The following is a 144,179-nucleotide window of genomic DNA, read 5'->3' on the forward strand; positions in this document are numbered from 1 at the left end:
TTACCTGAAATTATTAGGACCTAAAAGTGGGATTATCTCTTAAAGTTATAAATAATGGAAACTGGTGGTTTGGGTGCATGTTAGGTGGTTCTGGTGGATCAAATCCTTGATAACACTACCTGCCATTAACAAAGAAAGACATGGATGCTTGTAAGTTATGTTTCAAAGAAATCGAATACATGGATGCTTGTAATTTCAGACTGGTGTTGCTTCCCTTTTTCCTCATATTCCTGGAGACTTTTGTGATTGGTATCTTATTCTTTTAATGGACATCCAATCTTTCAAAATTCTTCAAGTTTTTTTAGATGCTCAATAATTTTTAGAGGACACTATATCCAATTGAGATGTGTCCATCCTTAGAGATTCTTCACCCTTTTTTTTTCATTTTTAATTTTCTTTTGCAATATCCTACAAACAACATAGAAAACTCCAAACAGAAATTGAGGAATTCACTGTGTACTAATAACAAACTTTTGTCCTTTTCAGTGTCCTCATCTCTCTCTCTCTCAGAATTATTCCTCTTTAATTTTTAGTATCACATTCTCCCAACCAAAAAAAAAGATATGAGTGAATCTTTTTAATGACTTAAAAAAGATATGAGTGGGTTTTAATATTTGCATTTTTTGGATTTGGGTGAGGGAGGGCAATGAGGTGAAACGGGGTTGGACCATAGGTATCCCATTGTCGTCATATTTCCTTTTTAGAGTGAGAAAAACCCGCACAAGATATGATCGGGATAGGTTAGATCGAGCAATATAACTCGAAGGCATGCAATTTGCCATCCCTACTTTAGTGCCATTAATACCAACTACTTTGTAAAAATCTCGAAAATTATCATGAGATCAAGCACACATTTGTACAAATTTCTTTTTGGACATACATATATAGTGTGTTCAAGTCAGTATCTTTTCAAGTCCTACGGATATCTAGGATTCTAGGTTGTGAAGTAAGTTACAACTTACGAACCACAATGCAAGACAGAAGGTATGGGTAAAAAGAATTTGTCTCTACCTTCCATCAATGAGTTGAATAGGACAAGTCTAACTCAGATTTCTCTGTCACATGTAGCATTCAAGCATTGATTGTTACTATTCACAAGCATGGACTAAATTGTGGTCCTACTTGCAGAAGCCTTGTCGAATACAACTCAAAATAGCTATATGTCCAAAATATAATCTAGTCCCATCTGATGGTTTCTATTCTACCTATTATATGTCGAAGCACAACATTGTTAGGTAAACTGAAATTGCGTGATAGATTTTTTCTATACACTTCGATATGTGAAAAGGTTTTTAAGTTCTTGAGTTGAAGAAGCTTATTTGCTTAAAGCTTATAGCTATTAGATTTTATGTAAGGTCTTTTCAAATTTAATTCTGTTTTTCTCACATTATCAAAGTATAAATATACTTTCATTAAAATATTTTTAGTAAAAAAAACTAGATAAATTGTTTCTAAACGGACATTATATGTATGTATGTTAGACTATATGGGTTTCATCAAATTTGCCAATAAAATATGATGTATATGTAATTCATAGAGAATTCAAAAGAATTCTAATATATACCTAGCTAACTTTTTTTAATCATAGAGAGGTTGATAAGCTCAGAATCTTTGATTGTTTTATGGTTTTTTTGGTTCCTTTCGATTAGTCTCGTAACCCAACAAAAATATGCTGAAACTAGGGGCGTCTGCACTTGTGATTCTTTGAAATAATTTAAAAAAAAAAAAAAAAAAAAAAAGAACTTACAACTTCAAACTACACTTTCTTTTTGTAGTTCAACTTACCTTTACCCAACTTATTTAATTTTAAGAAAAGTAAGATATAGAAAATAAACTAATCCAAACTCACATAGTCACATAAGTCAAGCATAATTCGTCAAAAACAAGTTTATAGTTGCTGTTCTTACACTATGTAATGATTTTATTAATTTAAAAACAAAAAATAATAATTTCTAAAATAGGTTCCTAGTTTCTTTCCAAAGCATGCCTACAGATAATATATTAATTTTTCCAGGTGCTATTTCTTTGTCCTCGTTTTCTATAATATGATTTCAATAATCACATTAGGCCAATATAATTATAATTAAGGGAGTGCTAATCTCCCAAATGAAGCATGTGGGATCAAAGTCTATCTCTCTCTCCCTTTTTTTAATGGAGATCAAAGTCTATTTCATTGCAGTGCCCATAAGTTTAATTTATCTCACTCTCTTTGGTAATGTGTTGAATATATAATAATGATCATTTGGGTACTCTCATCAAATAGTTGTTGCTTGATTATGATTAATACAATCAATGAATCGAATACTATCTCCCATTTGGTAAGATGGGAGTCTCAAAAATGATACTTTTTTTTTTTCAGTTTTCGTAGTCCAAAAGGCCTTCTAATCATCAATTAACCACTCTTACCTTCTTCAGTAATTTTGATAGGATGATTGCCCATTATGAGCTGTTTCTAACCAGTGACATGCACCCATAAAAAAAAAAATTACTCAAAAACATATATAAACTGAAAATGAAACTTCCCATGGTGAATGATATATTGATATTGTAGTAAAAAATAAAAGAGAGAGAAACTTAGATACAATTTTTTATATATTCTTTAATTAAATGTTACAATATTCAAGACGTATGGTTGAATTAATTGAAGAACCTAAATTAAAACATCTTAAAAATTATAACTAAGTTTTACCCTTAAAAAGGAATATTACATGCACGTTTGAATGTTTGGTGAAGAATATATGGTTGCAAAACAAAGTTTTAATTAAATATAAAAATTTGAGCATGGTTTCAATTTATTGTCAAGTATTCCAAAAGAACAACATGTTGACCTATTAAATGTGTGGTTGAGTTCACACAAAATTCAGCAAAGATTGAATTTGTTCTGTGCTGGTGTTGTTATTCACCGAGTCATCGACTTTTTGAGCATTGAAATGATGTTAGTGCAAAGCGCTTTTACAAAGCTTTTATATAATTAAATTTCAATCAAGGTTAATCAGTGCTTCACAGCTCTTGTAGACACATCCATGTTTGTTCAGAGAATCTCTTGTGATTGCATATTCGTATTCCCTTAATTAGCTTTTGAAACTTTTTCCTGCATAAGGATGCTTAAGCCTATAGGATGGATTAAAGTGGAACAAGTAATTTCCAATATTTGCTTAGTAAAAAGCCATCCAAATTGCCATGTGAAGTTGTAGGCCATGTCATGCATAGGCAATGCATTAATTCATGGGTACCAAAATATTTCATTGCTCTATTGCTCAAGGTTATTAAACTATGTTCTTAGGTGAAGTATGTGTGTTAGATCACCATGATCACCTACCAATATACAAGGAATTCTTTGGAAAAGGATCCACATACCTAAAACCCCATATAATCCAACTTTAGGTTACACAAAATCTTTCACACTATTTTCTTTTTGGCTATCTTTTGAGCCTATGTAATTGGGGACATAATAACCCCACCAAGGATTTTTTTTAAACCCCTTAAAATTACTTTTGAAGTTTCATAAAATGTGTTCCTGTCGGCCATAGTTAGGTGGGAGAAAATTGTATAAGCTTCCACCTAAGCTCAAAGTAAAAGGAAAGAAAGAAACTACTAATTTTATTCCTCCACCCATGTCAAAGTTTGGAACATATGTACTTTAAAGAAAAAGATATGTATACTTTGATGATGCCCTTGTCGGCCATGATAAAACATCTAAAAGAAACCCTTTTGTTTATTGAATTGCAAAATTTTCATAGACCATCTTAAAGGGAAACACTGTTTCCACAAGAACAAGATAAAGAAACCAAAAAAAGGGTCACTATGTTCATGCGTGTAGTCTAAACTTCTCTTGAGTTGATATCTTTGAAAACAATATATATATTTTTTTTAATAAAGAAGAAAAGATATCGATCTTGAATTCTTAATTTTGTCATTTTTTAAAGATTAGTTCATAAAAAATGTCATACCCAATGCACAAAATTCTTATCTTTATATAAATTATAAAAGAAAGATTATAAAATAAGAAATAAAAATAAAAATTTTAAATAAAAATTAAAAAAAAAAAAGATTAAAAAAAAATGTTATACCCAATATGCAAAATTCTTATCTTTATTTGAAAACAATTTAAAAAAAAAAATAAAGCAGAAATCGATCTTTGATTCTTAATGTTGTAATTCAATACATAAAACTCTTGTTTTTATATAGATTATAAGAGAGAATCCATATATCTCAATTTGAAAAGAAAAGCAAATACATGAAATTTGATCAATGATTCTATAATATGCCTCGTGACCATCATATATGCAATCACCGAGTAGTCATAGTCACCTCTTTAATTCAAAGAAACAATGGAAGCAAATTGGTCAAAAAAAAAATCAAAGTATATATATGTATATTGGGTACAGACTGTGTCTCATTTGATGATTGTGCTTTTGAAAGATGAAAGATATATATGGGGGTAATGCTGGAAACCAAAAGGAGCATAATAGTGCTGCTTTTTTTTTTCGTGAATACACTATACACTTACACACACACGTAAAGAGCACAAATGTATGCAAACAAACATGTAGAATAATATAAAAAGCCTCCCAACCAATAAAATTCTTCATCTTTAATGATCAAGATATACATTGATCCATCATAGGGAAAATTATTTTTCTATAATAACTTCTTTGGATTACTTGGAGGCTCCTTCAATGATGGTTAAAGTAGGCACCACACAATGCATTTTCATTACTTTATATTCTTTCTTTTCTCTCAAAAAAATGGGTGCACCATTTTGTCAGTATAGTCACTCAAGGGACCTACCATATATGTCATACTTTACTACCTGTAAAAAATCACTTGTGTGCTTATTTGTGAGGAAATGATAGCAAATATATTTGTTTTTTCACTTTTTGTATTTAATTTCCTTCTTTTCCTTTTAGATTTTGATCACTGTTTGATCACATTATCACTACTGGTTTATCTTGGGCCCATTCTTTGATGAGTCATCAGAATACTGATGTTACAGTCATTGTAGCATAATCGTTCTTTTTTACATTGGTGATAGTTGCACCCACTAAAGCCTCTGCATTTTCATGATGGAGGAGATAGCATTGTACATTTTGCTCGTGCTGCTATCAGAGTATGGGAAAGGGGTGGGAATTTTTCGCTTTCACTTTTTTTGTTTTTGAAAAAAGAAGAAGAAGTTATTATTGTTGTTGTTGTTGTTGTTGTTGTTGTTGTTGTGGACATTGATTACACAAAGGAATTCAAGTATAATATCATTACAAAGATTACGAAGATTGCCAGTGGTTTTGCTTATAATGAGTCCATATGTATTCTTATGATGGTATACTACTTTTGTTTAATTCTATATTATACTAACATATGGGATGGTATTATTATGTTATTATTATTATTATTATTAACCCCACTGATAAGACAATTATTTGGTTTAAATTAACGAGAAATTCTGATTTAGATTGAAATTGAAGGACGAAGTGGTTGATGGGATCAGGATCATCCCTTTAAATTAAGGGTTATTAAGTAAAATCAGTCTTTGAATCAAAGGTAAAAAGAAAAAAAAATGATTCTCTTTTGGAATATTATTAGTTTTGACTGTCTTCTATCTATGTTTGACAGTAACTAAAAATCATGTAAATGTAAATCTGACCGTCTTTTCACTTCTTTTGGTGAAGACTAGACTAGACTACTCTTTTGAGTCTCTTTTTTGCGTTTCATTAACCTTTAACCATAGGCTCATCTTTTAAATGAAAAATTTGGGCCAATGGCAAATAACATGTGATTTGTTATTGTACTTTTTTTTGTAGATTTGTTTTAATGATTTTGATTTGCTTATTGTATATAAACACTGTAAAATTCCATCTCCGTAGTGTGTGTGTGTATATATATATAGAGAGAGAGAGAGAGAGAGAGAGAGAGAGAGAGAGAGGTCCATTGGAGGCCAATGATTGGGCTTTTGAGATGAGCTCATATGTATAAAACAGAATGGGCCTCTTGTTTAGTAAAACACAACGGTCCTTTACAACCAATGGCATTGGTAAGTACCTGGTCTTTGCCTTTGTACCTGGGTTGGGTTTGGACTTTAGATTCCAGACTCTTCATGGTTATTCCCTTTTAATCTATATTATCTATAAAATAATTCTCCTCTTTGAACTAGATTTTTATATGATTCAAAAATACCCATAAACTTTATGTTTAATAGAAAAAAAACTTAAGAACCTGGTAAAAATATATCTCCAACTTCACTTAAAATGTCTACAAAATTAAATACTTTCCTACTAATTCATATCTTCAAAACAAACTTATTCAAAAAAAAAAAAAAAAATTTATCCAAAAAAAAAAATGACAACAAACTAAAATAGGAAGTCTTGTAATTCAACTAGTACTTGTTCATGTTTTCTTGTATCTATTTTCCTTTCCCTTTACCTATATTTTCTCTTCTTGGGTGAGTTTACACTTCTCAAGCAATTGAAAGATACTTGAAAGTAAATATATCGTTATAATTCATTGGATACAACTTGGGTCTATTGCTCCTAAACATTGGACCTCGTAGGATGCTGGTATGTGTCCAATACTTTACCACATTTTAGCATCCTATCGGATTCAGTGCACAAAAATACTAGCCACGTCTTGCCCTAATGTATACCCTTCTAAGTGCCTTATCTATTCCTTAGTTACAAGAATCACTACTGCCACGTACACTAAGTCTTACTCAGTTGACAAATTCCCATGAGAGAGAGAGAACAGTACAAGGATTGATTTGAAACATTCCCCAACATAAACATCTGTTTGTTTATCTGAGAATTCATCGATTCCCAAAGGAGAAAGCTTCCAATAAATTTACAAGCAGTATGGATTAGATAAAGCTTATAGCTATGAATTTAGTAGGAAGTGGACCAATTGCTTTATCATAGAGTCAAATTAATAAATCATAAATCTGTCCTCCAGGCTTCCAGTATAAACCATCAGAGAAGGGTCTAAACCTCAGAAGAATGTATAAATGAATCACAATCATATCTCCCAAAATTAAATTTTAGCCGTATCAAAATTTTCAACCAGATCCAGAAGGAAGATTCAAGGCTGACCCTCCATGGTTCTATATTCTTACAGTCCTTTTGTTATAATATACTCCCAAAGAGCTTACAACCCTTCTAGAGCTAGTACCATAAAAAAGTCCAAAATCTTTCCAGTAGGAAGTAGCCCATTTGCTTTATGATAGTGTCAAATGAATTAATCAAAAATCTGGCATTTATAAACCATCAGATAGACTCTAAACCTCAGAAGGAGAAGGGAAAATGATTCAGAATTGCATGTCCTAACATAAATTTTAGCATTTCAATTTGCAACCAGCTCCAGAAGGGACCCTTCTTGGTTTTACACTCCTACAATCTTTTGCTAATTATACTCCCAAAGAGCTTACAAGCTTTACAGCTATAACTATGAAATAAATGTCCAAAATTATAAGTAGAGAAGTTAGAATCACAGAGAAATTCCACGTGATTCAGCTTCAAGATACTTGCAGATCCTCTCCATAACTTCTCTACCCTTAGCACTGTTTTGAACAAACCTTTCAGCACATCGTTGCTCCACCTTCTCTGCCATTGATGCCAGTGCCGACAATGGCTTAATCCGAATGCTAGTTTCCTGTCGGCAAATAGTCCACTCATTTGGATTATCAGGATGTGGATCATACCGAATCTTCTCCACCACTTCTACGAACTTCTGGAGACTGATATTTTGTGAACTGAGCTGCATTGACCGTGACTGGCCATCCACAACCGTTGACTCAACACAATGGCAAATATCCTGACCAATGATTTTGCTAATGAACCATGGCCCTGGGGTATGGACAGTAATTGCTCGAGTGGTGTAAAGCTTCCCAGATTCAGGGTCAAGCTTGCGGTTCAATGTGTCAACATCAAGAATGTGAGATAATATTCGCTTGTTCTCAGGGTCAACAAACTTGCGCCAAGATGCAGAAGTTACACGCTCCCAAGGGTGCTTGTAAACATACTCTTGAGTGTATGCTCTAACCATTATGTTCTTTATTGTTACTCTTCACCCAGATAAGAAACAAAAAGTTAGATCACTAGTGAAGGTGTAAGAGCAAATGTTCAAATATAGTTTGGTTAGTCAGTGCCAACAGCTTTTGGTCTTAGAAATGGGACTGTACAAGCACCCCCTTCTTTTTTCTTTTTTCTTTTTCTGTATATTTTGTCAATCTACATGCAAGAACTATTGCTTTGATTAGTTGCAACATTCTATCAATGACAGCTCAGGAGGCAAGTCACACTTTTAAATTGGACCACCCCAAATAATAACCATATAATCACTGAGGAGTACTCAATGTTCTAAACACGAACTTCAACAACTATCGTCGAAGGCTGAAAATTACAATGCTATTAAGTTTGTACACTGTAAAGCAAATATATGCCTTTTCAGCTTTTCTTAATTTGAAGGAAAACAAAACAAATAAATATTGCTTCCAAAGCTAATCATAAAGTTGTAGTTACTGCAATATAATTCATCTCTATACTCGATCATATTGTATTTGGTACCCAACAAGAAACCTAGTAATCAGTAACAAAGCAAATCATAACCAATTTCTAGTTCATTCTTCTTTATTGTTTTGGGTTGTATAGTCTATCCCAGACATTAGAAACTTTCCTCACTCCTCAGCACCTCAAACAATCAAACAAACAAACATATAGCTAAAAATCCATAAAACCCAAGAAGGATCTTGCAAAACATTAGAAACCCATTACTAATCATTTAATTTTCAATAGAAAACAACCACTTCAAAACTAGGATTCAACACCAACATTGAAGTAATTAATACAAATCCCAAAAATTAAAATTAAAAATTAAAAACCCCAAGATATCTAAAAAGTCAACAACCTTAAAATCACAACATATCTAAACAAAACTAAAGAAACCAAAAAAAACCCATCACTGCTATAATAACTAGAATTACAGAGACCAAAAAGACCAAGCTTTTTGTAACAAGATTACAGTTTACTATGATTTACAGAGACTAAAACGAAAACCCAAAAAGAAAAATAAGCAATTTAAAGATTAGAGCATACCTCAGAGGGTTGTTAAGGTTGTTCAGGTGCCGCAGACTATGAAACAAAAGCCCTACAAAGTCGCAGAGAGAGAAGGCGAGAGACTTTTTGAAGACGGTTGTGATTAATTTCTCAGCAAGCAAAATTTTTTGTTTTCAAATATAGAAATTTTTTTTATTGCATTGAATAGTGAGTTTGAGACAAAAATGCCCTGTGATATGGGATAAGAATAAAGAAATGTTCGAAAGGTACAAGCTTGATGAAGCAAGAAATGTATGACAGGTAAGGAATTGACTGCAGAGAAATTTCTAGACATGATATGGGATTATGGGCCGGCAGCCTGGCACCAATAAACTGAAAGGCCCAACTCAAATGGTGGATTTGGGCCATTGCCACCTCATTTGGACAACAAAACAAATCTATGCATGTTTAGATCATTCATACCCGGTTTCTTCAAAAAATTCTATTTTACCATCTCAAAAACTATTTTATCTATTATACTATAGCATTTTACAACACACTTAATATCCTAACTTTTATTTTCCTATACAACACATTAAAATAATAATATATATATATATATATATATATACACAATAAAATATACCATACAAAACTATATTTCTTCTTTCTATTAATAAATAATTAGAAACACAATAAATTAATATTATTTAATAATACAATCTTGCTATAGCAGCCTCTTAGGGCATTCGCAATAGAAAATTATATCCTATCCTATTTTACTATCTCAAAAAGCTACTTTATCAATTATACCATAATATTTCACAACACACTTAACATCCCAATTTTTATTTTCCTATTCTACTCATTAAAATAATATATATTACCCACTAAATAATATAATATATTCCAATACAATTCTCCATCTCTATTCTCCCCCATCTCTTTTCTACTTTATCAATTAAAATATATTATAATTTTTACAATTGTGCTACAGTGCCATCCTAAATGTAGGATGGCACTGTAGCACAATTGCAAAAAAAATTGCAATTCTGGCATTTTACAAGTCCGGTTGCCAACACCTTTTTGTGCCTTAATTGTACTTTTTCCCTACATTTCACATTTGCAATTTCCAATGGGAATGCTCTTGCTGTAAGAGGGTAGCACAATGGTATATTTTTTTACAATTACAATTTGGAGTAATGCTTGCTTTTAGTGTTTGTAGATGGTAAAATACAATTTTGGGGCTTTTACAAGCCCGAATACTAATGCTCTTAGACAATTTTCCTATATTGCACGTGATAGAAACACATATAATTTTTTTATTGGGGTTGAAGCTTAAGACTCCAAATATGTTCGAAGTCAAACTTCGTCATAGTATTAATACATGGCAAGTTTAATTTGCAATTAGGTTTTTGAATGCAAGGTGTTGCATAAGGATGGACTTGAAAGCCTGAATATTCAGATCATGGTGCAGTCCAAACTAACTAGTTATAAGTTGGCATTTTTATTTGAAACCAATGAAGAGGCCCATTGAATCAATTGAGCTACACAAACACAATGGAGATTTATGGAGCTCTCTCAATTCCCTTAAACCACTCCACCCTCTCTTATGTAAGAATTTTTATTTTGTATAACTATTTCATATAATAGCACCACCTTATATTCATGAGATTCCATTCCATGATGAAATATTTTATTAATTGAACTAATGAACTTAACTTTAGGGGGTTCTATAATAATAAATAAATAAATAATTTAACTTAACAGATTTAAGTTATGTCTTAATTAAAAAAAGGAAAAGTTTGTCAACAGATTATATTTGATCCCACTTGTTAAGATGTTCAGGTGTAGTAAAAAAAAAAAATGGAAATATACATATCAAATGGCTTTGTTATTCTTTTTGGGTGAGGGTGGGGGTGGTTAAATTGTACTAAATGTTTGTTTGGAAACAACTTATTTAGTTTTTTGTTGAAATTTTTTTGCTAAAGGTATACTAAAATATACTCATACCTTGAGAAATTGGAAAAAATTGAGATTTTAAAAGTTGTACATAAAAACTAAAAAATAACTTATAAGTTAGTGTCAAACACGCTCTAAGACTTCTACATTTTTATGTTGTTGCATGAAGAGTGTTTTCGGCATCAGCTTATAGGTTCAACTTTTAATTTTTAGTTTTTTTTTTTTTAACTTTTATGTACAACTTTTTAAAACCTTATTTTTTTCCTTATTTTTTTATTTTTTCAATTTTTTTTTCAAAGTACAAGTATATTTTAGCATACTTTTAGCAAAAGCTAAATAAGTTGTACCCAAATAGACTTGAAGACCCTTTCTTGCCAATTTCATACAAGAACTTTTGTTTGTGTTCCTCCCTTCTACCTAGAAAAATAAAAAAAAACAAAACAAAACTCCTCACTCCCTATTAATTTCTTTTCAATTGATACCAAATTGGAAAGGGTGAAAACAATAAGAGTTTGTTATAGTAAACCCACAAAATCATTGTAAAATTATTAATCATTTTTTTGTTGTTTTTGAGAAACATGAAATTATTAATCATGAATGAACTAGATATCAGTTTTTTCTTCAAGTGGGTTTCTAGAAATCGAGTATGAGAATGTTAGTATGATTTGAAGTTAATTAGATGGTGCTTTCTTTAAATGGGTTTATATAATTCTTGTTTTATAAGAGTGTTTGATTTTATATGGTCCATTCTTCTATATTTAGATTATTGATACGTAACTGCTGTTTTATTATTATTATTATTTTTTATGGTATATTTATGTGTTTTTTCGTGAGTGATGTGTTATAGGGTATTTACCATACTGAATAAATCAATATGAAAATTTATTTATAAAATCCACATTGAAATAGGTCATACATGATATACAAGCCAAGAGTGAGGCCCTATCGGATAATATACACCGCTTATAAATCTTCAAAACACATATTCATTTTCCAACATTTCCTTATGAAATAAGCTATTGAAAAAAAAAAAAAAAAATTCCTCATCAACTTCATTTCCATAGTGGTAAAGTCAATATTACCATACCTATCATGCATCTTCTTACAAAATCATCTTATTATTGTAAATTTGCTTCTTCATCATTTCTAACATTTATTATCTATTCTTGTAGTTTTATTTCATTAACTTTGTCTCTACCTTGTTTCTTTGACCTATAACAATAATTATAAATAAAAAATTTATTTATTTATTTTGTCATTTAATATTATATACACATTATAAAAAATAAATTTGCACTTTCATATAAACAATATCTCTCTTTCTTTTAAAGAGAGAGAAAAAGACTCATAGACATGTTTTTTTAGTAAGCGACAGCACTAATTTTATACCAAAAAACCTAATTTAAATCTACGTGTGTATGTATAATGTTACCTAGTCCTCAAGATTCAAGAATAAAATATATGTCCTATTTTTAAGAAATTTAAATCTTTTACTTTTAACTTTATTTTAAATTTCACTTACGCAATCTATGGCTTTTTTTTTTTTTTTTAATGTTAGCTATACGGGGTTTGTTATGAGAATTGAATTTGATAACAATTTTAAATTTACTCTATATCCTTATTTGTTATATCGTTAAAGAGAAAACTAAAGATTTCTTTTCTAATTGTTATAGATACAATTAGATTACATATATTCTACCTAATCCAAAATAAAATTTTAACTGCCTTGCTCTTGGCATACAGGCTTTAAACCCCATAGAACATATTTTCAGGAATGCGAAAAAGTATTCAAAAAATATGTTACACTACTTTTGTAGCTTTTAAAGATCCTCGAAAAGATCATAATTATGAGAAATGAAGCCCTAACATATGTTAATTCCCAGAAAGGACTTATAAAACTAAAAATAGATCATTTCAGCAAGGTAAAATAAAATTTAAATTGATAAAAATGTTAATACAGTGATTTTAAGTAAAATTCACCAGCTTCTATCCAAATCCAAAATTTAACATGGATCTTCAACTGCAACCCACAAAGTGACATTGCAAAAGAAGGCCCACAATCGGATTTGACTGGGGTAAGAGTCAGTTCTTCAGTAAAGTAAATTGCAAAACCCTCAAGAACAATGACCAAATTACTTGAACTAAATAAAATTGAAAGTCCTCCTTAATTAGGGTTTGCATTGAAACTCATCAACTCCTATTACTTAAAACATTTTTTTTTTCAAAAAAAAAAAAAAGTGCACCAAATTGTACCATACCCTTAAGTTCCACACCTTCCTTCACACATCTTAGTCATTCCACATTGTGAAAACACTAGGATTTGATCCTTGAACAGTCTCCCCAGACCAGCTACCATAACCCCCAGAAGGCATATCATAATCAACCTTCACAAGTGCAAGTTCATCTGCGGTTGATCCCACTGCATTGCCTGAAGGGGAATCCGTAGCCATTGCATTAAGCCCATTTCCCAAATATCCTCCACCACTATAACTCCCACTAGAACTTCCATTATTCTCAATCACAGAAGAAGAAGAACCCATGTTCATCAAACCCTGAAGCAAAGCCGGGTGGTTCTGAAGGTAACTGTTGTAAAACTGAGAACCATTATTCTGGCTTGATTGGTGAAGATAAGAACCTGCAGATTGCTGGTGCAATTGGAGCTGGGTTTGTATGTAACTCTGGTGAAATGAAGGGTCTTGTGCTGTGTACGGTGAAATGTCATGATTTTGTAGGGTTAGTAAAGGTTGGGGTTGATCAAATGGTTGGTGTTGCAATAGAGGGTATGGTTGTAACCTACTAGAGCTTGAGCTACCATATTGAAAACTTGATCCAAGGGCTATCATTTCTTCTCTTTTTCTTGAAGATTCGATGGCTTGAGCCTCCTTTAGTCTTTTGGCAGCCCCTCCTCCAATTGGGAGAGTGTTGCTTTCAAGAATGCTCTTCACATCATAACGATTCATGTCAAAGTTGGTGACTGCATTAAGGCCTCTGAACTTTATTGCTGCAATGTCATATGCTTCTGCAGCTTCCTCCTCAGTGCCTATATGTTTTATTAAGATTTAATAATAGTGAAATTTATGTAGTCTTTATCCATGTGACAAAAGTTTCTTTAGCAGATGGCATTTTGTATTATATACAGTTTAAGAGGATTGGAATACTGCATGTCTCTATTACAAACGTCTCTATTACAAACATAAAAAATGCCATTTGACTTAAAGGTTACTAGCCGTGGATGTCTTAAATATTCTCTATTGTGCAGTGTTCACTTGTTTTTGATGTATACGTGCATGAAGATTAAATGACTTACTGAAAGTTCCCAAATAAAGATCTTTGTTTCCAGCAACTCTGCCAATCCTCGCTTGCCATCTTCCATGTTGGTGATGCCTGCTTAAATATGTTGCCATTAGAAATTGAGAATGAAATAAGTGAGAGAGAGAGAGAGAGAGATTTTATTACCTTGTAACTCCGCGATACATGGATGCACCCCTAGAAAATCCACTACTCTTCCTGAAGTTCATCAACGATAGCAACAGAATTGTTAAGAAAATTCACAGTAAAGTTGTTCACAGTACGTAAATAAAACTCTAGTAGCCAAGTGTGTGTTATATATATAAAATGTTCATCATGAAGAAGAGGATTGCAATTAAAATGTCCACCAAAATAACATGGAAGTTGAACATCGATCGTTGTCTCGTTAGATATAGTTTGCATGGTTATTCTTAATACCAAATTGTACTAAAATTAGTAAGAACTTACTCCTAAGAGTTGATAGCATCAATCTCTTACCTTCGAATAGAAGCCACAAATTCCTGTCTTGTCATGTGCTTCATCTCTTCCAATTCCTTCTCATAGTTACTGATCTGAAACAGACAGTGAAATCAGCTTTCATAAAGAAGATACTCAAGCTGCAGATAAATGACACAGATACCAAATCTTGGCATAGCGAAAGCTTACCGGAAAATTGGTAGTGGTGGATGTTCCCCAGTACTTCAATGCAGCAAGATCGTAAGCCCTAGCCGCTTTCTCTTCTTTGTCATACCCACCTGCTCAGCAAGAAAACAAATCTATACTCTTGTAATTGTTTTTCTTTTCAAATACATTATAGAAAGACAAGAAAGCTTGAAAGAAGTGAAGAGAGAAAATCAAACTCACCTAAATAGACTGCAAGAGAAGATGCAAACAAAGAGAACCATCATGAGAAGGGAAAAAGTTAGTAATTAACAGTCAAAATAGAAATTAGGTCAGGCAGAAAAGGAATATTAATTTCAAGATTTACCTTGGCGACCTTTCCTTGATTGTCCCTCCCTTCTACAACTATTATCCCAAAGATGAGCTTCATACCTTCCTGTCCATCTATGCCTACATTTTCACAAAATATCCATATCAGAATACAAATTGAATTAATACAATGAAAAGTTGAGACATAATTAAGGAAGACAATGAACAATATTGCATTATGCAAGTAAAAATACCAACCTTGTTACACCACGATATATTGAAGTTCTTTGCCCAAATGTATCCAAAGTCCTTCTAGGGGTGGTTTCAACAGTATTAGTACTATTATCACCACTAGTTTCGCATGTGGAAGCCTTGCCACTACCCATGGACAACGTCAATGACTGCAAACTATTAGCATTTTCTTGAAATTCAAAATTGCTAGTGGTGGGTACTACTGTGTTTTGCACTGGCACTAGACTACTGCTTTGGAATAGGTAATCAGAATCGTTAGCTTGAATTCCATTGAAGGCAACAAGATCTGACTGATTTTCAGATTTGCTCACACCAAGAAAATCAGCAACCTTTGGAACTTCACTGCTGCCATGGGTATTGATCATATTCCACTCTGCAAATTTACAAAGTATGAGAGAGAGAGAGAGAGAGAGAGAGAGAGAGAGAGAGATAAAGTAAAAGAAGAAGAAGAGGAAAGAGATAAGTACCTTGGCTTTGGAAAGGGTTGTCCATAGTATCATTGCCCAAACCTAGAGAAAAGTGATGAGACTGACTTGTCTGTAGATGTGCTGGTAAGGAAGAATGAGTGGGAGAGAGGGGAAAGGAAAGCCAGTTGTTTGAATTCATGGAGTCCTTATATATATCCTCTTATTACTATGTTTTTTCTTCAAGAAATCAAGAATCTCCTGCATATTAGAAAACAAAATTAGAACACAAATTAATCAATCAAGAGAAAAGAAAAGAGGGAGGAATATATGAAGAACTGTTAATGGGTTTACACTAAGTGACTAGGGCTTGAACTCTGCAGCAATCAAGACTCTCTCCCTCTCTCAATCTCATTCACTCACTCTCTCTCAACTTTTTATGCCTTAGAGAAAGGAGGAGGGGTAGGAGAGGCTGAAAGTGAAAAGAGAAAGTTTTGAAGGAGGTACATGGTCTACTTAAACTGTTCCCTTTCTTCCTCAAATGAGCTGCTCCTTTCTAACCCCTTTTGCAATGGTCATTTTTTTTGGGTGGTCTAACTGCATATCCCAACACTGCAAACCTAAATATTCTATTATAATAAATCTGGATATTATTATAAATTAAACTACAAAGTATTAACCCAAATTTTTTTCACAATTATTAACAAGACATGTTAAAATTAATTGATTCATATAAATGTGATGTTATTCCAAACACAATAAATTAAAATATGTTAATTAGTAGATTGAAAAGAAGATATTGTATACCTCAACATTATCCTATTATTATCTATATGATACTAGGATGGACACGAGTGGCATGCACTACTAAACCATATAAGTCCAGGTTCTTCAGTCTTTGTACTGAGACAAACCCACAATTCCAACTGGAAAAATCCAATTCTTTCTCTTTCTCTTTCTCTCTCTACCCACTTGGTTTATTGGAACTCTCGTCCTCGTTCTGTGCAATAAATGACTCCCCAAAGCCCAGCATTCCCACACTGAGCAAATGATCTCAGTCTCTAACATAACCTTGACACTCTACGTAAAGTTACCAAAACCTCTCTCTCTCTCTTATCTACAAGTTCAAACTAAAACTTGCAGCAGACGATCAAACCCATTAATCAGAGCAGATCTTCCAAATAGATACTTACCAAAGAAACCCAATTTGTGGATCCCCGAGTCCTGCATGTGTTAAAGATGCATGTGTACGGACATGCAATATTATATGGGAAATATCCGACATATTAAATAATTTAAGTACTGAAGAAAGTGTAAATTTTACTCTTTTGTTCAAATATTAACAGCTCTGTCTAAAGTAAACAAAAGAAATAGAATACAAAAAGTGATTAAGAAAGATTGAAGGATTTCGTTTGCCTCCCCCAAGTAGAAATCTGTTGACCACCTAATCGATTTTCGCACCCGTCAAATGGTGAAAACAAATTAAAATTTTAAAAAATGTTTGTATTATATACAATTAACTTGTACATCCAAAAATTATAATGTTATTAATTCATGTCCAATACACACTAGAAACTTGTATAATGCTTACTGTCATCCACTAGGTTAAGTCTAAATATATTTTAAAAAAGATAGCCAACCAAAATGACTCCAATTCTGATCTTAAAAAAAGTGATCATGCTATACAGTGTTCAACTTTCACTTCCTATATATATACTTTGACATCGACAAGGGCATGTGTTAGAGCACCTATTGCGTACAAGATTGAATCCACTGCATTCTGTGGAAAACACGACTTACAATTCTATCATACATTTTTCTTCTTTGACTAAACATATAACTACAAAAAAAGTGTCATTGTCACATAATAATAACATCTTCTATACTATTATAGAATCTTTGTAAGCTTTCTTTTCTTTTCTTTTTTCGTTAGGCTTAAATATTATTCATCCCTAAAATTTAGTTTATGAGTGATTTTAGTCTCTCAAGTTTAAAATGATCCATTTTAAGCTCTCATACCGACATGACCAAACTAAGAAATAACATGTCATTACTTCAGTAAATACATTAGTGATTAAAAACAATCATTTTATGTTTGTTAGGAACTAAAAGCTACTACTTAAAAAAATTAGGGACTAAACTTTAACGATTAAAATCATTCATGGGCTAAAGTTCAGAAAACAAATTGTATTTGAGCTTTTCAATTATACTATTGGAAAGTTGCAAACACACATCAAACAAATGTTAAATTTAATTTAGACCTCACCCTCCACCCACATTTTTTATGAGAGAAAGAAGTGACTTTTGAACTCTTTGGTATAAACTTATAAGAATAAATCACCTTGGTAAAATGTAAGAAAAATGCTATGGTTTCTCTAAATACTTTATTCATCATTCACGTGAATTTGCAGCTTCCATTCGTGTGCACAACTTCAAAAGTGTTGTCAGCCAAAAAATAAAAATTGAATGCCTAAGCAAATCAGGTGCTGGTTGTCACACATAAAGCATATTCATAACTTATATACAAATTAATACTACTTAAAATTTTATATTATAACTTTCCAATTAAGGGAGCGAGAGAGAGAGGAATAAATCTGCCGCAAAAGAATTTATTCTTTTACAAGCTTTTGGATATGTCTATCTACATGCATATGATATCACTCTCTTTTTTGGTTTTTTTTAAACTTTTGGGTCAGTGAATCTATGTGTGGCATCATTTGGAAACTGAACTCTCCATAGTTTTCAGACTTCAGAAATGTACTTATATATTATGAAACAAAAAACTAAGAATCTAAAACCCAAATAAATAAACAGATATAACATATTTAGTATAAAAAGTAATTAAATAAGTAAAAGAAACAAAATCACCTGCCATATTACAGATGCATGACACAGTTATCGCCAAATTCTTGTACATTAATATAAGGCTACGTTGACTACAATGCACCACAATAAGGTGGCAAAACCCACGTCTCTCGCTTTTTTCAACTGTAAAACCTCCAAACAATCAAAACCCTAAGACTAATAAAACTTTAAAAAAATAGAAAAAGAAGAAGAAGAAGAACTAAAAGGCCCAAAACCCTTTTGTGCAAATAAAAAAAACAGTGAAAGGGACAAGAACTGGCAAGGAAGTTAGAACAAACTGCAGAGAAAAATAAATAAACATATGCTATGTCTTTGACTGTATGCAACCCTAGCAATGAAAAAAAATTAAAAAACTGAGAGAGAATAAGATTGTACCAAGAAACAAGAATCTTTTACTCTTTCATAATCTCTCTCTCATTCTCTCACTATTTTTTGTTTTCATTTTTTTGGGTTTTTGTTTTTTGGTTTCTTGAAAGAAGAAAATGCAGGGTGGTACGGTGGGGATTCGCCACCGGCCATATGCGGTAAGAGAGATGATATAATAGCAGAGAGAGAGAGAGACCCATCACTCACTCACGCCGTTTCAGGTTCAACAGAGACCAAATTCGGAGGAATGTGACTGACACGTGGCGGTTTGTTTCTGGCTTTTGGCTTTTAGGCTTTTGGATTTTTGGTTTTGAAGGGTCGCATGCAATGGAATTGCAAGGCAGGCTGACCAATTATCCGGTTTGCATGCTTTGTTTGCACTAAGTACCACATTAAAAGAGACTTTGACCATAGTATGACCATGCACACCGATTGAATTTTTTTTTCCTTTATTACCTTATTGTCCTTCATGCCCTCCCTAACCCAATTGCAAAGGTCTCTCTTATCATATTGTCTTTGATTTTTTGCTTAAAAAAAGGGTAGGAACAAGGAAGATAATGACTTTCCTATATATTTTAGCGGTCCATAATAGCATTCTACCGATTAAATTTGGTAGGTAATATCTATATTTTCTTTCATTAGATGGTTTCCAATATTCAAGTTAAATGTCTAATTCTTTAACAAAAATGAAAGAAAAGAAGTCCCATAATTCTTGTCACACAAAAATGTAAGCTATAGATTGTATTTCACCCGAATTATCAAACAATATGAATTTAGAATATAAAGGCTATTCATATATGGATATATTAATTTAAAAGAACTAATCTATTTTAATCCATTTCAATGGATTTTTTTTCTTCTAAATTTCAAACCACCAAACTCAACCTAATAAAGGTCCAAATTTTGGTAATAATTTCATCTCATGTGAGTCTTAGAACTAAATTTGGAAGAACACCCTTGTTTTAGTTTTATATAGAAGACTAACCACACATAGATGAATTCAAAAGTGTTATTGTCCATAGTATACTCCATAGCTATTGTTTGGTAGCAGCGTAAAATGATGTAAGTTTGAATTAATGGGTGTGAATGATGAATGTTAAATGAGGTTCAGAAAGTAGCTAGGAGAGAAGCAATGGTGGGGTCATATGTGTAAATACATTGAATGAATGAGGGCAATTTAGGGCAAAGTGGAACACGAGAATCAAGAGAAAAAATTGAGAGTTTCCAAGAGGTGGGAGGAAACGCCGGGAAAGTGGCCGTGTCGCCTCGAAATGAAGGAATTGAAAAGGCAAATATATTTCTGGGAGCCCTTGTTTTCTTGTAACAAACCCTACTTAGCTAGGGTTAGGGTTTCACACTAGACTCGGCTCTGTTTTGAAACATTATGTGCTTAGTAGGGGAAGAAAATTTAGAAAACTAGCAATGCAAATCCCAAGCTACATGTCTACCACTCCTGTCTTTTGCTCCATATGGATCGGTAGACAGTGATAACATTGTTGTATACACATTCCGGATATACTGTAATTTAATGCCATACAAGTGGAAAATGAAGGAAGAGACTTTGCTAGCATAATTATGAAGGAGAGGACATCCATTTGGTGGAATAACAATATGTACCAAACAAATTTTATTATATGATAGTTTTTAATTTTTTTTCATTAAGAGTTTAAAATAAAATGTGAAGTAACACAAAAATTAGTTGAATTTTATTTACTCAACATGACTCATAGGGTGTGAGATATGCATAGAAATTGAACCACAATTCTCTTAATCCCCCTCTCATGAATTAAGTTAGTGACAAAAAAAAAAAAGAACATCCATCCCACAACCATGTCCCTATTTTAACAACTAACTCAAGTGATGTTACCGTATTGAAGATATATATATCTTCTATTCCGGCACTTTTTGGGGCTGTTCCAGCACTTTTGCAAACGCTGAGATAGCCCCTTTTTTTTTTTGGTAGTGTATCAATAACCTCAAGAAGTGTTGCTAATTTGTCCACGGACCACCAGTATATTTAAGTGCCGCTCTCCTGTCCCCTATCTCTTTGGAATTAATCTTCACAAATACAATGATCACATGGTGTTAAGAATTATTTTTGATTTGATGTTAACTCTCATCGCTTTCAAAGAGTAATTGTTTTTATATATTTCTGTTATAATTGTTTTCAAAAAGCGTTTTTAAAATCAAATGGTTTTTTTCTTTTCTTGTTCATAAGGGAGAAAAATCTTTACAAGTTTCAATTTAACAAAAGGGGATGTTTTTAGAATATACAACACCTCTAAATTGGATTTTCGAGTGGATATGTGATATTTGCATGTCTGTAACCTCCATGGATATTGCTCAAGCTCACTCCTTTTGAAGCTCCTTGACATCCTCACTATTAGAATTTATATTTGAGTATTCTCTTTTATTTTTGATTTTTTCTGCAAATTTAATTTTCCTATTGGGGTTGTGTCCTCTTTAATTTTCATGTTTTTAAGTGCCTTTGTACTTAATATTAGTATAATAAAGTAGAAAAATCGTTTTATTTCATAAGCTTTTTGATTGATGTGACAATGGCACTATTGTGCCATGCACTAGTGATAACCATTTCGATTTTGGATTAAAAAGGAAAATTGGTGGTCAAGTGATTCGACCAAGAGTCCTGGTGGCTTTTGTGTAGTATACATGCGGCAGTTTGTAATTACATGCTCTTGTTTAAACGCTATCCTAGTATGCATGTGAGCTTACCCAGTATGTCAAAATATATAGTTCATGAAAATAGGCTAATAATTTGAAACGTATTTGGATGCACAGGAACCTAGTGATTAGTGAACATGCAAGTATAGTTAGAAATCTTTGTTAAAGCTAAACAAGTCCATTTGGCAAAGGGTTTTTCTTTTAGTTTTTTAACTTATAGATTTTTAAAATCTCTTTTTTTTCCTAGATATAAATTAACAATACTTTATCCAACATTCATAAAATTAGCTTTTAGTAAATGACTACATCCAAATGCACTAATGTGTTTGACTCCAAATTAGACATTGGATCAGCTAAAAAGGGCAGAACCCAATTATTGGCGTTATTGAGACAAAGCAATGCCTAATGTGATCAATATGGGCGCTAATAATTCTAGGTAATCAGAATTATTACATATTTATTATTTTGTTTTGAAGATCACTAGCTATAATAGTCAAAATATATAGCTACAAGTTACAAGTTTTGTTTTTATAATGAAAAAAGTTCTACTTGAACTTGGAAGCAAATAATATATTGAAACCTCTAGTAATACACAGTTAAAGGAGCACACCAAAGTCCAAATCTAGCTGAAACCTCCTTAAATTTCTTTCCCTGTATCAGCTTCACAAACTCCCAATTTCGCAAATAAATAAATAAACGCAAAAATTAATTAATATCGTAGGTTCCCTGTTTTTTTGCAACATTGATTAGATGTCTTCTAATCTTGAAATGCCACAAAGCTAGCCATATCCTGATGTGGTAAATATGTCAGCATTGTTTGCGCTTCATAAAAGTTCCCAACTCATTTAGGTAGCCAAGACAGTCAAGAAGCATCACTGCTACAGCCATCATTACAATCTAGACATTCTTATTCTAAGAACTTCCTAAACTATATCTTGAAACCCAACACCAAGTAACAGGTTGTGATATGGCAGTCAAGCACACTTTGTTTTAAACCTTTTTTTAAGACACAAAAATTGACTATGCACGCAATAAAGAGGCTGCAGGTTTTCTTCTTCTTTTTTTAATTTTTTTTTATTCTTTATAATGAGTTTTTTTTTTTTTTTTTTTTGAGAAGCTATTCTTTATAATGAGTTTGGTTTTATATATATATATATAATTTATTAACTTCTTTATGTAAAACCTTTTAAAGCATTCATTCTTTTTACGTACACCTATATTTATACACTCATTTTAAATAAATCAACAACGCAAAAAAAAGCCAATCCAAACACACATATCTTAACGAGAGAATTGCAATTGGTACCACATACATAATGATGAATATTAAGAAATTCTAACTCCTTTGGTAGAAGAACATATTCCTAGAACATTAAAACCTCAAAAGTCAACAGGAGCTTGGCTCAGCTAGTAAGGCTCAGACACTTTGTCTAACCCACCTAGATTCGAGTCTCACTGGCAGCAAGAGTTTATTGGTGAGCATCTATAAGGGTTGGTTGCATCCAAAAATGATGGGCTTTAACTCCAGTGCTCTACCCGGGGGCTGGCATAACCTAGCTAACCCCTATTTTTCGTTTACCAAAAATAAAAAATAAAATAAAACCTCAAAAAATATATATATATATATAATTAAAAAAATATTTGATTTGTTACCTTCTTGAAGAATTAAAAACTAAAGTACTAACAAAATCCCTTGAAGAAATTATATAAGATTATCTGACTGAAATCTTATATAAATTCCTATTCTAGACATTCTTATTCTAAGAACTTCCTAAACTATATCTTTGAAACCCAACACCAAGTAACAGGTTGTGATGGCAATCAAGCTCAATTTGTTTTAAAACTTTTTTTTAAGACACAAAAACTGACTATGCACGCTATAAAGAGGCTGCAGGTTTTTTTTAAAAATAAAAATAAAATTGTTTTATTCTCTATAATGAGTTTGGTTTTTTTTTTTTATATAAAAAATTTATTAACTTATTTGTGTAAAAAATTTTATAGCATCGATCTTTTTATGTACAACTATATTTATACACCAATTTTCAATAAATCAACAATGCAATAAATAAGTCAATCCCAACACACATATGTTAACGAGAGAATTGGTACCTGATAGGGTGCTGATTTAGCCTATCTCCAAGTCGTCCATAAAGGTCGTCCATAACCCGGCTACCATCGTAAACACCCTCAGGAACTTACCCAGAATTACCTCATCCGAGGAAGAAGAGTTCTGGACGAGGTAAGCATCACCAGAATGATGCACTCGTCCAGATCGCTAATAACCTCGTCCTGAAAGAATTCGTCTGTTAGACGAAACAGCCCCTGCGCATACCAGTACACATTCAAGGAGCCCCAGGACGAGGGTACCTTACTTAGGAAAATCTCCGAGCATGATGCGACAATCCCTTATCCCACGCATAACCGCTAGGTATCCGTTGTGGAACAGAAGCATAACTCCCAAACGGTTATGCAAGTTACACTTGATTCCTACCTCTCCTCGAATCTAGGGGAGGTTCCAATCTTGATAACCGCCTGTAAGAACACTATAAAAGGGCTGTTTCAGACAAGGCCAAGGTACGTTCATTTTTACTCCAAAAAAGTTGGAACTCATAACATGGAGAGAAAAACTAACTTTGCCATCGGAGGGTTTTCGGCCGGCAGCCCCGGTCGCCTTTGATTCGCTTTTCTTTTTTCAGGCCGCAGAAAGAACCAGTAGTCCTTTCCAGTCCGAAGCATCCAGCCTACTGATTTTCTTTGCATCATCAGTTGGCGCCGTCTGTGGGAACTAAGTTATTCTGTCCCAGACAAAAGGCTGAATGGTTCGAACAAGATCAAGGGCTACCAGCCCAGGCCACCAGGAGAGTAGGGATGCTTCTAGCAATCCCCTTCGCGATCGCAGATCGGCACCTGTAATGCAACCGCCCTCTATTCAGCACATACAATCCATGGCTGTCGCTATGGCAGAACTGACACGTCAGAACTAGGAGTTGAATAGGGAGATCAACCTCAGGAGGCAGCGTCAAGGACACATGGAGGGAAGGGCCCCAAGTCAGGAAGGAGGAGGGGAAAATGTAGAGTCCGAAGATCAAACAAGGGGTACCGCTTCAAGAAGGGTGCCGCACTTGGAAAAAGAAATGGACCAGATGAGAAAAGCCATGGATGAAATGAGGGAAAACATGAGGCGAGCAAACCCAGTAGATGATATGGTTCACCGAACGGACTCCCCTTTCACAGCTTCCATCAACAATCACCCTCTACCCCCGAAATTCAAAATGCCTTCTTTAGACTCGTACGATGGAAATCGTGACCCTTGCGATCACATTGCAACTTTCAAGACGACCATGCATCTGCAGGGGGTCCTAGACGAGATCATGTGCAGAGCTTTTCCCACCACACTCAAGGGACCAGCGCGGGTGTGGTTCAGTAAGATCCCCCCAAACTCAGTGGGATCATTTGAAGAACTGAGTAAGCTGTTTGTCAACAACTTCATTGGAGGACAGCGTCATAAACGTTCCTTCTCCAGCCTGCTGACTATAGAGCAAGGGGACAATAAGAGTTTGCGATCTTTTATCACCCGGTTTAACAGAGAAGCCTTAACGGTGGACTAGATGGATGACAAGCTATTGCTGGCCGCTTTCCACAATGGGGTCAATTCTGACTTGTTCATTCATAAGCTCTACGAGCAGGAACCACAGACTATGGCCGAGCTTGTCCATTCGGCCCAGAATTTTATGAATGCTGAAGACGCCATCATAGCCAAGAAAAGAAAAAGGGCAGAGCGCTCGGAAGTGGGCCACCATCGCTACCCGGACCAGGGACGTCGTCCGAAGAAAGTTCGGGTAGACGAGAGAAAAGATAAGGATGGTAAGAAGGCCAGTTCCTCTGCAAGGAATCAGCAATACACGCCCCTGACTATGCCATTAGAGCAGGTTCTTATGCAGATCAAGGATGATCCGTCCTTGAAGTGGCCGGACAAATTGAAGGGAGACCCCAACAAGCGTAATAGGAGCAAGTACTGCCGTTTTCATAGGGACCATGGGCATGATACAGACGAGTGCTTTGACTTGAAGCAGCAGATAGAAAATCTCATTAGACAGGAGAAATTGAGGAACTTCCTTGGACGAGACCAGAGAGATGAGAAAATGAAGGCCAAGGTGGAAGAATCATCACGCCCCCCACTAGGAGAAATAAGGGTAATTATAGGAGGAAGCTCGACGGCGCAGTTGTCCAGGTCAAGGAAGACATACCTGAAGGTGGTGCAAAACATCCAATAGTCTGGACGACCTCCCAGTACGAGGGAGGTAGACCAGCAGGCTGTTACTTTCACGGACGAGGAGGCAGGACGAATTCACCACCCACACGATGACGCGATAGTCATCACCCTACTCATCTCTGACTACACAACCAGGAGGGTACTAATAGACAATGGCAGCTCTGCAGACATTCTTTACTACCCCGCATTCCAACAAATGAGACTAGGACGAGATCAGCTTCGACCAGTGAACTCGCCGTTGGTAGGATTCGGAGGAATGAAGGTGCAACCTGTAGGCACTATCACGTTGCCAGTGGTCGTCGGAACGTATCCGCAGCAGATAGCCAAGGAGGTGAATTTCCTTGTTGTAGATTGTGCGTCGTCATACAATGCGATTATTGGAAGGCCAACTTTGAACAGCTGGAAAGCGGTAACCTCTACCTACCACCTGTCCATCAAATTCCCGACCGAGCACGGAGTAGGCCAGGTACAAGGAGACCAGCTGGCTGCCAGGGAATGCTACTTAGCTATGCTGGCCATGGACGAGCACATGCAGGCGATGAGTATAGACGGAAGAAGGGTTGTGGCTGAGCCCACTGAAGCATTGGAGGACGTCCCTTTGGACGATAACCAGCCCGAGAAGTCTACCAGAGTTGGGGCGAACATGGAAGAGGGGGCAAAGCACGCTTTGATTCGGTTTCTGAAGAAAAACCTCGATGTCTTTGCATGGAGTCATGAGGACATGCCTGGCATCGATCCAAGCGTCATTACCCATAGCCTGAACGTATGTCCCTATTCGAAACCAGTGCGTCAGAAGAGAAGAGTTTTTGCTCCCGAGCGAGACAATGCCATTAAGGAAGAGGTGCAGAAGTTGGTCGCCGCGAAGTTTATCCGAGAAGTGCATTACCCAGACTGGTTGGCGAACGTAGTCATGGTCAAGAAAGCCAACGGCAAGTGGCGGATGTGCGTGGACTTCACTGATCTAAACAAAGCTTGCCCCAAGGATAGCTACCCATCGCCGCGCATTGACCAGTTGGTGGACTCGACGGCAGGTCACAGGATACTTAGCTTCATGGACGCTTTCTCAGGGTATAACCAGATTCAGATGAATGAAGCGGATCAGGAGAAGACCTCGTTCGTCACGAGCCAAGGGTTGTATTGCTACAATGTTATGCCCTTCGGTTTGAAGAATGCGGGGGCGACCTACCAAAGGCTGGTTAACCATATGTTCCGTCCTCAAATTGGGCGAAATGTGGAGGTTTATGTGGACGACATGCTGGTGAAGAGCCAGGACGAGGATAAACATCTTGACGACCTTCAAGAGACTTTTGATACATTGCGACGGTACCATATGAAATTAAATCCGAGCAAGTGTGCTTTCGGGGTTTCATCGGGTAAATTCTTGGGGTTTATGGTGTCGCACAGAGGAATTGAGGCGAATCCGGATAAAATCCAGGCGATACTGAACATGGAGCCGCCGAAAAATATCAAGGAAGTCTAGTCTCTTACTGGACGAGTCACCGCCCTCAACAGGTTTGTATCGAAAGCTACTGACAAATGTTTACCTTTCTTTAAAGTCCTTAGGAAGGCTTTTGAATGGACGGACGAGTGTCAGAAGGCCTTCCAAGACTTGAAGACGTATCTAATGACGGCACCACTGTTGAGTCCGTCTGTACTTGGGGAAGAGTTGTACTTGTACTTGGCAGTGTCCCCACACGCAGTAAGCTTAGCGTTAGTCAGAGAAGAGGGGAGAATCCAGAAGCCGGTTTATTACACAAGCCACGCGATGAGAGGGGCAGAAGGACGATGCCCGATGATGGAGAAACTAGCCTTCGCACTAATCACGGCTTCTAGGAAGCTAAGACATTATTTTCAGGCACATGTCATCAACGTCCTGACAGACCATCCCATAAGAAAGGCGATGAGCAAGTTGGAAGCTGCTGGACGGCTGGTACAGTGGGCCGTTGAGCTCAGCGAGTTTGATGTCAGGTACCTCCCGAGGAGTACGATAAAAGCGCAGGCGTTAGTAGATTTCATTGCAGAATTCACCCCCAGTCAGGACGACCTGAACAAGGACGAAGGAAATGAAATGTGGGTGGTTAATGTAGACGGATCGTCCACACTGTATGCAGGAGGGATTGGAATTGTACTGAAGTCCCCTGAGGGCGACAAGCTGGAGTATGCGGCCCGTCTGCAGTATCCAACTACCAACAACGAGGCTGAGTACGAAGCTCTACTCAAGGGGTTGGAATTGGCCAAGTCCTTAGGGGCGGAGTCGTTAACAATTAGAGGAGACTCTCAACTGGTCATTAACCAAGTAAATGGGATGTGTGATGTCAAAGAGGATCGAATGAAGAAGTACCTCAACAAAGTGAAACGCCTTGCTCGGAAATTTTCAGCCATAAGTTTTATTCAACTTCCCAGGGAGGAGAATGCTGAAGCAGACGCCTTGGCAAAAGCCGCCTCGGCAGGAGTCGTAGACGAGTTCGGCGACATCCAGTACATGCCGAGCATAGACATCCCTGACATACAGTAGATAGGAGGAGGAGAAAATTGGATGAATCCGATAATAATCTACCTCAAAGATGGGAGGCTTCCAGAAGACAAAGATGAAGCGAGAAAGTTAGGGTCAGGTCGGCTAAGTATGTCCTCATAAATGAGGTGTTGTACAAGCGAGGCTTTTCCCAACCCTACTTAAGATGCCTGGCTCCTGACGAGTCAAACTATGTTCTGAGGGAAGTTCATGAAGGATCGTGTGGAAATCATTCAGGGGCAAGGTCCCTTGTCCATAAGATCGTCCGTGCCGGCTACTATTGGCCAACAATGCAGGCAGACGCTAAAGCCTATGTCAAGGTATGTGACCAATGCCAGCGTTATAGCAATGTGCCCAGGCAGCCGTCAGAGTATCAGACCCCAATGACAGCCCCATGGCCCTTCGCACAGTGGGGACTGGATATCCTGGGTCCTTTTCCCATAGGAGTTCGGCAAATGAAGTTTTTGGTGGTAGGGATAGATTACTTTACCAAGTGGGTAGAAGCCGAGCCTCTTGCAGCAATCACTCAGCAGAACGTGAAGAATTTTGTATGGAAGAATATCCTATGCAGATTCGGAGTACCCAGGGTATTAGTATCTGACAACGGACGTCAATTTGACAACGCACCCTTCAGGGACTTCTGCAATCATTTTGGAATCAAGAATCACTATTCTTCACCCTCCCATCCACAGGCAAATGGGCAAGCGGAAGTAGCAAACCGATCCCTGCTGAAAATCATCAAGACTCGGCTTGAGGGGACAAAAGGGATATGGCCAGACGAGCTGCCAGGTGTTCTTTGGGCCTATAGGACGACTGTACGGACTCCGACAGGAGAGACCCCTTTTAAGCTAGCCTATGGGAGTGAAGCTGTTATACCAGCGGAGGTCCATATGGCAAGTCACCGGGTGATGAAGTACCAGGAGAAAGACAACGGGGAACAACTTCGCCTTAACCTCGATCTTATTGATGAGGTAAGAATGGATGCGGAGCAAAGGACGGCAAGGTACAAAAATCTCATGGCCAGACAGCATGACGCCATGGTAAAACCCAGACGGTTCAGTGTCGGGGACCTTGTCCTCAAAAGGGTCTCCTTGGCGACCAGGAACCCAGCTCATGGAAAACTGGGACCCAATTGGGAAGGACCCTACAGGGTAATCAACTGCAAAAGGCAGGGGTCCTACTACCTGGAAGCCCTAGATGGGCGGAAGTTAGAACATCCTTGGAACGTGGAACATCTGCGAAGGTACTATCAGTGATGAGCAAGGACGAGGGAAGTCAGTGGCAAAATTACAGTTGTGATTTGCGTGTTCGTTTATATCTACTTTTGCTTTTAATTCTGTTATGGTGTGTTATGAATAAAAGTGCACTAGTTCTTATACTTTTGCACTACTTAATAAGGCACTAGCTTATGAAAGACGATGCTATGTACTTGAGTATCTAAATAAGGCACTAGCTTGTGAGCATGTGCCAAATTTGTGAACAATGTTCATGTAATAATATGGTTTGGATTTCTTATGTATTTGAGTTCCAGTTTCCCTGATAATACCCACGGACGAGGCAAAAGCCTTGGACAAGTAAAACCTCTGGACGAATACTAACTCGTCCAAAGCTTTCCTTTAAACGAGGATAAAGCAAAGGAAGAAATGCTAAGGCATGCTCGTCCAAGCTTCCCTTAGAAAAGAATGAGGATAAAGCAAAGAAAATGCTAAGACATGCTCGTCCAAACTTTCCTTAGTCAACGCCCACTCGTCCAAGAAGGAACGTAGGCATTAACGCATTACATCCCAACGACGAGCATATGGTTAAGACGATTACAAACTCGTGAAAATACGAGTAATAATAGCATAAAGGGCAGGCAAAATAAGCATCATCATCCTAAGCTAGTCGTCCATGAGGGAGTTGTGTAAACGATCGTCCAACACTTGTGAATATTGCTTAAAAGGCAATGGAATAACACAAAAATGCATAAACTCGTCCATGGAACAACAATAATAATCGAAAGTAAACATTCATTAAACGTTAAAGGGTGGACGACCATCGTCCAAAAACCCTTAAGAAATAAGCCTTGAAAGGCAATTGTTTATGAACTTGCTAAAAGTACTCCAGACGAGATAAATGTATTACACATCTAAAAAAAAAAAAAAGGGGGAAGGGGGCAAAACACTTGAACAAATAGAAATAAAATCTTTCAACAACAAAAAATATCAGGCGTCAGGGTCGTCTTCAGCGGGTCTGGTCGAGGCATCGTCTTCAACGTTGACATCCTCAGAGCTGGTCTGAAGAAAAGAACTGGCAGCACCTCCAAGTTGAAGGACGATAGGACTGAAATCAGCCTCTGGAAACTTTTCTTTCGCCTCCATGCGAAAGTCTTCAAAACCAGCCGCATAGTTGGCGTCCAGAAGGTCCGTAAACTACTTCGAAGCCCTAAATTCCTCCACGGCCTCGTCCCTAGCCCTCACAAGGGAATTGCTTAGCTCGTCGATCTTCTTCTGAAAGTGGTCAAGACGAGAGTCCTTTTCCACTACATCAGCCTTTAATTCCTCGACGAGGTTTAGCAAACCCTTGGCCGCGTCCTTAGCCTCGGCAGCCGTCTCAGCCCAGCCCTTGCACTCATCCTTGACCTCCTTGATCCTCCTCTCCAACAGCAGCCTCGTCCTATCCAGCTCAGTAGCTTGCCTGGACGCAGCTATAAACTTGGACATGGCCTGCACAAACGAATAAGAATTTTTGTATCAAGCAAACGAGCATAAAAAAAAAAAAAAAACTAATGACGGGAACAAATTTGTATCAATTACCTTGAAAAGATCGTGGACACCCGAATGCTCAAAATCTTTCAAGGACATGTTGTAGCATGCAGCCACGTCCTCGTCAGACACTGCCTGTTGGAACCTCTCCCAAGCCAAGCCCTCACTCTCAAGAAGGTTTGGCACAACATCAACGGGAGGTTGGGACGAGGCAGGCACGTTGGTCTTGGACGGTGGAGTGGGAGCAGGCTCAGACGACTCCACGTCGAAGATCTGGACGGACGGTGGTTGAGGAGGAGGAACAGGGACAGCGGGAGAGACGACCCCAGACTTAGACGACTTCCTGTGCTTGGCCCTCCGGCTGGGGAGGTTTTCAAGATTGATAGCCTTTGACAGGCTCCTCTTGTCGCCAGCAGCAGGACGAGCCCTCGCCTCGGTGTCTTGCTTAGGACGCTCGTCTGCGACTCCCTTGCCTTTGTTTTCTTTCATTGTAGCCATCCCTAAAATAAATAATCATAATAATAAGTAAAAAAAAAAAATAAAATAAAAAAAAAAGAGAAAGAGGGGAGAGGAAGTGCAAGACGAGAACTCACGTCGACGGACTGTAATTTCGTGGGCTAAGGCTTCAGGAGAGGGCTCGGGGCCAAGTCCCCAAGTTGCAAGACGCTACAAAGTGACCAAAGAGTGGAAGTCCCTCTCTGGATGAAGATGAGCTTTCTGGACGCGTCCTAGATGGAATTTGCTCAACAACGGCCTTCTAACACCTGCAATAAGGACGATGATATTAGCTCAGAAAGATATATAATAAAGGCAACGCTACGGTAGTGGTGAGCATACCTTCAGGACGAAGGTTCCCTAATTCTCCTGTATAGGGGGGAAATAAATCTCTGCCCACCTCAGCAGGATGTCCTGCCCAAGGACCTGAGACGAAGAAGAACTCCGTCTTCCAACTCCTATCTGAGGTAACCAAAGATTTTATTATCCTACAGTCTTTTCTCCTGGTCGTGAACTGATAAAAGCCACGAGATTGACTAATTTCAGAGGGTTTATAGCAAAAAAGGAACTCGTCCACGGTAAGAGGACGATCCCCTTCAAAAACCTCTCTCCACAAAACTTGCATAGAAACGACTAGCCTCCATGCATTAGGATTTAGTTGACATAAACCTATACCTAACCTAGAAAGTAACTCCCTAGCGAAAGCATTGAGAGGAAGTCTAAGACCCCTTAGGAGATAGGCTTCGTAAACCCCAACACCAAAATGAGGTTGGCAACACCATTCATTACGGACGGCCAATCTGGGATTCAGCTCGTCTGAAATTTGGTACCAACTTCGTAGGGATGCCAATTTTCTCTCGTCCGTCCTGGCCGGAGTCCCTACAGCACAGCTATAAACAGTCTCAACAACTTCGTCCCTCTTAGTGGGCGAAGAGGCACTAGAGGGGCCAGCCTTAGACCCTGACAACACTCTCGTCCTAAACTCCTCCTGGAAAACTTCTAAGGGAACCCCAGGAACCCCAGAAACATACTCGTCTGTAGTATGGCCATCGCTACTACTCCTATCACTACTAGAGCCACTATAGCTAGTTGTATTGCGATACTCGTCTATCTCCCTATCAACACTATTGCTAGACGAAGAAAAAATCTCGGACATTGTGGAAATGTAAGGGAAGCCTAAAGATGAGCGTAGAGAAAATACCTGATTCTAGACGAAGGAAACTAGAGACGTTGGAATACTCCTAGATGAGGCGATGGACGAGAGATGTCAAACGAGAGAATTTGAAAAATGGAGAGGGTATGGGAGGAAAACCACTATTTATAGGTGTTGAAAAGTAAAACCTGAAACGAAGTGTCCAATCAAGAAGAACCACGTGGCAGCCTCCTCAAAAACCCAAATCGACACAACGGTTGATCCGAGTAAATAATGACGCGTGGCATAATTTGGGGTACCTTTTACCTTGAGACACGTGGACTAATATATTGAAGCAAGTCCAGAAACCAAAGAGTTTTGGACGACCTTTGAACAGGGGGCAACTGATAGGGTGCTGATTTAGCCTATCTCCAAGTCGTCCATAAAGGTCGTCCATAACCCGGCTACCATCGTAAACACCCTCAGGAACTTACCCAGAATTACCTCATCCGAGGAAGAAGAGTTCTGGACGAGGTAAGCATCACCAGAATGATGCACTCGTCCAGATCGCTAATAACCTCGTCCTGAAAGAATTCGTCTGTTAGACGAAACAGCCCCTGCGCATACCAGTACACATTCAAGGAGCCCCAGGACGAGGGTACCTTACTTAGGAAAATCTCCGAGCATGATGCGACAATCCCTTATCCCACGCATAACCGCTAGGTATCCGTTGTGGAACAGAAGCATAACTCCCAAACGGTTATGCAAGTTACACTTGATTCCTACCTCTCCTCGAATCTAGGGGAGGTTCCAATCTTGATAACCGCCTGTAAGAACACTATAAAAGGGCTGTTTCAGACAAGGCCAAGGTACGTTCATTTTTACTCCAAAAAAGTTGGAACTCATAACATGGAGAGAAAAACTAACTTTGCCATCGGAGGGTTTTCGGCCGGCAGCCCCGGTCGCCTTTGATTCGCTTTTCTTTTTTCAGGCCGCAGAAAGAACCAGTAGTCCTTTCCAGTCCGAAGCATCCAGCCTACTGATTTTCTTTGCATCATCAGTACCATATACGTAATGATGAATATTAAGAAATTCTAACTCCTTTGGTAGAAGAACATATATATATATATATATACACATATTCCTAGAACATTAAAACCTATATATATATATATATATATATATATATATATATATACACATATTCCTAGAACATTAAAACCTCTATATATATATATATATATATATATATATATATATATATATATATGTATATATGTATGTATGTATGTATGTATGTATGTATGTATATGTAAAGTTGTGATTTACAACTATATTTTATGTAGGTTTTATTTCATGACAAAAAGTGTTATAGTTGCTTTATTTTGTTCCTTGTATTTTGTGGGATTTTATTGTATTGGGTTTAGTATTAAGTTAATGAATAATCAAACATGAATTAAATAACAAGTGGATTTCGCGAGAAGCTCGCAAGAAACTAACCCGTGAAAGAGCTACGTGAGAAGCACATGCTGGAAGATGAAGAGTCATGCTAGGCTGTCGTTTTCGCGAGTGTCTCGCGGGTAAGGCTTTTCTGCGAGATACTCGCAAAATTCCCTACCTGGATGATTTTTAAGTGTAATTTTCTTACCCTTCACCTATACCATATATACCCTCATTACCCACAAAAGTATAGAAGACTATTGCAGAGAGAAAAAACCCTAGATAGGTTTTCTATAACACACACACACCCATCTTTTAAAGAGAGAGCTACTCATCTTTAGTAAGAAATCATTCTAGTCTCTTCTCCTTTCCTCTCCCATTGTCATACCTTGAGAAAAGATTTGTACCCAAACACAACCCACACATTTTCAGAGTGTAGAGAGTATTTTGGAGCTTGAGAAGTTTTGGGGATTTGCCAAAAGAAGCCGATGAGGCTTGGCGGATGCAATTAGGCGTATTACGAAATCCGGAGAGCTAGAGAAGACAAAACTTGGCTAAGTCAGTTGGTAGCAGGAGCTTGGAGGACTCAAGTACATTGGGTAGACTAGGCTTGGAGGGTCTTTTGTTATTCGTGTACTCTAACTTTATTCTCTAGTGGATCAATTTCTCACTTGGAGGGTGGCAAAGAGGCTTTTTGCCGAATTCTTCTGTTTCATCTTCGATAACACATCTTGGTGTTATCTTGTGGTTGCATTTCTCTTCCCTTACTCTTGTACTTTATTTTTATTGTTAGTTATTCATATTTATGCACTAGAGTAGTTTTTTGTTTATAATGCTTCATTTGCTCTTATTCCGCACTTAAATAAGTTAGAGTAAAATCAACTAAGTCGTAATATTTTAATTTGGGGTCTAAACAGCTCTTGTGTTTTTAACACAAATCCGAGATTTCAATATATATATATATATATATATATATATATATATAATTAAAAATATAAATGATTTGTTACCTCCTTGAAGAATTAAAAAAATAAAGTACTAACAAAATCCCTTGAAGAATTTAACATTATCTAACTGAAATTCACGCATATATCGCTAAAAAAATGAGATATGCTACGCCCACAATATTTTCACAACAAATTACAAATGGTTAGTTGTTATTGGTTCAAATTTGAAACTAACACAAAGATTAATTTTTTGCCCTAACAATAACAACTAGTAACAACCTGTTACTTAAGATTTGTTGTAAAAAAATGTTGTGAAAATATTGTGGACATATCATTTCTCAAAAAAATAATGACAAATCACATATAAATAGTCATCTTACGCTCTGTTTGTTTCAATAATGATGTTTTTTAGAAAATGAGTCATTTTCTAAAAAGTATTTTCTATAAAACTATCTTATTTTCCAATGTTTGGTAGCAACTTTAAATAAGTTGAAAAACAACCTCTTAACTTCCCTTATTTAGCTTGCTGTGAGATAGAGTTGTTTTCCAAAAAAATTTAATGAAAAACAATCTCTAAAAATAAGCCATATTTTTTATATTGACCAAAGATAGTTTTCCTTTAACTCATATTTTTTTATTCTACCAAACATTGGAAAATAAAGAAAACTATCTTTACACAAGGTTTTCCACTAAAACAAACGGAGCGTTAACTACAAGTGAAATTGATACAACAGGCACTACAAGTGAGAGATGACCTTCATCCAAAGCACAATACATCTAGATGTGAGCTTTCATGAGTACCAACAAAGATAGGTGCTTTCGTCTTGGTACAATTGTTGCGATGATTACTCAATTAAATTTTTTAAAAAGCAATGAGATTTTAAATTGTGTGGCCAGTGTAACTATGTAAGGGCTCTTATTACGCTATGCTTGAAAAAAGGTCAAGCTCTAGATCGATCACACCATGTGTGTTAAACTTATCAAAACCAACATAGATTGGGGGTGACTCCAAAGTCGAGATTAACGATGTAGAATATTAGCTCTAGAGAGATCATCCAAACAACGATGTCGACGGGCATGTGGCTTATTGGTGCTTGGTGCTGGGTGTCACGTGTACAATCAAGAAAAAAAATATCCCCTACTATACGTCAATTAATAAATTGTAAAAGGGACCCAATTAAAACTAGGAAAAATTATACCAATTCTTTCTTGAGATATAAGGAACAATATCCTTAAAATTTTGTTAAAAAAGGAAAAGAACAAAATTTAGCTACAAAATTAATTGTAGCCTAAGGTTACAATCTTACTCAATAAAATAAGTATTACTATATATTTTGAAAATTTGACTGTTAAATTACATGTTCTTTACGCTTTTAATACACATGTCAAACTTTGTATCAATCAAATATTATTTACTATATGATCTATAAACTTATATTTAATGCATAATTTTAAACTACAAAAACTTGCAATTTAAACAATTTATTGATAATATAGGTATTGAATTTTAATTTTCTAGAAATTTTGTAAGTGTGGAGGATATAAGAAGAATATATAATCTAATGATGAATATGTCAAAACTCACATCCAATAAAAAGATATTGAAAAATGTTGTAACCTAAAACTACAATCAATTTTGTAACTAAACTTTGTCAAAAAAAAATTTATTTATGAGATTTGTTATAAACATAACAAATATACAAGGAAATACTTATTTTGCGCTTGAGTAAGCATTCCTACTTTGACTTCATTGATAAGAAAAAGATAAATTAGGAACTTTATCACCTAACCAAGACAAGTTAAGTCCAAAAAAATAAAATAACTCAAAGACAATGTAGGAATTTTATTGTACTTTTTATATTTGTCACAAATCTCAAAGGTGGGGCTTTTACTTTTGTAAAACTTTGGTAAGATTGTCATTTATTTATACTAAAAAAGTTTGGTGTAGCTAAGAATCTTATAGTTTAATTAACACTACTTGATATTTTCAACAAAAATAACTAAATGACAGGAGAAAAAAATGTTTACTAGGTTTATCTTTTTGCAGCTGTTTTTACTAGGTTAAGTTATTAGTAATAATTTATATATATATATATATATATATATATATATATATATATACATATGGAGAGAGAGAGAGAGAGAGAGAGAGAGAGAGAGAGAGAGAGAGAATTACAAGTTACAACAAGAAGAAAAATGTTTTCAAGTAGGCAACCACTTGCATACTCTCGATAATGGGAACTTCTCCACTTCCATAGAAAAATGAAGATGAAAGATCAATTATGTATCTTATTATTAGACTAATGGCTAATGGGATAACCAAAAGGCATGTGCATGGCATTCTCTTGTTTTTTGCAAAGGATAGAGCATAAAATAACCAGTTAAACTAACTAAGTGTCTATTAAAAATGCTATTGACATACAAGGATCCTAGATTGGAGGGAGTAAGATATCTTCTCAAATTTGACTTTGTTCATTGAGTTATTAGGTAGGATATATTTTTGCTCTTGCTAACCTCAACTTCAGATCTTAATGAAAAATAGTTTGTTATGCTAAAACGAGTGACCATGATCATCAAAACCCATAAGTAAAACTTATTGGTAATATATAAAAAAATATGTCATAAGAGTATGTGAGGTAAATTATATGAAATAATATATTTAAAAAATTAAACAATTTGATAGTTTATCTAAAAATATTGATTTTCTATGGTCTTACTTAGCTTAGGTACAATTTTCACAGCTGATTATCCTTCATCCTTTTTTATTCAATTAAAAATAATAATTATAATTATGTTCACCGACTAATGACTCAAATTAAGTGAAGATGACATGTTTACTCACATTTCAAAAAACTACTTGAAGTTAAGTATTGAATTAATAACCACATTCATTGGCATTTCACATTACTCGAAATTGTGGCAATTCCTTGCCTTCTTTTTTTTTTCTTTTGGGGGGGGGGGGGGGGGGGGGGGGGGGGGGGTTGGTATGTGCTATTTTATAGCAAGGATTTTAGAATGTGAAATATCAATCATTTGATGTAAGCATATGTATCAAGTCACACACTGAGCATGTAATAAGTTGATCCAGTGATATCCAGTAACTATGAGAGTTTAAGAAGAATTCAAATTATAATTAGTTCTTTTAAAATATCACATAAATTTGATTAGCACATTCTAAATCAAAGCTATCAATTTCATTTTATTCCGGCTAGAGTTGCTGAATATTTTAGTTTTAGTTGGTTAAACGGTACAAATCATTTCCCTTGTTCTACTTTGGCTTAAATTCCAATCTATATTAGTTCATTTTGCTCGTACCACTAAATTACGACCAGTTATGTGGCCAAAAAAATATTTTTTCTTTGTCCTTTTTTTTTTTTTTTTAAATTTCCTCCATAGAATATCAGATTTAAATTTGATTGTTTTATTTGGTATTATTGCCATGAGAAATTTTAAGCAATTCAAGTTATTATTTTATTTATTATAATTTTCTTCTTGATTAATATTCTAATTGAAATTTGATATTATTAGGCTAAGCTATTGATTAATCTTAAATTAGTGAACTCTTTATTGTGTACTATGATTTTATAAATATATTTGTTATGTAATTGTGATGTTCAGAATGTGAATTATTTAGATTTGAATTAATAATTGTTACGGTGATGAATTTTTAAGTATATTTATTTTGAGTTAGAAATAAATAAAATTTTATAATATTAACAACAATTTGGAAATAGTTCACTAAAATAAATCAGTATTGAAATGTTTCATTTCGACGAACAGACTGAAACAATCATTAAATCCAAATTAACAACCTTGTTCCAATCCAAATCCAAAATTGTGACTAAATTGTATCAAAGCCAGTAGGTGATGGGCCCTAATGAGCATTGTTAAATGGGTTTTGGTACCTTCGGCAATTCATCTGTGCAATATGAGCCCAATAGCATATCATTTATAGTTGCAAATGAGATTTCGAGTGCAACTTTCCCAGGCCTTGAATGTAAAAGGCTAGGATTAGGTTTTTGGGACCAAATTCAATGGAAATTGCACCAATTAACAAACTATTTGGGCTCGGCTAATCTCATCTTCTTATGGAAAACGCAAAAGCTTCCTTTCTTTCAAACTCCATGCAAAGTCAGGATGGATGTCTTAGTTCAATTTTCATTTAAACCAATAACAATAACGTCTTGGAGTACTCGCATCTGTGCTTGTTTAATACTTGCATTCGTGCTTGTATAATAGAAAAAGTACCACATTTTAGCCAATTAAACCCAAATTTACCCACATCAATCCATGCAAAATTGTGAAAAAAATACATTATTGTTGCAATAACTACACATAAATTTATATCGTTATTATTCATTTTGCATTTAATATTTTATTTCTTTTTTACGTATCCCAAAAATTAAAGAAAGTATCTGGAGGATAAAAGAAGAGAGTAAATGGTGATTGTTGTGTATGAAGAAAAAGAATTAATTTTAAAAAAAATCAAGAAAAATTGATAATTTGATAAAATCTAGTGAAAAATAGATAATTTGATATGGGATACTTTAAAAAGTGAGTATGTAAAACAGAAAAAGTAAGTTCTTATGCTAAAATAGATAAAAATATTTTCATACATTGATGCCAATGCTCTTACAATCTAAAATGGTTCGTGAGCCTTAGATGCAGGTCTAAATAGTCCTCAGAATTCCAAATTTCCAATAGGCCTTGGTTTTATATATAGCTTCCAAAATCCATACTCTGACACTCATAAACATCACGTAAATGATTTTGCAATTGTGCCATATGTTTTGTGTCACGTAAAATAAATGGCACTGTCTATTTTGCTGGACCACATTGGGTATTGTTATTTCACAGAACAAAAATGACCCTATAAGAAATGTCAGTTTATATCCTTGTCCACAATACAAAGGATTCTGACTTTTGCAATACATATAACATGTAAATGATCCACAATAGGGGAGAGATCTCAGTCAAGTACCACAACTGGAGCTGCAAATATTGTTCGGCAGTATCTACTTCGGCTAAATGCTGTTTAAGTTTCATAACTGAACTTCTTTTAACAAAATTTATCACTTACACCACAGCAACCAATGTACAATTAAACAAAGGATTCAGACACAGCATTCTCAAGAAAAGTATTTTGTCCATCAAAACATGCAAAGCAATTCAGGAAGGGACCTGTTATGTTTCGTTGCACACAATAATGGTCTCTCTTCGTTTTGGTTTTGCTCTTTTGAATAAAGGTAACATTTAAAATTGTGGTGCCAAGTGCACAAAAGGAAAGAATACATAGGCGGTATCCGAAGTGTCATTTTAAACAGATGAAATGAATATGAAAGAATAAGACTAACAAGAGATCCAAGCCCCAAAGAACTAAACCTACAGCCATCAAAGACCCCAATCTCTGAAAAGACTTCCATACAACTCTGAACAAATCCGTTGAGCAATAAAACACTCAATATCACAGCTTCAGATCTTAGCCACCAACCATGCAATGTCTTCTGCAATATGAACCAATAAATGTGATAAAGAGAAGGAAGGCTACCCTGTCTTGACCAGTTGATGATGAACCACACAAGCTCTTGATGTCCATCTTGCACATGCATTTACTGGGACCAACCCCATATCTTTGTCCAATTTCCATAAATATGAAACCAATTACCAGAAACAAAGTCTCACTTGGTGGGCTAAGTCCATAAAGAACAAAATGACCAACAACAAGTAGCTAGAGCTTCCCCTCCACACCACAACATCCTCTGCCTCTTAACATTAACCAAAGAAAACTTCACCTACAGGGCTTCACATTCTTTATTTCTGTAATTTTTCAGTAAAGTGGTGGTCTCTATGTACTTCATACATTTCTAACTTCACAATAACTAAGAGGGAAAAAGAAACAATTTATATTTGAACCATATCATCTTTTTTATTTGAACACAACTTCTAACTCTTTGATCCCCACCTTCTCACTTCTGGGAAAATTCTCTCAAAAATTCTTGATTCCTATCTATACATATACATAATCTTGCTACTAGGGATGGGATAGTGACTTACTTTTTTGTATCATGGTCCTTAGATGTTTAGTGAACTCCACCGTTGCTCCCAACTGAATATCCATGGACAAAACAAGACACAGGTGTGAAGGATGCAGTGGGCAATCACGAGTCTGATCTGGAAGCTGTGAAGGACGAAAGAAGACCTGCAGCTTGGGCAGGTAATATATCTCCAAATGTTGACATGGCAGCTGCTGATCTATCCTTGAATATACCCACTTGTCCATCTGTTAGAATGGATCCCAATTTGAATGTGCTCTCTCCAAATCTGCTTCCAACCTGGCCATTACAAGGAAAGCATTTTAACATTGGCTTTCCAAAAATGTGACATTATGGATAACTAACAAAACATTGAAACCATATTTACATAAAAAGACAAGGCCATTAATTATATTATATATCTTCATTCAAGAATAACAATCTACAGAATTACTTACAAGATTTCCATCTCAATCACTTGTTACAGAAGAGAAGTAAATCAACTAATGTATTGTTATTGCATGGAATAATACAATGCCAATATCTAATAGCTACAAGATTCTGTATGCAAGTTCATTGCAGGGGAAGAAAAGCGACAATTATTAACATCTGTAGTTAGCATAGTGAACTTCTAGTTAGAGCATCTGACCCAAAAACTTAGGAAATGGGATGAAGAGATCCAATTAGTAGATAATCCCAACTCATAACAACTGATATGGGACTCTCTAACACCCACCCTTATGCTAGGCCCAACACAAACAAAAAGATAAATAGAAGGGCCCAATCAGCTAAACAAATGTATTAACGGACACAAATTAGCCTAACAAGTGAATTCGAAAACATACAGAAACCAAGCTCTACTCCCATATTATAGCATCCAACCCATGAGTTCAAATTCCTAGGTAAAGAGGCCACACTAGCATATAAACTCAAATTATGGTCCACACCAACCAATTTGTAACTTGGAACTCTGTAACATGTACACAATGTTTTTAAACTATTTAGTTTTTAAGTGAACTAATTCAATCCTAAAAAGACTATACCACCAACACGTGATCAACAAAGGCATTCTTCCATAAATACTACCAAATACATGCACAACTTTGCTATCTCAAAATTACCACTCTTCATATGAAAGTCAAATCACCAATTTTATGGCAGTTTCTCCTTGAAACAGCCCAAGATCTCTTTTGTGCCAAGTACACCATGTAAGACATAAGGGAGAAACATTTCAAATCAAACTACTTCAGTCCCTACCAAGAGTGCCATTGGCTTCATTGTGATAGTTTACATATTTCATAACATGTTGAATTTCATGAAATAGCATATAAAATCTTAAAAAGCAATGTTTTATATTTGAAACTCCAACCATAAGGTAGGTATACCTCTAACACACACACACACACAAAGATAAACAGCAGCCTTACCTGCATGAAAGATTTTAGTAATGGTGCCGCTACACCAAAACTGGAGTTGTCATCCAAATCCATCTTTCGGGAAAGATCACCATTCGTATAAGCTTTCCAGGATGTTCTTGAAGAGATATCATCTGAAGGTGCTGTTATAGATGTCTTAGTTGTGCCTCTTGAAGATAATGCTGGAGCACTGGATAACCAAGATGGATTTGAAAGTCAGAAAGCATTTTTAGAGTATTTATAATCCATGCAATGATTGTATTGAATTGGGAGTGATAAGTTGGAGAGAAAGTGCGAGAGATAACAACAATGCTAAAATAAACGAGACGTATTTATCATTCAGTACAAATGAGTTTGTTTAGAACCTCGGTTCAGGTTTGGTATTTGGTACTAGTTGATAAAATAAGATAACATAAAAACATTTATTTGAATATCTACCCCCACAGCCATGCGCTCTATATCTAATTATGGACAAGAAAAACTAGAAGGGTAGAACTCTAACCTGATTGGAAGATATTTAAAGCGAGGAACTGTAGAACATCTCATAATATTGGACTCTGAATTAGTAGGCAGCTTCTGAACAGTATCCGTGTACATTCGATTAAGTTGCACATAGAATCCAAAGAGGACAGCATGCCGTAGGTATGATTGCCTCTCATTTTCCCAGAGATATGGCTCATACCTTTGAAAAAACAGAAACACTATCAAATCAAATGAAACCTTAATAGTCAAATAAAATGATACACAAATAAATATAAAAGTAATTACTGATTGACAGGAACACCATCAGGACAAAACCTCTAGGAATCTAGGTGTCTTTTTTTTTTAGTGGCGCATTTTAAGAGAGATCTACTTTTAGGTGGTTCTGCAAAAGAATTTTTTGCTGTGCACTTAATATAAGTACTCTGTTTTATCCTAAACAAGACTCATAGCAATCTCCTTTAATTGTATCCACAAACAAAATAAACTACTCATCATATTGTTTATCATTTCTACAACTTCAAGTTTGCAATGCAACAGATAGATTTTTTTTTTTTTTTTTTAAGATGTATAAAATTTTGAAACATCATACTTCATTCAAACCTTGCCGAAATAAATCAAAACTCAACAAACCTCATAGAATTAACCATTAAAAAGTTCCATTATCAACAAAAAGCAAGAAAGTTTGATGCATTGCAGCCAAAGTGATAAACATATGAATTAATTAACCCATTTTGGTATCATTATCTTAATATCTTGTTCAGTACATTGGCTACCAGTATAGACAATTAAGCAGCATTTCATCTTCACTTTGCATCAAAATGTGGTTCTCCCCCCATTTCCTAGCGTTCCAAACTTTTTTCACAATCATATGCCAATTATGTCTAGGATTCAATTTTTTTCCACTTTGGTACGATGGTCACACATTGAAGTTGACAATATCAACCACGACCATTTAGCCAAAAGATCTTCTTTACAGCTTCCAGGTGAATATTTATAATCCTTTGAGAGTAAACATGTGCAACAAAGAAACAAGTAAAACAACCTGTGTCTCCAATCATAACTTTAGAGATGACATCTTCACAAAATTTCAACACTTAATATGAGTTAAAAAAATATTAAAATTCAAACTCTGTATACAAGCAAAGGAACTTACGTAAGCCAGTCTATGGGATCCAATCTTTGTGAAAGACGGTTTACCAACCCATCAACACGCTCTCTAATGACAGACTTCTTCTGGCCTTGATCTTGCTTCCGTCTAAAAGGATACTTTGGCTTTTGGCGGTCAGAGAATTCCTGAGTCATATTGGAATCAGCCCCAGAAAGAACATCAGCCACAAATCTCAAGTCTAACAGAATTTGCAAAACTCCTTTTTCTGACAGTTGAGATCCACCAGCCTCTCTAGTAGAAATAGTGTCCCCATAAATATCAATTACCTACATGGAAACATTGCATTCAATATGCACAAACAAAAGTAATTAAGGGATGCTCTTATACCACCAGAGAATTGAAACTGACTTAGCAGCGTAATGGACCAACAGTAAAGAAAAAGAGAAAAAAATAATAATAATTAACATTTCATAGAAGGAATCACTAGTAAACACCTAGTCTGCTAAGAGAGAGAGAAGGGGGGGGGGGGGGATTCTTATGTAGTTCAGAAGGGTTCTTGAATAACTTCAGCATAAAGTGAATTTAAAACACTTTCTAGAGTGAAAATATCAATTATTTATGTATAAGATCATTAGCAAGCTTAGATTCTCAGATGATGTGATGAGTTTGATCTATGAAGAAAGGAAAACTTGCTCCAGAGAAGATATCAAGAAGAAATGAAATAAGAGGCAAACACTTTGATCCATAAAGAGCAAGACATTGGCAAAGGTAAGAGCAGCTTATTACAGCCACCTATTTTTCACTTTTTACTTGTGGACAGTACCCATGTCCAGTGAATTGCAGGAAAAGTAGATCCCCATGCACGTCCCTCAAAGGGGAAGCCAAATAACATGATATATCCTTCATGCCTTTTCTCATCTGATAAGACCGAACAAAACAATGACAGAGGGTTCCTATGTCAATCAAGAGACCTGTACAAAACCAGCTGCTGGTTTGTTGAGCTAGAAGCCAAATGAGCAAGAGACTAGTCAAGAAGGGACACAACATTCTCCAGAGCTTATTAATCCATGATGAACAGGCAAAACTAGAACATTATAAGGGACGAACAGAAGATCCAAGGAAGTTGACTCATCAAAAGGAACAAGTGACAAGGAAATGGAGGGAGAAAGTTGTCAACAAAGACCTTAATATTCAGCTTCCAAAAAAGAAAGGAGTCCAAGGAACTTTACAAAGAAGAATCACAAGATGCTGAAGAAGCAAATGACCTCATTATTCAAATCTGAACAATCAACATTAGAATATAAAAGAACTACGAATAAGGGTGTAATGAACCAGAGTAAACTTCAACAATTGTAAAGCAAAAACATTTAGAGACAAAAAATAATGCATATATATTGCCATAACAGTTAGGAAGATCAATCAAAATCCTCAAGCAAGTCGCATACCTTTTCCAATAATCTTAATGCAAATTTTTGCAGAATCATTTTGTCAAGGACATGACCTCCAATTCTATGAACTTCCTCACATGCTCGGAATAAAAATGAGATAATATAAAGAGAAGGCAAAGAAGGCAGCGATATTTTCATCTCCGATTGGCCCTCATCAGACTGTTCTTGCTTGACTACTGTCTCTTCCCAGCCCTACCAAAATGTTCAAAAGATGGTTTAGCTTGGTTTAGTAATTAATAATGCATATCACAAACAACATAGCATTCTAACCATATTGTCAGTTTTTGGCTAAGACAAGCTTATGGTGCTTGGTTGAGTTTCACGTCTATCCAAAGTGAATTCATATCTCTTACTCAGAAACTAAATGAACTATTTTTTTTTTTTTTTGATAACTAAATGAACTATTTTAATTTCCTCCTTTCTACTTAACTAGTGATAATTCCAATTGACTACTTCAAAATTTATTAGCAGGTTGATCCAAAGTGTAATCCACTTTAATTTCCCATCACAAACAAATGTCTAAATACAAAGTAAAATAATTTTCATGATTGCTTCCTTGAATAATTACTGATTCCTAATTAGTTTGCAAGAAAAAAATGAAGCATTGTTTCCGCCTAATTTTATATTTCACTGATGATGATCCCAGAAAATAAATTGGATCTTTTTACTCCTCATCATTTGACATAATTTACAAAGGTTTACTTCCTTGAATAATTACTGATTCCTAATTAGTTTGCAAGAAAAAAATGAAGCATTGTTTCCGCCTAATTTTATATTTCACTGATGATGATCCCAGAAAATAAATTGGATCTTTTTACTCCTCATCATTTGACATAATTTACAAAGGTTTAGCAGGCCAAACAATTGAAATCAGACCCTAACAACAAGCTAAAATGAGTCATTTAGTTCTGACATAAGCCAACCCCAGAAGTAATTTTAACATGGACTAATAAACCTTTTTCCACAACTAATTAGGTTTTCTCACTATTAGAAATCAAACTTTCAAGGGTGACATTTATATCCAGACTAGCAGCCCATCTTACCTAATTAAACTTATGAAACCCTAAAAATACGAAAGCATAGGGGAAAAAAGATTAAGAAGACAGAGTGTAAAGGAAAATGCCACATACCCTCAAGGGAGTTGTTGATGATAACGCATCATCTTGCCCAAGATCCCGAGAAAGAATAACTGAAAGTTCATCTGATAACCATAATATCCACAAGCTGTGAGCTCGAATGCAAAGATCTCGTGTAGTTCTACTAAATTCTTCAAGTTTTGGGCTTGCTGTTTCAATGGCTCCACGCAATGCAGCAGCAGCCGATGAAATTTGTCTTTTAGAGCCAACAGGCAATTGTCTTCCAGGACTATCAGGCACAGGAGAATCAGCAGCTGCTCGAGATGGTCTCAACAAGAATGGTAACTTATCGAACACCACAGATACAGATTCATTTACCCAAAACCTTGGTGAACCAAGTATCACCGGAATGTGTTTTGAGTGGTTTCGGAATGCAAACAGGAGTCTCCCAATGAAAAGAGATCTCTCAACAGTTATAGCAGGAGGAACAGGCTGACCTTCCTTGTTGGCATTTTCCATGGCAGCATATAAATTATCAAGCTCACGCTTCAATTGCGTCAATATAGTCGACATACTTTCATAACACTTATTTTGTACATATGGCGCCAGATCCTTTAACCTTAGTGCTGCCTTTGGAGATTCTAAGAAACTCAATACGTCCTGAAGAACACTCTGACAGCGGCTGTCTACTGCATCTCTAATCCGACTAACTTCAGCACCAAAATAGGCATTCAGACAACTCTGGAAATCATTCTCTTCCACTGGTGCTTTAAATCCAGAAAACACACCAGCCTTCTTAACACACGAGTCAATAAACCAAACCCCACCTCCCGTAGAAGGTCTGTTCAAGTACCCCTGGAAATCAATCTGCCCATGCCCACCAGAAATTTCCCCAATAGCACGAATTGTATCCACCACATTCACAACCCCAGTCAGATCCTCAAACCCAGTGTCAACAATCACTTTCATCCTCCCCACAAAAGCATCCTCAAAAATCTCATCCCAAAGATCCGAATCGTCCTCCAACACAAGCTCCCTTATCCTACTCCAAGGCAACTCAATCTCCGAACCGATAACATTCCTCAACCAATCCAAACTCCCTTCCAACACCTTCTTACTCTCCACAGTCTCCCTTATCGATTTCTCAGCCAAAGCAAGCTCTTCCCCACTACAAATCGCATCAATCAAATACCTCCCATTAATCTTTTTCACAAGCATTTGCCCACACTCCCTCAACCACGCAGAACAAGTCCTAGCAACATAACCCTTATCAAGCATTACCATCAAAGACTCCAATTTTTCCCTAAAATTGTTCCAAAGCCTCACCTCCTCATCTGGATTCGGAATCCCACCGAATAACTGAGCCGCCGGCGGCGAACTCAACACGACTTTATAGAACAAAGGCATATCAGTCAAAACATGTAGAAACAACTCACCAACTTGACCAATACTAATCTGAATTATACTCAAAACCTCACAAAACACCGAGACCACAACGTCACAACTAGCATTACCACCATTATCATCAAAAATACCTAACAATTTCTGCGAAATCCACGACTTTCTTGTTTCGAGGAACAGAGAAAGAACCTGATTGGGATGAATCTCGTCGATCACGGCGACGCCGGCCAACGCATCCGCGTAAGCCGAAATCGGAAGCTCTCGCTCCAGCAACCGTTCGCGGCTCCGCTGCGAGATCTGAACCTTGAAGCTCTCGACGATCTGCCATTGATGGTGAAGCAGAGGAAAATTCGCCAAAACCGAGAGATCATCGGAGGAGGAGGAGGAGGAGGAGGTCGAGGTCGAGGTTAGAGTGTGGTGCACGTGCTTCGCGCGGACGTATCGGGCGGCGGACTCGACGAACATGGACTCGTCGAGGCATCCCCAAATGTTCTCCGGCGAGTCAACGAGGTACTTGACCCGACACGCGATGCCGTAGATTCGGGTCCGGGCCGGGTCAGGGTGGATGAGCTTGGGGGTTTCGGAGGAGGAGGAGGAGGAGAAAGAGAGGGAGCGAATGGTGGCGGAGATTGAGGAGACGTTGGCGGAGATCGACTGGGAGGACTTCTGCATCAGGACGATCGAGTCGGCCGAGTCGATGAGATCGCGGTAGCGAGTCCCGACGAGTTGGCGGAGCTCCTCCTGTTTTTGCTGGATCTGGGAGCGGGTCGCGGATTCGACATTTCGGATCTCGGGTATGGTTTTGGTCCGGAATAGTGACTCGGCGTCGGCGGAGGCTGAAGGTGGCATGGTTGAACAAGTGAAGAAACGAGAAGCAGTAGTTAGTGAGTGAAGAAAAAAGCTTGAGAATGTTCAGATTTGATTTTATATAAAATCTATAAAAAGTGTGATTATTGTCATTTCTTCCCTGTGTCTGTGTTTTACAGGATGTTGTTGTTGTTGTTGTTTTTCTTTGTTTTGCGGGAAAATGGAGAGACCTGACCTGAGAGAAAATAAAATCTAAAGTTTAGTCTAGATTTAGTTATTAAGGAAGCAACTACGCCGTTTTTACTGTTGTGTTGTACAAATCTTCTTTCTCTCTCTTTTTTTTATTTTTTTTTATTTTACTGTTGTGTGAAATCTGTATTGTTTTTTTTCATGAATATTAATAAAAAGGAAAAAGAATACAAAGGTACCGATGATGTGTGAAATCAACCGTTTTTCCCTTTTTTTTTTTTTTTTTTTTTCCTTTCATATCATTATTTTGAACGAACCTTGTTATTGTGGTGACTTATATGACCGATAAACACTTTTTTTTATTACCCATTATCATATAAGATTTCACACTTTTTCTGTATAAACTTCATAAATTCAATTTAATTTGATTCATAAGATTCACATTCTCTTTGAGGGAGGGAGAGAGAGAAAGTTCAGATCTGAAAGGAAATATAAAGTAGTGAAATAAAAAAAAGATAAAATTTAAAACCACACCCTTTTTGTGTTACAATTTTATCACAATCTTGATGTGGATCACTGTTTACCACAGATGATAGTTGTGGAAAAAAGATGTTGTGAAGAATGTTGTCCTAAAATTGCTCATGCAAAATTAGTGAAAGTCAATGAGTGATGTAATTGGAATGAGTCTAGTGTTTTTTTAATAAAGTCAAATGAGTATTTTTTTTTTTTTTTTTAGGCAAATGAAATTAAATAAGATGTCAATGGTTTTGTAGTTAGGGCAGTCCAAACTCGAACTTGCCTAATAAATCTGTCTGGCCCAAAGTGGTTCAATCCAAAACACACTTGACCTGAACACCCATGGCAGTTGTATCACCAAAAAACTTGATTCAAACAGGTTACATAGTATGACACTCAATTAGCCCGATATGCCTCTCCTTTTTGGTTAGTAGTGAGTTGAGCACAAACCCAATCCAGACCAATCCGTAAATAGCCTTACTTGTAATTCAACTAGCATCCTATGGTGTTTTTAATAAAGATATCCAAGTTCGAATCCTACATTATTAACGATAAAATTGTCACTATTAAAAAATAAAAAATAAAAAAAGTGATTACATTACTCTTCCTTGAGATTTGGAGAAATGACACTTCACCCAAAACTTGAAGGGAAAAACACTTTCCACCCCCTTTCCCTCTTGACATTCCATCAACCAAATTTTGTTAAATTAGTTTTAAAAATGTTGTTCACTAACCTACCCTTAAGCAAAGTGTAGGTTTCTAAAACTATCTTTTTTATTTTTTAAAAAGTTTCAACCTATGGCGTCTACTCTTGATAATAACTATTTATTATCAGACCAAGACATCATTCAGTTTTTGGTGTAGGCGGGAATTGAATCATAAATCTCTTATTTAACCATTAAAGATTTTACCAGTTGAGCTAACTAAAACCCACCCAAAAATATCTTATTTCATAATCAAAATTCATTATTTAAAAATTTTAATTAAAGTATATTTTAAAATATTAAGTGTGAATTTTATTTTTATTTTTTTCAATGAGTTACGGAGCGATTTTTTATTGTAAGTGTTTTGGTACTTGATAAATTTTGAGTTTTTATTTTAAATTTATTATTCTTTTTTTTACTAACTATGATTAAACTCTTGTAAAGAGATTATTATAAAATTTTAGAATATTTCATTACTAATGTGGGGGGTAAAAGGACTCAAGTGGGCATATGGGCCTTTGGACTGTAGCATGGAGGGCCGACCTACTCCAGAATTAAACTCTACGAATTGGCCCATACGCCGAGGATCCGAGGGTACAGCCGAGGGTGAGCTTTTCCTCGGACAGATCCAAGAGAACTCAAGACTTCATTATGAAGGTCAAGGCACAACTCTGGAAAGACTACTGGTTAAAGGGGGACACTCTGAACCTTCTAGATGCACTAGTGTTAAAGAAAATATCAAGTGCAAAGGCTGCCACCTCCGCATTAAAGGCTCTACACCTACCTCTCTGGCCGCATTAAGGGGGAAGTGACCCCTGAACAGTAGGGCTGAAACTTCTAGTCACTGCCCAAAAAGTATCAGGAAAGGAAGTATTTAAGGGGGGTGGAGGCCAGAGAAAAAAAGGGGGGATCGGCAACAAAGAAAGAAACTAAGAATTGTAACTTTTAAGGAAGAAATAGCAATAATACAGAAGTGGTCCTCGGCTAACGTCCGAGGAGGCCTATTTTCAGTTATCTTTTGTGATCCAAATGTGTTTGTAACTCTTAACCCGTTATCAAGTTCTCAGCACTTCTAATCTAAGTTTCAAGCCCACGCTCTACAAATTTTATTGTCTAAGGCTCATTGGGTCTGAGCCCGTAGTTGTCTTTGGGTCCAGGTGCAATTGTGCACTTACAACTAATATAAACAAAATGGTGGGAATGTTAATTTTTTCAAATATCAAACAAATGGGAGTGTATTTTTTTTTTTTTTTTTCCCCTTCAAAATTGGGGTGGAGTGTTATTTCATCGAGCCCTTAAGGCATATTTGGATTGAGGGGGGAAAGAGGAACCTTAATAACTATTTATTATCAGACCAAGACATCATTCAGTTCTTGGTGTAGGCGGGAATTGAATCATAGATCTCTTATTTAACCATTAAAGATTTTACCAGTTGAGCTAACTAAAACCCACCCAAAAATATCTTATTTCATAATCAAAATTCATTATTTAAAAATTTTAATTAAAGTATATTTTAAAATATTAAGTGTGAATTTTATTTTTATTTTTTTCAATGAGTTACGGAGCGATTTTTCATTGTAAGTGTTTTGGTACTTGATAAATTTTGAGTTTTTATTTTAAATTTATTATTCTTTTTTTTACTAACTATGATTAAACTCTTGTAAAGAGATTATTATAAAATTTTAAAATATTTCATTACTAATGTGGGGGGGTAAAAGGACCCAAGTGGGCATATGAGCCTTTGGACTGTAGCATGGAGGGCCGACCTACTCCAGAATTAAACTCTACGAATTGGCCCATACGCCGAGGATCCGAGGGTACAGCCGAGGGTGAGCTTTTCCTCGGACAGATCCAAGAGAACTCAAGACTTCATTATGAAGGTCAAGGCACAACTCTGGAAAGACTACTGGTTAAAGGGGGACACCCTGAACCTTCTAAATGCACTAGTGTTAAAGAAAATATCAAGTGCAAAGGCTGCCATCTCCGCATTAAAGACTCTGCACCTACCTCCCTGGCCGCATTAAGGGGGAAGTGACCCCTGAACAGTAGGGCTGAAACTTCTAGTCACTGCCCAAAAAGTATCAGGGAAGGAAGTATTTAAGGGGGGTGGAGGCCAGAGAAAAAAAGGGGGGATCGGCAACAAAGAAAGAAACTAAGAATTGTAACTTTTAAGGAAGAAATAGCAATAATACAGAAGTGGTCCTCGGCTAACGTCCGAGGAGGCCTATTTTCAGTTATCTTTTGTGATCCAAATGTGTTTGTAACTCTTAACCCGTTATCAAGTTCTCAGCACTTCTAATCTAGGTTTCAAGCCCACGCTCTACAAATTTTATTGTCTAAGGCTCATTGGGCCTGAGCCCGTAATTGTCTTTGGGTCCAGGTGCAATTGTGCACTTACAACTAATATAAACAAAATGGTGGGAATGTTAATTTTTTCAAATATCAAACAAATGGGAGTGTTTTTTTTTTTTTTTTCCCTTCAGAATTGGGGTGGAGTGTTATTTCATCGAGCCCTTAAGGCATATTTGGATTGAGGGGGGAAAGAGGAACCTTAATAACTATTTATTATCAGACCAAGACATCATTCAGTTTTTGGTGTAGGCTGGAATTGAATCATAGATCTCTTATTTAACCATTAAAGATTTTACCAGTTGAGCTAACTAAAACCCACCCAAAAATATCTTATTTCATAATCAAAATTCATTATTTAAAAATTTTAATTAAAGTATATTTTAAAATATTAAGTGTGAATTTTATTTTTATTTTTTTCAATGAGTTACGGAGCGATTTTTCATTGTAAGTGTTTTGGTGCTTGATAAATTTTGAGTTTTTATTTTAAATTTATTATTCTTTTTTTTACTAACTATGATTAAACTCTTGTAAAGAGATTATTATAAAATTTTAGAATATTTCATTAATAATATAAACAAAATGGTGGGAATGTTAATTTTTTCAAATATCAAACAAATGGGAGTGTTTTTTTTTTTTTCCCCTTCAGAATTGGGGTGGAGTGTTATTTCATCGAGCCCTTAAGGCATATTTGGATTGAGGGGGGAAAGAGGAGGAGTGGAGTAGAATTTGCTAGAAATAAACTAATTTTGGATCAAATTTACTATACTCTAATTTTCTCATTCTCCCTTAATCCAAACGAACCAAATGGAGGGAAGTGTTTACTTACAAAAAAAATAATTGAAAACTAGGTCATATAAGTTATAACCTAATAGAGCCCAGTCCAAGTTTAATTGGGCTCCATACCCAATAGTCCAATATAGTACATGCTGAAATCACTCCGTAGGTCTCGGATCTAAAACCTGGACTACCACAAACCCTGTCCAATTGTACACTAGCTTGTTAATAAAAACTTGTAGCAGAGAATGATGATGCTAATGAATGTCCAAAATCAGCTGGTTAATTGTTTTGTGTTCTTAATGTGATACATATTATGATGATGTGATATTAAAATTTTTGATTTATTTTATTTTTTCTAACATTAAACTAATTTAAAATTACAAAACATAACACATCATCTTAATCTCATTATCTTTCTAAATAATGTAATGTTGTATTTTGTATTAAAATTACATTAATTTAAGATTACAATAGACTAATATATTACGACGTAATGTTATATTACCGCAAATCAAATGCCCATAAGTTTTCTCAGTAAAAAAAAAACCATAAAGGTATTGGATTTGAAACTATTTTAAAAACCATTTTATAAAAAAAAAAGATAAAATAATTAATTTTATTAACGAACTAGATTCAAAACTTTTATTAACCGTTAAGTCGTTAACGTAGCCCTTTTGGCCTTTTCCTATTTTATTTTTTTGTTGACTTTTTTTTTTTGCCTTTTTTCGGGGAAGAAGACATACTCAGCATATTCTTAACATTCCATCTCACTATTTAGTTCTTCTCTGTCCCTCTTTGAGATCTCAATGATTTCTCTTCAGCCTTTGCAGCTTCAAACCCTTATTACCATTGTCAGGTATGATTTTTTTCTAATGCACTTCCTTATTTTACTCTATGTAGTTTCTATATTTTCTGGGTTTCTCCAACTGTATTGTCTGTGCCTAGAATGTTTCAGAAGATCAAACAAAAGTGATGTCTTTGTGTTTGTCGCTTAATTTGCGTAAACAAGGTGTGTTGGTCTTTTGTGTTTGATATTCACACTGTAATAAGTGTGGAAATCATTGTACAAATAAGTCAAAGTGTCAAACTTTAATATTGTTGCAGCAACAATCTGTGATGAAATTGATCATAGTCTATACTTCATCTTCTTTTTTCGTTAGCAAGAACGTGTAACAAAATGAGGGGTGTTTATTAAATTTTTTACCCCATTTGAGTTTTCAGAGGGTTTGTCTTTTTTAATTTTTTATTGATTTGTTGATAGTAATTTGTAAGATCAACAATGGGTAGGAATTCTTTTTGAAGCAAAAGGCCATTATAAATGTTAGAATATATGTGGAACTTGTTATGAACATAAGTCATTTAGAATTGGCTAATCCTTTGACAAAACGCACTTTATATGTAATTGGGTAAATCTAGGATAGTTTAAGTCTTCAAGCAATATTGTGTTCAAGTCAAGAGTTAAAACTATGCAAATCTGTTTAAGAATCAAGCGAAGATTTGCTGTATTTTAAAGCTCGACAGATAGCTCGATAGATTGTATCTATCGAGATTTACGAAAATCAGATTTTCAAATCTGTTTTTCACACATATTCAAACTATTTGTGTAGGGTTTCTTTTCTCACAATCCTAGACATATATAAAGATTATTTTAAGGACCGTCTAAGGTGATGCAAAGGTGATGCAACCCAAGTTCATCTTTCTTTTGGAGAAACTGCTGTGTTTGTACGCCGTAGGGTTTTGTAACCAATGAGCTTCTTGATCTTCATCGTGTGGATGAACTGAAAAACTTTGCAGTCAACATTTTTCTCAAGTTGGTGTGTAAGTTGTGTATTGGGATCCGCGTATCGATTGGTTAGTCACTTATTGAAAGCCATGAATTGAAAGGAAAGATTGTCACTACATTGTAAGTCCAATTGTGTATTGGGGTAAGGGTTCAACTGTAAGTTGGTATAAGGTACTAAGATTCCTTTACTTATAACCGTTTGTTTTTATAATAGTGGATTTTCTGGAGTAGTGGCCTTAAATTCACCCGATTGGGTTTTGACTTGGTGGTTTTCCCCATTCGTATCACCCATGTCAAATTTATTTTCCACTACACTTAGTTATTTAGTAATTTGTTTGTGCTACAACACGTATTGCATGTTAAATTGACTTAATTAATTTACTTAGCTAATTGATTGATTAATTTACTCAAGGGGTCAATACATTCTTGACCTATCAATAAAGAATAAAACGTTTAATCATGTGATTTCAACTTCCTGCAGGACTAATTCTTGGTTTAGAGAGCTTCTCTTTATCTGATGCATTGGTGGGATTTTGGGTTTGTGTAAAGGCTCATATCAGATTTTGATTGCTTTGTACTGCTGTTTTATTGTTATTGTTATTATTGGAAACTAAAGGTAAAAGGATGCCTTTTGAGTTTATTTTAAGACCCATCTTGTGTTATCAATTTTGGCTATTTTACTGTTTGTTGGAGGTACTGGAGAAAGTTTCTAATATCAATCTCTTTGTCTCATCATGGCTCTGCAACAATTGAACAAAACAAACTAGGATAGGGGATATGTGTGGTCGTTTTAGTAGACTAGCAGATTAGCAGATATGTATCTTTCTTGTAGGCTATTCAGTACAATGGGATCAAGTATAATTTTCAGTAATTATGCGGTAAAAGGAACTGTTGAACAATTTTGAATATTTTGTTAGTCCCTTTTGGCTTAGAAGCAGAATATACATTTAATTGAAGTTTGTGTGTGGAAGACAAGTATTGGAATTTCACTTCATCTTCATGTGTAGTGTGTACAATTTTGATGCTCCAGTTTCAGTTTTCGTGTACCACTTTAGTCCCAAGCTCTAATTTTAACAAATCTCTGTAGTTGTACTTAATCATGGTTAATTACATAGTTGTGCATCTTCTTTAAGAAGTTATGTCTTCTCAGACATATGTTCTTTTGAGTACCAATTGAAAGTAAAGGGTATTAATTTCTTGGTTCAGTGCTCCCTTTCTTTGGCAACAACTTACTAGCGTTTTATTTTATTTAAGTAAGAAATCAGGCTAGACCTTAACATATGGTCTTACTTAATCATTTCTAATCTAAATTATTGGTTCTTTATCAGGCTGAGGGCAAAATAAAAATACGAAATGGTTAAAGCATACACACAAGAGTACATTTACAAGCACCCATGGGAGCGGGTAACTTCTGCATCTTGGCGCAAGTTTACTGACAATGAGAACAGGCATCTCTTAAACCATATCCTTGAAGTTGACACACTGAGCTGCAAGCTTGACCCGCTATCTCAGAGGCTTTATATCACTCGTGCAGTCACTACCCATTTTCCTGGACCATGGTTTATACGCAAAATTGTTGGTCAGGACATCTGCCACTGTATTGAATCAACAATCGTTGATGCAAAATCACGGTCAATGCAGCTCACTTCTCGAAATTTCAGTCATCAGAAGTTCGTAGAAGTGGAGGAGAAGATCCGATATGAACCCCACCCTGATAATCCAAATGAGTGGACACTTTGCCGGCAGGAGACCAGTATTAACATAAAGCCATTATCAGTACTGGCATCAATGGCAGAAAAGGTGGAGCAAAGATATGCTGAGAAGGTATTGAAGTACGGTGCTACAGGTAGAGAGGTTATGGAGAGGATCTGTAAGTATCTTGAAGCTGAATCTAGAGGAATTGCTTTCCAATCCTAACTTGCACAGGTTGAAGCTGAAAACCTGTCTTTCCTTGTTTCATAGCGAAATCCTTGCTAAGAAGTACGTAGGGATTTTATGTAAAGTTAAGACCTTCAAAGCTGAATAATTTCAGGATTTATGTTGACTCAAATCTCCATAATCCTTTTGCTAGTTCAATCCTGGCAAGCTGCTGTACTTGATTGCTTAACTAATTTCATTTTGACGATGCCAGTCACCTTTATTTTTATTTCAACTAATACAAAGTTAACTGTTCTACTGAAGCAGAAGCAACTTCATGGATAGCTATGTTGCTGTATAGCAGCATGTTGTACCAGAGCACTACAATTCAGCTATTGTTAGTACTTGGTATGCCTAGTTAGTGTCTTCTCATAAGCCATAAATGTCTGTTTTGGATTGGAAAGATAAGGGTCAAAAATCATTTGCAAAAAAGGGTTCTGGGATTTTCTTTTTTAGCTAGAAGCATGGAAGCATTGTAAAAGACTTAACTTCCAATGAAATAACCTTTTTTATTTAAATTTTCTACTAGCAGTAGAGATAGCTTGGATTAACACTCAAAGGAGCTTTCATCCTTTAATGGAGATAGAGAGATTTGTTTTTGCCTTTAGGGCCCTGGACAGCCCTACTATCTTGTGAGTTATTTCTTCCTTTTACCTAAGTATTTTGTAACTTATGGTATTATTAAAACTCAACAAGAATTTTGCATTTGCATTTGAATTTCATCATAATTGGGTGCTAATTCACATTTTTACTTAAATAGAGACAATGATTGGGTGTTGCAGCTTGACTTAAAATATTATACTAAAGTTTTGAATGCAACATTTTAGGGGAAGGATGAATGGTAGATATCTGTAGGTTGTAGCATTCAATTGTTAAAAGCTTGGCTAAGCAAGACTATGAATTTCTGCTGTATGTGTGATACATTATAACTGTGGGATGGTTGTCTGCTGTAGTACTAGGTGAATTAAGATGCAACCAGCTATAGAAATCTTCAGGGAAACAATTATTCCAATTCCTTAATCTCTTTTGGATTTACTTAGATTAGGGCACTGCTACCCATTAGGTTGCCCACTGTTGTGATGTTCTTATAACCATTTAGCTCTCACCATTTCAAGTGATTGGTTGCAAGTTCTTCCTCATGATTTGACTGCAGATCATAAACTTTTCAAGTGTGTTACTTTGAGAATTAATCAATGCACTATGCTTTGGACCCAAGCATCAAGTTACCCCATAGTGTGCCCGGCAGGGAAAGCCCCTTTCTCTATCTGATATTTCTGTTCCTGCTTAACAAGGGGGGTGATAGCTATTAGTATTGACAAAAATGAGTAATAATGGAGTTCTTGTATCAGCAATATGTCTTCCTTGTTGCGCCAAGTGCTGTACCGTGTCTGTAGAAGTACTGCTATCATGGTATTAACAACCCCCCCCCCCCCCCCCCCCCCCCCGGTTTGTTGAGGGAGGCAGGGGGCCTGGGAAAAGGTAAAACATATATATATATATATATATATATATATAAAAGTATGAATTTTCTGCCAAGATTTTTTGGCAAGAGTCATTCATAATGAAGTTACTAAATTTTATGATGGGATCAACCTATAGTAACCTGCAAAAAGTTCATTGATAATGAAGTGACTAAATTTTATGATGGTAACCAACCTATAGTAACCCTTCATCTTTTTCCAAGTTTAAGATTAGTTGTGTACAAAGTATATGAGATTAAGCATAGACAAGTGTAGAGTTGGCCAACAAGATTTTATTTATTAATTTATGTAAATCATGCCATGAAACAATTTCTATTGGCAACAGGTGATGATCCAGGTCATTATATTATTTTTTTTATTTAAAAAAATAAGATAGTTAGGGTAGAAGAATTTAAGATGTGCCAATTAAGCAACAAGGTTTTTGACATTATCTTCCTAAAAAAAACAAGGTTGTTGACATTATGTTTTTTTTTTTTTTTTTTTTTTTTGAAGAGGTTGTTGACATTATGTTGGTTTAGTTTATTTGTATAAACTATTGTAATAATTTAGAAATATCTTGTTTATAGATAGGTACCATCTATCTCATCCAAAGTATCTCCATATTGACTTTATATTTTTCTTTTCTTTTCTTTTTTGTTTTTTTACAAAGAGATTCCCTGCATTTGTCTAAGAAATTGACGTGACCACAAAATGGACCATCCATTTCCTTAATGAACGGAGAGGATCCTAATCTTTTTTTTCTTTTTTCTTTTTGGCTGAATGGATCCTAATCCTTTTGTCCTATCCTTTTCACACTTTATTATAAGCTTTGCAAGGAATATAGTTTGCCAAATGCCACTGATAACAATGGTCCTAACGCTACGGAGTCATGACAAAACTTGAAACCTTGCTGTTTAGGGGCTGTTTTATATACCTCTAAAAACTAGTAAATTACGAAAAGAGTAAGAAAGTGCCAATCTTGAGGCCATATATGAACATTATATTTTGACAGCTAAATGGGTTTAAATAACTTTAGGGGAAGGTCTCTAGAAATTAATCACACAACTGATGCAATTATAATACACACTTAAAGGGCGCCCAGTGAAATTTCTTACTAGGATAATGACATGAAAACCATAACGATAATTTACAACGATGCCTTAGGGATGTTTAGGGATGTCGTCCAAATCATCTGAGATTGCACAAACCATTCTGACATGTACTACTACAGAGATGCCATAAGAAACAGAAGAGGCAAATTACAAAGCTAACCACGACAATGTCCACCAAACCAGCATAGATTAAGACTTCAGACACTGGACCAACATATAAATTCTCGCCAATCACTAGAAATAGAGTTCTTCAAAGTGCAGAGATGTCCTAATGCCATGCCTCCCAGCACATATAACAATACAAAAGGACACCGATAAGATATGCAGCAAACCCAGAATCATTGCATGGATGAAAATCAGAATCGAATTCAGCACATGGAACTTCGCCAGTTCCAAATTCAGATTTTATCAAGTTTCTCTGCCTTGACAACAGGGTTGGCCTTAGCTATAGCATCACGTGCAGCAGTGCGATAATCAAAGGGGCATTCATGTTTGTCCGAGTAGCGATGTACTGCACAGAAAAGGTTACCGCAGCGACAATTGAACCCCGTTAAACCAACCCGCTTGTTGCAGCTGTTGCAACGTTTTGGACCCTCCTTTGGCTTTACCTCACCATTCTCCCCCAAGCTTGAACCAAAGGATAGCGGCTGCACAGAGATAGTCTTAGGCTCCACTGTGTTGACTTGCACAGTCACAGTGGCAGCAACAGATTCATTTGCATTGCTGCTTGATGATCCATTCACAATACTCCCAATGGATGATGCAGCAAGCTTAGCCTGCTCCTCCTTTAACACCATATCCTTGTGGCACTTGGAACACATGTTCATAGTGGCAGCACTTCCAAAGAAGCCACAATTGTTAATGCACAAAATAGGACCTTCAGGTGGTGCTTGGCATCCTGTCTCATCGTGGTCCATCTTTTCAACTCCTGCAACAAAAGACACTCAAGAATCTAACAACGACAATAGATTAACAAGGGCAAGACAAAATTTGACTGCATCCTAAATACGCACAAATATCCAAAATGAGCACAAAAAGAAAGCATTTAAGATCTAATTCCATCCCAGGATAACATAACAATAAATTTGACAAATAAAGAAGTGTTAACAGAATTACCACAGATTAATTTCAAGAGATAGAGATAGATTTAAGATCATTAAATGTTGAGTTAAGAGTGCCAAATGGGCTGTTCAGTCTTTGAAATTGCCATAAATAGTCACATAAGCAGGCAGTCAGGAGAACTAACCATCTAATTATGAGATCAGTCAGACTTTTCTTCCAAGTACAAATCCAGAAATCAAGACCGCATAACCAAGAAAGACTTAAAAGAATCCAAGACTCTATGAAATGGGCTAACTTGCGTGCCTTGAAGATGATGATTGAACTCATTGAAGAACTATTTTTCATAAAGACCATAATTTTGTAATTTTAGACCATCTCTCTCCCTCCCTCTCTCACATAAGTTACACACCCACCCAATAGGTCTTGAATCTATAAGGGACGACCTATACCTTCCACTAGCACTTGCAAGGGGAGGAAGTATCAATTGAGTTAGAGCCCATTGGCACCATATACACTTTAAAAAAAAAAACCACTTAAGACACTAATCTGTGATGGACCTAATAGGGGTCAAAATAGAATCACATTTATTTTAAAAAGTTTTATCGCCAAGGGAAGCGGGAAGGAAGATATGAACAAGTGATCCTTCCTCGTGAGGCATGGTCCCAAACCAATTGTGCTATTCCTTGGGGTAAAATAAGATTTGATAACATATTTATCTGTTATAATCAAATTAGCATTGTACATTAATTTGCCAATATGCCAACAAATGAGTGGCAGGTTATCCAATAGTAATACAATGATTGAAATGTAAAAAATACCCCAACATCAAAATCTTAAGCATGTCCCAAAACACATTTAAATGCTGACCAGAAATGCAACACAGAAATTTTTACCCACAGCATACAAACAAGCAATACCATATACTCAATTAGCTATATAAACACGCACACATTTAATTGTTGACCAGAAATGAAACATGGAAACTTTTACCCACAATACTCAAACAAGCAATACCACCATATACTCAATAAGCTATATACACATGCGCGCGCACGTATTTAAATGTTGACTAGAAACGCAACATTGAAACTTTTACCAACAATACTCAAATAAGCAATATTACCAAGATATATAAGCTATATGAACAGTACAAAACCAGAACCCAAGAGCTTTTGGAACCAAACTGACTCACTTTAGCTGGATAAACATTTATGATCCAATTAAGAACCATTTCATAATATCATTAAATTTAATAAATATAAATAAAAATTGTAAGAAATGGTCCAAAAGCCATAGATTTGAATTGTTTCTTGACCCTTCTCTTCTGTACCCAAGCAATAACTCAAAGACCCTCATATTCTCTCTCCAAACAGCACCTAGATTTCCCATTCACATACGACAAAAATATTCAAATTTCAACCATCCACATTCATTTCCATCAAAGACCCTAACTTTCTCTATTTTACACTAACCCCATCTAATTAATCACCAAAATTAACCAAACCCCTAACCACAATATTCAATCAAACACAAATAATCACATAAATACAAAAAAAAAAATTAAAAAAAAAACCCTAACCTGTTCGAATCCTCTCAGAAATGAAACCTTCAAAACCGATCTCCAATCTCACTTTCGCATCGAATTCAAACCCCTAAAAAAAAAAAAAAAAAAAAACACAAACCATCGACTCAATCAATACCCAAAACAACAGATCCAATCGAATCGAAGAGATTCAAAAACCAAAAAAAAAAACCCTAACCCTAGAATTTGCCAATTTGGGATCGCCGAAGAAGGGAGAGAAATGCGATTTCCTCTCTTTTCGTTCGCTCTCTCTCTCTCTCTCTCTCTCTCTCTCTCTGTGTTTTTTGTTTTGTTTTTGATTTTTGATTTTATTGATTTTTGATTTGTATTTAAAACCAAAATGTAAAAGGAAAAGAAAGAGACTTTTCTTCCTTCCTTTCTTTTCTTTTCTTTTCTTTTCTCTGCCAACGAACGCTCTTTTTACTGATTAGGGGCTGACGTGGCAAGTTCCTATTGGCTGAGCGTGTTGCCTACTCTGACATTCCCAGTTTGTCCCTCTTTTGGAAGTGTTAATAACGGTTTTGCCAGGTTTTTTTTGGGCCACTTTGGGGATGTCAAGGTTACTTTGGGTGAGGATTTTTTGGGGGTGACAGCCCAATGGAATTTGAGTTAAGTGATTACGTCATTAGAGGATTAGGTTTGGTGTGGTTGTCGGTTAATCACTGTGTTAATCTTGTAATTTGTAGTCTTCTATGTTAAGTTTTTCACCAAACAAATGAAAATGATTGAATTATCTTAATTAATTCAAAGTTCAACTCATTTTTTTTCATTGTAATCAGACAAATATAAAGGTTGGTTCAGTTTGGTTTTCAAAACAATCAGTTAATTATTTGATCAAATCAGGTAGATTACTTAGAATATAAGAGTTTAGTGTTTTTTGAATTTTCACCATATTTGGTCAAAGATTATTATTGGCTATGCTCTTGTTGAATTTTATTCCAAAGAACAAGTTAACTTCTTTTTCAAGTATAAGAGTTTTAAGTTTAAGACTTTGTGGGTGTAATTAAGGCTAATTATAAAAAATTCTTTTTTATTTCTTAAATGGTAGTATGAGTGTATGACAGTAAATGAGTGTGAAAGATTTATGAGACCAAATCAAGTTACGTTGGTGCCACATAAAGTGGCACAATTTGTGCCACAACTTGCCCACGTGGTGAGTTGTGAGTGGTAGAGAAGTGATGGTGGGTCCACGCCTCTCTACCACTCACAATTTGCTATGTGAGCGAGTTGTGGAATAAGTTGTGCCACTTTATGTGGCACCATCATAACTCGGTCAAACCCAAATGAAAATTTGAACTCATAAGTTTTGAGCTCTCTAAAATTTCTATATTCATTATGTAAAAATCAAGACTCTCTCTCTCTAAATTGAAACTAAATTTCATTGATTGAAAAAGAATACAATTCAACTGACTCTAATGAACTTATATACAATCATGTACAAGAGAAAACAATAACTAACTCCCTAACTAACTCACCTAATTTCAAGAAAAAAACAGTTACAAGAAACTACCTAGCTATGACACGTGTACATCATCCCACTTAAATAAATTTCTTGTATAGAATGCATAATCTGATCATGATGGGGAATTGACTATTAAATCCTTTAAGTCTTCATTCTTTAGGATTGCATCCCTATTTTTTCTTTGACCCTTTGATGCATTGTGCCCTGCATTCAAATGCAGTGTTTCCTACTTCTATGGTGCAATATAAGATGCACCATGATGCTTCAATACATGATGAGATGCATAGACTTGCTGCTTCCCTTGGGATTGAGTGCTAACATCCTGCTTGGAAGCTTGTTGCTGTAAAAGGCATACATTTGACTTAGGATTTCTTTTAACACTCCCCTTAAGAGCAAAGCTCTTGCTTCTCCATCATCCTTTGCATAATCTGGAAATTGATTATTGTGGCTAAAAATGTTAATCATTCCCAATTTTGCTAATAACCTCATAAAATTGTCAACTCCAAGTGCCTTAGTGAATATGTCTACCAACTGATTTCTTGAGGAAACATAAAAGGTCTTAAGAGTGCCATCCAAAATTTTGTTCCTCACTATATGGCAATCTCCTTCTATGTGTTTAAATCTTTCATGGAAGACTGGATTGGCTGAAATATGTAGTGCAGCCTAGTTGTCACAGTACATTAACACTAGTTTGTCATGTGGAATGTGTAAATCTCTTAACAGATACAATAACCAAGTTACTTCACAAGCAGTTGTGGCCATAGATCTATATTCTGCTTCAGTAGAAGATCTTGAGACTACATCTTGCTTCTTTGACCTCCATAAGATCAATGAATCACCTAAAAACACACAATATCCAGTCAAAGACTTCCTGGTATTAGGACAGCCTGCCCAATTTGCATCACAAAAGGTTTTAAGCTATAAATCTGATTCTACTAGGAAAAACACCCCTTGGCCAGGTGTACCTTTGATACATTGCAGAATTCTTGCAATTGATCTCATGTGTGGAACCCTTGGTTGTGCCAAAAATTGGCTAAGCCTATGCACTGCATAGGTTATGTCTGGTCTACTTAGTGTTAAGTACATCAGCTTTCCAATTAGCCTTCTAAACTGACCAGCATCTGAGAGCAACTCTTCATCACCTTTGGACAACTTTAGTTGCTACTCCATTGGAGTTTTGGCAAGCTTACAACCAATCATGCCTGCTTCTTTGAGTATATCATAGGCATACTTCCTTTGGTGTATACAAATTCCTTTAGGACCTTTAGCAATTTCAAGACCTAGAAAATACTCAAGGGAACCAAGGTCTTTAATCCCAAACTTTTGGTCTAATACCCCTTTTAGCTTAGCAATACAAGTAGGATCATTCCCTGTGATGATCATGTCATCAACATAGATCAACAATGCAGTGAAGTGAGAACCATCAGAGTGAACAAATAATGAATGGTCAGCTTGGGATTGTATGAAACCAACACCTAAGATAGTGGCAGAAAGCTTGGCATTCCACTGCCTAGAAGCTTGCTTAAGACCATAAAGAGATTTGACTAACTTACACACCATAGGATTGGTATTATGGACAGAAGTAGACTCCCCCTTATTGTGATGACTAAGGGGCAAATCCATTTACACTTCTTCATCAAGATCCCCATGGAGAAAGGCATTATTGATGTCAACTTGATGGAGTGGCCATCCTTTGGCAGAAGTAAGGGCAATGAGCACTTTGACAGAGACAGTCTTGGCAACAGGTGAAAATGTCTCCAAAAAATCAAGACCCTCCCTTTGAGTGTAGACTTTCTTGTTGGCGGAGGACCAGCAGAATGGTTAGGAACAACAATAGGAACAGAATCTGATAGCATGGTTGAATCATAAGGTAATGAGTCATGATTGGAGGAAGTTGAAGGAAAAATAGTAGGATTAGACATGAGGCAAGACTCACCAGAATTATCTAGTAAATTTGGTATACTAATAGGAGTAACAAAAGTGTCTAAACCACCTTCTGTAGTATGATCAACCCCAAGAATAAATAAATTTGTAAAATCAGTAGATGGAAAGAGGAAAAATAATCTCATGAAACAACACATCCCTATTTACGAACACAAATTTTGTAAGTAAATCATACACTTTGTATCCCTTAACACCGAAAGGATATCCCAAGAAAATGCATTTTCTTGCTCTTGGAGCAAATTTGGACCTATTGTGAGAAAGAGTGGATGCATAACAAAGGCATCCAAAAACTTTCAAATGAGCATAGCTTGGCCTAAAACCAAAAAGAAGCTCAAAAGATGTTTTATTGGACAAAACTGAGGATATGATTCTGTTAATCAAATAGATTGCAGTAAGTATGCAATATCCCTAGAATTGCAAAGGTACATTGGACTGAAACTTGAGGGGTCAAGCCACATTTAAAATATGGTTGATGTTTTCTCTCAACTATAACATTTTGTTGAGGAGTTTCAACACAACTAAGTTGATGCAATATACCTCTTTTAGCAAAGAAAGCAGACATGAGAAATTCAGTTCCATTGTCTGTTTTAATGGTCTTAAATTTCTTTGAAAATTGTGTCTCAACCATGATACAAAATTGCTCTAAAATGGATTGAGTGTTAGACTTGTGCTTGAGCAAATAAACCCAAGTACAGCTTGAGAAATCATCCACAATGGTTAAAAAGAATCTACAACTATTAATAGTAGAAACATTGAAAGGACCCCACAAATCACAATGAATCAATTCAAAACATTCATTTGATATATGACTACTAGAATAGAAAAGTAACATTTTTTGTTTAGCTAATGGACAAATATCACAATGAAAGTCTGTATTATCATAGAAAAGGAGTACATTATTATCTCTCATCAAAGCCAATTTAGCATTTGACAAATGCCCTAATCTAGAATGCCAAATCTTTGGCTTAACAACAGTATTTACAACTCTATTTACAGATCCAGCTGAAGAAAAACAACTTGAGGGAATTGATATACTCTTTTCCAGCAGATAAAGTCCTTTGAACTCCTTACCCAGACCAATTTGCTCCAATGAGCAAGGTCTTGAATAAAGCACATAGTGCCAAAGAAAATCAGATGACAAACACTAGTTTTAGCCAATTAACTAACTGAGAGGAGATTAAAACTGAAGGAAGGAACACATAAAACATTTGTAAGAGTTAATTTTTCAAACAGTTTGGCAGTTCCTATATGAGTAACAAGAGCAGTTTCACCATTAGGAAGATTGACAAAGGTGTTTAAAGCAGCAATAACAGTAGTGAAACATGTTACAAAATGCACCATGTGATATGTTGCTCCTGTATCAATTACCCAATCAGGAGTACTAAAGTCTTTTCTATCAACAATTTTGGTTGAAAAGATTGAATGCTCTAGATTAGGAGTAAAAGGCATATGAGAATACGTACCTGACATAAGATCAGCATCAAAATGTGAATTAGCTTGTGCAGAAGTCCCCACCATATTAGAAGCCGTCTTAGACATCCCTTCCACACTAGCAAAAGTACAAGAAGAGCTTACACTTGCAACATGAGATGCATCTCCAAGAACAGCTCCTAAAGTGGTATTTCCTGAATTGAGATAGGCCAGAAGTTGCTCACATTGTGTCTTAGAAATAGGACACTAATTTGCTACAACCATAGCTTTGTCTGCTCCATTGACTGAATTACAAGAGGCTTGATTAGTTCCAGACTTCCCTTTAGGCTTGTAACTAGGAGGGTACCCATGTAATTTATAGTATTTCTCAATTGTATGCCCTTGCATGTTGCAATGAGTGCAAAAAAGTCTCTCCTTCTTACCATTTCCTTTGTTCCAATTAGAATTGGAATTTCCTTTGGAATTGGTGTACATAGCCATAGTATCTATCTATAAAGATGCAACAACTCCATGACCAATGTGCTTGTGAGATTCTTCTTGAAGCACCAAGGAATAAACTCTGCTCATTGAAGGAAACGGTTCTAACATGAGAATTTGACTTCTCAGAGTCTCATAATTCTCATTCAATCTCATTAAGAACCTCATAACATAGGCCTTTTCATGTGAAGCACTCAAGATCTTCATTGCTCCACAACAACATTTAGGAAGAGGCTCAAGATCTTCATTGCTCCACAAGAACATTTAGGACAAGGCTCAAAATTCAACAATTGATCCCACAATTATTTGAACTTTGTGTAATACTCAGTGATTGACATGTGATTCTAAGAAATGTGAGAGATTTCCCTCTGTAAATCATAAACCTTAGGTCCATTACCTTGTGAAAACACATGCTGCAACTCAAGCCACATTTCTCTTGCTGTTTCCTAATACATGATGCTACTAGAGACATCAACATGCATGGAGTTGATCAACCAGGGAAGAACCATGGTATTGCAGCTTTCCCAATCCTCATATAGAGGTGAATCAGCGTCTGGGTTTTGAATCTTTCCATTAATAAAGCCAATTTTCTTCTTGGCAGTGAAAGCAAGGGCCATAGCTTTAGACCAAGACTGATAATTTTGTATCCCTAGTAGTGGTTGAGTAACAAGTGTATTTCCTGAATTCTCATTGGAACTGAGAAAATACGGATTACGAGCATTAGATTCACCATTAGAATTTGCATTTGCATGTGTGGATTGTGTGTGGTGAGAATTTGAGGGAACATTAGTTTTTGAGGACGCCATGAAAGGACCTCAAAATTGAGAGAAGAAATTGAAAGAAAAAGGAGAAACTAGAAGAGAAGAATCTAGAAGAGGAAAAATCTAAGCTCTGATACCATATAAAATCAAAACTCTCTCTCTAAATAGAAACTGAATTTCATTTATTGAAAAAGAATACAATACAACTGACTTTAATGAACTTATATACAATCATGTATGGAACAATAACTGACTCCCTGCTGATGCCCATTTTTGCAAATCCATACCCAAAAGCCTATGAGGAAGAAAGCCCAATAAGTTGCAAGACACAAAAACCCATACGGAGGAAAGCCCAATGAAAAGCAAGGTCGAAAGGCCCACCAAGAAGACCAAAGAGCAAGAGAGGTCCAAAGGAAGAAATGCAAAGGAAAGTGATCTGCAGCAGAATACAAATCTGTCGCATAATACAGCTTTGCTGCAAAATACAGTTCTCTAGTAGAATGGCTTCGGTAGATTGGGCCCAAGACCTTTTTGATCAAATCAACATTATTTGGCCCACAAATGCCCAAATCCTTTTCGATAAAGAAGATAGGCGTGAAAGCTAATATGAAGAAGCAAGATGAAAAGAAACAAGAAACAGTAAGAAGTGTCAACAGCAGGAATCATGTGAAGGAAAGAAAAGTCAAACCAAAGGAAATGACAAATGTAGCAGGACACGCATGAAGAAATAAGACAAAAAATATGCAACCGAATGAAACAGAACTAATTTGCTATGGCAAAAACAGCATGGGAAAGAAAGAAGACAAAAACAAAGGACAATGGAGCAAGCACAGAAGGGTCGGAGCACCACCAACCTGTACCTAGCCAATACAAGGTTGGTGGGCCCATAGTCAAAGGGATTCAGAGGATGTGGTTTGGTGGTGGGGGAAAAAGAGGGTTTATATTTGGTTTCTTGTCATAACTTCTTTTGGGAGTATACCTTGCTGGGATGGTATCTTACCCAAAAGAAGTAGTAGATGGTTGAGACCATTTGATGCATGCCATAGAGCTAGGTAGTGAGGTAGCCAAATCCTTACCCATTTGAACCTAGAGATAGAGGTATACAGCAAGAACAAACAAAAGGGGCTTTTGTCATGAAATGAGTAGTGGTGCAGCAAACAAACTGAGCAATGGCAGTAGTTGGGGCAACCAATGGATCAATGGGTAGTTTTGAATGGATGCTCACAACAAACCAAAAACAATTGGTAAAGCTTTAGGGGGAAAAAGGAGAAATCTTATTGAATTAGCTCACTATAAAAGGAGGTAGCCATGGATGAGAAAGGGGGTAGCCATGGATGAGAAAGGAGGGGATGAAGGAGACCCAATAGAGGAAGCACCTAAGGGAAAAGACCCAAGTGAGCAAAACAACCCACTGTAAGAGAGTAGTAAGAAAGTAGTAAGAAAACTAAGAGTAAAAAAAAGAACGGAGAGAAAAAAAGAAAGTGGTAAAGAGAAGAGAGAAAACACGACAGAAATAGGGTCATGCATCAATAAACCATCTTTTCCTTCCCTCTTAGCAAACCCACTCTTTGAAGTCTCCAAAAAGTAATAGCTAGTAGTCATTTAGGCCTATGACAAGGCTGTTCAAGTTGGGGTTTGGGTTCCTTCTTGGTTTACTTATTCTATAGGAAAATTCAATACTTGATTTCAATTGCAAATATATTTGATTTCTCTCGTTATAACTTATATTTGTTGTATTTAGTCATCCTGTTGTAGCACGTTTTTATCACGTTTGCCGCATCAGTTGTCCTGCTGTAGTATCTTTTCTTGCTGTATTGGTTATTCTGTTGTAGCACCTTTTTCTTGTATTTACCGTGTTAGCTATTATACTAGCTAAACCTTTCCTGCTGAAGCTTTTTTCTTTATTTATTGTTACGTGTTTTACTTTTGACACAAACTCATCATCATCCTGCCATAAGTATATATATACATATCTCTTGTTTCTCATGTTCTGCAGAATATATTTTATAGATGTATAACTGAATACGTATAAGTATATTTATGAATATGTGTATGTATATATTTGAGAATATGCTAACCCATGTAAGCTAACATTTGCTTGATTGGTATTTTCTTTGGGTTTTAGATTTATTTATGTGCGGGAAGTAGAAAAATATTCTTGCAGTAAAAAATGAAGAGTAGTCATTCACAACAGACAGCTTTATTGCACAGCAGGAGGTTTTACAGCAGACGGCTTTAATGCACAGCAGACAGCTTTATCGCACAATAGAAGGCTTTACAGCAAACTTTAATGCATAGCGAACGACTTTAATGCACAGCAAACGACTTTAATGCACAACAGACAACTTTATTGCACAATAGAAGGCTTTATAGTAGAAGGCTTTAATGCACCTCTGACAGCTTTATTGCACAACAAAAGGCTTTACAGCAGATGACTTTAATACACAGTAGACAGTTTTATTGCATAGCAAAAGGCTTTATAGCAGATGGTTTTACTGCACTGCAGACAGTTTTACTGCACAACAGAAAAGTTAGACCTGCGGCAAAAACTGGAGAAAAGTTCCTTTTGCGGCAGAAATAAGGAATAAGCCCACTTTGCAGTGTCCTTCCTTGGACTTGGACTCAACATTTGCGCACAAACTAGCAGCGGCAGAATGGTACTTTAGAGCCCATTTGCGGAGCGCTAGGCCCAACTTCCTTCTTAGAAAAAAGCCTAGACCAAGCATTGTCCAATGACATCAAAACGCATGTCTAAGGTACAAGAAACGTAAAAAGAACCATTGACACTCCCTAACTAACTTCCCTAATTTCAAGAAAAAAACAATTACAAGAAACTGCCTAGATATGACACATGTACATCATCCCACTTGGATACATTTCTTGTATAGAATGCATAATCTGATCATGATGGGGAATTGACTTTATTAAATCCTCTAAGTCTTCATTCTTTAGGATTGCATCTCTATTTTTTCTTTGACCCTCTAATGCATTGTGCCCTGCATTCAAATGCAGTGTTTCCTGCTTCTGTGGTGCAATATAGGATGCACCCTGATGCTTCAATACACAATCAGATGCAAAGACCTGATGCTTCCCTTAAGATGATTGCTAACATCCTGCTTGGAAGCTTGTTGCTATAAAAGGCAAACATTTGACTTAGGATTTCTTTTAACACATTCAATTGAATTTTCACTTATAAATTGAGGAAGTCTTTCTAATGTAACAAGAGGAATGCTATATACAATGTATATAACATTTTCACATCAAATCCTAAATAGTAAATTCAAATTAAAATCTCGTAATAACCTGTCATTTAGGATTTGTTGTCAAAATACTATGAACATAGCTCTTCTCAATGTAACCAATGTAAACTCTTATACAGCTAAGATAAGATAAAAAGATTGAATTATTTATGTCACATAATGGTATATATGATTATGAATTTATGATAGAGATTTATGTGATAAATAAGGACACATCTAAGCTTAGACCAAAACATTAACCACTTACCCAACTTGGCTATCCTCATATATTCAGCTCTACATAAATATAAATCGAGCCAAATCAACACATCTTATTCGATCCGCCAAATATCTGGTCTGAAACCAATCTTGAAGGTACCATCTACAGTGAAGAAGCCAATAAAAGCATGAACATATATAATGTACAGTTACAAGTCATTGTAGGCCAGTCATCAAAGATAGGAAATTATTCTCCATCAAACCCTTGAAAGCAACCTTACAAAAGTAAGGGCACTCAAAGATTTAGGTATGCCCAGGTGATGCAAGAGAATACAATTTCCTTGTCTTTAGTAGAAATTTAAAAATCTCTAACTTAAGCATTAGAGTACCAAAGGCCTTCTCCGCACTAGTATCTATTAACTTTTTTTAGAAATCTCTACCGTGTTAAAAGGATGTCTCTATAGGAGGACTACATTAAGTACATTTTTTTTAGATGACTTCATTATTTGGATTAAAGAGAAACCATTTCTTAACACACGTGTTATCTTATGATGTAGTTTTTGTTTCTGTTTCTGTTTTCGTTCATGAATAAAATTGATGTACTTCCTATCAAAAAATTAAATAAATTTAGCTCTTACTATGATAATTTATCCTAAGCTTAGAGGAAGTGAGGGATGGCTAGCGGAGTTTTTTTTTTTAAAGCAAAAGGCCAAAGTATGTATTCATGATAACAACGGTCCCTCAGCCACTATAAATCAGTCTGTACTTGCACATATGGTATGGGACCATACTACTAGTATTAAAAACATTACCTAGCAAGTCATATCGTGTTATATCACACGCCAAACAAAGTCGTTTTCTGTACCTTGGGAAAAGGGGGGAAAAAAAACAAATATTGATAAACTAGGGAGGTCTTTCAATGAACAAGTGATTGATTCAATGAAGAGTTATGGTGATTGGTGAATGGTGAATGGGGAAGAATGGGTTGGTTAATGTATGAACCTACTCTAACCCTTTGAACACATAATGGAGGCGATGGGAATTTATAATCCAACTAACTTGTGAAAAAGATAGTTTTTTTAGCTAATTGGAATAGTAGAAGTGTAGGACTGTAATATGATTTATGCTCATCAGAACCAGAAGGGTATGTCTGAATCTCCCAGAACACCTTTATGAGGTGAATACTTATGTTTCTCAATATTTATTTTCCTTCTGTGCTTGGTAAGGTCTTTGTTGGCGTGAAACATCAAAGTTTAATGTGATACTTTAAGGTTTCAAATTGATTTCAAGGGCTACTACAAGTCCTTGGTGGTTTTGATTATTTATTATTCATTCTGGGTTTTGTTGGATTTCCTAGAAATTTTTAATCTTGGTCCTGTCAAAAGCAGTGACCGTACTTGATTTGTAAATTTTGATCAATAAAAAAACATGACTAGTGTTTAGTTTCCAACGGTAATGACAAGATTAATTTTTAAATATGATATATATGTTAGGCAATTATTATATTTGTTTACAATATGGAAGTTGGAGGTTGTTTCCGTTGGCAAGCAAATTGGGAAAGGACCAATATACTGTATTTCTTGTTCAGGTTATTGTGATTTGTCATACCCCGTATTATGTAGATTGGATAAGTGTGTTGTGTAGATGTGTGTTGATTTCCAAATCCGAGGTTTAATAGGTCAAATTGGGCTAATAAGTGATTACGAGGAACCATAATTATAATGAACTAACCATATTAGTGTATAAATTATAGATTCAGTGATTGTTACATGTATATACATGATATGTATACGTATACATTGATACTGTGCTCGACTTTTCTACTTGCAAGAAGAAAAAGTGAAATTTCAGCTGACTTCAAATGCTGTATTGGTGATAGCAACAAAAGCACAATTCATGATCAGTCTTTGTTGTTGATTGATGATGTTGTGAGTTCTTATGGGCTGCTTCATTCACATGTTTGGCTATAAATTGCTGTTGCTTGATGGATTGACTAAGATATGAAGCATATATCTTACTTCTGCAGATGTTTTCAGGTTTCTTGGTATACACAATCTGAATTGTAATTTATAAAGATGTTCAGAAAAAAGCACCGAAACAATGAAGACCATGCATCAAAGTTAGTGTTTTTTGGTAGTAGGTCGCTGAGGATGACATTGAAGATTTTCAAGTAAAGATGTGAAGAATTTATTATCCATTATGTGTAATGTTGTCATCTGAATTTTGCTGTCCGCAGGCTTTTCTGCTTGAAGCTCTAACCTGGATCCTTAATTTGGTTCACACCAATTCATGGCCATTGTTGATGAGGCCATAGCTGCAGGTGGGGGTTTATGCTACCAAAGAAGAGTTTGAAGCTTCTCAGAGAAAACTGGCGAGTTGTAATTAGTAAGCATGCTAAAAAGGGCAGATGCAAGTGAAGAATTGTCAATTTATCTAAAGCTGTGAGAAAGTTTGTTCTTTTATGATGGAAACTGCGTGTGCTTTGTATGTTTCAGTTAAAATAAGCTAAAATTGGGAATTTCTAATCAATGCCTTTCAGTTTAGGCTCTGGTAATTTTATAGTTACTTTTTGATGCTTTGTGTGCGTGTAAACTTGCAAGTGGTGTAAGTGAACTTCTCATAGTGCTTTCTCAACCCTACAACTGTTATCAAAGTTACTCTTTTTTACTTTTTTCCAACACTGACAATTCTTTGGAGTAAAGGGAAAAACACACTAATGTCCCCCACCCCCCTAAATATATGTGTATAATATAAAATGCTCTGGTGCTTTCTATAACAATGGGATTTATTTATATTTTGTTTCATATAATAAGCAATGGCACTGAGAATAATTTATATTTCAAATCCTTCATAGGATTTCCTCTGCTTGACCAGACAGCCCCATTCGTTTGGTATTCTTTTTAATGACTTCTTGGTGGGTTTTTGGTGTGAACTTGAGAGGTCTAGCTAATACCCATCATTTGTTGCGCAAATGACAGGCCATGATTAATGCAACAGTTCTAGATAGCCCACAAGTACCCAGGCTTTGGCCAATTCCCATCAAATTCTATATGTTCCAAGCACATCTCCACCTGTTGAAAAGTCAAAAAATGGATGAGATTTTTTAGACCGAGAGACAGTGACAATTCAACCACACTAAAGTAATGATATCCCAAACACATCAATATGAAAGCAAAGTGTGACTTTGAGTTTCAAACAGTGGTTTGCATACTGGACTCACTAGAACTTTTTGCAAAGCCTTAAATATCTTCTCTCCTTTTCAAACTTCAATTCACATTCATGTTTGGTTGCTTTCCATCAATCCATTTCTTCCCAAACATCACAGTTTTCTTAAGCTTTGAAAATTCAAAGAATTATTTGGGTAGATTTTTTCTTCTTCTTCTAGGTGGTCTTTATTTACTGCTGCCTGATTTGTAAATATAGTATTCAATGCTATTTGCTTTTCATGGTTCTTTCATGAATCCTTTTTATGATCGCCGTAACACTCAACTTTTACTGTGACTTCTATTGCTGCAACGAAATTGATTTCTGAGAAGGTATTAAATTCAATTTAATGACATGGTGGCCTTCTAGACATTTATATGCTGTGCTTGGTGTGGAGTAGCCACTGAACATAGCTTGGATTTCTTCTACTTTTTTAAGTGCTGGAGGTGCTCATGGAGATGAAGAAAGCGCAAACAACATCAAAGATGGACGATTATGAAGTTTTAGAGCAGATTGGGAGAGGAACATTTGGAGCTGCATATCTAGTCCTTCACAAAATTGAGAGAAAGAAGTAAGAAATTTCACTTTCCTAATTTCTCTTCCTTCTGTTCATTATCAATCTGTACTTAAAAAAAGCTTGTGTTCTGGATTTTTTTGGCAGATTCTGTATTTAAAAAAAGCATATAACTCTTTAACATTCTTTAACAAAAACTTTACACAGTAGAGTATATGAAAAATTGATGTCTTTAATGATGATTAGGAATTAGGATGCTTAAGACTATTCCTTTGGTTTCTTTTATTTATTTTGTGGGTAATTAGGCCAAACATCTTTCATTTCATCCATATTTCTCTCATAATTACTGATCAAACATGTCTTCACCACAAAAGTGCCATTCCTAATAACATCTGTACTAGCATATGTTAATTATAATTCCACAATTACTTTTCTTTTTGGTGTTTATACTTTGTCATTTGTTGTATTGGTAATTTTAGGTATGTCTTAAAGAAGATTCGTCTGGCTAAACAAACAGAGAAATTCAAGCGTACAGCACATCAAGAGGTTATTATCCTTTTGAATACTCTGCATGCTATTTCAATTTTTGGTTGTGCTGTTTTCCCTTTAATTAATAATGCTTTAATTTTGGTTTCTGGCAAAAATTTTCTAATATTTTGCTATATTTATGCATAAACTATGTCTTTTTTGTTAAGTATATAGTATATACCCCTACATCATACATCCTGGCTCTCTATAATCATTAGTGCCATTAAACTATCCCATAGTTTTATTACTAAGTGCCATGTTCCAACATATATGTATAATATAATATTGTTCCCAATGGTTAGCATTTTTAGCATGTTTATGCCTATGCTTTCTCTGAGAAAAAAGAAAAACTAAAATTGTGCAATCAAAATCTACAATTTTCATTTTTGTATGTGAATGTATAGAAGGCAAATCATTATTCTACCTCTTGGAAATTTCCCTGCTAAATTCCTTCTTCCATCCAAATTTCAGTGACTGAAGTAGTTTCCTTTATGGGACAGATGTAATGAAAGTTACTTCTTGATCTTTTAAGTCTGGCTATGAAAAAATATTCTATGATTTCAAAGATAACTGGTAAAGTTTCTTGGTCTTGCACCAGAAACTTGGATTGTGTAGCTCACATCAGAGGTTGAGGGGGTTTAAGGAAGGGGGAGGGCAGTGGAAAAGGTAACTAGCATGCAGTAAAATTAGGTCCATAATTTTAGTGGAAAAGTTTTCCTAATTTGGAGTGGCACCCTTTTTCTGGTTAAGGGGACAGAGGTATGAGCTTATAGAATAGATCCTGTTCAACTATGTTCAAGATTCAATCCTTTCTATTTGACATGAAATTACCACAGAATGTTTTGTTTGCAAGAAAAATTCATTAATATTTAAAAGTAAAATCGTTTTTCATATTTCCAATTAACAAATGTAGAGCACTGATTATGTGTAATACTGCATATCCAAAAATATAAGCAGACCACAAAAAAGATCTGCTTGCTTACTATATCCAAGATACATAAAAGAAAATTGTGTAACTTTTAATCTCTGATCCTGCTGCAGATGGAGATGATATCAAAGCTAAATAACCCATATATTGTGGAGTACAAAGATGCATGGGTGGAAAAGGTAGTCTACCAACAATGTGTTACTTCTATGATTTTCCCCCATGATCAGAAAACAGATTATATTTGTTCATGTCATTTGCTTGAGTCTAAAAAAACCTTATAATTGGAAAATCATGAACTGAAATACCCTGGATTTAATTTTGATATTGGTTCTTATGGTTTGTGAGTTACAGGAATGCTATGCGTGCATTGTGACAAGTTACTGTGAGGGAGGAGATATGTAAGTCTAACTTATTGAAACCTAAAATTAGTTAGTATACTAGGTATCTAATTGCTGGATCCTAAGAAAGTTGAGGACCATTGCCCATTGGTGATTGAAATTTGACATGGAATTTGCTTTTATCCCAGCATTTTGCCTTGTTTTATGAACTCCTTTTTCCTGATAATATAAAGCATAGCCAATGCAGGAACTAAAGATTCTTTTTCAAACTTTCTACTCATAGAGGCCCATATACTTACTTTTCTATGACTTTCTAATTCTGATCATACAGGGCTGAGATGATAAAAAAAGCTAGGGGAACATGTCTTCCTGAAGAGGTAAGGAACATAAAAGATCTACATGAAATGGAAGTCCATTTGTATAATTACATATAATAACTTGCACCTGATGCACACAATATTCTACTTTTTTATCCAGACGCTCTGTAAATGGCTGACCCAGCTGTTGGTAGCGGTGAACTACCTCCACTCCAATCGTGTTATTCATAGGGATTTAAAGGTACGAGCCTCTAGCAAATATCAGTTATTAACACCAGAATGTCTTCCTGCCATAACTAACTTTATCATCTACCTTCAGTGCTCCAACATATTCCTTACAAAAAACAAAGACATCAGGCTAGGTGAGAAGGCAAAGACAAGAATCTTTTATACACAAGATTATTATTATTATTATTTTTTCATTTGTCTTTGAACAATTCCTATCTCATATTATATTTACAGGTGACTTTGGACTTGCAAAACTGCTTGACAAAGATGACCTTGCTTCCTCGGTAATGGCTGAATTTCTTCTTTGATTCCCAATGGTATTGGTGCATTGGCTGCAATCTTTGATATTAACTTAATATTCATATTGCACTTATAATGATAATTTCTGCATTACAAGAGGGAAAATGTTATAAAGGAATGATATTTTTCTGACAGGAGATTGACAGAAAAAGTTAGAATTGATTTAATTAAAACAGTTACAGGTTTTGAGCAACTCCTATTAGAGCCCACATCAAGGTAGATAATGGATAGAGACGACTATAATATTTAAAGCCATCTAATTTACACAAGCACCTCTCACTTTTGCGTTTTGAGGCACCATGAGGATACAATTACATTGCTTTGAGTTTTGGAGGACACTTGAAATGAGATTATTCCGTTCTTCCAAGTAGCCCAGTAGCATAAGAACACTTTATTAGATTCAATTGAGAGCTCAGCAGATTGAATTTTAAGTTCAAGAAGTCAACAATAGCAGCATAGATACTATATAATTGTGGCTAGCCATTTACATAGAGTTCTTTGTGGCTTTCAAGAAATAGGCTTTAATTCTCCTCACACTGTAGGAGTCACCACTGACTCTACAACATTAGGCCGGTAGTAAAATCTTTCAAATGTTTTGCATGTGTGACTACAACTAAGGTATGAAGAAATTGTGAAGAATGCTAATAATGTGGGAGGCTAAGTTCTGACAAGTAAAGATCTTCTTTCTTTGACTTTTCTTTCTCCATGATTTCAACAATTGCAACTTTGTAGAATAGCTTTTAGGTTAAAGTATTTCATTTTTTGTCTTCTTGTCTCTTTTCTAATCTTTATATAAGGATAGCTACCGAATGTATAATGTATCAGATAGAAATATTGTATTCAAGAAGTAATATAGTTAGAAGTGTGTTGTAGTCAATAAGTGTTGTTTCTACAAAGGGTAGAATTCAATGAATGTAAGGGAAATAGCAAGAGAGAAATAGTGAGTGGTGCGTGTAGCAAATTGTGTGTAGCGTATTAAGCGTCAATAAAAGCTTCTATTTTATTGACAAAATCTAACTGCTAATCCCTAACCGATGTATTGTACTGCATATATATGTAGGTTGTTGGAACTCCCATCTACATGTGTCCAGAGCTTCTTGCAGATATACCCTACGGATACAAATCGGATATATGGTCATTAGGTTATAAATATCTGTTGGCATTATTTACTGGTCATGTATGACAACACGGCAAGATTTCAATCCTAGAAATAACATTTGCTAATGTGACAGGTTGCTGCATGTTTGAGATAGCTGCACATCAACCTGCTTTTAAAGCTCCTGTAAGTGTTGGCTTGACCTGTAATTATCTACTTTATATGTGATGGGGTAGAATCCTGAGCTATATTTTTCAATTGCTTCCAAACAAGTAAATCAGAGTATTGCCAATTTTATGAAACAGGATATGGCTGGACTTATTAACAAAATAAAACGATCAATTATGTCACCACTTCCAATCGTGTATTCTTCTACATTGTAAGTGAATTTTAGGATTTTTTTTTTCTGCAATCACTCAGTATATATGGCACAATTAATCAAGAGAATTCCATAACTAAAATAGGATGAAATTTGGACTGCAGGAAACAATTAATCAAGAGCATGCTAAGAAAGAACCCAGAACACAGACCAACAGTGAGTTCAAATGGCCAAACTCTATGTGTTACCTTTCTGAAAGCAATGAATTGACCTGATACTTACATGTTACTGCATTTTAGGCAGCAGAGCTGTTGAGGCATCCCCATCTACAACCATACCTTGCTCAATGCCACAATATATCTCCTGTTTTTCTACCAGTGAAGTCTGAACTCAGCAGCCAAATTAGACCAAAAGGAACCCAAATGTCTAACAAATTTAGTACTGGAAAAGACACCCAGGGTAGAAAAGCAAAGTCACCATTAAGTGTTCAGGTAGGAAATGCACATCCATTCAGTAATGCACCAGCATATGAAACCCACACCTCTGGCTTTGTTGAACCTGAAGTTGAGACAAGAATAGTTGAGACTACTAGCTGTTCTGAGATAACATCCAAAGCAGAAAAGGGTTTTGGAGTTATCTCCAATTCTGTTGAACAAATTGGAAATGACAGCTCAGAAACTGCCTGGATGCAAATGGCTACAGATTATCCAGAAAACAGGAAACAAGAGTTGGCCTCAAAGCACTCACAGACGATGCAGGAGGAACAGCTAGTTGTCATAAAAGCTGATACAGTGGGTGGTAGTGGTAGTGATAAACATCATAAGAAAATGGCAACATCAACATATGCATATCAAGCTGCCAGTGGTGGCCTTACAGGTTCAGAATCAAAGAAAATTAACAAATATGATAGTGGTGTGGTGCCAGGTTTACATACTACAATAAATCCAAATTCATATTTGATAGATGCTCTCGAGGGAAATGCATCTTTAGTGAGTAAAGTCGCAGTTCCATGTGAGAATGAATTTGATGTAAATGACAAAAGCCTTATCTCTTGCAAGCAAACAGTGAAAGAGGATACATACGAATCAAATAAAGATGCTAGTGACATCTCATCAATGAGTATGCTGACTTTGGTTCATGGTGATGAAACAAGGATTGAGTTGAATCCACAAAGCCATCAAAGAGCGGAAGCTCTGGAATCACTACTAGAGATTTGTTCAAATTTACTCAAGCAGGAAAAATTTGACGAACTTGCAGGTCTGTTAAGACCATTTGGTGAAGAATTTGTGTCGTCAAGAGAAACAGCAATTTGGTTGACACAGAGCCTAATGAATCTTCGCAAAACTGGCAATGGAGCCTAGCAAATTCTTCATTTGTAGTGTCATTAAGTAGACAAATGGTTCAAAAAGAGTCCATATAAAATCTAATTTAAATAGTTATGCCTTGTGTTGCTATTCTGCCAGTTCTGTCCGTTGACTTGGCATTGTTGTAAGTATTTATTTGTAAACTGTGATGAGAAAAAGAAAGCCTGAGCCAAAGGTTACACTCACATTGTAAACTACATCCAAATTGTTGAAAATTTCTTATTTTGAGGAAAATAGTTTTTGCTGTCCTTCAAGTCAATTCAAAACAACAATTCTGTGAACAGTCCAATTGACAAGCTCAAACTAAGCAAGATATGATTTCCTAAATATTTTTGCAACATTTTTGTTCTTAAGGACAGTGGCTGCACTAACCACAAAAATCTTTGTTGGTATTGATATCATATAACACCTTTGTCCTTACCTATTCTTCTCATTCATATTTCTCATTCTTTCCATCATATGAGAATGTAATATTGATCTTTAGAATGGATCTTAGTTTAAACCTACTATGCCTGCAAATCTTTATCATGCTAGACATTATCCTACCTATGTGTGCGTTTGACATTGACTTAAAAAATCAGTTTTTTTTTTTTTATATACTATTTAGCTTATTTTTGCTATTATTCATAGGTCTTATTGCACTTTTTAGTACTATTCATAAGTTCCACGTTATTATTTTAGCTACTTTTTAGCTTTCTCTATGGTATTTTCAGCAAAAAATTCAAGTTTTAGCTAAATAAGCTGTTCCTAAGCAGACTTAGAAAGGACAAAACTATTTATTCTTCCCATCCAAAATCTTCATGACTTTTCAAGCCATTTGGTGCCTTGATCCTTACCTAAAATATGACTGATTTGATAACTAAAGCCATAGGAGATGATCCAAGCCCGAGGGTTGAATTTCAGTCTATTTGACTTTGGGTTCTATGCTGTGTGATGCTTATTGAAGAAGATATTCAAATTTCACTCAAGCAAAACCAAACTCACTTGAATGAAAATTTCTTATTCAACATCAAAAAATTTTACCAGTTAAGTTAATTAAAACTTACAAACGTACTAAAATCTAATAAATAAAATAAATTTTATAACTTTACAAAATTATGCATAAATAATTATTAGGGTGTTTGGTAGAGTAATTTGAGTTATATTGTTTGGGTGTTTTTGATATACGTATGGGATGAAAAAGTGTGCGAAAAAGTGTATAATATTGTTTAAAATGTGAGTTATTATATTAAAACTCATATGGTATACAGTCCCACAAAAAGTTCCAATTCACTTCAAGATTCTAGGAATAAAAAAAAAAAAGAAGCAGAAATTAGCTGGCAGAAATTTCAGTATTCAAAGTAAATCAATAAGCATGATGGTTTCTCATTAAAAAAAAAAAAAAAAAAAAAAAAGCATGATGAAAATTGGAAAGGAAAATGGTGGAGTTTCAAGTCAAGTCTCCATTGGTCCCCCTTCACCTTCCGCCACGTGTCAACAACTAAAAAAAAAAGTTCTGTCATTGCGGTTAAGTCACTCCTGCTCTGACAAACTCGTTTGATCCCATTTTCCAATCCCCTACTTCTCAGTAGTACGTCCTCCTTAGCTTCATCACCGTCCGATCAGCCTAATCACAAATACAAACGCTTCAGATGAAAACTAGATCGCGGTTCACACGCAAAGCCCACAAAGCACATGAACATAACCCCCAGAATTAGCCGTTGGTGGGAGCCACTGTAAGGCTGACACGTCAACTTTCTTCGCGGGTCCCACACGACTCAAAAATAACAGACGTTACACCAAAAAAGCAAAAACTAAAACTAAAATTAAAATTAAATTTTTTTAAAAATAAATATTTTTTTTTTTAAAAAGTAAAAAAACAACCTTAGCTACGCCTATAAAAAGAACCAAGCTTTTATTACATTATTATTATTATTCGACAACATAAAACTAAAAATCTCTGTTTTTGTGTCTGAGAGAGAGAGTGTATTTTTTTTTTGGTGGGAAAATGGCGCACGTTAGCATTTGCAGAGGCATGTTCTTCATAGTCCTAGTGGTGTCAGTGTCGCTTATCTCAGTGGCGGCGCAAACTAGCGAGCTCGCACCGTTGCCGGCGATGGACGTCGGAGCTGGAATTCCGGTGCCATATTCCGGTGCCTTTCTTTGTGCTTCATTGTTGATTTCTCTCATTACCCTCCTCTGGCACTAGATTTCTGAGTGCTTTGAAACTGAGATACTATCATTTAATAATATACTCTTCTCTTTTTTTCTTTTTTCAATTTTGGAGTTTTCAGTGTATGTGAGTGAGGTGGTGCTTATTAATATTGCTTTGTATTATATATCTACTTTGTATATATGCTTCGTCTTTATAATAATAAAGCTTGTGTTGGTTCATTTATGAATTGAGTTGATTGACTGTTTTTGTGTATTTTGTTCCTTGTCATGCTTATTTATTTGTCACTCATGTAATATATAATGTGCGTTTGTTGTATAATATTTGATTAATTTTTCTCAAATCTATAATTTAAAAGTGAAAGTGATTCATATTGTTATCAAAACATGCATGCCCAATGCATCAAGCAATAATATATTACTTGAATTGAGAAGAGCCATTCAGAGACGGAGCCAGGACTTGGAGTTAGGGGCTACTCTTTTGCTAGCTGTGTGCGGTGGTTCCGGCCTTTCAATCTACTGCTTTACTACTAAGGATTTTTGTTCAAAATTTTTTAAATAGCCAAGTTGTTTGTTCTATATTAAATTTTTAAAATTTTTTTAGTTTTATTATTGGTAATTTTTATTGTTGGGCTAATTTTTTAGGCTTGTATATTTTGTTTTAGATTTAATCTATTAATTTTTTATGTCCTTTAAAAGTTGAAAAATGCTATAAAACTACGAATTTTTTATAAATTGCTAATCTGGTGAGTGGTTATTGATAAATAAAAAGTGATGCAAGTGTACAAACCAATAAGAATTTACTACCTCAATAGTTTGTATAAACGTTGTAAAAATGTTTGTGGCTATAACATTACTCTCAAATGAATTGATGGCACTGTTAAGGAGGACAAAGTGTAATTTTATTGAACAAAATTGCTAAAATTAGTACCTATTAATATAATAATATTTTTTTTAAAAAAAATTTAGGAGGTCATTGCCCCCTAGTCCAATAATAGCTCCGTCCATGGAGCCATTATTTCTTATAAGTTAGAATACTCTCTCTCAAACAATGTAATTTCCAGACTTTTTATTAAATTAAAAAAAAAAAAAAAAAAAAAACTGATTCATATTGCTTTTATTAATAAATTTTCAGTATTTCTATCATAAGGGCTTTGCCTCTTCTTCTTCTCCCTCACACTTTCTGAACCCAATGATTTCTAACAACCTGCCTTCAAATCAACCACCCATTCCTTCTCTTCCTTCCAAAGCCAAAACCGAAAAAAGAAAAAGAAAAAGGTGTAATCGTGATGCCTAGGATCTAGGTGTTGTTCTTTAGGTTTCCCTCTTAAGATTCTGCCATGTAAATTTTTTTCTCATAGAATGGAAGTGTATTTTTAACTTAAATAGCCACATGGCTGAATCTTAAGAGGAGAACCTAAGGAACAGAACCTAAGGAACAACACCTAATGTATTGTACCTAAGTTTTGTCCTTGTTAAAGAGAATGATAATAGTATGAACACGACTAGAAGGCTCCCCTTCATTTTTCTTTCTCATTATACAAGCTAACACTATCTTGAAATAAAGTCTTGCTTTTTTTTTTCCTCAAAAAATAAAAATAAAAATGAGACAATGATAGATTTGAAATTAAAAGAATCATTATCAATAAGGGTCTCAATAAGTCTATAAATTAGTGACCAAATATTTCCTCCCTTTTTCCTTTGAAAGAACTGTTATTTTTTCACATTTACGAAGTATGAACATCAGATCACAGTGGTGGTGTGTATGAAGTGTAGAAATTAGAAATGTGAGACAATGAAGGTCCTTATGTTTTTACTTTTCATGTTCTGGTGGACCCAAATGAGGTGCAATGTGGGTGAAATTTTGTTGGGCAAAATTTGGTGCCTGTAGCATCATTGGGTTTCAAAAAGCCTATGGACACAGACTTTTTTACCCAAAACTTTAGACTCCTTTCCTTTTGTGTTGTGATGGGCCCAGCTGAGATGCCATGCGAGAGCCTGTGGATTTTTTTTTTTTTTTTAAAGAAAGGTAAAAACTGTAGGTTTTTTGGTAAGTGAAAAAGTCGATGCCTATAGTAGTATACTAGAATTGGGTTTCAATAAGTTTATAGACAGCTAAATTCTTTGCCCAAAATTTCACACATTCCCTTTTCCTTTTGTGTTGTGGTGGGCCTGCTGGCCCAAGTGAGGTTCCATGTGAATTAGTGTAGAACATTAAACTAATTGATTAATGTGACAAGGACACGTTTGAAATTAATAGACTGGTGTGGCTATATATAATAGCGTTAAAGAGTCAAGAGATGGTTATGTTGTAAAAGCATGGCTCTTTCTCGGGGGCATGTTACACATGAATAGCTTGTACCATTTTCATACTCCAATTATGCAATTATCTTCATTTTCTTTCAAAGTAAAAACTAGGCCAAATTGCAAAATTGACCATTTAAGTTTCATATTTTGTCTTATTAGTTTTATAAGTTTTAGTTTTGTTATTTCAACCCTCTAAGTTTTAAGTATAATCAATTCAGTCTTTTGTTAGTCTTCTGTTAAGTGTTGCCATTTACTAACCACCAAAACGATATCGTTTTGGACGATTTTTTTTTTAATTTTAATTTCTTAATTTTAAAAAATTAAAAACGTTAATCACAAAAAAAAAAAAAAAAAAAAAAAAAAAAAAAAAAAAAAAGAGAAAAGAAACTAAGGGCTCAGGGAACGATGTCATTTCCTTTGCCACTAAAAGTCATAAACCATCCCATTCTCACCGCCGATAAACTGAGAAATTCAGGGGAGAGGATTGTTTAGCAAAAATCATTTATAGAGAGCATAGATCTCAAGCAAAATAAAAATCCTAACAAGATCCTGAGTGGAATATAAAATGAAAGGCAATGTTGATGCATTTAAACTTTAAAGGTTGAGGAACATAACTGAGAATTGTATCGAAAAATTAGAAGCCCCAATTCGTCAAACAAGTAGATGCTTTGTTCTCTTCAAACTACTTTGCTACAGATGACTTATTTGAGAAGTATTTTCATTTTAACCAAGATCAATTTTGAAAATTTGGACTATTATTTCTTACTGGTCTCCCAGTTCGGTTTTCCAAATACTGATTCACTGTCTGCAACTAAACAATACATTGCATAAAGGACAAAGGATTTGTAGGTGCTTCCCATTAGAACTGGGTTCATAAGTTTTTGTCCACATTTCTTTTCAGCATTGACTTGACTGCTCTAGACGAGGAAAAGAGAATGGTGGGCGGGCTAGGTTCCCTTAAGCTCGTTTAATTTCTTCTTCTTCTTCTTCTTTTTTTTTTTTTTTTTTTTTTTTTTTGTAATTAACGTTTTTCAGTTTTTTTAAATTAAGAAATTAAAATAATAAAAAAATCATCCAAAACAACATCATTTTGGTTAGTAAACGGAAGCACTTAACAGAAGACTAACAGATGACAGAATTGACTATACTTGAAACTTAGAGAACTGAAATAACAAAACTGAAATTTAGAGGGCTGAAATGATAAAATGTGAAATATAAAGGGCCAGTTTTGCATTTTAGCCTAAAAACTATTATACATAATAAATTTCAATAACATCTTTGTCACATTAATAATTAATGAATAACTATCATATTATTGTTTTAAACACCAGTCATACCCATCAATATAGAAGAAAAAATAATTCTGAGATGATACTCCAACCAACAACAACAAATCCTTAGTCCCAAATAACATATTATTCAAACACATTCTAATCTGCTACAAAACTCAAAACAGATAAGGCCATGTGAGAGACAAAATTTTCATAACCTTTTTAACTGGTTAATTACAAGGTGTAAAAAATAGTATCAATTTTTTTTTTTATCACTAATTCATTGAAACAGAAAATGGAGTAGGACTTAGGGGTACCGAATAGAAACAAGGTACTAACCAAAACGGCGTGAGCTTATTTGCTGAAAGTATAGTAGAAAAGAAGGGAGCAAAGTTTATTTGGGGTGGGCTTAACCAATATAATCCAAAAGGCTGGTTTTTTTTTTTTGGGGGACTTTTCAAACACACTAAAAACTTTTTGGCATACCTGTTTAGTGATTTCCCACATCAAAATAGGTCTTTTTCCCCTCATTTTTTTATAGCAATTTCAGCAAATAAGCAAATCTCAGGGACTGGTGAGGATTTCTCACCAAATTTACAAACAACATCATCACCTGCAATGAATCATTCCTGTATCATTAACAAATATCTACAGTGCATCCTTCAGCAATGCAAATGGTTGGAACTACAATGATGCAACATTAGACATACATCTAGGAGATTGACAATTAACATTCTCCACAACGCAATTGAAAAATAAGTTGTATTTCAAAAGATTTTGACCTAGCTTGATCTCAGTTGTATACCAGTAAAACCTAGATGAAGAATTGATTGACTGAGATTATACTCCCAATTCATATCTCTAATGAAATGGGTGCAGCATCAGCTCCTCATGCCACCAGTGCTTAGAGGTAGATGCATATAATTTCAGCACATTGTCAATGAAGAAAACAGTAAAGGCCAATAAACCAACAATATTTTCATATGAAATAAAATTATCAATACCTTTGCCATGACAAAGAAAAAATGGGCAAGGATGCAGCAAGCCTTGCAGCTTCACCCACCCCGGCAGAACAAGGAAGCCAACCTCTTAGACCAACAACTGTACTAGGACAATGTTGGGTCAATGGAATACCAACTGTGATGGTTGACAATAAGACTTGGACATGCATCAGCTCTTCAATGATTGTCATAAAGGAAGACAGTCACACCAAAGTAAAATAGTCACCTAACAGTGCCTTTTTTCAGCTAGAATCTGAGGCATTTCAAGAGTTGGACATGCGTCTGTTTAAGCTTCAGCGAACTGAAAGCTTTTGTATGCAGCGAGGACTGTTAAGAAGTATAGAAACATGTTTGATCGTTTTCCTCCTGTCTTCTCCCTACTAGCCATGCAACCAATAAAAGAAGTACACTACTCTTTTTTTGATAAGTAAAATGAGTACACTACTCTAAATCATGGAACACATATCAAGGACTTGAAAATAGTAGCGACACCAAAAAAAACTGAATATGGTGTTGTGTTAGAAAAGAATGCTCCCAACAGTGTGCAATGGCCACAAGGGTACAACATAGATGTCCTCATAAGATTAGATTCTTCTTGAATACTTATGGACCCACATGGCACCAATTCTCTTATCAGTTCCGTCATACCTAGCAAAATTGCTTGCCAACCTCCACATTTTGCAAGATCTTGCTTTGCCAAGCTTATATGTAACTTCATTTTCTTGGCACTCCTTGTGTCAAAAAACATGATCCATGATGGACTCTCACATTCGTGTTGTGTTCTTGTTACTCAAACCATATAACAAACAACATTTACTAATACTATACAAACACTTATCTGCACTAAACCATAAAAAATGCAGATATAACACCTTAATGCAATCAGAACACCCCACTATTAACTCGCTGGACTTTGCACACTTTGTGTTAAATCTTCATGCAACTCTACTGCCCTTCTAAAAATTGCAAGTCAGAAACATATGACTTGCAGTAAATTCCCTGCCTGCTTTCTGAAAACAAATAAAATTGATTTGTTTTTCAATAAAATGAGAGATATCTTGCTATTAAAGGAAATAGCACACTGTACACACTCTCAATCATAAAATGGATGCAAATACATAAGAGCACCTCCAACAGATAAGCTAAAATTTCACCCAAATTTTGGCTTAAAAGCTCTGCTTTTTTATTCCACCTCTTCAAATACGGCCCCAACAAACTCCATTCTTTTTCTAATCCATTTTTACATATTCTTCTTTTTTTCAATGCATGCTTGGCCAAGCCAACACCCAACACTACCACAGCCACCATGAAGCACCTTAGGCCACCACACATGAGCTCAAAGACTACCCAAACCACTGGTCATCAATACCTCAACCCAATTACAATAACAAATAAACAACTTTGTGCATAATCCATACCACCAGCAAAACCAAATCCCAATGGCCAAACCACAAGCAACCACCCATACAAATTAAGTCCCCTTGGCTGAATCTCCTTTTGCAATCACCCACCCTAATCACTCTGAAAATCCACCAACTCTAATCGTCTTCCTCATTAGGGTTTTCACAAAAATCTGCATGCTTACATAAAGCCTCAGCGCTAGGCGGAGGGTAGACTCCTGAATGTTGTAATCTACAAGGGTACAGCTGTCCTCCGAATTCCTTTCTTGTCCTGGATCTTCGCCTTGATGTTATCAATCTTATGAGTCATTATAGAAACAGTTTGCTCCTTTACTAGTCTAAAAGCATAGGGCAATGATTTCGCCACAGCACATACAAAAGATCATAACACTAGAGAACATTAATGAGGTTTCTCAAGGCAAATAATAAAATGCTAGCATACATGTTTCTAGAGGTAGATAGACATATTAACCATCCACAACTTCGGGATTATTGCAACATTTTAACCATCCACCACAAATGAAGCCATATTAGAAGGAGCATAGCAAAGTATTAAAGAAATTTAAACAAACAAAAATGGGAATTACTAGCATAAAATGCAAGAAGATGACTTGAATCCAACAATGAATATCCTAATAATAGCTGCACATGGGATCAAAACAATGTCTCACAGGGATCTAAACATAGAAATTGCAATAAAGCAAACCAATTTAAGAATTAAAACAAAGAATTATATCAGATAGATCTTAAATTGACAAGAATAATTAACACTTGGATTAATCAAGTCACTGTGGACAGAATTCTTATTTCCTAATTGAATTTATTCATTAGTCAATCAAAGTGCTAAAACCATATCACCACCAATGAATGTGGTATTACAACAACAAAATTGAAGTCTTCAAAAGCCTCAATTGATCAAAACCCTGTCTTTTTCTCTCTCTCAACATAAATCAAGTACCCCTTCACCTAAAAATCAACCAAATACAACCTCCACCTAATGAAATAACCAAAACCCATTACCCCATTTCAACTATACTCTAAATATCCAACACAAAAAATATCAAACACCCATAAAAAAATATCAAATTTTGAACCATACCCATTTCTCTACGACCCTTTAGCTTCCACCTGAGCAGCCACCACAACTTCCTCCCCTCTCTCCAACTTCTTCTTATTCTTCTCGATCTGCGCCGCCACTTCCTGAGGCATATACTTCTCATCATGCTTAGCCAAAACCTCAGTGGCCGAGAAATAACACTCCCCACTCCTCGCCTTCTTGGCCACACTCCTAACCGAAACGACCTCGTTCTTAATCTCATCGGTAAACGGCTTCACAAACCCTTCAACGACAACAGAGTGACCCTCGCGAAACAAGTCCGGCAAAGAGCCTCTGTACTTGACGAGGATGTCGGTGACGAGGTCGGTGATGACGAATTCCATGTCGGGTGACGAAGGTGGGTGAGCCACCGAGCCTTCGAGGACCAAGCCACCGAGTCGGAACTTGGATTTCGAGGGGTTCGAGGTGTACTTTTCGAGAGCATCGGTTGGGGTAACGTAGAAGACGAGCTGGTCTTGGAAGCCGTTGAGGACTATTACGATGAAACCGGCGATGCAGCTGAAGGTGAGAGCGTAGGTCCAGAGGCGGCGAGTTTGGAGCTGACGGGCTCGAGCTCCGATGTCGATGGTTTTGGGCTTCGTGGGGTGGCGGCGGGAGGTGGAGAGGAAGCGGAGGAGATTTGGGGTGAGGGGAATGGACGGTGGTGGGGATGTTGGGAATTTGATTGGAGAGAGGAGGAGAGGGGTGGCGCTGCGGAGGAGGTGGTGGTGGCGGAGATGAGATCGGAGGCGGAGAGAGAGACGTGTGGTGGCCATTGTGTTTTTGGGGTTTAGAGGTTTTGAGGGGTTTTTGGAGTTTTTGGGAATTTGGGAAATACTTGTGGAACAAGCAATTGACCTCGCTTTTGATCGAGAGAGGGAGAGAGACTTGTCAAGTCAGCTTCGTCCACCGGTGGATAGTTGTCATTTGAGAAAAAACGTTTATTTTGTGAGATTTGTCATTTATGTGTCCTGGTTTAATTTATTTTTGAATTATCAATGCGTATAAAATTAGCTTTAAATATAAATATATATATATATATATAATTTGAGATAAAAAAGAAGAAGAAGCAATAATTAGTTTGTGAATGAGTTTAGTTTTTGAAGTTTAAAGCGATCATTTTTTGTTGCTTATATAATGTAGACAACAAGAATATGATAATCTTTAACGAGTTGTACATCATGAGGCAAGTGTGGGAATCAGAACCTATGAACTATATGCACAATAATTAATGGCCTAAAAGTGAGATTATCGCTCACAAATAAAGTAAACCTCCTAATTTTGTCCATGGTGGCCACATCAATGCCTATTTAGATTGCAACCAAGGTAAGGGCTAGAAATAATGTACGTCATTGTCAAACCTATAAATTCATGGTTTACTATGACAAGGTTTGAGAAATCCATATAATGAAAAGATAATTCTTGTAATAAGGTCACTAATATAAGCATTAAAGAACTTTAGGCTGTTACTGCAACAATGATGTTAAGTTTTCCTTTCTTGTGCCTTATTGGTGCTTTATCATCCAGTTTTTTGTTGCCAAGTTATCCACATGATATATGATTTGTCATCAATTGGCACCATTTTTGTGCGAACGTGATAAGCCACCATCACTTCTATATGCAAAAGGTTACATGATTTAGACCCGATTAAATATTTACAAAGAGTTTCAAACAAGATAATATATCGAAACTTGCCGGGTCTTTACTACCTAAGTATGGCTCAACAAGTTCATGTCAAACTCCTATCTACAATGTGAGAGAGATGGTATACCCACCATGTATCTATTGAATGTCAAGCATTTGGAAGGCAAATCACTATAATCCTACTTACTACGGTAGGATTCAACAAGAAAGTCTTACAAGTTACAAATTATTGATAAAAACGAAAAGTTCATGCTATGAGATGGGATTAGAGGCGGAGAGAGAGACGTGTGGTGGCCATTGTTTTGGGTTTAGAGTTTGTGGGAGGCAGGGGTTGGAGTTTTTGAGAATTTGGGAAATAATTGTGGGACAAGTAATTGACTTCACTTGAGATCGAGAGAGGGAGAGAGACTTGTCAAGTCAGCTTCATCCTTCGGTGGAGAGTTATCATTCGAGAAAAAACGTGTATTTTGTAAGATTTATGACTTTTATGTGTCATGGTTTGACTTATTTTTGAATTATCAATTGAGTGTGTATAAACTTAGCTTTTAATATATATGATGATGCAAAGAAAATCAGTAGGCTGGATGCTTCGGACTTGAAAGGACCACTTGCTCTCTCAATGGCTTGAAAAAGAAAGAAAAACGATCAAAGGTAACCGGGGTTGCCGGCCAAGAACCCTCCGATGGCGAAGTTAGTTTTTCTCTCTATATTTTTGGAGTTCCAACTTTTTGGGAGCAGTAAAAAACGTACCTTTGCTCTGTCTAAATGAGCGTTTATATAGTGTTCTAATAGACGGTTATCGCAATTATAACCTCCCCTGGATTCAAAGAGGTGTAAAGATAACTTTCATAACCATTTAAGAGTTATATACTTCTTACACAACGGTTACCGGAAGTTACGCATGAAATAAGGAGTTGTCACATTCCACTCGGAAATTTTCCCAAGTATGATATCCTCGTCCTAGTATCTCCTTGTCAAGTGTACTTAGCTTAGAAATAGGGGTCGTTCCATCTATGGACAAATTTCTTTTAGGACGAGCTTGTCGACACTCTGGACAAGCGTCTCATTCCCTGGTCATGCGGACCTCGTCCAAGGTTCTTCCTCTTTGGACGAGATGGTTATAGGTAAGGTTTTTCAGGGGTTCTTACAATACTAGCTGGGTCACGGACGACCTCTATGGACGACTTCAAGATAGGCTCTATCGTACCCCATCAATATATATATATATATATATATATATATATATATATATATATATATATATATAAAGATAAAAAGAAAAGCAATAACTAGTTCGAGAGTTTGAGAATGAATTTAACTTTTAAAGTTTAAAGTAATTACTTTTAGTTGGTTATATAATGTGGACACCATGAATATGACAAGGGGCCGCCCAACAAACTTTGAAGCCTGAGGCAATATATTTAAATGTGGCATTTTCGTTATTATTTAAATAAGTATTTAACTAGTTTTTAATATCATCATTTTTTAATAACAAAAATCCATTCTTTTTTATCTTGTACTATGCTTCTTTTTTTGTTGAAGAAATGCTAAAGCTATTAAAAATTTTACTACAAAAAACTTACAAAAGATGTAGCAATGAATGTGATTAGTAGTACTTCAAGAAGATAATAAACAAGTATTTGAATTAATGATGTTAGGGATATTATAAATTTTATAACATTAGGCATATAAAAATGTATCACCAATTACAAAAAGTAATTTAAAAATGCATTTAATAGGTTGTTGACGTCCACAAATCATATTAATTGTCACATCAATTTGTAAATGTTTTTAAGTAAAATTTATAGTATTTATAGCATTTTCTTCTTTGAATTATTTCTTGTGATTAGTAACACATATTTGTAAGTCCTATGTATTTAAAGTTGTATTATCTCTAGTATTACTCAATTCTTTGGAATTTCTTAAAAGTAAAGAAAAAAATTTAAAACATTTTTTTCCTATATCTCAAAAAAAAATTAAAAAAATATATTTCAATTTTTGCCCCAAAATTTGGGGCCTTTCTCTAGTAGGGGCCCTAGGCAATGGCCTAGGCCTAGGCCTAGGCCTAGGGCCGGCCTTGAATATGATCATATTTGACGAGTTGTACATCATGAGAAAAGTGTGGGAATCAGAATTTATGAACTACATGCACAATAATTAATGGCCTAAAAGTGAGATTCTCGCTCGCATATAAAGTGAATCTCTTAATCTTGTCCATGATGGCCACATCAACGCCCATTTAGACCACATTCAAGGTAAGGGCTAGAAATGTTGTATGTTGCCATTAAACCTATAAATTCATGGTTTACTATAATAATGTTGTACTCTGGTTATGTAATGTATTATAAATCCGGTTTAAAACACTATTATTATCATTTTCGTGTGTGCTTTAATAAGCATTACTGTTTACTAAAAAAAAGAGAAGATGTTTCTTCCTTATTGGTTGTGTGTGTCTAGTGTCCGTTATTTATGACCCCAGTCTACAACTACAAATGTTAGGTCTTTTTGTAGTTGTACTTTGATCATATAATGTATTATAAACCTGATTTAAAAAACTATTATTACTATTTTCGTGTGTGTTTTAATAAGTATTACTGTTTACTCAATAAAAAGTTTGAGAAATCCATATACTAAAAAGATTATTCCTTTAATGAGGTCACGAATATAAGCATTAAAGAACTATGGGTTGTTACCACATCAATGATGTCAAGGTTTCCTTTCTTGTGCCTTATAGGTGCTCTATTATCTAATTTTCTATTGCCAAGTTAGCCGCATGATAAATGATTTGTCATCAATTGGCACCATTTTGTGGGAATGTGATAAACCACCATCACTTCTATGGGCAAAAGGTTACATGATTTAGACCTGATTAAATATTTACAAAGAGTTTCAAACAAGCTAATATATCAACACTTGCCGGTTCTTCCTTAAACAGGATAATATATCAAGACTTGTCGGTTCTTCCTTAAACAAGATAATATATCAAAACTTGCCGGATCTTCCTTACCTATGCATGGCTCAACAAGCTCACATCAGACTCCTATCTACAATATGAGAGAGATGGTATACCCACCATATATCTGTTGAATGTCAAGCATTAAGAAGACAAATCGCTATAATCCTACTTACTACGGTAAGATTCAACAAGAAAGTCTTACAAGTTACAAATTGATGATAAAAACGAAAAGGTCATGCTAGTAGGGACCTTTTACCTTCCAAAATTCTTGTTTTCTAAAGCCTCACCTGCCAATATGTAAGAGTGGTCCGTTTTGAGTATAATAATTCTCTCTCTTTTTTTTTTTTTTTTTCCTTATGAGAGAGTAGGGGGCTCTCAGGTCTTGATTAAGTCATTGGCTATCAACTAATGTCAACTAAGTTGTCATTATTTTTGCCCTCGTGCAATGAATTTGAAATCAAAATCTACCTATAACTTGGAAGAAAAAAAATGAGAGTCACCTTCCCTTTTGTAACTCACAACTCACAAGTATGTTAAACTTCAAATGTTAACGACTAGATTAAAAAATAAGAGAGAGATATTGGGAATTAAATAAGTCAAATTGTTCATCGGATAAACATTAATAAATCACTCGTAGATGGAAGATTAGGTTTTATCTTGATTTTCCTTTGTGGGTAGTGCACTGTAACGACGTCCCATTGGACCGTCAATTTTAGGCCTATCTCACGTTCTCTCGGTGCTGTAACCGTCAGCTCCAAATTAGATAACATTTACAATAAATTTTCTTCAATAAATAAAATAAAAAACATTTACAATAAATTTAGTGCCACTAAATTTTTGTTAACTTTTTTTCTCACAATAATTAATGTGTAATTTATTATATTTGGTGCATAATAAAAATTAAAAATTGTGATTATAACTCACGTGAAAGTGGTTCCTTTATTATGCAATTTTTTTTAATAATTTGATTATAAGGGAGAGGGATTTGAACTATAGAATAATTTGTTAAAAACACCAAAAAATAATAGTTAAGTTACGAGATTTTTAGTATTTTTTATTCTTAAAAAAAAACTCTTAGTATTTTATATACATTTTTTAAGTGAGGATGAGAGGTTTGAATTATGAATATTTCCATTCGAACTAAGAGTCATTGACATTTAAAAATAATATTACCCTGATCACAATTCATCACCTTTAATAAATTGTGAAAAAAATTATCAAATGCTAACTTCAACCATGTTCAACTTGGTTTTCAATAATAAAAAATGTTCAAGTTGAATTCTTTAGTCTTTAATCTTTATCCACCTTTCAGCAAAACAGGTCTAACCATAATTCCAAGGGTCCTATTAATATATGGCATGTTGTTTTCCTTTTCCATTGACTTTTCCATTGACTAAGGCTTCGTTTGGGAGTTCATAAGGGAATGGAATGGAAAGGAATGATCATAAAGGAATGGAATGAAAATGAATGAAATGTATTTGAATGGAATATATTTAAGTAATGGAAATGAATGAAAAAGAATAGAATGTAATTAAGTAACTTTGATTGGATGTTTCAAAATTAAGGAATGAAAATGAATGGAATGTAAATAATATTGTTTGGAAGTAACATGGAGTGAATGGAATAGAATCATTTAATAATAATATTACTATTAGACCCCAATTTTAAAATAAATGATTGAATATATAGGGGTATTTTGGAATTTTTAGTAAAAAAATCTTTAAATTTAATTTCATTCCCTCCCATTCCTCCCAATTTCGGAGGAATGAAAATTTGAGGTTTTATGGGAACAGAGAAATGATTGTTTCCTCCTACCCATTCCAATCCTTCATATTTAATTTCCCAAACAAGGGAATGAATTTTTCATTCCCTTCATTAAAACTCCCAAACAAGAGAAGAGAATAATATTCTAAAATTATTTTTTTCATTCATTTCCATTCCTCCTTCTCAAACGACGCCTAATTGGTGTACTAATTAAAATTAAAGAACTCTACGGTGGCCTTGTAGATTTTATACGAAAATTATTGTCCTAATATGTCGTTTTTGGCAACCATATAACTGGTATTTTTACTAATGGCGGTGTGAAGACGACCTACGTTGTCAAGGCTATCATGGTTGCTACCATAGATGCCAATAGAATCTCAAAAGACAACTTTTAGAAGGAAGTGATGTCCCTCCCTTTTAGCCTTTCGCCAAATTATTGGTAATCTTATGATCAAGTGGATAAAATTTGGGACTCACAGTTTTACTATTAGTCCTTTAAATCTATTGAGTCTATTAGTCGAGTTTTCTCAAATAGTAACTTTTTTAGATTGAGAAATCCCTAATCTAATCTAACTTAACCCCCAATAGCATAGATCGAGTTAGATAATTTTGTAAGATCTAACATTTAAATTGAATTTTGAGTCCATTTTTTAAAGTAAACTATTCAATAAATACTTGTAATTCACACAATTGATCATAACTTTCTAATTTTATCAAAGTAGGCAATTTCAAATTCCAAAACTAAATCAAATAAATACATCTAAACTAAGTCTCAAATAGGAGTGTGCAGCCAACCCGCCAAAACTAACCTGACCCAACTCAACCTGTTGGGTTGGGTCGGTTTTTAGGGCTTGGTGGGTTGGGTTGGGTTGGGTTACAAAAATTTTTTTGATAGCGGGTCGGGTTGGGTTTTGGGTCATAAAATTCCAAACCTACCCGACCCGACACGATCCACCCATATATTTAAAATATATTATATAATTAATAAATTTTTTAAAATTACTAGTTTTTCCTATCCTATATAAAAACCAATTAGTTCACACAAACCCTAGTAAATTACTATTATTGTTTAGTCTTTAGTGTTGTTTGTCTTTAGTGTCTAATCTTTGGGTTTTTTAAATATATTTATATTTATATTTTTTCTACTCAATTTAATAATAATAATGATAATAAGAATAAAAATTTGTTCAACCCATGGGTTCAACCCGACCCAACCTGACTCATGTGGGTTGGGTTGGACTTATGTGATGGGTTGGGTTGGGTCAAAAAATCCCCTTAACCCGACCCATGCACACCCCTAGTCTCAAATTTGATATATATATATATACACACACACACACACTCACATATACACATTGGCACAAATTTTTGTAAACATATACACATAGGCACAAATTTTTGTAAGTTATTTATGGGTTGGTCAGATTAGAAAAATGTTTGACTCCAAACTAGTTGAAGAAACCATTAATGTGTAATTTTAGCCATATGATTTTGTTAATGAGTCATATGACTTGTTTAAATAATACAAATAAATAATCTTATAAATTAGAGTCCGCGGATAAACTCAATTTCACAACATGCCTGTTTGTCGACTTGTGATTAGCTTTTAGCACTTACACATGAGACCACAACAAGTACTTGTTGAAAAAAAAAAAAAAAAAAAAACTTAGGCACACCAATCACAAGGTGGCATTTAAGCATGTTGTGGATTTGAGTGTGTCCTTAACATTTCTCTATAAATAGTCACTTAGTGAATTTAAAAAGATAGTTCCAAACATGTTTGAAACTAAACTTGTTTGTATTATAAATCTAAAGTTTTATTTAGTATTGATTCTCAAAAAAAAAAAAAGTTTTATTTAGTATTATGTCAGTTAAAATTAAATATACATAGTAAAATATTAATCATGGTCCAATGTAATTGATTCACAACCATATGAGATCCCCAAACTATTCCACAAACAACGTTGATGAACCCACACTCTTTGCATCACAATTATGATAAAGAAGTTGTGTAATAATTTGTGGTACCGAATTTTTTTCACCCCCAAACAAATTGGCAATTGTAAATAAGTTATTTTAAAAAAGTTTTGGAAAACATAAAAAGTTATCAAAATAATTATTTACTTTATTATTTTCTCAAAAAAATATTTCTAAAAATAGTACAAAAACTACGTCGTAACATTTTCCTATATTATAAAACCCTCATCTGCATAATGGGGTTTAGTTTAGTGGGGAGAATGGAGATGCAATTCTCACGCCTTCACGTTGCTCTAACCGTGAGCTCCAAAGGCACGCTTTCAGTGTTTGAGAGAAGTCAGAGAACCATGCAAAGTTAGGTATAGCTTATGGCAAAAGAAAAATATATAAAAATACTTTTTTTTTGTTGTTGTGAAAAACATAAAAATACTATATAATTATACATTATAATAATACAACTACATTTCTTGGACCGTTTGTCAAACCATCTCTTTCTTTCACAGTAGAAATTCCCTCTCTCCCTCCCAAAACTTCAATATTTATAAAGCTGCGCTGCACACTTTCTACTTCATAAACTCACAAAATTCTGTTTCTTGTTGGGTAAAGCTTTCGACTTTTCTGCTAATTCTCTCTGATTTGGTGTTAAAGTTTGAATCTTTTGGGCACCCAATACAGAAAGAAAGGAAAAGCTGCAAATGGGTTCTCAGGTATTGGTGGCTCTTGGGCTCTCACTAATTGGTGGACTGAGTACTTCTATAGGTGAGTGAAGCTTGTAATGTTTCAAATTCAAACTACCCCATTTGATAAATTTAGCATTTTGTGGATGTGATTTGAAGTTGTTGTACTTTTGCTTGCTTATTGTGTATGGTTGTTGAAAGTGTTCAATTGGGTACTTGTTAAATTCGAAGTTTGTTCTTTTGTTGTTTGACTCTTATCTTGGACTTGAATGAAACGGACATCTAAATATCTAATGTTAGCTGAATTCGTTTGATGTTTTTGTTTCTAATTAGCTGGTAATTTCAAAATCTGGGACAATCCCATTTTATTTGAATAGTTGAAAATTGATGTATTTACTTGTCTGTGATTAAGGCTTTGTTGGGTGGAGCTCAGTGGTTGTAATAAGTATTTATGCGCTTGTTTCAGCAGTATCAACAACACTGGCGTCAATTTTGTTTTTGTGGATAGTTATCAAATGGAATTTAAGAGAGAGAGAGAGAGAGAGAAAGAGAGAGGTGAATGAAAATTTGATGACAGACTGATGGGTGCTGAGACATATTAGAGTTAGAAATTTTGGGGTGACATGACAAAAGATGATTGGTAATGATTGTTCAGGAATGTAGAATGACTAGGGAGAGGCAGGAAGGAAGTAGTTTGAGCTAGGTTCGGATTTGGCGACGACTTTATAATGTCATGTAAAAGGAGTAGGGAGAGGCAAGAATAAGTCCAAGTTCTCTTCCTGCCATTTGGCTTCATTGAGAAGCCCAATATATACTTATGTTATTATTCATATCTTCACATGATTTTTCAAATTGCCTCAACATGGAAGTATGTTGGAATATCTTACTTTATGTGATGATTCGGGTATTGGGATATTGCTTATGGTGAAAGATTTAACTCTTTACTCATTAATCGGGTTACCTTTGTGAGGTGTAACTTGAATCATGAACTTAACAAGCCATTTGGTTCTTCTGTGGGCCAGTTTGCTTTCTGCCAAATATCATACTTAAACTTAATGCATAGACCATTAGCCAATATAATCCAACTGAGTGACCGAAAACAATGTCTCTCTATGAATTGCCTCCGTATGCAGAAAACTTCATAGTTGAAGTTTCCAGTCTTATGTTCCAAAATCAACTTGCCGTTATGGCTATTGACACCTTAGTGTGGTAGAATATTTTTTCCTAATACAAGCATTATTCTTTTTGTATTTTATTACATGTTCTTCATCAAGATTTCATGGATCCTAAATGTTATCTAGAAGAGGATTTTTTCTTTCTTTTTTCTTCTTCTCCCCCCCCCCCCCCCTCCCCCATTTTCTTCTTTAATTTTGTCACATTCATATGCTTACAATTTCATGTTCTGAAATAATGAGTATTAGAAATATTTATTATTTATTATTATCTTGGCATCTTATTACACACACACATACATGCATTGTATGTGTGTATATCTGAGTCATGCATGTTTTGTATGTGTGTATATCTGAGTCATGCATGTTTTGGTGTTAATATAGGCCTCTTCCTTGATTTATAAAATTCTAGCAAGCTCAAACATCCTAAAAATGTTAGAAGCATTATCATTGGAATCCTTCTGATATGTTCTGGTTACTTTGTGGACTCAGTGAATAATATAAGTAATTCCATATTAGCTTTTGTTCCTAATCTAATTTTAATTTATGGAATGTTGAGCAGGTGCACTCTTTGTAATTCTCAATCAGGCTCCCAATTTGAAGATGCTTGGGATTTTACAGGTTAGCACAGAACTCAACCTCTTCATTTCTAATCCAAAAATCTGTAATTTCTATTTTTCTAATCTAGTCAATGTTTAATCCACGTATGTTACTTTTCCAGATAAGCTCCTAATTATATTAACTGATCGCATAATTGTGGAACAACGATCTCTACTTTGATCACATTTCAACTTTCTTCCCCATTGATGCTTAATGTTGGGAGATTCTTTTGCAATATGATCATCTCTTCCTTGCAGGGATTTGCGGCAGGTCTGATGCTGAGCATTTCATTCCTGGATTTGGCTCACAATGCTATTAACTCTATTGGCTTCTTAAAAGGAAATCTTTGGGTTAGCTATAAACTTCAATGTTCATCTAATTCATATGCTTCATTTTTGTGCATAATTTTTCATTTTTGTTACGATAATTTAATTCTCCATTTGTGGAAAGTCAGTTTTTTGCAGGTGTCTTATTTTTTGCTATTGTTGCCAATTTTATTCCAGAACCAACACTTGCCCCAGTTTCAGATAGTAAAAAGGTATAAATGATATATTCATCTACCTGATAAATATTTTCTTAACCTACTTGCATATGATTGAATACGTCTTTAATGGTTCAACATAATACTAGTAGTTGACAGTTTTCCACTGACTTGAGCGCAGAAAACTAAAGATGAAGGGGGCAAGGACATTATGAAAAAGCATCGCCGCCAAGTTTTATTCAGTGGGATTGTTACAGCAGTAGGTATGACAATCATATGGACATGGTTAATTCTCCTCCTAGATTCTGATTAAAACTATTCCAAAATTGATTGCATTTAATTTGTGGAACTTAGAAATATAGTTGGTTAATTTATTTAATCTTTAGGTGATATATCTTTGAGTAGAGGCATAGGCTGCTTGATTAATTGATTTATGGTGCTCGATCTTAGTGTAAAAGGAGTTATATTTCTCATTTATGTTTTAGAGGAGTCTTCTTTGCGTTTTGATAATGGAAGACTCTACTTTAATATCTCAAATAGAAAATAATGCCTGGGATAATGTTTGAGCTGAAATGCTGAATCCCATTGTCATGTACATTTTTCTACCACCTATTAGGCTGACAAGGCCAAACAAAACTTCCCATTTGATTGGGAAACATCAATATTAGATGCATGAGTAAGCTATTTCCCACTTCTTCTTTGACAAAGGAGCTTCTTTTAGCCCATGTTGGGTGCTCTTTTGTATTGTAATTTGCCAATTGGAATTCTGAGTAGTTCATATCAGATGGACCCCATCATCATTGATGTTTCATGCTGCACTTGCTGCAGGAAGAACAAGGGAAGTTTTATTTTAGTTTGTCTTATTTGATTTTGGAGTCAGTTGTATTTTTATTTTTGGTCTTAGTAGTTAATTAGGTTTATTATTAGTTTTATTCAAAGTTATTTTTGCAATTCAATAATTGAGATTTCCCAAGTCAATTAGAATTAGTGTCTAGTATTCTATATAAGCCAAATAATGTACTCCAATGGATGGAGGGATTATTTTGATGATGAATGAAAGCTCTCTTGAAATTGTCCCAAAGGTCTGGTGCTAATTCCAGCTAACAATAGGTGCCAACTCCGAAGTCATCTATTTTTTACTTTTTCTTTCAATTTTATCATTCCGTTGTTTTATTTGAGTGATGTCAAAAGATCAAACTAGTTTATTTGTTTCTTTTGCCAATAATCTTTAGCTATTATATCATCAATTAAAAATAGGAAATAGTTTCATATGGTCTCTTCTCCAGACTGTATCCCATAGTTTTTTCTTTTGCCTTAATAATATTTCTTTGAATGGCTGCTTCAACAAAGGTGCCAACTAATGCATATTAATTTGCCTGCAAAATTGTATAGCTGATGGTTAAACTAAACTTCTTTGCACTTGGAAGCTTTGCTGAAATTTCAAGAATTCATATTTCATGAGTTATTGCTTATTCTATGTAAGCTGGTGCTTGTATCAATCCAGTTTAATGAAAAATTTGTCTCCTACGACATGCAGGCATAAGCTTGCACAATTTTCCTGAAGGAATGGCAGTTTTTCTTGGGTCAATGAAGGTACTCTATTATTGTGACTGTTGAGTAAAATATGAGAAGTGTACTAACTTCGAATTAGATGTTCTGGTTTTATTTCACACAGTCCAATTGTGTATTACCTTCAGGAGGAGAAAATGTTCTTAAACTATTATTATTCTTGAGAGAGAGAGAGAGAGAGAGAGACAGGAATTACTTATGATTCTTAATATTAATGTGTTAAAGATGAGAAAACTATGTCTATCACCAATGAATTAATATATAGCACACCAGCTGTTTAGGAATTTATTATCTTATGTTTTATTGTGCATGACCTAAACAACATTGTTTTCAGAATTACCATCAAGTTTGTGTGCTATAACTATAAGTGTCTTCCTTTCATCCTTGCTTTACACTTTTAAACATTTTTTTCTTTAAACCTATAAGCATCCAATTAAAATGAAACTATGGGGCATTCTGTAGCTGATAAAATTCTGACTTCTGTGGCAATCTTTCTCTTGGTTCTTGATGCTCAATCCTTTGATATTTCCACATGAGTTGAGTTTGGTCGACTGTTATAAAAACTATGCCCATTTTACATTCTTAAAATATTTTGAATTCATTCTACCTGATTTGCGTACTAGGTGAAACGGCTAATGTGTGCTTCTGGAACTCATTAAATAAATACTGCATTGTTTCACAAGAATTTAGTTTTTATGGATTAAGTCTTGAAGGAATGCCATTCCTGAACGTCTGTAGTGGATCCATTCAATGCCATTTCTTAACATAACAAATACATTTTGAACGCTCATATCTTGAGAGAAATAGACACTGATACATGCCACTAAGATTTCTAGTTTGTATCTTTTTTTTAAACATAGGGTCTTCGTGTTGGTGTCAACTTGGCTTTGGCCATTGCTCTGCACAACATTCCAGAGGTATGTGTTCTCTGATTCTGTAATGAATCTGATTTTCAAACAGACTTTTGGTTCTTTTGTATGCTTGCACTATGCCATGAATAACAGTAAAATCCAACCTTTTAACTGCCAAAAAGTTCTGGACTGTTATATTTGATAATTTAAAGGACAAGTCCTTTATTTCCATTAAATTTATCAAGTCAAATCAAGACCTGTACAATGTTAAGGTAGAAAACCTGGTAGTAATTAGATTTACTGTGATTAATAAAAATATTTTTACTTATATTTGATTAAGAAAAATATTTTCTCCAACTTCTCAAACAATTTTACTTATATCAGGAAACTTGGAAACTAGAGTTTTGGACAATTCTAAGGTAGAAAACTTGAAAAACAAAGACAATACAAGGTTAAGAATGTGTTAATGCCTGACACCAATGTAACTCTATCCAAGTTGCTTCGGCAAATCTATCTGCTGTACAGATTTAGTTGTATGGCTAACTTATTGCAGAGAAACTTGGTAGAAATTAGATTTACTTTGATTGATTGCGCCAGTTTCATTTAATGGTTCTTCACTGTAGTTGGTAGGAAACATTGTCCAAGACATTAGGTGAATACTGCCCTAATTCTTAAATTCTTCTCACCTGGATATCTCTACAAAAAAGCTGTAGTATTGTTGTATGTTCTGTTAGAACTCTCAATTATGTTATGATATTAGAATCATAATTAAATTGGTCCATGAAAGAATCATCCTTAAATCTTGTTGGACATCTCTATCATAAAGCATGTATTATTGGTGTTTGTTCTGTTGGTGCTCTCAATTATGTTATGAAATTAGAATCATAATGGATTGGTCCCAGAAAAAAATATCATATTACCTAGTAATCTTTTCTGCTGCATTAAATTTTGATTAAAAAAGAAAAAAAAAAAGTCTTTTTGAAAGCTTATCAGGATTATCCTAATATTATTTAAGAGGTTTAAACTATTTTCAATGTTTTAATCTCTTCCTTTCTCTGGCAATTCAAAAACTTTATTTGATCAAGATTTTAGAATTACAAAAAATATAAGGTTGCTATAAAGTTCCAGCTTGAACTAAAGACGTTTCAGGCAGGTAATATTTAGTAATAATAGCAATAACAACAATAATCATGTACTAAAACCTATATGGGATGAGCTAAAATCAATATTTCTGATAACAAGTGACATTTATATGGTGAGATATGTCATTTTGCCTTACTTCTTTCAGTTCTCTTTTACAGGGTGTTGCTGTTGCACTTCCTGTTTATTTTGCAACACAAAGGTGAGATTCTGTGAAGGCACCAATTAGTTAAGCCTTTTTTAAAGTATTTATTTTTTGTCAGAAATACACTATATTTGCTTCTTTTTTGAATATCTATTTGTTTGCCTTCTGTTCCAATTCATAAAACAAATCATAGTTGGTCAGCCCATATGCAAATAAGAGAAGCCTTAGATAAATGATAATGGCTGTGGTGATAGTGTTAGGGGTGGTGGTGGTCATTGAAGTGCTGGCAGCTTGGTGTGAAAGAGGATTAAAGTGGTCTAGAGCAAATATCTAGGTGATCAATCTGATGGCTGTTGCTGTAGTGTCTGGTAGTGAAGATTGGGAAGACAGTGCTCAAGGCGTTGGAGGAGATGATGATCTGCATGGTTGTCCACTATTTGGTAGTGGTTTAATGGAGTATTGCTATTGGCATTAATGTTCACAGTGACAGTGGTGGTGATGGTAGTGTTGGACTTGGAATGTTGTCGCCGGGGGGGGGGGGGGGGGGGATATATGCTTTGGAAGGAAAGTTGTCCTTCTGGAGTAACCCTTGCTTGAAATTTTGAGCCCGGCTTCTGTTCTTTTCCGTTAAAAAGAAAAGGTGCCTCTGAAATCCGAATCCAATTCTGAACACCAGTTTCTTGTTTTTTTTTTTCTTTGAAAAGCAAAATACGAGCCCAAAATATGCAAACAAATAACACAAGATATTGATATGGTATTAATGACATCTTCTTTGGTTTAGAAGTCAGATTTGTGATAGAAAGTTCCCCTTGGTCACACAATGCTAAAAAGCATCTGACATAGACATCATATTGATTGATTAAATAATGTCCTAATTTCTTTTGTTTTTTGGGCGGGCATGAACTGTAGAATATATCATGAAAGCTATAATGAAGAAATAAGAATTACCCATGTGATAAGTCATTAAATGGTTTCTCCTACAAATTGCAGCAAATGGCAGGCATTCAAATTGGCTACGCTTTCTGGTTTGGCTGAGCCTTTGGGTGTTATAATTGTAGGTATGTGTATTACTGCATAAATGCCAAAGCAGGCTGTTTTTCTTTCTGAAAGAATAGAAATTTCAAATTTAACTGAAAGCCTTATCTTTAATTATCGGAGGTGATGTTTATGAGGTGTAAGCCTTAGTATTGAAGTAGGGTGGGTTGTGAGCCAGATACAGTGAGTGTGCATTACAAATTTGCACATCAGGATTGTTTAATGGAAAAATAACCTTTTCGATATCTTATTTCAGCCTATTTGTTCCCAAGCAGCTTGAGTCCTGAAATTCTTGAGGGCTTGCTCGGAGCAGGTTCGCAATATAATCATTTCCTCATCACCTCAGTTGATTTAGGAATGATACAGAGTTTTGTAACAAATATCTTTTCCTGAATTATGTTTCAGTTGGTGGAGTGATGGCTTTTCTAACCCTGCATGAAATGCTGCCGCTGGCATTTGATTATGCTGGACAGAAGCAAGCTGTCAAGGCTGTGTTCTTTGGAATGGCTTTCATGTCTGCAAGGTAATAAAATCAATGGCTAAGTAGTAACCGTGTCATTTATTTTTTACTTTTTTTAAGGTAACCATTTCAGCAGGCAATTGAAAAGCCTCTCTTTTCCCTTTACCCAAATGGAAATCACAAAAGTTTTGTGCTTTTCAATTTCTGCATTTATTTTAGAGGAAAAAAAGAAAAAGAAAAGAAAAAACCTGAGAATGCTAATGAAAGACCTACAGTAACGACTGTTGCTTGCCTCCAATGTAATCTTGCCGCTTGTAAGACCAGGGACCCATCCTTTCTACATGTCATGTGGAACATGGAACTGGTGGACCGGTGTTAATGTGCTTGATTTAAATGGAAGTGACTGCTAGCGCTAACTGGCAGTATGATATAAAATATTAATTGAGCACACCCATATGGGGATGCTACATATTAATAGGGGGTAGGTGCCAGTGTGTACTGGCTTGGTAGCACTTGGATTTATTATTAACAAGAATCATTAAATCATTCCTACGTTAAATTGTCATGGCAAGGGAAGAGAGATACAAAGTATCAAAACACTGCCATAAATTGTCATGGCAAGGGGTTGTTGAAAGAGAATGCAAATACGCGTCTTCAACAAGAGTAAAGAAAAAACTATGGTATATTGCAGGAGTGCGTTGTTCTGTCTAAGTTGTTAGTATAGATTTTTGTATGAGGTGGTATCAGAATTACTTATTAGCTAAGAAACTACCTATTAAAGACTTTTTATTAGTTTGCTTCCAGCTTCTTTGTCCTAGACTCCTACTTTTACTCATCTTAATAAGCATCTCTTTGCTTGTTTTGCAGCCTATATTTTCTTGAAATCAGTTTACCTGAGGAGATGAGCTTTTAGTAATGGAACAGTCTGTTGGTATTCCTCTTTGTACATTTCTGGACCGCTATGATGGGTTTTCAAATTGTGCCTGCTCTTGTCAACCGGCATTGAAGACCTATTCTAATAGTCGGCTTCATTTGGTCTCAAGCAAAGGGCAGAGAGGTTATACCATTATGTAATGAGCAGTTCTTATCATCAATGTAACAGAAATGTATCACTGTTTGTTTTTTTAATCAAAAACAAAATAAAAGAAGAGAAATGGGGAAAAAAAAAAAAATCAAGATTTCATGGAACTTGTTTTCGCTTGATAACTTCATGTCATCTATCTTTTTGTGCTTGTTTGAGTATATACAATAAAGAGCAATACTAGTTACACAATTTTTTCCATCACAACTAGTCTAGGTGGTAAGTTGTAATTAGAACGTCACTTTTACATGGATGTACTACTGACACAACCTTTATTAAGCACTAATCATAACATACCATGTTAACAATTATGAAAAATTTGTATGTTCAATAGACTTATTGTAAAATCTCTTATCACTTCACTTGTAGCCTTGGAAAAAGTTTCTCTCCAAACTAGTTTGGCGAGAAACCCTTCAAACTTATCAAATATTTTTATATTGAGTGTGAAATTTGAAAATTTAACCTTTGAATTGCATGTTCTTATTATATTATTCATGCTTGCAAAATTTCAAGAAAATCAAAAATCAATTACTATGTCATCAAACAAATGTTAAAATTTCAAGTTTTTGTAATCTAAAATTGTGTATAAAAAATAATTTCATTGATCAAATAGTAAATAAAATCCGATTTGAACGAAATTTGATATGCATGTTAAGAACATAAGGAACATGAAATTCAATGGTTAGATTTTTAAAATTCACACCTAAAAAAAAGATATATGATAAGTTTGAAGGGTTTCTCTCCAAATTAGTTTGGAGAGAAACTTTGTTCTGTAGCCTTGTAGTAAACCTTTACTTTTTCTTTCCTTTGTTCCCCTGGAGTTGAAGATTAAATTACTAGTTACTAGTCACCTAAGTTCTGACCTAGGATTATTAAAACACCATCATGGAAGCCGAAAGTTCTGGGCATTTATTCCAGTGTTGCAACAAAGCGAGATCGGTTTGGGATAGATTGGGTTCAGATCTGGGCAGTCCCTCGGTTTCACTTTGCAGAGATTTTAGACCTGGTGTAATGTGTCAAAATATGTGCTAAACTTAGATGATGACTTTATGGTGTTGTTGGTTACTGTTGCTTGGAGTTTATGGACTAATTGAATTGAAATTTGGAATGGGGGATCTCGAAAACAAGCTTCTCATCTTGTCCAGTGGTGTGGACTATCTCTTCCCCCCTGAATGCTCCATTGCATCTGTTAGAGGTTGAGGCAAAAGCCATGGGGGAAGGTATCAGGTTTGCTTGGCAGATGGGTAATTGTGATACAGTTCTTGAGGGTGATTCCCAGAAGGTAGTAGTCCATTCCTTGCTGGGTTCATCAATCTCTTCCCTAAGTATTTCTAATAACATTTCATGTGCCTTGCTTCAGCTTCAGCTCTTTCAAAGAGTGCAGATTTTTTTTTTTGGGTTAAAAGACGATCCATTAAAACAACTATCAAACTACAAGAGGTTTAGGACAAAACCTGTTACGATACATGCCATTAAAGTCCTCCCTAAAGGTTCCCAAAACGTTCACAAGCGGACTATTAAAAACATAAAAATATAATTGCTGCTCAGATCCCATCCTCGCTATCACATCAGCGCAACAGTTAGTGTGATGATAGTAGTGCCTAATCTTAACTTACTGGAAGCGAGTTAGTAGCTGCCTGCAATTATCGAAGACAGGGGATATGATATTATTTGCATAACTTGGGTTTAACAAAGCATTCACAATCATTTTAGCATCCAGTTCAATTATAAGGGATTGTATATTCAAATTGCAACATAACACAAACCCATCCCTTAGCCCCCTTACTTCTGCAATAAAGTTGTTCGCTGTCCTGATGTATCTGGAGGAACCCGCAATCCACACTCCATGGTCATCTCTCACAATACCTCCACATCCAGCACTCCTTGTGTTACCTATGCATGAACCATTAGTATTCAGCTTCTTCCATCCACTTGGAGGTCTCTCCCACCAAATCCTCCTTATCACATTGCGAACGGTCTGCTTGGTGAGGGAACACAATGCATGAATTCCACAACTTGACCATTAATAACTGCAGGCAGCTTTGGGTTTGGAGGCTTTCCATTGAAGACAAAATGATTCCTGCTCTTCCATATGATCCATACAGCAAAAGGAAAAAGAATTCTCCAGTGAGGTTTGCCACGAATGAACCTATTGGTTGCTTTCCCATTAGTGCTCAACCAGTCTTGGAGGTTTGTATTCCAAAAATCCTGGTTCCGTGCCTCTACTCCCAATTGAGTCCACACAGCCCTGACCCTAGAGCAATCTCTAAGGGCATGTAATATTGATTTAGAGTCCGCTTGACAAATAGGGCATCTATCATCTTCCCCCATTCCTCTTCTCATTAAACATCCTTTCACGCCTATACTATCATGTGCACATTGCCACAAGAAAGTTTTGATTCTAGGGAGTGTCTCAAATTTCCATATCCAGCCACAATTGATCGATGGAATAGAATCAACACCCAATGTCAAAGCATAGGCACTCTTCAAATCAAAGGAACCTCTCGGATTACCAACCCAGGCTAGTTTATCACATCCCCTGCTTGTGATTGAGATTGGAGTTGCTTGGATCATCGACTTTATCTCCAGAGGAAGATCATATCGTATCTGATCCCATTCCCACCCCTTGTCTGATAAAACGTCTTTCACCTCCAATTACCCCACCAGAAGCTTAAAGTACTATCCTTTCCAACTATCCACATGCTTCCTTTAATAAAAGAATCCATTCCTTTTTTCATAGCTTTCCAAGTCGATGAGCAAGGAAGTCTATCCGCATTTGGCATTAACTCGCCTGAAATTGCAATATTTGTTCCTTAAAACTTGAACCCAAGTAGCATCTTTTTCGGTATGGAACCGCCAATTTAACTTCGCAAGAAGGGAAGTATTCCTACCTTTTGTTGACTGTAATCCAAGCCCTCCCTCCTCTTTTGGCTTTGCCACTTTATGCTACCCAACTCAATGAATTTTCCAAGAAGCTTCTGATGATCCCCACAAAAAATTTCGATTCACCCGATCAATGCCTTCAAGTATTTTTCTCAGAAGGTGATTACATTGCATTACATAAGATGGTATAGCAGCTGAAAAAGGTTGAATTAGCACGGTACGACCTGCTAGAGATAGCAGGTTCTCCTTACACCCCGCCAATTTCATTTTCACCCTTGCAAGAATGAAATTGTAATCTTGCAAGGAAGAGCCAAGATGTCTAATGGGAAAGCCAAGGTATTTGCCGAGAGAAGGAGTGGAAGAGAACCCGAGGATATCACAAAGAGACTCCCTGCTATCCCTATCCACATTAGGCAAGAAATATACTCTTGACTTAGCTTCACTCTTCGTTTGACCCGAAAGTCTACAAAACTCATATAGGACATCTCTTATAGTGGAGCAATTAGTGGCATTTGCTTTGGCAAACAATACTAAAACGTTCGCAAAGAACATATGAGAGAAAGCCAGTCCGCTTTGAGAGGTCTTCACAGGCTGCCATACCTTGGCATTGCACTTATCCTGTATGAGTTGGACAAGAAATTCTATACAAAGGATAAAAAGGTATGGTGACAATGGATCACCTTGCCTTATTCCACTAGATGGGTAAATTGGATCCAAAGCTTCTCCTTTAAACAAAATCTTCGTCGAAACTGTGGAGATACAACTCATAATAATGTCCATCAAGTCTTCCGAAAAATTTGCTCTAATTAGCATATCCCTTATAAAGCTCCATTCAAGTTTATTATATGCCTTCTCCAAATCAATTTTTAAGGCCCTATACCCAACTTTTTCCTTTCTTTTTACCAAGGGTATGTATAATTTCTTGAACTATTATGACATTATCAACTCCCTTCCTACCCAGTACAAAAGCAGCTTGGAGAGGGGAAATGAGCTTGTCCAATAGAGGCCTCAACCTCGCAACTACTGTATTACACAAGCTAATAGGCCTATAGTTGCCTAAAGTTTCTAGCCCTTGAATCTTCTGAATAAGAGCGATGTGGGTCCTATTCAAATATTTTGGCATTTTCCTCACCACAAAGATTTTCTTAACTTCCCCAATCACCTAATCACCCACACTCAACCAAAATCTTTGGAAGAATCTAGCATGCAGTCCATCCGGCCCTGGTGCTTTGAAAGCTTTAAGAGACCAAAGGGTAGATTTAATCTCCTCCTCCGAAGCTTCCCCACTAATACGAACCCTTTCTTCTTCAAATAGTCTTGCTTGCCATTGGGTGGTTAATGGGTACACCTGAGAACCACTGAGAAGGGAAGAAGTGTAAATTCATCGAACCCCTTCCCACTTGTTGCTTGAGAAGGCAACAAAGTAGCTCATGCTTTAGGTCAATATGTCACAGGCATTTCATATTTTGTCGCTTGGATAGGGGAATCCCCTTGCATCATTGAGCATATTCTTGGATAGGGGAATCCCCCTGTGTCATTGAGCATGTTCTTGCTCAAGATGTATTGTTTTTATTCTTATTTGAATGATTAAAAAAATAATAAATTAAAGAATTTAAAAAAAAAAAAAAAAAAACCGATCATGGAGCTTTGAATAAGCTCTTCCTTTCGTTATTGGTTAGTTATGTAGTGCCATGCAGTACGAGGTACAGCCATGGCTTACATTTTTCATCATGACAATGACTACAATTGTGGACAAATTTCTGCCCCTAAGGTCCTGCGTGACGCACAATGAATCTCAGTCCTATCAAGTTTGGTTATAGATTGTCCTCAAAAATAAAAAGGTTAGGTTATAGATCAACATAAGCAAAAGGATTCCAGGACCACTGGGTCCAAAAGAACATGTTCTTTGCAATACAGCTACAGAATCAAGTACAGGTTCCGTATTTATATCCTGGTCTTTTTCTCAACCCAAGCTTCTCAGCAATTTCACACTTCAAGAGTTGAAAATTGTTCCTTATGCCATCTGACAATGACAAAGGAGACATGTTAAACAAAAAGACAATTAAAAGTGGAGGAAAAAAAGAAAGCAATGAGTGAAAAAAAATTCAGGCTGAAGTTAGGTAACGTGTTATGACTGGTGTTATTAGAAGTGATATGTGTGATGAGACTGAAATTGATATTATTTCAATCACAATTTATCAATTAGAATTACTATTTACTTTACAAGAAAGAGAAAAGAAAAGAAAAGAACAGCATGGACGATAACTTTCTTGTCCATTAACATGCCATGGGATGCAATGTAACATTTTCTCATAAATGATTATGAATTTTGCTAATGTGTGCTCTAAGAGCACACAATAATTATTCATTTTTGAAAAAAAAATTTCGAAAATTGAAAAAGTGTTGACAGCTTTTTCAATTCTCAAGAAAATTTTACCATAAATAGATAGCTTAATGCGTGCCCTAAGGGCACATATTAACCAGACCCAATAATTATAATCTTTATAACATGTTGAATTGTCAAATAATATGATGTGCTTCAACTCATCGTGTACTTACTTGATTTCCATGATTTTATCGATTGAAAGCATTGTGATTTCTGGGAAATGCAAAGTTTACTAGCAAAGTCATAGGAGAGACAAAAATCTCATCAAAGAGATATATGGGTTTAAAGCTGTCTGGTGTCTAGTCCTATCTTTTATTCATATAGAAAAAGTGATTTTGATTGGATTTGTCAAAGTTGAATGAGAGAGCATGGGATATGTAGAGGGGAGATGAAAAGAGACCTACACTCAAAGCAAAACAAAAAAATAAAAAGAAAGAGAAGAAAAGCTTTTCACTTTCATCAACTATAAGGGATAAAACAAAAGGTAAAAGCCAAGTTTTCTCTTTTCTTTTTCTGGTTTTTTGCCTTGATGCTTTATTGGGAAGAGGTAAATCTTCTAAAAATCAAACCTAATTATAGTCCATAGAGTCATGGATTGCCAATTTCTTATATTTAAAACCTAAAATTGAATTTTTTTAAACATTATTTTTTAAAGTTTTGAAATTTGTATTTCATGTATATAGTTCAAACCCCACCTCTCATTCTCCAATATTACCCATTATCTTATTTATGATAAATATCTTTTATACATGGTTTCGTTAGTTAGTGCCATAAATTTTTTATAAAAAAAAAAACTGCATTCTATCAAATATCAATGAAATATGCTTGGGAAAATTAGAGGTAAATATAAGAGAGATAGGATTTATTTGAAATGATAAAGTTTAGCAACAAAATTGATTGTTGCCTAGTGCTATAACTCTACTTAATATATTTTTATTAGAAGTGAATTTTGACAAATTCACCATTGGATTAAATTTTCTTCTTATATCATCCATGCTTGCAAAATTTCTAGAAAATTACAATAGCTATGTTATCAATAAATTGTTTAAATTACAAGTTTTTGTAGTTTAAAATTATGCATAAAATATAATCTTATAGATTATGGTGGGAGGGGTGAGATTCAAGTACAAAATAGAGCTCCGTGGGCCTAACCCAAGGAGGTGGAAGGGTCCATTCCCTCATTAGTTTTGATCCAATACTAGATGAGGGCCTAAGAATATAGGTCGAAGAGGCCAATTGCCCGAGGAGTCTGAAGAGTAAGCGCTCCTCGGAAGGCATTGAGCAAGTCACTTGCACCAAAAGAAAAAATATCAACAAAAGACGGCAAAGATGTGCAAGCAGAGAAGAAGAGAAATATTCAGGTAAGAAAAAAGTTTAGCTACAAAATTGGTTGTAACCTAAGACTACGACCTTACTTAATAAAATAAAAATTACTACATATTTTAAAATCTAATCGTTGAATTGCATATTTTTCACACTCTTAATACACATGTCAAAATTTGTGTCAATCGAAAATTATTTACTATATGATCTATAAACTTATATTTTATGCATAATTTTAAACTACAAAAACTTGAAATTTAAACAATTTATTGATGACATAACTATTGATCTTTAATTTTCTAGAAATTTTGCTAGCATTAAGGATATAAGAAGAAGATGTAATCTAATTGTGAATTTGTCAAAATTCACCTCCAATAAAAAGATATTAAATAAGGTTGTAACCTTAGATTACAACCAATTTTGTAACTAAATTTTGTGCTTCAGGTAAAGTACCTATCACCTCCACATTCAATATACTGCACCAACTCAGCTGGCTATATTAATGGTAGAATAACCCATGAACAGTACATTCACAGCTTGCAGCACATTCTACCGCTTCCAGCAAAACCTTGATGGGACAAGCATCCAAAGGAAGATCGATGGCTATACAAGTGGAGGGCTAAAATGCAATTTAGTTAACTACATAAAGAAAAGAAACCCTCTAGATTGGGGGACAAAAACTGGAAAGAGAAATATACTCTATGCAACACTACCCTGTACCCGAAACTTGAACATTATATGAACTATTCCTCCTCGGCCTAACCCGAGGAAGAGTTAATATCAAAATCTACTTCTTTCTTATGAGTTACTTGATGTTTTTCCATTAACTTAAAAACTAAACCATATAGGCACACCAATGGTTACCTTAGAAACCCATTCTCTACAAAATTAATTGTATTGGGCCATCCATCATATATAAACTCTCTATCTAACTTGAGTTAATATGATTTAACCCGCTTACAATTATATAGTAAATAATATCTAATTGACACAAAATTTAACATGTATATTAAGAGTGTAAAGAATATAAAATCTAATGATTAAAATTTTGAAACATATATTAATGTTAATGATATTGAACAAGGTTGTAGCCTTAAATTATAACCAATTTTGTTAGCTAAACTTTATCCTATTTTCAATAAGTTCAAATAATATTAATAAATATATTACAATAAAATTAAGCGAAGAACTTTAGAGTACCTTTCTTTAGCATCATCAAAACATCTCTCTATGCTTGAAATCAAATTTATTTTTGGAACATTTTGTAATATGTTTCTTTAAAACAATCGAAAACTAAAAACTTATAGTTTTTGAGCAAAGAATGAAAGAATGCATTCTTTTACTATTCACGATAGTCCAAACTTTACATACTAAGCTAAAAAAAGAAAAAGGAAAAGATGCTTGAATTTTCGGGCTGTGACTTGATGCAACCGATAATCTGTTCCTCGGTTCTTTTTTTTTTTTTGGTTATAAAAATTTTCAAACCAAAGATTGTAGTGAGAAAGTTTTGATTAGTACATGTACAACTGTACAAGTAGCTTTTGATGTACTAATGCATCCTTATTTTTATGAATCTACCGTACAATTAATTTTAGTTTTTGCAAGTTGCAAGATTGGCGTTCAAGTCTTCTCCAAAGCAAATTAAATGATACTCATCACAAATTGCACAATGACAGGACCATAACAAATTGCACAATTTTTGACATAATTCGTCACAAGTTGCAAGTTGTGAGTGATAGAAGTGTGGGCTTATATGAACTCATTATTTTTTTCCACCACTCGCAACTCACTATCACCACGTGTTAAGTAGTGGGAAAATTAATTGTGTAATTTGTTGTGTTTTTAACATCTTTCGTACTTAATCCCTTACTTTCATTGTTTTTTTTTTTTTTTTAAATCATCTTGCATGTTTAATATGCAATGGATGTCCAAATTTTAATTGATTCCCATATGAATGGCAATTTAATGAGAGATCATGTCCATATGATGCATGGATAAATTATGATTTATTTGTAAAAGTATTACCTCAATTCAATGACAAAACCTTTTTTTGTGAAAGATCAAATTTTATTTTGTTAAAGCTAAAAAGTATGATAGATAACTAAAATAATTCATAATAATAAAATTTCTTTGAATTCATTTTAATTTTTTTAAAATATAATTTTAAACGAAATAATAACTTAAAATTTTTAAGACTTTTGAAGTATATAATATTACCTGGATTTTTTTAAAGTTAATATTACTTGTTAATTGGATTAGAATTAGGTTAATAGTAACTTTAATATACTGATATATACTTTGGTATAGGTTCTTTTGTAAATTGGGGGAAAAAAAAAATATATATATATATATATCTATATATATATGTATATATATATATATAGAGGAGTAAAAGGACTACCCATATTGATGTCGGTGGTTGATTGATCAAGCTATCTGAGCAAGTCTTAATAATCCTAGAATCTTAATTAGGGACTTTTGGCTATTCAAACGTGTAGAACAAGAACTTGCAAACTAAATTTTACTTGGTTTTGATTTTGTGCCCATGGTAGCACATATCTTGCACCATATATATATATAGCCACTTCGATATATTTCGGTATTAGTCAATACCGGTGAACCGTTTTGGATTTACCGCTATTTTTATATATTTATATATAATAAAAATAGAAGTTTACCATAAAATATTACCTCAATTCAGAATAAATTATTCATGGTTTTAGACTTTAGCATAAATTAAAAAAACACAATATAAAAAACGTAAAGTTTAATTGTTCATTGCATACTAAAAAAACAAATAATATAATTAAGTTATCATTCTGTCTTTAGAAAAATTCAAAAATTACAAAACTAGAATAATAAAAAAAGCTTTTTTTTTTTTTTTTTTTTTTGGTATCGGCTGGTACACTCAGTATTGGCTAAAATGTCTGAAATTGGCCGGTACGAAAGGTATTTAAACCGATACGAAACGTTGGAGTTTTGATACCAGTGCACATGCTGCTATGGTACATATCGACCGATACGATACGGTATCATCTTCCTTGTCCATAACATGTTTATTTTTGGTTTGAATTTAGTAAGAGTAGCTATTTTGTTATGCCATTGCCATCTTTATAAATTTTCTATTTTCTTAGTGAAATTTCATCGTAGATGTCACCTATGGACATAAGCATACAATCCAATCATGTAAATCTGTGTTCCAATTATTTTGCTATTTCAACAAATAGTTATTTTCGTTTTTTTTTTTTAGTTTTTTTTTCTTTTGGAATTTAAAAGCTTGTGCCCTAAGACTTTTGGATAGTTTCGAATTTCTCCTAGAAAAAGGAATCTTAGATGTGACTTGTGATGGTGTTAATAATGTAAGAATTTTGAAAAGGAGTAAGACAGAAGCTGAGGCCAATTTGACATTTCTACTTGTACAGTACAAATGGTACAATACTAATGGGATGGAAATATATAATTTACTGTACAATACTACATGTGTACAGAATGGCTCGAAAGAGAGAATACACTTTTCATAAAATAAAATAAAAAAGAGAGAGACAGAATACAAGACCCTAATAACAATGGGCTTTTTGGAATGCTTTTCTATAGTTTCTGCTTTAAACTCGTCTGGTCAAAAAGCAAACAGGCAAATAGAATACTTCAGAGTACTTTAGATCTCAATAGAGATGCAGTCAAATAAATCAAATGTACCGCCAGTACAACATCTACAAAAACGTATATACCTAATCATAATTATTAAAAAAAAATTGAGATAATTTCGAAAAACAATTATCACTGAATTTTAAAATGCACCTTTCATAGCTAATTCCATGAAAATAAAGCAATTCACTGTTTAAAATTATCAGGACGGTTTCTTTTTGGTAATTACGCTCACTTTCTTTTTCATTTTTTGAAGTTATTTATTTATTTATTTATTTCATTTTGAAAAAAAAGGTGATTTATTTCAATTTGCTCCTTGTCAAGATTGGCTTTTCTCTTCTGACTTTTCTCGAGTTCCCTAAAAATAAGGTTGCTTTTTTCCCCCCTAATCACAAAGATAATTACATTCTTGGTCGTCATTTCATTATCACCATCAACGATAAAAACAACAATGGTAAATTGATAATAATGTAATAGACAAAGCTTTATTGTCCTTTCTAATTTTAGAAGTAAAGCTAAACATGGATGGTCAAAATTAGAGGCATGTCAACTTTAAATGTGAGTAGATGTCTATGAAGTTTGAATGATCTTGACTTGATTTCTGTTTTTTTATTAAGTGGTGTTTATTGGACATTGGTTTTCCCCCTCCCTTTTTCATATTGATCCAAAAATTAAGTCAAGAGGAGGGTCCAAACAATAAAAAATGAATTTTGAGAAGAAAAAAAAAAAACTAGAGTCAGGGTCAAAAGCATCAACATCTAATCTTGCATTCAAATTTCAAAGCTAGATGCATTTGTGTGAGGATAGGATAACACCAGATGAAAATAAGTTTATGAAGACCAGCTAATGCTTGCTTTTGCAATTATACTAGTTTATTCAAAAAAGAAATTTTGTTATCATATTAGGTACAAAATTTATGATGCACAAGTAATGTGTGGTGTACACATGTTTTCAAAACAAAAACAAAACAGAAGTAATGTGTGCATATAGCTAGGCTTTTATGGCAGGTTTCGAATAAAGTTATATAGTTTGTTCGGAAAAAAATAAAATTGTTGGTGTTGTATTGTCAGTTAATGTGTGGTGTGCACATGTTTTCAAAAAAAAAGAAAAAAAAAAGTAATGAGTGCATATAGCTAGGTTTTTATGGCAGGTTTCGAATAAAGTTATATAGTTTGTTCGGAAAAAAATAAAATTTTTGGTGTTGTATTGTCAGTTCTCCTTGGAAATTTTTTTTTTTCTAACAAAAATATTATTTTGGCCTATTATTATTTTTGTCTCCTTGGTTGAATAAAAAGAATTTTCTTTTTTTTTTATATGTGGAATTAAAAAAATATCTTAAGGACATTGACCATGTTTTGAGGCACAACATGATTTGGAAAAAAACTAGATGGAAGGAGTAAATTAAAAAAAAAAATTAAAAGAAGAAAACTTTAAGGCTGAAATTAAGAATAGGCCAAAATGCATAAATATCCTTAAAATTTTTCCTTATAACTCTCTAAAGTTTCATATTTGTAATATTTGATCATGGGACTAACTAGGGGACGTAAATTCACTAATATAAAAATTGAAAAAAATCTAGGGAGTCAGTTACTAACCCCAACCTAGGAATTTTTATGCATTTTGGGCCTTAAAAATAAGTCCAACTTAAAAGAACATAATTTGTAATTTTAAGATGCCTTAAAACAATGATTAATAATCTATTTAAAGAAAATTTTTATGGGAAAAAAAAAACAATTAAGGGGTGTTTAGTACTATAACTTAAACAACAGTTTTCAGTTTTTAAACAACATTATACATATTTTCACATACTTTTTCACCCACACTAGAACAACATTACCAAACAAGCCCTTAATGTTTTGACAATTTTTTTTCATTTTTCATAAAAGTAATATCAAAACTTTCTTAAAATGAATTATTAACTGTTACTTTAAAAGCAATCGTTAGCATGATATATATATATATATATATATATATATATATATATATATATATATATATATATAATTTTTATTTGAGAAATTTTTTATAAAAAATTAAAAAAAATGTCAAAAAATTATTTACTTATTATTTTTTTGAAGTTTTTAAAAAAATTTACTTTAAACACTTGTTAATAAAACTCTTCTTTTATTATTATTTTATAATTATAGTCAACATCTTTATCATCATTTTCTTGCATGTGCAGAAGTCAAGAAGGAAAAATAACACATATTTTTCGTTATCCAATGTGGTAATAAACTCTATAGGTGCATGAAAAAAATAAAAATAAAAATAAAGAAAGAAAAGAGAAAGGAGCTTTTGTTACATAGAACCACACAACAACACAAGGATCCACCGTGTCTCTATGTTTAGAAGACACATTAGAGGATAGTGGTCATTAGTGCAGTGACAGGACACTGTATATAACAAAGACAACAAGAAAAGAATCACACAATTAATTATCGTAATCAGCACCCAATTTTCACTGTTGTGTTAAATCTATACGTACTATCATGAAACCCCAAATAACTGTCAAAGGCTGTCACACTCTTACCTCATCATAAAGTGAAGTCAGAGAGAGAGAGAGAGAGAGAGAGATAGATAGAGATAGGGATAGAGATAGGGATGGAGATGGAGAGAGATGGGGGGGGCTGAACACATCAAATCTGTGGAGCCCTAGTTCTGTTGGTTGGGTTCATCTGGGACACATAATACAGAAGCCTCCCTACAGTACATACTCTGGATGTGTTGTAGTTTGAAATGACGTTTCAAGAACCCCTTTGACTGCTCTCTGCTTACTACTCTCTCTCTCTCTCTCCCGACTCTCAAAGCTGCCACCAAGATCCCATATGCTTTTCATTTCAACCTTTGTGGTCTCTGGGATGACAATATAATACTAAGAGTCAAGAGTATAAAGGGTTGTTGTGATGGGTATAATGTCATATTTACCTTAACAAGTGAGAAAATTTGCGAAAATAACTTTTGTATGACAATTTTAATGCGTTTGATTGTGAGGGTTGTGAGGAAAAAGTTGATAAATTTGTGTAAAAGTGAACTACATTAGAGTTTTGACACTGAAATATCGATTATGAAAAAAATTGTAATAAAAAATGTCTCCATATTAATAATAAGATATATAGCAAGATAATAATTGTCCTCTCATATTTTCTCTCTTTCAAGCTAATCATTTGATTTGAATTTTCATGGTGAACATAGACATGGTATTTGTTCTGTCCATCAATATCAAACCCTTATTATACATATCCACCACTAACGACCAAAGGGAAATGGCATCAAATGCACTCGAAAAGCTGATGCATTTCTTTACATGTTGTAAAAAAAAAAAAAAAAAGGCCTTTCTCTACCTGCATTTCCACAAATATTATGCTTTATCCTGTTTGTCTACATTGGATCCGGCTACTGACATCCTTCACTGACCATTAATATTTAATAATTGGTGTAGGCTTTAAGGAACTATGTATCAAAGAAAATTAAAAAGGTTAGCATATGGATATGGAACATAAATTGCCTTGCATTAATTAACTATCCTCCATAGCTAGAAGTTAAACTCATGAAGACATGAACTAAATTCAACTTGATTTCTCAAACTTCAACCTGCCTTCTGTGATAAAGATATAATGGTTTCATATGTATTGTTGTGTTGCTTTATTAGCTAGCGTACATACTTTGATATATAGATAGGCAAAAGAGAAAAAAGTCGAACAAACTTATACCATATAGGTGTATTTATTTTTTTATAAACTAAACCATATAGGTGTATGTAACGAGATTGAACCACAGATTCTCACCTTTTTCGCTCTCTCTTTCCTACTCTATTTAGCACAGTTAAATATATTCTCAGAAGCTAAATAATGAACTAAATTCAACTTGATATTTCAAACCTGGACCTGCTTTTAAAGCAACAAATTGGTAGTTGACTATAAATATAGGAATGCAATTAATACCTATTTTTCTGTATTATTCTGCAACTTAATTATTTGTTTACGTACTGATATATATATATATATATATATATATATATATATATATATATATATATATTGCTACGTACTAATATAGGTACGTATATGGAGAATGAGATTGAGCCACACGTTCTTACTTTTTCTCTAGTTTATACTAAATTTACAGTGACTATATATGACATCATTTTTCTCTAATCTAATTTATTTAGCACCGTTTAATGTTACTAAACTCAAGGAAGATACACTTAGTTACTTAGTGTACAAAAAATATATATGAGGTAGTGTTATACTAATCACAACTTGTTTGATTAACAAAGAAAGAAGAGATAGACAAAGGCAAGGCAAACACACACAGAGAGAGAGAGAGAGAGAGAGAGAGAGTACCACTAGGTCTAATATTTAATCTATATATAATTGAGAATTTTGCACTGCCAAGCAAGTTCTAGGAATGAAAAGAAAAACAAAAAGAAAGAGGGAAATCAATAATAGCAAGAGTTGGAATTAAAGGAAAAAGATAGCTATCAAATAATGCTAACATTTAATATGTTCACACATAAGCCAAAGTCAAGTGAAACATCGGCTCAAAATATGAGAAATTGATTTCAAAATCACTTTAGCTTGAGATCAATCCCTTAATTTCCGAAGTGTTCTCACTGGGAGGAATCATTATCTTGCTCAATTTCAGAAGCTGCCTCGTCTTCCTCTTCAAAACAGTCAATTCCAAAAGCTGCATGGCCATGTCCAAATGCCTTGATGTGATCTTTGAGTGACCTTTTGTGCTTGAAATCAGAGCCACAAGTGCAATACCATAGCTTCCCACAGTTCTTCTCATGGGTTCTCCAATCACCCCTAACAGCAAAGGCTTTGCCACATTTTCTACACATGAAGGGCTTGATCCCATGCTTTCTCTTGTAATGGGTTTGGAGGGTCCTAAAGTCTTTGAGTGGTTTTGACCTTGGGTGGTCAATGTTGTTCCTGCAACCTGGTGCACAACAATAGCATGGTAGCCTTAGCATGGCTGTTGGTTGTGTTCCCCTTAGAGACTCGGGGCCTTTTCTGTATTGAGATCCATGCCCCCACATATGCATCTATACAAATATACATTTAATTAGCACCAATTTAGTATTTGAGAAAGAGAGATAGAGGGATAGAGAATTTTTTTATTTATCCAAAAAAAAAATCAAGTATTTGAGTCCTGAGAAAGAGAGATAGAGAATTAGCGAAAGCACAACTAATTTGTTTATATTTATATATATACACACACATTTTATTATCTAATTTATTGAGAATTTATAGCTGAGCCCAAAAATTTAAGATTAAAGTTCATTATTTTTGTTATATAACTTTTTAAAGCTTCACATTTTAAGTACAATAGTATTTTTACACAAATGAAAGAATTATTCACTTTTATAAGGGCAGTAACAGCTATAGAAATTTTTTTCAAGGTGTTTCTTAAGAAACATAAATTATACAATTTAATAAAAAAAAATTCATATATTGACAAAAAAAAAAACACGCAAATACATAAAGTTTACAATTAACTTCTACAAGTTTTCATATTTTGAAATCGTTGCATGATAGTCTCATTATCAATGTTACAAGCTATATCTTTTTTAATGTATACAACCAAACAATCATTTATCCACTGAATATAGAACAAATTATAGAATAAAATTTAATTTTATTGGCATAACAAAAACTGAGTGTTCTCAAAAGAATTTTGAAAGGTAGACAAATAAAAATTTTTAAATTATTATATATAGAAAAAAAATTCCAAATCGACCCTGGCCTTAAGGTGGCGCGGCCCTTGTCTAAGGGTCAAGTCCTAACATTAAATTTAAAATTAATTATTCATAAAAAGTCCTAGAATTAAATTTTGCTTCAAAAAAAATTACGACTTACTAGAAAGGGAGGAAGCAATATCTCATTGAATCAAAGAGGAATTTATGCTGCAAGATTCAGGTGTCTTTCCACTTAGTAAGATTCTGACCTATCCAGAAAACATCCATACATTTCTTTTTTCCTATGGATAAGAACTTTCATATATGATGGCTTCCAAAAGTACTGAAAGTTCAGAGGGTTAGGTAGGGTTTTTATTATATTGTTTTACTTTCCTGCATGTATACAGCATGCTATTTTGCTGTCGAGTTTGAATTGTTTTTGCTTCACATTTCTCGAATCTAGTTCCAGTATACAATTTAATGCCACTAGATTCTAGGAGAGAAAAAAAGGTTTGCTTCAGAGAGGTAAATTGCACATGGGTTTAATTTGGTTCTTTCCAACTGGTTTCATCCTTCTTTGCATATTGTGTACACTAACAGAAAATGAGCACAAACTGTTGCATGTTTAAGAAAAGGGACACTTTAATTTATTGACAGATAAAGCAATACTATGTGTGGGGTTTTCATGTACTAGTATGTGAGGTGGTTTTACTCCTGTTTGAGTGTTCAGATTGAGAAAATTTTAAATTTTGGGCTTTGATAAAGATCATCTGAGCCCTGGGACAACTGGGATACTTCAGTTTTACACACCTGCAAATGTGCAATACACAAACTTCTAGGCACAAAAAGCATAAGACTGTGTGGTTCAATCACATAAAGAGGGGTAGTGATCTCATTCTTATTATTTAAAATCCCAAAAATCATGCTAAAAGATTAAAAAAGAAAGGAAGTGGGGATGGAAGAAAATTTAAAGGAGAAAGAAAAAATATATATAAATTGTCAAACCAAAATGTGTGAGTGAGTGTGTCTATATATATAATTATATATAAAATCTAAAGCCACGAGAGGCAAAGGACTCATTTACTCTTTTATCCCATCAGCCCCTTAAAATAAAAGTTAAAGCTTGAAATCAAGCTAGCTAGAAAAGAAGTGTACCAGCAAAGAAAGGAATGGGTTTTCTCTTTTTCATCCCACATTAAAAGGAAAAACAGAAAGGGATGGGAGAGGAAGGAAAAGGAAAAGGAAAAGGGATCCCTTATTTTTTTTTTTTTTCCTTTTTTTTTTATTAAAAAAAATCAGGAGCATGAAAGTTCACAAACCTGCATGTTGTTGTATCTGTTGAAGGTTTTGAAGCAAAGGGGGCATGAGAACTGGGTTGGACCAATCAAAATCTGAGCAGGGGTAGGGATCCAATACTGTCCCTTGTTGAGCCTATCTGGAAGGTACCCAGAAGCCACAGTAACTTCATCTTTATCTGAGATCTCTGTGGAGGAGAGGCTTGAGATCAAATCAGCAGAACTAGGGCTTGGCAGCCCTAAATGAAGAGCTACTGCCACAGCTGGATCATCATCATTAGAGGCAGCACTAGTAGAAGAGAATAAGAATTCTTCTTTGTCTTTGTGTAACTTGTTCTTATCCACTTCCATGTAGGAGGAGGATGATTCTTGCTCTTCATGTCTTGTGGGGCTTAAACTGAGGAGAGGAAGAGCTTCTCTTAGAGGAGGAGAAGGAGGTGAGGGTTCAAAGTAAGTGAAAGAGTTTGTTGTGTTTACATTGATATTGTTGTTTGAGCAATAGTCATAAGGAGAAGAATAGAAGGATGGGGTGGAGGATGTAGAGGAAGAGTAGTGGTAGAGAGAATTGAGGTTGAACCATCCACTGAAGTGATTGGAGTATGGATCAGTCATGATGGGAGGAGGTCGGAGAGAATGGATGGTAGATGGGTTGGTTATAATAGAGAGAGGGAGAGAGAGAGAGAGAGAGAGTGAGAGATAAAAAGGTTATCAAAAGTTTATATGGTAGAGATTGAACAAAACCACCAAAATTAAAAAGAAGTGTAAGGGGTAGGCTAAAAGAAAAGGAAAAATGTACAAAATCAAGATAGATAAAGTGAACACAATTGAGTAAAAAAGGAGAGACAAGAAATCACTTGTGAGGTGTGACTAAACAATAGACAAATTATGCTAAAGCAGGAGAGAGAGAGATCGGAACTGTGGAAGGGTAGTGTAAGATAATCTTGGAACTTGAAAGAACAAGTTATTGTTTGCCATTGACAAAATGTGAAAAGAGAGAAAAATAAAAAAAATATGGACACAATTTTTATGTCACAACTCACGCCACAATTATGATATGTACTATCATTAATTATGGAAAAAAAAATTAGAAGTAAATATAAAAATAATATTTTATCAGTTATAATTACACATATCAATAATTTATAGTAAAAGTTGTAGTAAATTACGCGATCATAAAAGAACAAAACAGAAAATTACAAATTTACCTCACCAAGATTAGAGATTAAAGAATGCGAAAGTAAGGCCAAAGACAAGGTAGTAATTAGGGTTGGAGGTTGTCTCCTATAGCCATAATAATCACATAACATAAGAGAGAGAATAGCTTGTAGTTTGTACAACAAGAGTTGAAGCATTATACGTACAAAACAAAGCGGCATTACATGACCTTGTACTTTATCTTCTTCCCTTGTGATTTTCTCTCCCTTGGGAAACAAATAGTTCCATTCCAACCCGGCAGTGGCTTTGGTGGGCGCGTCTTGGTCGGCTTAGCTACTTGCTGCCACAAAGACTGAGTGCTCTAACTCTCTCCGACAGGTGATTCATATATATATATATATATATATATATATATATATACACACACTTTGGCTTTCAATGAATTGTATGAGACAGTTTGGCCACAAGTATTTTGGGACGAATGGAAGGAAGGGGAATCTACTTGTTTAATTTAGAGGTTTTTTAAGATAAAAGAAGTTGCCATTTTACTTGTGAAAGAATTAAAGAGCCCCTTCTTTAAATAATTGAAATGTTTTTTTTATTTGTTTATTATTTTTATTTTTGTGTCTATGTGTGTTTACATGAGTTTATTTCATTAAGTTAAATAGTGCAAAAGTAAAATTAAAAGTTTGTTTGGGAACAGTTTATTTAGTTGATATTGAATTTTTTTTTTTTACTAAAAGTACTGTAAATAAAGTTAAAAGGTAACTGAAATAATACAGTATAATCTATAAATAGTACCAAAAAGTGAAATAAGGCTTATAAATAGTAAGCAAAAATGCAAAACTGACCCTCTAACTTTCACTGTTTTTCATTTCAGTCCTCTAACTTTCAATTTTTTGTCAATTCAAGGCTTCGTTACTGTTCTGTCAATGCCGCCGTTACTGCTGTCAAAACGACGCCGTTTTGGCATGTGGGTTTTTTTTTTTTTTTTAATTTGGAATTAAAAGAAAATTCTGGAAAAAAAAACATGAAGGGGAACGACGAGGTCACTGAATCAAAACGAAAAAAATAAAAAAAATAAAAAATAAAAAGGATTCAAGGTCGTTCCCCTTCATTGAATCAAAAAAAAAAAAAGATTCAAGAATCAAATCCCTAACTTTGAGAGAGAGAGAAAGAGTGAGCCGGTTTGAGAGAGAGAGAGAGAGAGAGAGAGAGATTGAGTTCCCCTTCCCCTGAAAATCAAATGATCTAACCCATGTACCCAAATCCCTAATCCAGCAACAACAAATGGCTTCGACAAGGTCTCCGAACCGTTCTTCCTCTGACATCGTCGACACGACGCCGTTTCTGAACAACAACACCACCTCAAGCAACTCCAGCGACGATTCTAACCCTAACATCAGCCCAAACAACCCCAACACCAGCCGCCGATCGTGCAGCACCAGAGCCTCCAACAAGCCACGCGGTTCCTCCGCCAAGCCAGCAGCCGCCGCGTGATGCGCAAGCCGTCAATGATGACGTCGACCTTGAATCCCTTTTTTTTTTCGTTTTGATTCAGTTTCATGTTTTCTTTTCTTTTTTTTTTTTCCAAATTTTTCTTTTAATTCCGAATTTAAAAAAAAAAAAAAAAAACCACATGCCAAAACGGCGTCGTATTGGCAGCAGTAACGGCAACATTGACAGAACAGTAATGAAGCCTTGAATTGACAAAAAATTGAAATTTAAAGGACTGAATTGACAAAAATGAAAGTTAGAGAACTAAAATGAAAAACGGTGAAAGTTAGAAGGTCAATTTTGCATTTTTGCCTAAATAATACAAAAAATAAGCTAAATAATAAAAAATGGCTTTTTAATCCAGTGCCAATCGCACACTAAACATATATATAAAAAAAGAGTGAAAATTAAAAATTGTAAGAGGCCAAACAAACCAAATAAGTTTAGCAAGATGCATATTAAAAACTATAACTAATAAAAGATATTTAAATAAGAAGAAGAAGGATATAATAGTTAAATTATATGATACAAATAAAAGAAGAAGAATAATATAATAATTAAATGATATAATTTTCCTTTTCATTTCTTTATTTATTTTAAATAATTAAACTATTATGAAAGGGAAAATATCTATTCTCATACCATTCTATTCATTTTTTTTATTGTCTGTATGCTACCCGTTTTTTCATTTATGTTTTAACTTAATTTGTTTAGTTTTTTCATTCAACTTTTATTTATTTTATTTTAGTACAATTTTTTAGAACTTTACTTTTTTTTTTTTCTCCCTTTTTTAAAGTACAGTATATTTTATCCTACTAAAAAAATAGTAAAAAGTCAAATAAATTGATGCCAAATTGATATTTGATAGTTTTCTTTGTCTTCCATTATTCACCTGTCATTTATCAACTTGTAAAGTAAACACATTGTAAGAGGGGAAAAATATCACAATCCTTTTTATGTTTTAGCTAATTGAATTATTATCTAAATAAAAATTCATATTTTCATTAACTGTTAACAGGGAAAAAAAAATCTAAGATCGAATCTCCTCTTTATTTGTATGTGGATATTAAGTATGGGAAATGAGAAGGGTAATTACTTGTGAGCTAAACTTTTCGTTTATCTTTTTTGTTTTAATTATCTAACACAAGGCCCATTAGGTTTATGAAGAACACAATGGAAAGTGCTATTATCCTTTCTCTTAAACTGTCTTCTCTAGTGCAGCAGCAAGATTTAATCCCAAATTTTATGTTTGGATAATAAGGAATTTATTCAATTAGACCAATGGCTTAATAAATGAACCAATAATATTCACTTAATTAATGAGTGATTTCTTACTGTGCTTCTACCTCATGAAACTAAATAGTAATAATAATAATAATAATAATAAGACTTTCGTGATTAATGTGATAATTGCTTTCCCTTTAATGGGGTCTTAAAGGATCTGGATCTGACTACCTTTAGCGAAATTAATTATGAATGAATTTGGTTGCAGATTGATTAGAAAGCGTTTTCTTCGCTGCAAGTTTTAGAGCTCAAGGCAGAAGCAAGTAAATGGGAAGAACTAATCGTGCTCAGTGTTCATGGCATATATCATATATGTCAGTATTTGAGAACATATAGTCAGTTGCTTTCCTTTGTACTATTTGCAGCTATGAGGGGGAAGCAAGCATATAGACGAGGATCTGGGACTGGGGTGAGAGGTATAGAAGGTACATGTATAATTAACAATGTCAATAATGGGAACCAGTCAACCTACTTGCTTTAAACACTAATAAGTAAGACAAAAATTTTGACAGTGTACACATGTGTTTTATTTTTATCAGCACCAATGATCATAAATGTATCTAAAAGTATTATTACTCTAATTATAATTCATAATTTGTCAGAGTTAGTCTAATTATCAAGAAGTGAAATAAAATAATAGGACCATTGATCATATAAGATGGGTGAAGAGACAAGATTATGGCATCAATAACAATAACAATACAACAAATTTCACAATACTTTTTATGACGTGACAAGTTGTGAAACTTAATTTAATTACAAAATTATGGGTATGAAAATATGGGCTGTGGGAGTTCATTGATTTCAGGAGCATGGGCACAAGTAGACAATTTGGAAAATTAGCATCCTTTAATATATATACATGTTGCTAGAGGGACAGAGACAATTATTCCATCAAATTAGGTTTTACTCAGCTGTATAAAGAAAGTGAGATATCACCAACAAGAGTAGATAGATACATTCAATGGTATTTTATGGCGTGTTGATATTAGTCTCTCTCTCCGTATAATAAAAAGAAAAGTAAATATCCACTGTTTCTTATCGAAACTGCCATAGTTCATAATTGTCTAGGCAGGTTATCTTTATTCTTTAGTACCATATATCTGTTTTGGTACGTACCCAACACAACAGTGTCTGGTAAAAGAAAAGTCTTTTTTTGATTAAGGTAAAAGAAAAGTCAGTCAATGTAAAATCACTCAAAACTAATAAAATAAAATCGCTTAAGCAATCGCATATGAGAAAAAGTTTAACTTCGAGAGTCTGAGGATTAAGGTCAATGTGTTAAATGATACTATTAAGCATAATAGATTGATAATTCTATTGAATTAGACATCATGATTGTGAAATTTTGTCGATTCTATAGACTGATGGAATAGTACTTGTAAAATATGATAATTATTGGCACTGACCATAGATTGTTAGGAATTAGATAGCGGCCTAATATATAGGCTGAACTCACAGTTTAGAAATATCATTAAAGGTTATGTTAAGCTTTTAGTGGGTATGATTTTTTTTTTTTTTTTGAAGGCTTAGAGGGTATGATTTTAATTACATGAAATCACTTAGAGTGTGTTTGTTTGAAGGTGAAATATGGTGGTTGGAAAACTTTGGAGAGAAAATAAGGAGAAAATTTTTTTTGGAGTGTGTTTGATTGGGTGGGGAGAAGGAAAATAAATGGTAAAACCCAAATGTTTTCTATCCGGACCCACCAAAATGTCTTCTTTCCAAAATTGAGAGAAAACTGAGTGGGAATTTTTTTTTTTATTGACAAAAATACCTATGTACAGATGCCTTTATTTATTTATTTTCTTCCATCTTGACAGTTGACAGTAACGTTGCCTTTCTTTTTTTTGGGCATCATTGCCTCTTCTTCTTCTTTTTCTATATTTTTTTCTTTTGATTTTCTAGGCCTGGGAGTGGGCGTTTTTTTTTTTTTTTTCTTCTGGGCAGTAACTTGCCTCATCCTTTTTTGTTTTTCTATTCTTTTTTTTTTTTTTTTGATTTTCTAGGGCTGATAGTTGTTTAAAAAAAAAACAAAAAAACAAAAAACGACTTGATTTTTATTTTGGGACATGATTTTTATTTTTTTAATAAATTTGGATGATTGCTTTTTTTTTTTTGTGGTTATTTGTCACTTTTTTGTTTTAATTGGGCATCATTCTTTAATAATGGTATATGAGTAAATTTATTCAAATTTATTTTTTTCATTCTTCCACTTTTCCACTCCCAATTAAACAGAAATGAGAGAAAATAAAAATATTATATATCCTCCCACTTTTCCATCTTATCACCATTCTCTATCCTCTCACTTTTCTACCCTTCCTACCAAACAGACCCTTAAAATTGCAGGTGTTTAGGACCCAAGAATTAATTTATTATAAAAACATGCGTCACGCTAGGGACAAACAATGTGGTTAGGAGAAAATTGCATGGAAATCTAGTTGGAGTAAAGTAAAGCGAAGGTAAATGCTCACTAGGTATAGGTTTACAAGTGGCGTAGTTAATCTAATGAATTTTGACACCTTAAAAAAAAGAGTGAGTAGTTACCTTGAGGAAGTTATAGATAATCACCTCAACCAGAAGTATAAATAGAGGCTCATTATACAAGAAAAGGCATGGTGAACACACTAAAGAATTTCTTGAGATCAATTTGAGTTCATTTGTACTTATATTCTTAGGAAATAAGTTAGTTCTTAGGATTTGCAATGACGTTATCATAATAAATGCTTGGATATTAGGACCTTTTTTTTTTTTTTTTTTTTGTCTTGTTAAATACTTTGGTTTCTACCATTGAGTTGCTTGGTAAAAATTAGTTTAATTTGGTGTGATCCATTTAGTTGCAATTTTAAGTATAATTTTATATTATTGTAATATGTGCAGGGCAGGACGGGTAAGGGTGGAGCACCCATGGTCTAGCCTCGCTCCGCTCTATTATCATCCATTCATCCCTACTAATAGAGGTGCCGTGAATTTGGCTGGTGATTGTATACGTGAAGTGTGGTCAGATGGTGAGAGAGCTATGGGGTTGCCAACACAATGGATGGGGAAAGGAGATGAATCTGGCTAAGGTTGTGTGAAGAAAAGCTAAAAGACCATGTGTCATAAGATGATGCTGTCATGACTCATGTGGCACAATTTGCGATTTCCCTAATTTTTGAGACAACTAAAATATGAACTTCAATGGACCTCTTCAAATTAGGTGCAGACACCCTATTTTGTATTGACTAACGAGTTAGGTCTTTGACTTCGATAACAAAATGATACTTTATTTTAGAATGACAAACCACCTTTGTTGGACCCTAAATGACCATAACTCAAAGGAATTTAAAAATTATGGTTTGGTAAGGACAATGTATGCATGCTTGAGGATGCATACGCATGAGTTCCTGAGGATACACATGATTGGTGGATGCATTATGCACATGGTGATAGTAGTCATGAAATTAACCGCATTTCTTAAACAAAAGTAGATGCCCAAACCTGGGAAAACCCATGTTTTTCAAGGGTATACAAGGGATTTGCAGGCTATGAGCAGCTATGTTGTGTGTGTCTATTTGATTATAGGTCCGGGAACCAACTTAGCCCCCACTAATCATGCATTTACGTGCTAACCCTAACATCCAAGAAAAGAAACCACACATTAAAGTGATAAAAAAAAAAGGGAAATGCCCTAAGGGCATTCGTTAGCATAACCCAAAAAAGAAAGAAGAGTGAAAAAATAAACCATCCAAAAGTTATGGTCATCCAATCATGTGAGAGTGATCAATACATTTATTTTAAACATTAGAGACCAACATCATATTTCAAAGATATAAATAATTTAAAAGTTGACATTGTCATGGATAGGGCAATCCAACCCACCCACCACCTACCCAATCTGCCTGTATCTAACTCACCACCACCCAATCCGACTGCTTTGATGATCAGACCCAAGGCCGGAGCTCCAAAACCTAACTCCGGTGGGTTGGTTTTGAGTCCCCCTCCTTCAAAACCCGTGAAACCCAACCCGCCTAAGACCATCAGATTCTAGAAAATTCTCAAGCTTCCTGGCGAGTTTTTCAGCTTAATTTGACTGAAGTCGACGACCAAAACAATCAGATTTGGCAAAGATACACCAGATCCGGCAATTTTCAACGCGATTTGGTGGAAAAATCATCAAATCCTATGAAATCTTTACTAGATTCTGCTAGATCTAACAAATCTTGCATGCATAGGGCGAGAGGGTTTTCGACGGGTTTCTGCTTCACTAGAAACCAATACCCATCCGATGGAAAATCGATTCGTGAAACCCGACCCATTTACAGGTTGGTTGCAGGTTGGGAAGCTGCTCACCCAATCTCTTACAGGTCGGTTGTAGATTGAGCACAAACCCGACCCGCCCAAACCATGGACAGCATGACTCATGGACCTTTTATATCGGGTCTCTTTTTCTCTGTGTGTGTGTGTGTGTGTTGGCATGGGGGTGGGGGGATTTTCATTGAACCAAACAATTTAAAGTATTTCAAAGATCAAAAGCAGAATCTTGAATGATTACTAGGGACCTACAGTGATGAACTTTAAAGTAAAATTAGTAACAGTGTCACATAACACAATATTCCAGCATAGAATTAATGCCCCAGATTGGCATTGCAGTTGTAATGTCAAGTTATCCATAAATTGCTGGAACTATTATAATCCCCGTAGGATCTTTAATGTTATTGATCATTATAACTGTATCAATTATCATCTATTAATAATACAATAATATATCCAATATTTAAATTATAATCAAGATTGATTTTTTTTTTTTAGAGAAATTTTCAACTTATGATGTCTACTCCTGAAGATAGTTTTTTATCATTAGACCAAAATATCAATTGGTTTTTAGTATAGGCGGATATTGAATATCAGATCCTACTATTAAAGACTTTACTAGATTGATTTTTAAAACATCAATGAGAATGGAGTATGAACCCACTAAACAGTATTGTTATTATGTTATGTTTAATTTCTGAATTAGGATTTGAAACATCTTTATGTTTTATATATATTTAGTGCTTGTTTGAAAAGAATATATTTTCATTAACTTATTATATTTAAAAAATAAATTGTAGGCAACTGCAATTGGTGATCATATGTCTTCAAAAATACACACAGTGTCATCTCCAATAGTTTCAAAAACCCCACAATTTTTGGGAAACCCAAAGAATCTGTGCCCAAGGACACAAAACTATTGAGAAAGGTTCCTTATGTCTTTGTTACTGTCTCTTCATCATTGTGGACATCGAAAGGAAGCCAACTAAATTTCTAAGAGTTAAAGCTTCAATACTTGGTGGGGCATTTTTGTCAAGAAGAATAGGGGGAGGAAAAAGTCTATGTTTGAAAATTATTTTTTAATCCTAGAAAGGTAGCACACATTTATTTTGAATTCTCCACTCGCCATTTTTCAAGAGAAGAACTTTCCTCTTTTTTTTCTTTTCTTTTCTTTTTTTATTTTTTTTATTTTGGTAATGTCGATGATACAAAATTAGAGTTCAGAACACTAACAACTTAGAGAATAATTATTTTCTAGAAAATTGGTCATAGATTTGTATTAGTGTCTACATCTACGTGCATTTTTAATCATCATTTGTTTATAAAATTTTTGTCTCAAGAGCAATATTTAATTCAAGTAAGTTCAGTAATACCTTAATTAATCGCTCATTTATTTTTCTGTGACAATTATTCAATTATCCAGATACCTTCTTAACTACTACTTCAATCTCTGCAATTCATCTCCTTAGGATAAAGGCTAGTTGATAATTTGATATTTTGATAATGAAGAATTTGAACCTTAAACATCATTGTTGAAAATATTATAAAAAAATATTAATTAAATTACAAGGTTCTGGAAAATATTGTAAAAATCAGTATTACTCGTTATATTAGAAATCTTCTGCATCCCATGTACTGATGTACCATAATGAAACCAGTTCCATGTGAATATGCTTTCCCCTAAACCATGGCTAAGAAAACACCTTTGAGATATTTACAAATCTTATAATGATTTTTTGATAAATACAAATCTTATAATGATAGCAGATATTTATGTGAAGCAGATTCACTCATTCACATTATCATCCATATTTCTTTTTAAACGCTAGTTTAGTTTTTGTAAACAAGCTGATTGGACAAAATCATTATGGATCCATTTTCCCTGTGATGTCAAATTGCCAATTCAATTATTAGAAAGTCCATATACATCTTCTTGAACGTAGTGAAAATCATTTACCTCTCCAATTTTGCGGCTCCACACACAGTCCACAGTCCACACCCTTCAAAGCAAGGTAATTCTGTCATCTTTTAGCCTCAAAATATTATCTCATCTAAACAACTATATATTCTTTTAAGAGTTGGCCAAACAATTGTAGTACCATTTTGGAACAACTGCATAAGTTTTAGCACCCTTGTGACACTTCTGCCTTTTTTCCATTCTAGACTTAGGAACACGGTATAGTATTTTACTATCTCTCTTTGAGCAATTTTTTTTTTTTTTTTTTATTAAGTTGATCGTGATCCAATTACTTGTCAAACTGAAGCCTAAATCTCTTCATTCACTTTCGAAATCATCATCGAAAGCACCTTTGGTACGTAGCTATTAAGAAAAACACAACAGATGCAACTTAATTCATGGAAAAAGATTTAGGACATCTAGATTTCTAGTTGACCACATATAACCACTAATATATCATTATTAAGTAATCTTAATAATCAATCATTTTTCTGTAGGACTAACTTCGCTTGATGATAGGAATATAGTAATTGTAATTCTTCTTCTTTTTCCTGATAGAATAATTCCTAATAATTAATGCTCTTCAAAATGATTTCATACATATTATTAATCATAGTATATATGATAAATCATAATATTTTATTTAATAATTATCATTACTATTTTTTTTTTTTTGCACTTATTTAACATGATCTAAAGATTTGAACTTAGTTATACTTATATTTTCTTTTATTAAATATAATGTTTTGCCAAGAGCTTTATAGTTCAATTGATTGCCATTTATTTGTATTTTCAATAGATACATTCAGGAATCTCTCATTTCCCATTGTAGAATTAAATTAAAAAAAAAAAATTATTAATATCACATCGATAACATAATTAATAAATTCTTATATATTTACTGTTCTGATTTGTGTTTTAAAGTTGGCACAATTTTTATTATATGCCCTATATGGCTATATGGTAAAATTTGTAATAGATGTAACTTGTAACTTGGCTCTATTGTCATTATCATTTGATATAACTTATTTTCATTAGTTTATTTTGCTTAAAAAATAAGATTGATAAATATATAATTGTGCCTAAAATAAAGTTGGAGCTTTAAAATAAAAGGCTATACATTCTCGCTTTTTGGAAGACCTCAGAATTACTTTTGAGTAGAGTCTAACAAATTATTTTGATAAGAATTTGGAAGTAGAAAGGCCCTGAGGGCGAATCTGCTAGGTATGTCCCAGTAACTGTTTGCCCTCGATTCTATAATGACAAAAAGTTGTCAATACACGAGGTCTACATTTATTAGTGTACTTTGATTTGATAAGGGGGGCTTCACCAAGCAGCAAAATGAATTACACCTGAAACTGCAACGTTTCTTGAAAATGAATGTTCCACAAGTTGAGTAATAAGTTAGGTCCATCGACTGACTGAGATACTGAAATGTCTTGGAGTGGACCTATAATTTTACAAGCACAAATTAAATTAGAGTGAAGTCTAGGATACAAAAATTCCATAGTTTAAAAAAAAAATCATAATTGCAAATGTAATAAATTGTAATTGGAGGAATTACTTCTGTGTGGGTTTAACTTGAATATCACTTTTAGCGGGTGCCTTAGAACATTTGATAATAGATTATTTTATGAAAGTTTTGATACTACTTTTATAGAATTTTTTTTTTTTTTTTTTTGAAATGTCAACTTTTCCTTAGATACCACTCTCAACATTTAAAAAAGTTTTTTTTTTTTTCATTTTCTCATAAAATGTTTGTATAAATATTTGTTAAACTAATGCTTTTAGAGCATCCGTTAATTTTCCTTTTTTTTTTTTTTTAATACCAATTGCACTTTATTTATTTATACAAAGATAGTTAGAGTTGGGAGATTCAAACCCTGCAGGCTAGGAAACACAAAAAAGTAACAATTTAGCTATAATAATACTCTTTAACTATTAACATCAATCTCAACATATCCAGGTTGAGAAAGATTATGACTTTTCTTTGGCCCTAGAATTATTGATTAAATCAATGCAAATATATCCATGTTGCAAGATGATGATCAAGGAATATGAACCCAACAAAGTAACTTTAGGGGGAGTGCTTCGCAGAAATAACCAGAGCAATTGTTTGGATCGTGGAAATTGGGTTCAGTCCTTTATTATGATAATTATTCCTTCTGTTACTTTGTGGAAAAGGACGCAAGTTTGGACGGTTCAATTAATGTGTTTGAAGAATATCCATAACTGTATACTGGTATAGTACTGCTAAGGGTTTATTGAAGATTTTTAATTTTTGTTTATTTGGATGTTGTCTATATTGATGATTTTGATGCCCATATTTATACATTTACTAGTCCGACTAGTGTGATAAAGGAAAAGTAAACTCCTTTATTAAGCATACGGAATATTGATAATAACAACTCAATATACAATCAAAATACTTGTTTGTTTTGACATATGATTTTACTCTTCTTTTTTGTTTTTTTAGATGATATGAAAGGTTTACTGGTTTGGGATTCTGGATCGGAGCTAGACTTTAGCTATTATGTGGAAGTTCCTAGATAATGCACATCTTAATAGATGCATGGAGAACATGGCCGGACAGGGACTAGACAAAACTCACATGGATTTGAGAATATATATGGGTGGGGGCCGTGGGGAACAGTGAAATGCATGTATGTTCTTGCAAGGTGATTTATCCAAAACTAGTACAGTTCGTTCACATTTTATCATGCAAAGAATACTAAAGACATGGTCACAAAATGAGTTTCTAAACCGTAACATGCATGTTTGAATGTGACTATACAACACCTATTTGCCAAAGAAATCAATAATTGAGAGACGTAGGCAAGAGATGGGGGAATGCAACTATGCGAGTGCTCCTTTAACGGCCCTTTTGGTTGGGGGTGATTTAGGGGACAATGAAAAATGAGAGAAGAAAATAAGAAGAAAATGGGTTTTTTTATTATTTGGTTGGGTCCGTCGGGAGGGATTTTATTAGAGCCTGATTGCTTTCTCTCCATGCCTACTAAAAATGAATATTCATCTTATTTGGAAAAAAATAGGGAGAAAAAGGATAGTTAGAGTTTGTTTGGATACCGCTTAATTTGCTGAAAACTGAAACACTGTAGCAAATAATTTTAAAATAAGAATAAATAGTACACACGTGAGTCCCAGCAAGGATGGACAAATTGTTACGCAACTAAATGTTGAGACGTGCATAGTGCAGAGTGGCTGAAATGTGGTATCAATACCACAAAAAGTACACGTGGGTTCGAGCAAGGATGGACAAACCGCGTGAATGGCTAAACGTGCACAATGTAAGTGGGTCCCACTTCAAATGCAGAAATGCACATAATGTACAATCCAAACAAAGGCTTATAGTTAAATAACTTAACTACAATTCTTCTTAAGTTTTGGTTGTTTGCCTCTATTTTTTTAATTGGGTGTGATTGCTTTTCTTTTTTGGTTGTTTTTTTTTTTTTTTCCTCATCTAAAAAATGGAGTTTTTTATCATTCCATTTTTCCATCCTCTCAACCAAACATATATGAGAAAAAATTAAATCTATATTATTTCTTCACTCTTTTTCAAATTCTTACAATTTTCCATCCCTCTACTTTTCCATCTCCAACTAATCAAAGTATAAGTAAGTTCAACACAACTTAACATCAACTCATCACCAAGATCCCAATAGTGTCAATCTGTGAGCATCATGAGAATCAACTTCATGTCTCTAAGAATTTAGAACTCAGGACATTAATCTTACATGGAAATAAGCCTTTTTCAATTGTCATTGTTGTGGGTCCAACTCGCATGTCATCATTTAATGAGCTTGTAGCAGTGTGGGCAGCAAGCCACCCAAGTCAAATGTCCTAATAGGCTAATAATCAATTCAGTTAGAATCAGGAATTCTTGTGTTCCTAGAGAAAACAAGTAATAGTCGGCAAGGTTATTTTACAAAGACAGTTTAGTGTGGCTAGCCTAAAACACAGCCAGGGAGAGCTAAGGGAAAAAGAGAGAGAAGAGAGATTCATGGTTTGTTGCATAAAGGAGAGAAAAATTGTGTGTCTAAAGAGAAGATATTATTGTATTTGGTGGTTAGGCATAAGTTTAAGAATATATTGTAATTGATTTTATAAATTATAATTTATTTAGAGTTATAGAATACTAGATTGGGAGTTTGGGACCCTAACAATTGTAAAATGTAAAAAGTGTGTAAGTTGTGTATGTAGAGAGAGAGAGAGAGAGAGAGAGAGAGAGAGAGAGAGAGAGAGAGAGAATGTATCAATTATTGATCATTTCTTTTCTTTTTTATTTTATTTTATTTTATTCCCTTTTCTACAACTCCTTTTTCATGTGCACATCCATGCAATGACATGGTATAAGTGTGAAAATGTATCCAAAATTTAATTTGTACAAGAACTCGAAACAAGGAACTTCCTATTGTTAATCTTCATTCCAAATAAATAAATGAATAAAGAGCAAAAAGGTATAAGAATATAATATAGAATAGCCTAGCAAAAAGTCTACATAGAATTTAAATTAAAAACCCATGTATGCTTCCTTAGATGTTTCCAAGAGGGCACGAGTGTGTCATCTGTGATATCTTCGAGCCTCCCTGTCCATGTTTTGTTCTGACATTTCCAAACATCTACCTCTATTTCCGTAAACACAGCATGCATTACTATAAACTTTTCTTATGTTCCACTTTTGTAGCTACATATGCTTTGTGATTGCTAACTCCAGATAAGATTATTTATGAGGATCATATATTGATTGCCACTGCCATTGAATTTCAATTTTCAACAATTCAATCAAAGCAGCAGGGAAAAAAGTTATGGAGCTAGCATGGAAGTCCATATTGAGTACTTCATGATAGTCACTTTGTACTCCAAAGTTTATTGACCAATTTGAATATATATAAGCCTAACTTTAGTCAAGTAATCAAGTCTATTCTTTGGGAATGACTAATCTTTACATTCTAGATTCATGGTGATTCAATTTTGGGTCAACATAAATCATATCAAAGATTTGAAAATTGAAATTCCAATATCGCAATTTGGGATTGAATGCTTCAAATTCATGGTCTTGTTATTTGAAAATTCATGGTCTTTTTCTTGAAATTACAAGATTAGGTTTGGATATTTTAAGGTCATAGATTTTCAAATTCTACAGAAAGATCTCTAAATTTAAAATTTGAAGATTTACCAATACATGGATACAAATTTGTGTAATATTGGAAAATGTATAATATTGTAGTTCACAGATTGCGTCATGTCTCTGATCTGAGTAGAACACAATGTAATGACAAAATAGATTCATGTAGCACTGTATACTACTTGTGTAAGGATTGGATCCAGTTGAAACACATGTCAGTATGTCACCACTGCACATCACATCCTCTTCTTAAAGGAATAAAGAGCTAGAAAAACCTAATTATTGAAGTAAAATATCCTATGAATAGTAAAAATACATTGTCACAATTCATTAGAATGGGTCCTATCTCTTTTTCCTTTCAAGATTTTCAAAGAGGCAAATACTACAGTTCCTTCTAGTAAATCTCCCCTAATATATTATATAAAGAATAATAATAATAAGGTTGCTCTTTTATTAACACACGTGTAATATTTAATTTTATATTTGTTATTATACAGTTTTGGTCTTTCTAGAATCATTAAAATTATCCACACGAAAAAAAAAATCATTAAAATTATTATGTCCGTTTGAGAATAATTTATTTAGCTTTTTAAAAATAAAAAAAAAAAAATTATATATATATATATATATATATAAAAGTTAAATAAAATAAGTAGGAAACTCAGGTGGAACTCACAAATAGTATTAAAAAAACAAATAATAAGCTAGTTTATAATTGAGACCCAAACACACACTAGGTATACAATTTTTTTCAATATTTTTTACAATATTTTTGGAAGTATACCATGTTATGATTGATGCTTGTAAAAAAAAATTCGATAATGACTCGACGTGCAGTAGTATTTCTCCAATTATAACTTATTCCGTCAATAGTTTTGAAAATTTTTGTACCTCTAATATTATTCTTTTAAAATTATTGCCCTAAAACTACTGGTGGGCTGTTTAAAGGTTTAGAAAGATCAAAGGGTAGCAAATCTCTTTAGTAAGACAATGATGTAGCCTGCAAAGGAGAAAGAATCCACTAAGACAAAGAAACAAAAAAGAAAAGCTGGGAAAAAGGGGTTAACAATGAGTGAACATCAGAAGATGGATAACGCAGATTTACACCAATATCCTACGTTTCATTTGATTATTTTAATTAGTCAATTATCATTTTAAATATAAAAACAATTGGAAAGTATTGTTTAATACTTGTTGACGTGCATTCTGTGTATATACTGTTCATACTTTTACACTTGGTATATTCAAATTTTTTTAAAGGATGTATGTATGAATCTAATGATATATTATATGTAGAGAATATACGTTAACCCAAATGAAACTAGAGGACAAGGAGCTGAGGAAAGAAAACACGAAATATTTTTGAAATACTTCAAAAGGGGGAATCTATCTTGTAATGAATTTAGTGATCTCCCTTTTTCTCACCCTCGTAATTCAGAAATCTAAAGCTAAAGCAAGCAAAAAGGATATGCAGACAAAGAAAACTGTTAAGAGCAACTTTTTTGGATTCCAAGACATATCTAATTAACTACTTTAACGTGCAAGCTCTATAAAGTAGCCCTACGTCTAGGATCCTCTACTCATCACCTAATTAAATCAAAGTGAGAATACCTCTTCTAGCTAGGTCAAAACAGCTACTATGTTTATGAGCTAGATTAATCAATGAATGGAAGACCAAGTCACCATTCATATTTATCTTTTAACTTTTAAGAGTGCGTTTGGTTTGGACTTTGGACACTTTGTTGGTTGCTTAATATAGTTGGGAAGTATTATAAAAACTAAAAATAAAAAATGAAAATTTTTTTTTATGTGTACCAAAATAAGTTCATAAAACCTAAAGAAAAAAACTGACATCTTTTCAAAAGGCCTGTCAAATGCAATTTTAAATTTTAATAGCTCAATTATAAAATTATCCAACCTCAAAGATTTGAAGAGTATTTTTTTTTTTTACTTTTTAGGTCTCATAGATCATATGAGACCCCAAATTTAAAGTCTTTTAATTAATAACTTGACCCTCAACAAAGATTTTTTTTTTTCTTTCCATTTTATTACTCAGTATTAGCAGCCAAAAGACTGCATATTCATAAGGATATAAATCAACTGTTCAAAAAAGTAAAAACTGTTCTTTCAACCAAAAAAAAAAAAAGTAATATATATATATATATATGCATGAAAATGTGCACTCATTTACCATACCCAGGACATAAATATCTCCGAGAGTCACGGTATACATGAACTAGGCAGTGCGCCCATCTTAGTAGGAAATCAAACGATTCTCACTCATAAAAAGTAAAAGATATAGATACCACTCGCGTGATTGGTCTAGCAGTCATGAGTTCGCTTCTAAAGTTTTGCGAGGTGGTCTCGTTTGAATTCTCTCGACTTATACTCACTAGCATCTTCAACTAGACTAAGTCTATAAATATACAGTTATGGCTCATTCAGATTCCCTGCTCTTACAAACCCGGGCCCAAGATGTGATAGACAGTTAGCCACCCCTCTTACCCATTTTTCGTTCATAAAAAAGAAAAAAAGATATAAATAGTGATATTGCACATACATGCATGCATGACACACGTGGGATGCTTGTATATTAGACACGTAAAGGAATATCAGTGGGGGAAAAAAGAAAAAGCTAGCTTGGTAAAAGCCAGAGAGGCACGAGCTGCAGCCTGTTAGTTCAGTTCAGTGCAATGATTGAATAAGCATTCACTATTGACATAAAAGCAGTACTGTACATCACCCCCTTAAAACTTTCGTAGTCAGTACTACTACAGGACTTGTCGTTTTTTTTTTTTTATCACTGTTGTTGCTTCACAAAGATGTGAAGGTTGCTAGAGAGAAAAAAACAGAGTACTAAAAACAACTGTATATATGTCTGCTGAGTTGCTTAAATACTTGTATAAACTAAAATGAATAACCTGTCTGCCTGTCAATACGATATCCATAACTCTTGGCTCTGGGATTTACATGTCAGGCTGATCAGGTACCAGTTGCATGAATCGAATTACCAGGAACTCACATGGCTAGTGCAGCTTCCCTGTGTTCGTACATACATAGGACCCATTTGGTTCTTTAATTTTAATTTTAATATTATAATTTACAAAATAGATAACAGTGTGAAAACATTTTAATAATCAAACAGTGTGAAATCATGATGGTGTACTTTTGTGCTTTTTTTTTTTTTTTTTAAATTAAAAAAACTATAAACCAAGAACAAAACTATTCTTAAAAATAGAAAAGGAATAGGCCTTGCGTGTTCTGAAGCTGTTTACTGTCTTCATTTTTTAGGAAAACAAAACATGTTTGTGAGTTTTCTTTATGACTCAAGAAGCATGTAATGCGGGGATGTTTGAAGGTCTGTTTAAATACTATTTATTACTAAAAATTAAAAATTAAAAAATATTGTAAAAAAATAATTTTAAAATATATAAATAGTTCCATAAAACTCAATTTTAAAAAAAAATTTACTAAAAACGCAACCATCAGCCATGCAAACGCGTTTGTATCCAAACTAACACTAATAAGACTGGCTAGACAAAAGCCTTGCATTATAGTAGCATTACTAATTTTCCTTTATTGTAATTATTAAATTATAAGTAAATAAGCACATTTTATATACTTTGAAAGTCTTGTATAATATATAAGAAAACCC

The 144,179-nt window shown here is 34.5% G+C and overlaps 10 protein-coding genes across 20 annotated transcripts; 3 read left to right on the forward strand and 7 right to left on the reverse strand.

Moving 5' to 3' along the window:
* Positions 1–7,271: 7,271 nt before the first annotated feature.
* LOC142605620 (uncharacterized) lies at positions 7,272–9,316 on the reverse strand. The gene is made up of 2 exons (XM_075777046.1): positions 9,078–9,316; positions 7,272–8,047 (listed from the first exon to the last, which is right to left on the reverse strand). The coding sequence occupies exon 2, from the start codon at positions 8,026–8,028 to the stop codon at positions 7,471–7,473; it is 558 nt and encodes a 185-aa protein (XP_075633161.1). The 5' UTR covers positions 8,029–8,047; positions 9,078–9,316; the 3' UTR covers positions 7,272–7,470.
* Positions 9,317–12,907: 3,591 nt separating this feature from the next.
* LOC142605622 (AP2-like ethylene-responsive transcription factor PLT2) lies at positions 12,908–16,292 on the reverse strand. Its single transcript, XM_075777047.1, has 10 exons — positions 16,208–16,292; positions 15,917–16,114; positions 15,456–15,822; positions 15,256–15,338; positions 15,132–15,140; positions 14,934–15,022; positions 14,766–14,839; positions 14,436–14,486; positions 14,287–14,363; positions 12,908–14,019 (listed from the first exon to the last, which is right to left on the reverse strand). Exons 2-10 carry the CDS (start codon positions 16,053–16,055, stop codon positions 13,268–13,270), a joined length of 1,641 nt encoding a protein of 546 aa, XP_075633162.1. The 5' UTR covers positions 16,056–16,114; positions 16,208–16,292; the 3' UTR covers positions 12,908–13,267.
* Positions 16,293–40,435: 24,143 nt separating this feature from the next.
* Positions 40,436–49,324, reverse strand: LOC142607370 (conserved oligomeric Golgi complex subunit 1). The gene is made up of 6 exons (XM_075778827.1): positions 46,926–49,324; positions 45,793–45,987; positions 44,393–44,673; positions 43,259–43,438; positions 42,769–42,946; positions 40,436–41,641 (listed from the first exon to the last, which is right to left on the reverse strand). The coding sequence occupies exons 1-6, from the start codon at positions 49,119–49,121 to the stop codon at positions 41,468–41,470; spliced, it is 3,204 nt and encodes a 1,067-aa protein (XP_075634942.1). The 5' UTR covers positions 49,122–49,324; the 3' UTR covers positions 40,436–41,467.
* Positions 49,325–54,344: 5,020 nt separating this feature from the next.
* Positions 54,345–57,577, forward strand: LOC142607108 (uncharacterized). Of its 7 annotated transcripts, none has more exons than XM_075778525.1 (4): positions 54,352–54,473; positions 55,225–55,571; positions 55,882–56,016; positions 56,729–57,531. In XM_075778525.1, exon 4 carries the CDS (start codon positions 56,754–56,756, stop codon positions 57,315–57,317), a length of 564 nt encoding a protein of 187 aa, XP_075634640.1. In that variant the 5' UTR covers positions 54,352–54,473; positions 55,225–55,571; positions 55,882–56,016; positions 56,729–56,753; the 3' UTR covers positions 57,318–57,531. The 7 variants fall into 7 exon arrangements, with proteins under 7 accessions (XP_075634641.1, XP_075634645.1, XP_075634640.1 ...); XM_075778524.1 differs by having other exon boundaries at positions 55,225–55,542; XM_075778526.1 differs by lacking the exon at positions 55,225–55,571 and having other exon boundaries at positions 54,345–54,473.
* A 2,280-nt stretch (positions 57,578–59,857) lies between these two features.
* On the reverse strand, positions 59,858–62,928 carry LOC142607258 (zinc finger A20 and AN1 domain-containing stress-associated protein 8). 2 transcript variants are annotated; one of them, XM_075778686.1, is made up of 3 exons: positions 62,712–62,928; positions 62,531–62,603; positions 59,858–60,841 (listed from the first exon to the last, which is right to left on the reverse strand). In XM_075778686.1, exon 3 carries the CDS (start codon positions 60,804–60,806, stop codon positions 60,288–60,290), a length of 519 nt encoding a protein of 172 aa, XP_075634801.1. In that variant the 5' UTR covers positions 60,807–60,841; positions 62,531–62,603; positions 62,712–62,928; the 3' UTR covers positions 59,858–60,287. The 2 variants fall into 2 exon arrangements, with proteins under 2 accessions (XP_075634801.1, XP_075634800.1); XM_075778685.1 differs by having other exon boundaries at positions 59,858–60,817; positions 62,712–62,925.
* A 12,338-nt stretch (positions 62,929–75,266) lies between these two features.
* Positions 75,267–81,436, forward strand: LOC142607718 (serine/threonine-protein kinase Nek6). 2 transcript variants are annotated; one of them, XM_075779314.1, is made up of 14 exons: positions 75,335–75,602; positions 75,709–75,841; positions 76,264–76,330; positions 77,354–77,419; positions 77,586–77,638; positions 77,910–77,955; positions 78,056–78,136; positions 78,215–78,257; positions 78,358–78,407; positions 79,484–79,565; positions 79,656–79,705; positions 79,825–79,898; positions 80,003–80,054; positions 80,138–81,436. In XM_075779314.1, the coding sequence occupies exons 2-14, from the start codon at positions 75,723–75,725 to the stop codon at positions 81,197–81,199; spliced, it is 1,845 nt and encodes a 614-aa protein (XP_075635429.1). In that variant the 5' UTR covers positions 75,335–75,602; positions 75,709–75,722; the 3' UTR covers positions 81,200–81,436. The 2 variants fall into 2 exon arrangements, with proteins under 2 accessions (XP_075635430.1, XP_075635429.1); XM_075779315.1 differs by having other exon boundaries at positions 75,267–75,841; positions 77,592–77,638.
* A 7,733-nt stretch (positions 81,437–89,169) lies between these two features.
* On the reverse strand, positions 89,170–91,266 carry LOC142605708 (cytochrome c-type biogenesis protein CcmE homolog, mitochondrial). Its single transcript, XM_075777143.1, has one exon. It carries the CDS (start codon positions 91,202–91,204, stop codon positions 90,440–90,442), a length of 765 nt encoding a protein of 254 aa, XP_075633258.1. The 5' UTR covers positions 91,205–91,266; the 3' UTR covers positions 89,170–90,439.
* A 7,754-nt stretch (positions 91,267–99,020) lies between these two features.
* On the forward strand, positions 99,021–108,087 carry LOC142605695 (zinc transporter ZTP29). 3 transcript variants are annotated; one of them, XM_075777128.1, is made up of 13 exons: positions 99,021–99,123; positions 99,445–99,528; positions 101,181–101,239; positions 101,476–101,568; positions 101,673–101,756; positions 101,881–101,962; positions 103,237–103,292; positions 104,129–104,185; positions 105,421–105,461; positions 106,395–106,462; positions 106,696–106,752; positions 106,845–106,962; positions 107,767–108,087. In XM_075777128.1, the coding sequence occupies exons 1-13, from the start codon at positions 99,030–99,032 to the stop codon at positions 107,810–107,812; spliced, it is 939 nt and encodes a 312-aa protein (XP_075633243.1). In that variant the 5' UTR covers positions 99,021–99,029; the 3' UTR covers positions 107,813–108,087. The 3 variants fall into 3 exon arrangements, with proteins under 3 accessions (XP_075633243.1, XP_075633244.1, XP_075633245.1); XM_075777129.1 differs by having other exon boundaries at positions 99,052–99,128; XM_075777130.1 differs by lacking the exon at positions 99,021–99,123 and adding an exon at positions 99,326–99,369.
* A 1,855-nt stretch (positions 108,088–109,942) lies between these two features.
* LOC142606517 (uncharacterized) lies at positions 109,943–111,986 on the reverse strand. The gene is made up of 3 exons (XM_075777852.1): positions 111,744–111,986; positions 110,990–111,481; positions 109,943–110,587 (listed from the first exon to the last, which is right to left on the reverse strand). The coding sequence occupies exons 1-3, from the start codon at positions 111,984–111,986 to the stop codon at positions 109,943–109,945; spliced, it is 1,380 nt and encodes a 459-aa protein (XP_075633967.1).
* A 10,577-nt stretch (positions 111,987–122,563) lies between these two features.
* LOC142606897 (zinc finger protein WIP2-like) lies at positions 122,564–125,907 on the reverse strand. The gene is made up of 2 exons (XM_075778264.1): positions 125,217–125,907; positions 122,564–123,264 (listed from the first exon to the last, which is right to left on the reverse strand). The coding sequence occupies exons 1-2, from the start codon at positions 125,802–125,804 to the stop codon at positions 122,827–122,829; spliced, it is 1,026 nt and encodes a 341-aa protein (XP_075634379.1). The 5' UTR covers positions 125,805–125,907; the 3' UTR covers positions 122,564–122,826.
* Positions 125,908–144,179: the final 18,272 nt, after the last annotated feature.

The sequence above is a fragment of the Castanea sativa genome, chromosome 8, assembly GCF_040712315.1.
Source record: "Castanea sativa cultivar Marrone di Chiusa Pesio chromosome 8, ASM4071231v1".
NCBI lineage: Eukaryota > Viridiplantae > Streptophyta > Magnoliopsida > Fagales > Fagaceae > Castanea > Castanea sativa.

Bases quoted from the DNA above. Each gene is read 5' to 3' on its own strand.
- LOC142605708 (XM_075777143.1), bottom strand. From the start codon at position 91,204: ATGGCCACCACACGTCTCTCTCTCCGCCTCCGATCTCATCTCCGCCAC.
- LOC142607370 (XM_075778827.1), bottom strand. From the start codon at position 49,121: ATGCCACCTTCAGCCTCCGCCGACGCCGAGTCACTATTCCGGACCAAA. The intron at 42,947-43,258 runs GTTAGAGTTCTA...TTGGTTATCCAG, and splicing joins TTTAAATATCTTCCAATCAG to TGCTCCAGCATTATCTTCAA. The intron at 41,642-42,768 runs GTAAGGCTGCTG...TGTAATGGCCAG, and splicing joins TACTAAAATCTTTCATGCAG to GTTGGAAGCAGATTTGGAGA.
- LOC142605695 (XM_075777128.1), top strand. From the start codon at position 99,030: ATGGAGATGCAATTCTCACGCCTTCACGTTGCTCTAACCGTGAGCTCC. The intron at 104,186-105,420 runs GTATGTGTTCTC...TCTCTTTTACAG, and splicing joins CTCTGCACAACATTCCAGAG to GGTGTTGCTGTTGCACTTCC. The intron at 106,963-107,766 runs GTAATAAAATCA...CTTGTTTTGCAG, and splicing joins ATGGCTTTCATGTCTGCAAG to CCTATATTTTCTTGAAATCA.
- LOC142607108 (XM_075778526.1), top strand. From the start codon at position 56,754: ATGGTTAAAGCATACACACAAGAGTACATTTACAAGCACCCATGGGAG.
- LOC142607258 (XM_075778686.1), bottom strand. From the start codon at position 60,806: ATGGACCACGATGAGACAGGATGCCAAGCACCACCTGAAGGTCCTATT.
- LOC142606517 (XM_075777852.1), bottom strand. From the start codon at position 111,986: ATGCCAAAATATTTGAATAGGACCCACATCGCTCTTATTCAGAAGATT. The intron at 111,482-111,743 runs GTATAGGGCCTT...CAACTCATACAG, and splicing joins AAAAGAAAGGAAAAAGTTGG to GATAAGTGCAATGCCAAGGT. The intron at 110,588-110,989 runs GTGAATCGAAAT...GAATGGGATCAG, and splicing joins TACTTGAAGGCATTGATCGG to ATACGATATGATCTTCCTCT.
- LOC142605620 (XM_075777046.1), bottom strand. From the start codon at position 8,028: ATGGTTAGAGCATACACTCAAGAGTATGTTTACAAGCACCCTTGGGAG.
- LOC142607718 (XM_075779314.1), top strand. From the start codon at position 75,723: ATGGAGATGAAGAAAGCGCAAACAACATCAAAGATGGACGATTATGAA. The intron at 77,420-77,585 runs GTAGTCTACCAA...ATGGTTTGTGAG, and splicing joins AAGATGCATGGGTGGAAAAG to TTACAGGAATGCTATGCGTG. The intron at 78,137-78,214 runs GTACGAGCCTCT...ATCTACCTTCAG, and splicing joins TTATTCATAGGGATTTAAAG to TGCTCCAACATATTCCTTAC.
- LOC142605622 (XM_075777047.1), bottom strand. From the start codon at position 16,055: ATGAATTCAAACAACTGGCTTTCCTTTCCCCTCTCTCCCACTCATTCT. The intron at 15,339-15,455 runs GTTGGTATTTTT...GTGAAAATGTAG, and splicing joins ATATATCGTGGTGTAACAAG to GCATAGATGGACAGGAAGGT. The intron at 14,487-14,765 runs GTAAGAGATTGA...GATGAACTTCAG, and splicing joins TTTGTGGCTTCTATTCGAAG to GAAGAGTAGTGGATTTTCTA.
- LOC142606897 (XM_075778264.1), bottom strand. From the start codon at position 125,804: ATGACTGATCCATACTCCAATCACTTCAGTGGATGGTTCAACCTCAAT. The intron at 123,265-125,216 runs GTTTGTGAACTT...ATATTTGTATAG, and splicing joins ACAGATACAACAACATGCAG to ATGCATATGTGGGGGCATGG.